This window comes from Sceloporus undulatus, chromosome 2, assembly GCF_019175285.1.
Source record: "Sceloporus undulatus isolate JIND9_A2432 ecotype Alabama chromosome 2, SceUnd_v1.1, whole genome shotgun sequence".
Taxonomy (NCBI): domain Eukaryota; kingdom Metazoa; phylum Chordata; class Lepidosauria; order Squamata; family Phrynosomatidae; genus Sceloporus; species Sceloporus undulatus.
Window position 1 is genome coordinate 168163150 of NC_056523.1, and position 121568 is coordinate 168284717.

The following is a 121568-nucleotide window of genomic DNA, read 5'->3' on the forward strand; positions in this document are numbered from 1 at the left end:
GCTTTATTTATATAGCACTGTAGATTTGCACAGCGCTGTACATACAAACAATAAAATAGATAAAAGAAACCTGCCCATGGCATACAATCTAAGAAATAATAGCATAATACATATAAATAATACATAACAATACAATTTACATCTTCAGTAATCTGGGACACAGCAAGGAAGGGTTTAGAACCATTTTTGATTTTTAAAAAACCAGGAAGATATGTAGGAAGACATTTACATGGTCGGAGGACTACAGATATGAAAGTGACATGTTTTAGGATTTTCTTTTTGGCTAGATGTTGGATATGGTTTACTTACTACAGTCGGCCCTTCTTATACAAAGATTTTTTATACACGGATTCAAGCATACACGGTTTGAGAATGTTCAAAAAAAGTATAAATTTCAAATATCAAACCTTGATTTTCCATTTTTTATAAGGAACATCATTTTGCTATGTCATTATATTTAATGGGACTTGAGCACACACGGATTTTGTTATACACCGGGGGTCTTGGAACCAAACCCCAGCATATAACAAGGGTTCACTGTACATTTGCATCTTGCCAATCCTCTAAAAGTGTCACTTAACACTGTTAACAATTCAGATTTAAATAAAAGAAAATAAATAGTATTAAACACATTTTTAAAAACCACAGGTTTAAAGTGCAGTAAAGATACATAGAGAGCCAGCATGGCGTAGCAATTTGAACACCAGACTTTTGACTCTAGAAACCAGGGTTCGACTCCCTGCTCAAGCATAAAAACCCTCTGGGTGACCTTGGGCAAGTCACGCTCTCTCAGCCTCAGAGGATGGCAATGGCAGCCCCACTCTGAAGAAATGTGCCAAGAAAACCCTATGATAAGTTTGCTTTACGGTTGCCATAAGTCTAAAGTGACTTGGAAGCACACTACAACAAAGATACACAAGGAAAAATTTAGGAATACTCAGCCTGTTAAAACCCCTCCAACAAGATCCAGCATGAATGTCCAAGGCCCATATGTAATCCATTGGGTTAAGGAAGGTTATCCTAGCGGCATCTGGAAAGCCATTTCTAGAAGGATGCTAGACTAGATCAGGAGTAGGGATAACACACACACACACACAAACCACTGTTGCTGGATTACAAGTCCCAGCAACCAAGGCAGCATATACAATAGGAAGTGATGCTGGAAGTTGCAATCCAACATCATTTGCAAGGATTCATGATTGCTACCCCTGGGTTGGATATGTATTAGCAGAAACTGTTAAGCTGTAGAGCAACTGGTACATAGAATATCTGGCCCTACCATTAACAATAGTCAGGTTTTAAAGAGCAAAGAACACTTGAATGTGTCTTAAATGGACTCATACCATAAATCCATTTCATTCAGTATTATCTACACCAGGAGGTGAGAACATGTATTTTTCCAAATTTTTTTGGACAACTCCCATCATCTGTGACTACTGGATATACTGGCTGAAATTCATGAGAGGAGGAATCCATCAAAATATGGAGGGGCACATATCTCCATCCCCAGGCTATAATGACTGGAAGCAGTCAGGGATCACCCCTTTTTACTTATAGATCCCAGGTACTGAACCTGATTGCTTTTGCATTCAAAGCATGCGCTCTGCCCATTGGTTATTTGATCATAACCAGTCAGATGTAGAGATGCTGACCCCTTCTCTGCTCCTGTAGAATGGAACAAAACCAGTTTTCCCACATATCTCATGCTTTCCAATGTTTCCCAGCAAACTCTCAGACAACTTCACCTCTGTGCCAGGGAAAGAGTTGGACAACACCACTATTTATTGTTGTTGTAAGCTGCCCTTGAGTCAATCTCAACTCATGGCAACCCTGTGGATGAGACCTCTCCACGATCCAAAGTCCTCATCCACTCTGCTCAGGACCTGCAGGCTCAGGCCTGTCGTCTCTTTGACCATGTCTATGTTAAGGAAAATGCAACATGGGATATACAGTGATGGAAATAAAACATGTATGTGAGAGTCACTATGACTAAGCAAAAGCAATTAAGAAGCCACACAGGTGTACAAGGTAATGTAATTTAGCAGTCCTAAATGCCAAGGACAGAAATGTAGAGTGTATAATTGAAAACACCTGAAAATCATTAAGTGTACAAGGTGACATGATGAAATCCTTAAGTATGGGTTAAACTATGAGAACCAATCAAAATGGATGTACACGCCCACTGGGTGGAAACTGACTAAGTGGGTGGTGTTTAACGATGGCTATAATAATTGCTATGATTCCCAATGTATTTTGTGGAGTAGTTTGGAGTAGAGTGGGTAGTTGTGGAGTATTGTATATAGTAGAATAAAGTAGATCTTTTATATAAGACTACTGAGTTGTCTGATGTCTTGAGTGAAGATACAAGAGCCAGCTGAATCCTGGAGAAGTGTGAAAACTTCTGTGGAGCAAGAGTGAGAAGGCTTGGAGAGTTTGTCAGGGTCTTCAGCCTATTCTCTGTAACTCTGCTGCTTTAGAGCAAAGCTTTAACCACTGGCCAAAACTGGCCAGCGCCAGTGCGTAACAAGGTGGTGAGTTCGAGCCAGAGGTGAAGAGCTACAACTCCCATCATCCCTGACAGTCTATCCATCTGGCACGTGGTCTTCCCCTTTGCTACCTTTCCTAGCATTGTGGCTTTTCCAGTGATTCATGGTTTCTCGTGATGCAGTCAAAGTATGATAGCCTCAATTTAGTCATTATGGCTTCCAGGGAGCATTTGGGCTTGATCTGTTCTACAACCCATTTGTTTGTCTTTTTGGCCATCCATTGGCACTTTTCTCCAGCACATCTCACGAGTTCATTTTCTTCTTACCCACTTTTCTCACTGTCCAGCTCTCACTTCCTTGCAAGGTGACGGGAAATATGAGACCCTCTAATACATCACAGAGGAAAACCAGGACATGTGGGGTCAAGGAACATCAGAATGTGGTCAAGATATCAGAAAGTGTTGAGGAGGAAGACCAGACAAGATAGGAGAGACTATTTATTTCCTTTTGCCTGAGTCTACTTGTCACCTCCTCTCTGGCCTGCTAAGTAGTAAATCTGAATACAAACTCCTCCTCCACTTTGGACTCAGTTTGCAACAACTGAAGTAATCTGAAGTTGTGGCCTAAATGAAAAAGTAACCTTTCCAAGCTTTAGCCAGGTGTTGGAAGTGGAAAGGTTGCAGAATCCTCACTCAGGGTGACCAGATGCCCTCCTTTCTAAGGACCTTACCTGCATTTCAGCCTTCTGTACAGGAGAAATTCCAAAATGTCTTCCATTTTTAGCCTAAGAAGCATGAATTTATATTTTTATATGAGTGTTTTCAGCTTTTATTTTGTCATGTCCTCTATTTTTCTTGAATGCCCTATATTTTGTGGTGCCTTGACCTCCTTTGTGGTGAGGACATCGCTCACCCTGCAAGGGAAGAACCCCAGAGGCATGGTGACCAGACATATCCCCGTATGTCCTACTTCAGCCTCACTGTCCAGGAGGATTTCCAAAATGTCCTCCATTTTGAGCATGAATTTACATTTTTCTATGAGTGTTTTTAGTTTTTCTTGGCCTCCATTTCCCTTCAATGTCCTCCATCCTGTGATGCCTTGTCCTACTTTACCGTGAGGAGGGCCTTTGGACACCTCCTCCTCCGCCCAGTTCCTCCTTGGTGGGTGTGGATGGATGGCCATTGGTTTATTATAGGGAAACAACATGCTAGAGATGGTGATGTAGAGAGATCTTGTAGCACCTTTGAGATTAATTGAAAGAAAGAAGTTGGCAGCATGAGCTTTCCTAGGCTTCAATCTACTTCCTCAGATGCATTTGGATCTGATGCTGCCAACGTCTTTCTTTCAGTTTGGTCCAAAACACACTGCAGAAATACAGGACACAAAGACATAGCCATAGCCATGTTAAGTGACTCTGTATAATCAGAGATGTAGAGAGAGATCTTGTAGCACCTTTGAGACTAAGGTCCAAAACACACTGCGGGAATAATCCAGTTTGAGACCGCTTTAACTGCCCTGGCTAAAATGGTAGGGAATTATGGAAACTGTAGTTTTGGGGGATATTTTTCCCTTCTCTGTCTGGTGCCACAAAGAACTACAATTCCCAGGATTCCCTAGCATTGAGCCATTGGGCAGTTAAAGCAGTCTCAAACTGGATTAGTCCTGCAGTCCGTTTTGGACCTTAGTCTCAATGGTGCTACAAGATCTCTCTCTACAGACTGACAGGGCAATGTCTTTGTGTCCTGTATTCCTGTAGGACAGGGTTATGGGGTGGATGGCCCTTGTGGTCATCCTAGAGGGGGGTTCCCTCCCTTTTGATGCTCCTAAATCAGTGATTCCCCAAACTGTGCCCTTTAAGAGACTTTGGACTTCATCTCCCAGACGCCTCGGCCATGTTGTCCAATAGCCTGGGATTCTGGGAGTTGGAGTCCAAAATTCCCTTAGAGAGCAGAGTTTGGGGACCACTGTGGGTAGGCCATCCCCGGCTACCCGGCGGGCGCTAGGACCCGGCGGCGACGGCAGTCGGCATTGGCTCTGCTCGCTCGCTCCTTCCGCCGTTCGTTGGCTGCCTTGGCTTCCTGGCCCAGAAACGACGAGGACGAGGACGGCGGCCTGGTGTGGCCTTTTTCCCTCTCAGCCACCACCGCCCCCTCCTCCTCGGGCTATGCTGCGCCAAAGAGGCTCCCCATCTTCTGCTGCAGGGTCTATATGAGGAAGCGGCGGGGGCGGCTGACACCTCCAGCAGGTGAGGAGCCGGTGGCCCCCTTTTTGTGCGAGGGGAGCGCGCGTGCGCAGGGCGGGGGGATTTAGAGCATGAAGGGCCCTCTCCACCACCAACGTCTCTCCTGCTGCCCTTGCGCGAGTGACGTAGTTCCAGGGAGGGAGGGAGGGAGGGAGAGAAGTTTGGCCTGAGTCCTCTCGCGCGGGGGGGGGGGGGACTACGCAGCGCATGCTATCAAAGGGAAAGGGGGAGGGTTGAAGGGGGCGTCCATTTTCTCTGCCACCAGGGTCTGGAAGACTGAGGAGGGGTGGGAGTTGCTGTGTCATGGCCCCAGGCAGGGAAGAGAGGAGTCTCTTTGGCCTGAGGGAGGAAAGGGAGGCTGAAGGGCCACCGCCACCATCTCATTTCCCCTTCCTCTAGTTATGGGGAGGTAGCTTTAAAGGCGGCAGGAGTCTTGGGGCTCCCCTCTGAGGCCACGCAGCACTCCTGCAGCTGCACGTGAGGCGGGAGGGAAAGGAAGCAACACCCAAACACAGGCTGCACGCAACGCTCCTCCATGCAGATGTCTGAAAGAGGCCATCACACTGGGCTGGGTGAGTGGGGGGGGGGGGCAGAGGAGACTCCCCTGAGAGGGAGAAGGGGAGGGCTGCTTCCTCCTTCTCCTCCTCCCCCCTCATTTCCACCTTTCCCCTCTTCTCCTTCTCCTCTTCTTTCTTCTTCCTGTTCTCCTCCTCCTCTTCCACCCTTTCCCTCTTCTTCTTTTCCCTCTCCTTCTTTTCCCTCTCCTTCTCCTTTTCTTCTTCTTCCTCTTTTCCTCCTCCTTCTCCTCCTCCCTTTCCCCCTCCTTCTCCTTCTCTTTCTTCTTCTTCTTGTCCTCCTTCTCTTTCTCCTCCCCCTTTTCCTTCTCCTCCTCCTTTCCCCTTTCCTCTCCTTTTCCTTCCTCTTCCTCTTCCTTTCCCCTCTCCTCCTCCTCCTTCTCGTGTATGCTTTGACTGAGAGTTCCTGCATGGCAGGGGGTTGGACTGGATGGCCCTTGTGGTCTCTTCCAACTCCATGGTTCCCCCCTTTTCTCTTCCTCCCCTCCCTTCTTCTTCTCCTTTTTTTTCTTCTTGTCCTTCTCCTCTTCCTCCTTTTCCTTCTCCTTCTCTTCCTCCTTCTCTTCCTCCCCCTCCATCTTCCCAATGGGCGGGTCATGAAAGACCAGAAGCCCCCCCCCTCCGGTTAAAGGGTATCCTGGAAAAGGCACCCATTTGTCGGGGAGGGCATGAGATCCTGATCTTACCCTTCAGGATTCAAAGGGAATGGAAGGAGCAGGGAGGCCCTGGTCTGGGTTTGGTTTTGTTGCTGGAGAAAGAGGAGAGGAATATCATCATCATTGTAGAAGTATGGGAAGGAGGTGGTTTGAAGTGTTAGCTCCGCCTGAAGCTGGGGAAAGGTGTGAGGAGCATTGTTGTGGGATGGACTGAGGCAGCCTGGAGTGATTCCTTTGGGCCTTTTGGGGGGGGGGGAGAGGCTTCCAGTAACATCATCATCGTCCTTGTGGTTTCTGTGGGAGGAAGGAGGGTTGCTGCTCCTTGCATCTGGGGTGGGGAAGACCATCTGGGCCCCTGTAGGCATAGGAAGTGTGAAATTAGGTATTTGTGAAGCTTCTTCTTCAGGCAGGGCATAATGTTTGGGCTGAATGAGGCTAGAGGTTACTCCATCTTTGGGTGATGGTAGGCTGTATCCTGTCCCCTTAGGAATCCTGGCTCTGCATTAGAAATTCCTGTCTGGTGTTAACAGCTTTTGGAGAGGATGGCTTATAAACAGGTAATGTTTCTTAGTCCTATATTTATATATATACATACACACGTTACTGTCATAAATATGTTGCTGCTTTTAGAAGAGACTTTTTGTCAGCTGTACCAGAGGAAATGTAAGCATATATTGGTTGCAGATTCTCTAGGGATACATTCTCAGGTTCTGACACTGCAGTTTGGGATTACTCTCAACTACATATTGTAGTCACTGCGTAAGATAGTTTCCGGTACCTTGAACAGTCAAGATCTTCTCTTAGTACTAGCAGGATGGCTGTGAGTATTGGTTTAAGCTAAAAGAGCTTTTTGTGTATTTATGGAGGTGGGATGTGAGCAGTAGGAATCCCTGGTAAATGGCTTTGAGGTGGGTGAGAACTGTCCTCTTCTTCTGCTTAAACAAGTGTGCTGAATCTTGATGAAACAGTCCTCTTCCTTGGCTTCCTCCCTCATCCTTGCAGGAAGTGGCCAGGAAATGGCAGCACTGTTTGTTGCCTTTTGAAATGTCCCTTTTAATCAGATATGCTTTCGGTTTCTGGATCTCCCCAAACCCTTGGCTAGATTTGCCCTGTTCCCCAGCAGCCTACTGGCATAGGATTCCGTAGTTTAAGGTTGTCATTTTCTTAATGGCTGAAGAGAATTTAACGAGACATGTCTTAGTGTGTCTTGTGTCTTTCTGGTCATCGCTCAAGGGCAATTGCGCTGGGAAATGTTCATACAAAATATAATAATTGTATGCCTACCCCAGATTCAACAAGGATAATTCTTCTTGTTACCTGTTCTTGCCATGAACAGGCAGTTCCTCAGAGCATCCTATTCTGGAGTTCCTTTTTCAGGCATAGGAAGATAACCATGCCTTGTCAATAGTTCTGAGGTTGCTCATGCACAGATGAATAGATATTAAATTTAAAAAAAAAACATTTCCTTTTGAAGCGGAGGTATATTCAACTCTTTAAAATAATAGCTGCATAATATTGTTTTCCATTTCATATTTGATTCTCTATTTGTAATCTAGTAGGTAAGCAGACATTCCTCCCACCCCCCACATTTCCCCACATCTGTATTTCAAGGGTATGCCAGACTATGAAAACAGCACAACAAAGGAATAAGTCCATAGGTAAGGCTATCCCTGTACGACTCCAGAAAACTGTTGGAGGCTTAATGCTGCTTACTACCATCAGGAATATTGCTGGCGGTGGACACATCCTCACAGAGCTTCCTACAGGCATAATTAGGTCATTTAGAGTTAATATAGTGGTGTTGTCTAGGGTGGATTTCTCCCTTCCCTGGCAGAGGGATACCTCCTCCTCATCACTAACCTTTCTTGGATCGTATATGAGGGTGTTAGGATGTTCTAAATGAAAATTAACCAGAAGTGTACCACCACCAGCCAAAACACACAAACACCTTTTGGGAACACAGAGCATTAGAAAAAAAAATCACCTGATGTTTAGCAAACTCTGCACCAAGCAGCTCCTCCCCCCAACCTGGGAGGACTGCCAAAGTCACTGTACCACTGCTGAGAAGGCCTTAATTGTGGGTTTTGCCACAATGGCAGTGGGAGTTGGAGAAAGGCTCCAAGGCACATCTTAACAAATGTACTGACTCTTTCATATATAGGCCTCAAATGCTGTCAGATATACATTATGTTATGAGTTCATGAAAAATGCCCATATGCACAGGTTCTCCCAAGATGTTAGTGGGTGCAATCCTGGCTGTTTGCATTCACAGAACATTCTTGTTTTCCTGTTGGATTTTATGTGAGCCAAAAACCTAACAGGAGCTGATAAAAGAATAAATTTTATCAGTGCTACTGAAGATATAACCCATGACTTGTTCTCATTCTTCACTTAATGCAAAGTAAATTAAGGGCCCGAACAGACAGGCCAAAATAAAGCTGCTTTGGGTCACTTTGGAAGTATTCTGTTTAAATGCTGCATGTTTCCTAAGAGGCTGGAAGCCACGCCAAAGCCATGCTCCAGTCCTAAGGACTAGAGTGCAGCTTTGGCTCAGTTTTTGGCCTCTTAAAATGTGTGTGCCATTTAAACAGTATACCTGCAAAGTGACCCAAAGCAGTTCAGGCCCTAAATTGCTTCTTATTTTAGACTCTGAAATAGATGTGGTTCTTTTTGCTCCACCAGGTTGCCCAGGTTAGGGAAAGCCTTGGTTGAGGAATGCCATCTTTCTAATTAGAAGAGCAATCTTCTAGCCAAGTGGTTATCAAATTGTGTGAGGGGATCCCTGGGTGGGCATGAGAGTTGCACAAGGGGGAAGGCTGCAAGATTTGGAGGCCCTGATTCTCCTTCCAAACTTTTTCTGCCCTGGAGGGGAAGAGAAAGGCAAGGAGGGTGCTTAGAGTCTCTGTCTGGAAAGAGGAGTAGACCTATTTCCCTATAAAATGTTAAAATATGAATATACATGAATGTGTGGATGTACGCACATCAAATGAAATATTTTTATTCATATACTGTGTTGACTGAGAGGGTGACGTCCACATGTAGATGTAAAGGGGGTCACAAAGGTATAAAGATGAAGAACCACTGTTCTAGTCATTGCTTTGGGAAAGAGTGAGTGGTTGTCAGGAGTAGGTTTTGAGGGAAAGAGTGAGTGGATTCCAGGAATAGGTTTCAAGGGAGAGTGGCTTTAGGGGAAGAACCCACCTCCTGATATTATCTGCTGCCCTGAAGTGTTGGGAACAGGAATCCAGCTTCCTTGTAGTTCCCCATCCTTGTTTAAAATTATAGTTTTGGGTGTTTTCTCCCCTTTGGCAAATGCATAGATCCATTAAATGAATATATACACCACATTAACTTTTAGCTATTGATAGCAGTTGTTGGTTAAAAGGTTCTTGAGATCTTCTTTGATCTCTGTATCTTGTATGCTGTATTACTGGTAAATGGCTTTGTAGTTAGGTCACAGCTGATAATTATCTTTTAAAAACATCCAACTAGCTAGAATATACAACAATCATCTTCTTCCTTTTTTAGGAAAAGGAAAGCCTCTGTAGCAGTGGTCCCTAAACTGTGCCCTTTAAGGGTTTTTTAGACTTCAGCTCCCAGGATCCCAGACTATTGGCCAACATGACTGAGGCTTCTGAAAGCTGAAGTCCAGAATCTCTTAAAGGGCACAGTTTGGGGACCACTCTATAGGACAATGACATGTGTTGTATTTTAAAAAAGGGGTGGTGGTGGTATTATCAAATGCATGGAATATTGTAGTTAGATTACCCTGGACATGATTCACCTTTCCTTCTCTGTGACCTAAGAGAAATTCCAGCTTCATAAAGTTTTTGGGAGCTCAGGCAAGTACTTTAAAAATGAAATGTTTTTTTAAGAGACCATAACAACATGTTAATTCCTATTAGGGCTAGGGAAAAAGAGCATTTCAATGTGATTTCTAGAGACAGTTCATAAGCAGAACTGACTCACCATCTGAAACAAGTTCAGACTACATAGGACAGGGCATTTCCAACTTCTAGTCAAAATATCTCACTTCTGTGGTAGGTGATCATGTACAGGTTCCCAGTTTCAAAGCCTATTGATTAACAAATAGTTAATAGGAGAAGTCATGACTAGACAAGGCTGTGAGCCATCTAAAGTATTTGCTGTGCCCACAGGAGAAATGAACCCAGATTAGATGTCATGTGAAGGTAGTATTCTATTGTGCCATTCCTTGTCACTGTTCAAACTGTAGAGATCATACATTTAAAAACATTTCCTTCTTCTGGCAGAAGCAAAGGCCTAATATAAATGGGACCTTCCCAGACTGTATCAGCTGTTCAGTATTATCTCTGCATGTGTGGTTCTTGTCAAACCACACCCCTCCCTTTAAACTCCTTTTCTGTGTTGACTGCAATTAATTCATCCATTTTGCTTGGCGTCTTTCCTAGGAAGCCATTCTGTCTTCCCCTTTAATTACAATGCCTTCCCAGCACCTCCCTTCACCTCAGTGCCAGCCCAGCTTGTCCCTGTGCTAGAACAGCAGCTGCCTTTTCTGCTGCTCCTTTGGCACTTAAAGAGACATTCAAGCAATTTTATGCTCAGATCAGTTGCTAGCCACTGTCAGAGTAAGATCTATTGCATTTTGAAGGGGAAACAGCATAGGGTGGCCTTAGTACAGTATAACCATGGGTGTTTCCAGACAGCAGATACGTAGTTGAGGAAAGGGCATTTTTTCTGCCACAATTGGTAGCCTTCTCCCCTCCTTCCGCCTCCACAGTTGTAGAAGCCACTCTGTTTAGGTGGTGAAGCTTAGCATGACGTTGCAATAATATAGGTATATGTGCGTGCGTGGGAGGGAGATGAACTTCCTGATGCGAGAATTATTGAACTAGTGGAGCAGAAGCTGTGGATGAAATACTGTTTCATGGTTATTTATGATATTTATATCTATTTTGGGTACATACATTTGATTTTGACAGTGGTTCCTGTGGGGTGGGTGGAAATGGATAAAGCAGATTGATTTAGAGTCTGGAGGCGATATAAGTTGATTTTAGATTGGCACTGGCAGGGGGGAAATCCTGGGGGGAAAACATTTTGGCATTTCCCTTCTAGGTCAATGATAGTTAATACTAAAGTCCCATCACCCCAGCTTCTGTGGCCAACAATCATCAATCTCAATTATGAGAGTTGTATGCCAATGTCATCTGGAACAGTGCTTCTCAGGCTGTCTGATGTGGGAGACCAGCAATCCCCCCCCCCCCCCCCCCAAATATGCAAGGAAACAGCATGATATTTGTGTGTGCTTCCTACAGTTCTTTCTTTCCAGGGAATGCAGTCAGTGGCCCAGGGAGCAGCACTGATCCAGGGACTACCACTTTGAGTAGCACTGATCTAGAGGTTTCACATCTCTGCTGTAAGTGATTGATCTCTTAGTGTTAGATTACAACTAGTTAATATTTTTCTGCTATAAGTGAATGATCTCTTAGTGTTAGACTACAGCTAGCTAATACTTTGCTGCCTGGAAATGAAGAATTCTAAAATTTCTTCTGAGCAAGAGCATATTGAAAATAAACTGTTCTTTGTGTTATCTGTGCAAATATATTGTGGCTGTGCAGAGCATTGTTTAGAATACTCCAAAGCCTTCAACACTATTTTAAGGATGGCATAGATAAGTTGGACTGGGTTCAGAGATGGACAACAAGAATGATAAGAGGTATGGGGAACAAAACTTATGAGGAAAGGTTGAGGAAGTTGGGCAGTGTTCATCCTGGTGAAAAGAAGACTGAGAGGGTGATATGACTGCATTCTTTAAACATCTAAAGGGCTGTCACAGAAAGAAGGATACAGGTTTGTTCTCTGATGCTCTAGAGGTTAGGACCTGTTGTAATTGTTTACATTTACAGGAGGGTAGATTTTGATTGGATATTAGAAGTAACTTCTTGGCTGTAAGAGTTGTTCAGTAGTGGGAACAAATTACCTAGTGCAGTGATGGCGAATCTTTTAGAGACCGAGTGCCCAAACTGCAATCCAAAACCCACTTATTTATCACAAAGTGCCGTGTCCCTCTGGCGAACTCTGTGCTGGAGCAACAGCATATGTGCCAACAGAGAGGGCCCTGAGTGCCACCTCTGGCACATGTGCAATAGGTTTGCCACCACTGACCTAGTGAGTTGTTGGGATCTCTTTTTCTGGACTTCATGAAGAGCCTGGACAGCTACCTGCTGGAGATATTCATATGCTACTTCACAGTCTCATGCTGGCATATCAGGCCCCAAAGAACCATGAAGCAGATTAGAAACTCAACAGGCAGACCACATAGCAAAATGTTAAGTAGGAAGTGTAGTACAGTCCATCTGCTCCAACCGCAGGCTTGCCAACTGCAGATGTGAGCGTCCATGGATGGCCTTGGCCCATTTCCCTGCCATTAAAAACCACGGGACTTGAGGTCTCAGTTTTTGGCATTCACACCGGTGGGGGGGACCCCTCGGATATGAAGGGTTGACTGTATATAGATGGCATCTATGGCCATTAAAGTAGCAACAAGTTTCTTACAAGTTTTACAGAATTCTTTGTTTCATATGTTTTCTCTACCATAAATTTATTAGAGACCTATTGGTGTTACAAGCTAACATGTTAACTTTCTGTTAAGAGTAGTCATGGGAAAGCTTCACTCTGATAGTCAGGCAGTGACAGACTTGTAGCTTACACAGATTTGGAAGAGATTAATTAAACACATCCAGGTATTATTAGAATGGAGTGGCTGAACTCCTGGTTGACCTTGCCCACATGAAATAAGATGCAGTTGGTGTTGTGTCGGTGTTCACTTTATTATTTTCATGTTTTCCTTAGAAGCAGTTCAGTATGGAGACTGATTGTATATTCAAGAAACTACAGTATTACTTTCTTCAGAAAAATGGTTGTCAGTCTTTTATAGCTGACGTTCTCTTCCTATCACACTATCCAAGATCTTGGATCCCATTAAGATAGAAACAAAAAGCCCCACTGTTTCTAACAAGGACAGTATGTATTTTTATAGCTATTTCTATTTTTGTGTATATCATTTACAGTTTCAAGGACACAACAATTGCAGCAGTAGTATAGGAAGTAAACACAGGCACACAAAAACAGTGATTTCATTGGCAGTGGAAAATGGTAATAACACTGTTGGGCATACAGTTTTTCTGCTACATGAATTGTACAAAGATATAAAGAAAAATTGTATTAGAGTTGTTGGGAATCATTTTTATTTCAATGACTAAAACATCTGTGTCTATATAGACTACAATGGGCCCTTGGTATCCACTGGGGTTTTATTCCAGGACCGCCCTTGTATACCAAAATCCATGGATTTTCAAGTCCTATTAAATACAATTGCATAGTAAAATTGTGTCTTTTATATAAAATGGCAAGATCAAGGTTTGCTTTTTGGAATTTCTATTTTTAAAAAATATTTTCAAGCCAAGGGTAGTTGAATCCATAGATAACGCATCTGTGGATATAGCCTACAGTTGGAGAGGAGAGTAGGTATTTACAGCAGCTAATATAGAAGAGTAGCTAAGTGATAGAGCTAATGCCATACCCTTACTGAGTGGCCAGAGGTAAGCCACTTCCACTCTTACTCTTTCCCCTTCCCCATTCCACAATATGTGTGGATAGTAGTACTGATTGAATATTACAGCAAGGGTGGGTGAGTCTCCTGCCCACTGGCTTCCTCATCTGGTCCCACCTGTCTTCTAGGTCTAGGTTAGGGAAAGGGAGAGAGAGAGAGCTATGTACTGTTCCGTCTGAGAAAGGAGTCTTAATAATATCATGGTAGCTTGGAATTATCTTATTAAAAAGGAGTGTGAGTTGTTAGTCATTATTTTGAAAGTGTATATAACACAATACTTAGTACTTTACAAGTTTTACATTATTTATGCTTTTTTCTTAGCTTTTATGTATTTATTTTTTATTTGATAAGGAATACTCTTAAAATAGAAAAATACCCATCAGCCCCTCCCCAAACACTTCCTAAGCCCAATATTTCAGAAGGGACAAGTATACATTACTGATTACTGGAATGGGCAAGGGGTTAATAACATTACCAGTCATTAAAGGAATATCATTGTCCCCTTGTCAATGTAGAAAAGGAGCAAGGTAGGGGGTGGGGGAAAATGTGGCAGCACCTTTAAGACTAACTGGTTTTTATTTTAGTATGGGCTTTCCTGGATATAAAGTCACTTCTTTAGCTGCATTGCAGAGTACAAGCCTAGTGTCCCACAGCAGAAACAGCACCAACTTGGACAATAATATCAGTGTAAAAAGCAATGTATTACAAGTGACACTGTTATTTGCCATGTGTTTTTTCCCAAATTCTGCATGAAGCAGGAATGGTTTGAGGAAGCACATCATTTGTCCCTTGTGGCCAAAACAGCTCCTTGTCTCCACTTGACAGAATTCTGTTTTAAGGATCATTGAGATAAGATGTGTGAGATATTATGAATGTAAGTTTAATAAATACTAAATGGTTTTTTTGCAGTTCTTGGTCACTGACTGGCTAAAGTGATATAAGGGAGGATTTATACTGCAGGCTGTGTTGAGCTGCCTAATTCTTTTTTGCATTGCCTTTTCTCTTCAGAAATGGAGGCAAACAACCATTTTAACTTCACTGGCCTTCCCTCTTCACCTGCTGCCTCAGGATTGAAACCTGCGCCTTCCTCAGGGGACGTCTACACAAATGGATCTTCTGTGAACTTCCCCCAGCAAGGGAAAAGTAAGTTGGGGAAGAAGACCTGATCTTTGTAAAAATTGTGACAGGTATCATATTTGGAACGTGGTGTTATAACTAATCCTGCCAGGATGAGGGCTGAGCCTCAGGAGGGCTATAATGAACTTGAATATCACCACAGTAGGCAAGGTTTTGTTTATCATTGTATTGTTGATGTTGCAGTCTCTGTGACAGGACAATATTCAAAGCTAATTTGGAAATTTGAACTTTTTTTAATTGTTAGGAATACAAAAGTATCCCTAATTAGAGAGCACGTAGGCAGTTTCAAAATGCTCTTGTTCTGTCCATTGACGATTGTGAAAGCACTTAGATACATCCATAAACTGTTGAATTTTCAGAAAGAAAACAGGTCTTTCCTTCAGAACCTGTTTGCGGTTGGGGAAATGGTACCCCTCTCCCCCAACAAGTTGAGAATACAGTATAATAAAAATAGAGAGTCTGTTTGGGCTATAATAGTACTGTACTAGATAGATTGAATATTCTTTCTTCAGGAGTTAAATCCACTTATTCAACCTAATTATGGTAGTTGCATTGAATCAGTGTAACAAATATACCAAGGTTCCATTGATTAGTGGGTCTAATCTAACTGGAACTTGTATTTGGATTTATTTTTAAGCAAAATATTTCAGGGTTGCTGAGAAGATAAAAAAATTGCAATTTGTTCTTTTGGATAGGTTTTAGTATGTATTTCTTATCCAGTTACCAAGCTTTATTATAATTTCTACCATCTCTTCCCATCTTTCCTTGTAAAAGGAAGCAGGACCAAAAGATGGAGAGAACCTTCGCCTATGTCATTATTCTTTGTTGTGCTCTTTCTTCCTTCCCTCTTGGCAGGTTTGAATGGAGATGTGAATGTTAATGGCTTAACTACTGTATCTCATGCTGGTACTTCAGGGACCCGTTCCTCAACCAACTCCCATCTCCACCATTCCTATGACTATCTCTGGAACTACTCTCAGTATCCATCTGGCAATGGCAACAACCTCAAGGACAGTCCACTGTTCTCCCAGTATCCACTGAATGGTACTGTTGTGGGCAACCGACAAGGCTCACCAGGGCATAGCACCACTCTGAGGGGAGGCAGTGGGCAAGAGTTCTGGGCCAATGGTAACCCCGGGGCCATGGGACTGAACTTTGACTCCACAGAGCTTTATGACTCATTCCCCGATGATCAGAACTTTGAACTCTTGCAAAATGGTCCCTCCAGCTTCTATACATCATCTCAGCCTTCCCCCATGCTTGGATCAGGAAGCCAGGATTTCTCTGCTCAGCAAGATGGACCAGGCAATGAAGAGAGTGTGAAAGAAACTTCATCTACAGTCTCAGAAAATGGTACCAGACTGTTAGGTAGCATGGAGCTGGAAAACACTCAGCCAGGTATAGCAGCAAATGATTTCCAAACTTAATTTAGAAAAACCAGATGTTGGAAATAATCCAACATTACAGGGGTGGGAGAGGAGTGAGTACCAATCTTGTTATTTTTAAGTGTTACAATATTGACAGTGTTGATGTTGCAGTTCAAAAAAAGTGACAAGCAATGCTTACTTATTACATTAAAATGTTGAGGGAGTTGTTTGGGGCACTCTTTGGTCATTCTTTATATTTTTTAATTGTACATGTTTAAATTAATTTTAAACCATGCTGCTAACAAGTACTATAATACTACTTTGCCATCCAGCAACATGTTAAAACAACAAATTACCCTTTTTTGTTTGTTTCCATGCTCTGAGGAGACCTTCAATTTGAATATGAGGCCTGTTTCGGGACATAGTTGTGTCTGAATCTTTAGGCCTCCTGTGTTAATGGACAGGAACTCAAGTTTATTGAATGTCCTGTTACAAGGCAATCATGTGGAAGCAGCTCAGGATAGAGACTGTATCAGTCTTGCTTGCAGTCATGATTCTTTAGAATTCTTAACAGTCCAGCATTTGATGGTTGTTTCTCTATCCCATGTTCTTTCCAGGGAAGAAGTAGTAGAACTTACTACTTCTACATTTGAATATAGTAGCAGAATAAGAGAGGACTAGGATCAGTGTTGTTTGCATGTGAGTTTTATGTATGTAAGTCATTAGAATGCTGTATATGCATATGAAGCCTTGGAATATGTTTTTTCCAAATATCTTATGTCAGTCATAGATCTGTCTGCCTTTATAATGGCTAACCTTGAGAGTTGTGTGTCTCATTATTTCACCCCCACAGACCATTAAGAGATTTTTGTCAGTTATGTGGCGAGTCATTGAAATACACAGTTTAAATGAGAGGTCTTTCAGACTATTGCAACCTCATCTGCATAGTTTGGCGCTGATCATAAATTGCTCTTTACACATAGTCCTCACAAACCATCCATTTCCCTTTCCTAAGGGTAAAACAGACAGGCTAAATAAAGTGGTTTCCAGCCACGTTGAAGGCAGGGCACTTAGATGACACACACCCCAAAAGCAGCTGGAAATGGGACCGAAGCTGCACTCCAGGACTAAAAACTGGAGGAAAAAGAGGCTGGGATAGTCTGACTCAAGGTGGAAAATATGTATCTTTGTTGCTGCATATAAATGTGCCAATGCAAGTGTGGGAATGTAACAAAGCAAAGAAATGTGCAGTAATTCTAATTGATTTAATTAATACAGAAACCAGACATTCTAAAAGGGGGGCTTCCATGATTGTGCTTTGTCCCATGTATCACTTGCACCCTGATGCTCTGAACTGGTAGAGAATTGCATGTTTGACTGTGTGGTTGATCAAAGGGGCAGGCATCCAATGGAATGGTATTTGTGTGGGACATGGGAGGTAATTTGAGGTCACAAGTGTGTTTGTGCACATGTATGGTGGGCAGGCAACAAAAAAAAATTGCCTAGCGGTGCAGCTTGATACCACACCATGCAGTCAGCCCATATGTATTCAGCCCACCTTGGGAACGGGCTGTTCAAGCAATGGGGTTTCAACCCACATTGGGGAAAAACAGAATCGAACTGCTTTTTCTTGCCTGTCTGTTCCGGACCCTAGAAGGAATTTGGGGATGTTGGAATCACAATGCTTTTCGTGGCTTTTTAGAAGCCCTGTGGAAACATGAGTATGCAAGTATTTCATCAGCTGTCACAGTTAAGATGAGTTGTATATTGGCTTTGAACAGGAATGAGCTTTCATGATGTTGAGCACTATACAGTACTAGAAAGAGACTTCTCCTGATTAAAATTGTCAGGGAATCCTCTCTTCTTGGTGTAATGTGGGCTTCAGCTCAGAAAGCCAGTAGTCAAAGCCTTTCCATCCAGATGATATCTCATGAGCTGTTTTGAATTTGAACATTGAAAATCTTACTGCTTCATGCCAAAAAGTATACTTTGAGTTTTTGCTTTTCTTGGGCTTTGTCTGGTGCTGCTTCGAAGTTATGCTAGAATGATAAGATTCTGTAGCATAGATGGGCACTTAGCTTACTCGGAAGGCAAAAGTACTGTCAGTTCTCCTTTTCATGTGGTCATGTGTTTGTCTTCAGCATCTTCTTATTTTGAGTGGGTCAATTGGTTCCTAGGATTATTCAGGAACTAAGTTTGCCTTTAAATCTAAATAGCAAGAAGAATCTTCCTGGTAGAATTTTTGTGCTTTGTGAGATGCTAAAGAGATAAGTGCCGCTAGCTAGCTAGGGACATAATAGCTCACATTCTGGATAGCTGTTTTCAAGGTACGGTTTCTACCTTTTTTCATCCATGCTTCTTGCAACAAAATGTTAACTTTCAGTATAGGAGTGCATTATAGGTCTTACGGTCTCTGTGCTGTTTTCTGCATCTGATGCAATGGATAGCAATGGCTTCATATTGTTAAAATTTTTTGTTAGTGACTAATAACACTAAAATGCTGAAAACTTGAAACAGCAAATGTAGCAGCACAAATATCAGAATTTTGCTGATGTGTATTACAGTACATGGGCTTCAGTGTCACAGAAATGTGGAAACAATAGCAGTGTATTCCTATGTGTGTCTACTTGAACCTAATTACCACTAAATTCACTGGCATGTCTGTATTTGGGGTTGCAGGCTAAATATCATCTGGCCCATTCTAGTTCAAAATGAAAAGAAAAAAGGCATTGTTATTCCAACAAGGCAATCAAGAAGTGAGGAGATTACATTTCTTTTCTTGTCATCTTTAGGTTCAATATTGTTTTTGAAAGCTGCTCATTTTACCGAAATGCAGTTTAGCTAGTACTCAGTTGGGAATTGTCACCATGTATTTAGATGTGGTACATGAATGGTCAGAGCAAAGCTCTGTGAGGTATGTGCAGGTGTCTGCAGGTTTATGTACGGCGGGGAATCTGCAGCAGAGCTACCATCGCATGGCCAGGCAGGAGGTGAGGTGATGGCCTTTTTCTGGCTTCTTTGCTGTTGGCTTTTGTTGTTGGTGGTAATTTTTTCTCGAATTGAAACCAATAGGAGGGAATTACTGTACCAGTTAAAGAGCTTCAAGACCTGCTTCAGTGTACGTTAGGTGAGTGCAGGGACTCAGGTTCTTCTGTTTCAGAGCCTTCTGCTATAGGGCGTAAGAACTCCTCATTTGGCCCTCCTCAGTACAGAGGACACCAAAGGTGAGACACAGGGGGCAGTTTTCCAGCTCTACACTGGGAGAGTTCTGCCTGTGGACTTTTCTGTCTGTGGTGAAGGGAAAGGTCCAGAATATCGTATGCGCCTGCCAGTGATTCCCAGGAATACAGAATTCCTGTCTCAGTTTCTTATTATAGTTTCCGTAAGAGATGTGGCAAAACAGTTTGAGGCAGGGAGTTCTCTTTTTTGCATATATTGTTCTTTAAAGTGTTACATGTACTGATGCTATTGTATAAAAGAATAATAATGTATACTTAACAAGCAGACTAAACCAAGTGATAGGGATTACTAGAATGACATGTGGAATGTGTTTTGAGCACTTAGAAGTGGTATATAGAATGCTTATTTGTACTTATCTGTTTAATTCTTTTGGGAGGGAGGTGTTAGGGTGAAAGCTGTTGTTGGCTAGAAAGAACAGTATGACCTGTAAAATAACTTTTTAAAACTGGAAATGTATGGCTTACAATGGTTCTTCTTCAGTTGGTGAACTGCTGAGCCAGGAAGCATCTGTCTTGGAACCTGATGCTGGAAGTGGTTGTCGTCTGGAAGATGCCTCTCGGATCCCTCCTCCTCTAGAAGATTCCTTGGAGCCTTTTGAGTCATTAGACAGAGGTAAATGGGTGAAGTTTTGTATCCTTTCAGGGTGGGATTTATTATGATGATTCCCTTGACATCTTTGAAATGATGTCATTTTAATTTGTCATTATGATGTTCTAGTTTGGCCTGATGGACAAAAAAAGTAGAGGACTCTTGTGCTTTTAATAGTTGTGTAAACAGGGGGATCTGTGGGTAAATTTGGTTATGAAAAGTTATACTCATTGAAATTTCCCTGTTCTGCTTAGATTCTATCCTCTCCTTTTTTCACCTGACTATCCTTATCATTTGTGGTAGCAGCTATATGGAGTTTGCTGTATAAAAGCAGACAGTTGGAACTTTTTTCCTGATCTCTCTCTCTCTCTCTCTCTCTCTCTCTCTCTCTCTCACACACACACACACACACACACACACAATGAGAGGGGAGGTTCAGGGTCCATGCAACTAACTGCTATGTTTTTGCATGCATTTGTTGTTATTGTGTGTTAGAACTTTGTACATTTTGACAGCTTCTGTGTCTAGATACCCACAAGCAGAAGTTCAAACATTATTTGCCCTTCTTAGTAGTTGCCAAAGCAAAGACTTTGAATGGAATTAAAGAGAAAGTTGGCTCTCACAATGATCAGACTGCCACTTTAGGGTGCTTATCTGTCTTTAATTTTGCCTAAAAATTACACACTGCCTCTTCAATTTGTCATTGAGTTATGCTTTTACATAGTGTCAAATGTAGGGTTGGCTGAGTACTGGAAATTAGGGCCAGTTTTCTGTTGTAGTAGTAGTAGTAGTAGTAGTAGTAATAATAATAATAATAATAATAAAATATTTATTTATATCCCACCTCTTCCGTTAGGGGATCGAGGCAGGTAACAACAGAGTTTATGATACACAATATAAAAACAATAAACCCCACAAAACCCTGACCCAACCCCTCCCTACCAGACTATAAAATTAGCATAATAAAACATGATTAAAATATATAGTAATACTACAAGATTATTCTACAATCTGCGAATGATGAGGAGATAGAGTAGGAAGAACGGATAGAATTGGTTCTGGGCGGTTATCACTCAGGGAAGGCCTGCCAGAAGAGAAAGGTTTTTTGTCGCTTTTTTAAAAGCCTTCAATGAGGATAACTGGCGAATCTTTTCCAGCAGGTCATTCCAAACTTTAGGAGCCGTAGCAGAAAAAGACCTCCGGGAGGTCACCGCCAATCTGGTCTTTTTTGGTTGTAAAAGATTTTTCCTGGAGGAACAGAGTATACGGGAAGGATTATATGGGAAGAGGCATTGTAAAGAAACATAGATCCAAAACACACTGTAGAAATAATCCAGTTTGAGACCACTTTAACTGCCCTGGCTCAGTGCTGGGAGATTCTGGGAACTGTAGTTTTGTGAGACATTTAGCCTTCTCTGTCAAAGAGCTCTGATGCCACAGTAAACTACAATTCCCAGGATTCCCTAGCACTGAGCCAGGGCAGTTAAAGTGGCCTCAAACTGGATTATTTCTACAGTGTGTTTTGGACCATAAACAAAAGAAGAATACTTTGGAGACAACTGGCTAAATTTGAAACAGTCAGGCGTAGAAAATGACTAATTTCTACTTCCACTTATACCTTGAATCCTCTCTTCAATCCCACCAGTGCTAGTATTGAAGTAAGATGCCTTTTAACTCCCTAACACTTCCCAGTTTTCCTAAAGCACAATTGTTTTTCTCCAAAAATAAATTTCGAAACTGGAAATATAAATAATATGGTATAACTTCAAATTGATTTAAAAAAAACTTTATTAGAGTATTATAGAAAAAAACATATAGTACAAGACAAAACAAACAAAGCCATAATAAATTACATACTACCTACATACTAGAAAGATGCTAAAATGCAAAAACATACAACTCAGCACAAAAGTCAGAATCATACAGGCCATTGTATTCCCTATTACCATGTATGGATGTGAGAGCTGGACATTTAAGAAAGAAGATAGGAGGAAAATCAACTTATTTAAGATGTGGTGCTGAGGATCCCATGGATAGCCAAAAGGACAAACAAATGGATCCTAGAACAGATCAAGCCAGAAATATCCCTAGAAGCCAAGATTACAAGACTTATACTGTCATACTTTGGACACATAATGAGAAAGAATGAATCATTGGAAAAGGCAATAATATTAGGAAAGGTGGAGGGAAGTAGAAAGAGAGGAAAGCCACATGCTAGATGGATGGACTTAATTAAAGAGACCACAAACATGAGTTTGCAGGAGTTTGCAGGGCAGAGCAGTAGCAGACGGGATGCCTGGAGATGTCTCATCCATAGGGTTGCCATGGATTGAGATTGATGCGAAGGCAATTAACAACAACAACAACAACAACAAACATACTACACATAATACATAAAGACAGTAAAACAGTATGTACATACTATCTATATACTACACAAAACATAATACATATTGACAATAAAACAATACACAAGGTTACACAAAATGAACTTCCTGAGCTTTATTTAGACATTTCATTTACTAACTTAAATTTCAAATGCTTATACATTATAAAATTTCTATTAAATCCTTGTTTTCTTAACTACTAAAGTGAGTTAGTTTTCAAATTTTTAGCAGTGTTGATTATACCAAAATAACCCATAAGAAGTAAATATTATAAACTTCACAAATGCAAGAAGAGCTTAAGAGATGCTGTTATGTCAAAGTCCACAATACAGTGCGCCCGCATCATACATGGGTGCGCTTTACGCGTCTTTCAGCATACACTGAAAGCTGCGCTGGGAGAAGGGGCGGTGCATCCCATAGGGAATAATGGGGTGTGTGCCCATGGTGCGCGTGCACTGCTGTGCCACCGCATGCACGAGCCCCAATCATTTAAATGGGGTTCAAGCATAGGTGGAATTCCCTTTACGCAGGGGAGTCTGGAATGGATCCCCCGCGTAAAGAAAGGGCAGACTGTACATATTCCAATAGTTTCCTAATAGTGACTTTCTTAATTGTTTATCTTTTCTGACATGTTTATCTTTTTTGACATGTAAATAACTGATATTTCTCCATCCTTACAGGTTTATTATTTTCAATAGTTTGGATCAGATAGCTATTTGCTGGAAACATATTACCTTAAATACTTTTGTAACTGATTGGTAAATACAGCAAATGTAATAATTTATCACCTTGCCTGTTTCCAGTATCATGTTGCATTATGTGCTTAAAGTTGTAATTGTGACTACATTCTTTCCTATATTTATCCTTAATAAAGTTCAGTAATAATCATATTATTTAATATAAAAGAAATGACTAACAGTTTATATGTATGTATGTATCCCCTTTCTGTGGATGTGTTTGCTTATTTAACAACTCCGTTGGGGATAATTACATTCAGAATGGTTTTATAATTTTTAATATTTCTCATTTATCGAACTCTATTCTGAATAATGACTCTGGAGAAGAAAATGAGGCCTAGAGACCCCATTATTTTTTCTAACAAAAATATTAATATCTATAAATGCTGAAAAGGAAATCATTTCTTGTTCCTGTTTCTACAATCTTTTAATGGGAAAATGGATCAGTTGTAATCCTGTTTTTCCTTGTTTCTTAAAATTCCCTCAGAAATTGGAGAAATCTAACTGCTATGTCAATTTTGTATATTCACATGCATGCATATGATTTTTTCAGCATGTGAGTCAAAATGACATGAGCCAGGAAGTTCCTGGTTCAGATCTTGTCTCTGCCATGAACTTGGCAGGCTGCCGTAAACCACGCCTGCTTTCTGTCCTTTTCAGTATCCCATTTATGATAGGTGATTAGTACTCGCCTAGTTTACAAAATTATAACAAGGATGAATTGAAGACTATGCATATTAAAAGTACTCTACAATTATAAATAGTGATGTGACTCTATTTAAAATTATAAGTAAGACCACTGTGTTAAAGAATGTGTAATTCCTGCATCTCAAATTCATGATTTGCAGACCCGGGGACAGGAGATCTCTATGAGATGGATACTTCAGAGCTGGTGAGCGGCAAATCCCCTCTGGAGGATGCTCCTGATATCTCTGCCCTAGATTGTCCTGGTAGTCCTTCTCTCAACCACTCTGGCTCCTTCAGCCTTTTGACGGATGACACTCAGCCTGACACCTCACTTTTTGGAAGTGCCAATTTGCCACCTGTTCTTGGAGAATCTGTTTTGCAAGGTGAGAAAAGACTACTGATTTTAAGAGGTATTACTCTATAAGAGTCTTTCCTCCACTATTGTACTTGAAGTGTAAAAAAGTGGCTGATTCCTTCAGGCATTAATATACCTTTAGTTATACTAGTCTTTGGTAGTTAGCTTGTTTGAAGAGGAAGAGGAGAAGAAAAGCTCCCATCTACCAGCATTCTTCTTGTGGAGTTCTGTTCAACTGTTAGGGAATCCTTAGGATAAGGCATGAAAGATCAAAGGCTAGCCTACTAGACATACTTATTTGAAATACAGTGGGCTCTTGCCTTATGCAGGGGATCCATTCTGGACCCCCCCCCCCCCCGGCATAAGGCGAATTCTGCCTATGCTGGAGCCCCATTCGTGCATGGCAGCGCAGGAGCACGCGGGACGCCATGGGCGCACGCCCCATTCATTGGAATGGGATGTGCCGCCCCTTGCGCTGCGCGCACTCCCCACAGCTTGAGTGTGTATGCTCAAGTCCGCGTAAAGCACGCCCGCCTATAATGCAGGTGCACTGTATTCTGTTCTTCTTTTTACATTGGGAATCTATGGCTGGTATCTTAAAACATAAGCTTGTTGTGCTGGCCAGAGAGATGATTGGTCCTGGTATTCTGCATCCTTCTTTTTTAAAAAAAAAAGCTTGTTTTTGTACCTCAAGCTTCTTTATATTCTGAAGGAGAACATTCTCCCCTTCCTTTCCCCAACATATATGCTGAACCAATTCCTGACTATCTATTCTTTCTCAGTTACAGCCTTCATCCCAGAACAGATTCCATTTAGGACACAGTAGGGATAGGTTTAATTTGAGTGTTCTAAGTGTGTTGCAGAATGAATAAATAAATAAGCATGGTGGATCTCTAAATTTTCTGGTCTGCCTTCTGTTTCTTAGACTGTGTACAAGTCATTTTCTAATAATAATAACTTTATTACGGCCATTTGGCCAGCACAATTACAAAATTCCAGTTCAAAACACAACAGATTAGAGAATATAAACAAATTACAGTCTATAAAAAGTAGAGATAAAAAGCAATGATAGGACAGCATGATCAGGCAAACACACAACAATGAGTAGGCTGCCATCACCTTGCAAACAACTCTATCATATTATGTAAAAGAGGACCACATTCATGACATATTGGTTCAAAATTCACAAACATATCCCCTATCCAAGCAAGAGTTAAACTACAAAGTGCCATTAATCAGATGCAATTGATTACTAATTTACAAATTTTACCGTTAAATCAAGCCCTCTGTACAGATTTTGAGATTATATTATAACATATTACATCTGTTTAACAAACTGTTTACGATTTGCAATGGCAGCCGCAAAGAATTGTGCAACTGCTTGCGTTATACCTTCCTTCTGATCTGCAAGTAGAAAATTTATCTGCCTGGAAACTGCAGCACAATTGGTGTTATATATAAAGCACGTATTTCTGTATACAAAGAACAGCCAAAGAGTACATGATTAATATTTTCGATTTCCTCCGAGCCACAAGGACAGTATCTGTGTTCTTAAGGGATCTTTTTAAATCTGCCCTCCAGGACTGCTGAGGGTAAGATGTTAAATCTTGCTGACATGAAAGCTCTTCTAAATTTCGGGACATTCAAATTCTCAAAATATTTCGCACATTTGCCAGGTCTACTGGATTCCCTAACAGGATGTAAAGTTAGTTGGCTTATATGAGTCTGGAAATCAATATCCTTGATGCGTTGAGAAATCACAGATTTTGCTTTATCATAACCTAGTACAGTTATTTCAGATAGTGAGAGTCCAAGAGATAAGAGTTTCAAGGTCAGTGTCTCCTTCCAGGGAGACAAAAAGGGGTCTGTTAGAATTAATGGCACTAAACCGATCCGAACAAAAAACATTTTGAGCCATAAATTTAATTTGCGTATCCATACACGCGCCTCAATAGATAGCATCCCTGTTTCTAGACGGAGAATAGAATTTGAAACACAATTTGGGACACCTAAAATTGCCCTTAAAAATTTGGTTTGAACTACCTCAAAGGTTGTAAAGCTACTGAAAGTACAAATCTCAGAACCGTATAATAATTGTGCTAATATCTTAATAACAAAGACTTGGAGAGCTGCTGGAATATATTGGCCTCCCTTATTATAATAGAAAGAACATAAAGCTTTAATACTTCTTTGTGTATTCATTACAGCATTTTTCTGATGTAATTTGGTAGATCCCTTGTCATGAAATGTGATTCCCAGATATTTATAAGTGGACACCTGTTCTATGGGATGATCATCTAGGGTCCACTTATATCGGAGGCGGCTCCTCGAGAAGACCATTACAGTGGTACCCCGGGATACGAATGCGCCGGGTTACGAATTTTTCGGGATACGAAAAAATCCCATAGGGATTTATTGCTTCGGCTTACGAAGGTTTCTTCGGGTTACGAAAAAACCGCGGCGCTATTTTCCGCCACCGGAGGGCAGCAGAGAGCTATTTTTCCATTAGCGCCTATGGGAATTCGGCTTACGAAGGTATTTCGGGTTACGAAATTAACCGCGGAACGAATTAATTTCGTAACCCGGGGTACCACTGTACTTTGGTCTTATTATAATTAATTTTTAGAGCATCATTTGTGCAGTAAGTTGCTAAAGTTCTCAGAAGTCTATTCAATCCTACTTTTGTGATGGACATTAGAACAACATCGTCTGCGTAAACAAGAATCGATAAAGGCTTATTTGAGAGAGTCGGGGCATGTGCTGATATTTCTGACAGGGTCAAGATCATAGAATTAATATAAAAGTTGAAAAGAGTAGGTGCTAGAATGCAACCCTGTCTTACTCCATTAAATGTGGGAATAGTCATTTTCTTTCACAAGTTCCACATAACAGTCTCTCCTTTCTTTGTTAACAGACAGCAGCTTGGAGCTGGCAAGTGTAAGTGAAGTGGGGCGAGAGGGTGCAGAATTTCTAGATTCACAAGTATCTGTTGAACCAGAAGCTGTAGATGCCTCCTTGGAAGAAATAGCTAAGAGTAGCTGCCGAGAAGACCCTACATCCATGACAGACAAAAATAACAAAGAGACATCAGCTAAGAGTAAGTAGGTTCTTTTACTGAGACTTCTTAGTTGTCTTGGCTGCATTTAAAGATCATTTGAAAGTATTGTCAATGGTTGTTTGTTCTGATTAGGTGATGTTCCAAGAAGGCGGATAGCCACAGTGGAAGAGGTTTTCTACCCTTTAAAGCATGGGTAGGTAGTATTATTTGATTGGCAACATTGCTGCATTATAACAGTACTGATCCAGCCACAGTGTGGAGTGGGAATGTAAATATCTAGTCTTAATTGGCCATGTTCATGTTCAGGTGGCGAAGGGAGGTGCGCATCAAAAAGGGCAGCAGCCGCTGGCAAGGGGAGACCTGGTACTATGCTCCTTGTGGCAAGAGGATGAAGCAGTTTCCAGAGGTGATAAAGGTAAAATCTGCTTCCCAGAGAGGGATCAAGGGTTATCAGTTGTGGCATGTGTTCTCTGTGGAACATTGGCTTAGAAATCAGGTTTGCTTTGCCCGCTTTGAAATCTTTCTGTCAGACAGTAAGAGAATAGAATTAATAAACTAGGCACACCATATTAACGTTGACATTGAGCGTTGCTTAATAAATTAGATACGGACAAGCACTGTCTGTATTTCTTGACCTAATTCTTTGTCAAAAAGCTGATCAGAATTGTGATAGTAGCTCTGTGTTCAATTCACAGAGAAAAGTTCTTCCTTAGCAAAAGGCTGGATCATGCATAGGATATGCTTGACTCCTATTTTCATGTCTTGTTTCCCTGCCAGTACCTAACCCGAAATGTTGTGCAGAATGTCCGCCGTGAACACTTCAGCTTCAGTCCCCGAATGCCAGTAGGAGATTTCTTTGAGGAACAGGACACACCTGAGGTGAGTTTTGGTGGAAATCCTGGAGTAAATTGCATCTCTGTAGCTGCTCTTTTGCTGTAATCACATACTGCAGAAATAAAGTATGTGTTTGTAGCATTCCTTCAGTTTTCTGCCTCCTCCAATTCTTTTTAAAATATCCCTTCAGGATCTATGGTGAGGCCTGACTATATCGGGACTGGAGAGTAGTTAAAATGTCACCAGGATAGATTGTCTCACATGGAAAAACTGATAAGATTGCTATAGGGATTTGGAGTTGGTAGGCATGGGGAGGGACCAGTGTCTGTAAATCTCTCTTCTTTCTGCAGGGTCTGCAATGGGTAAAGCTGGTATCTGAAGAAATTCCTTCACGTATCCAGGCCATCACAGGCAAGCGTGGTCGACCCCGAAATATTGAGAAAGCCAAGGCTAAGGAAATGCCCAAAGTAAAACGTGGCCGGGGCCGACCTCCAAAAGTGAAAGTGTCTGACCTTTTGAGCAAGACAGATGCCCGGATTCTAAAGAAACTGGAAGCTCAAGGTACCAGCTAGACTAAATAATTCTGCACAATAGTACCTTTCACAAGAAAGAGGTAGTTCATGGCACAAATTAATAGTCAGTATCTGGAGGAAGGGCTGTTCAGTTTGTGCATCAAGAAAATTCAAATTTTGCTCTCAAAAATAAAGCAGACCAACAGATTGCATGTACCATATATACTTGTGTATAAGTCGAGAAATTTAGGTCAAAAGATTGACCCAAAAAACCTGAATCGACTTATATACGGGTCCATGGGTAATTGACCCGATCTTCTCCCCAGCTGGGCTGCCTCCGCAAGATAAAGACCAGCTGGGGAAGGGCTATGAAGGGCGATCGCGCGTCCAGAAGCCTCTCGGGAGCCAAGCTTCTTCCCCCAGGAAGGAGCCCAACTCTGGAGCGGCTGGGCTGGCGATTGCGCGCCCAGAAGCTTCTCGGGAGCCAAGCTACTTCCCCCGGGAAGGAGCCTGGCTCTGCTGGGCTGGCAATTGCGCACCCAAAAGCCCCTCCAAAGCCAGGCTCCTTCGCCCGGGAAGGAGCCCGGCTCTGGAGGGGCTGGGCTGGCAATCACACGCCTAGCTTCTTCCCCCGGGAAGGAGCCTGGCTCTGGAGGGGCTGGGCTGGCGATCGCGCGCCCAGAAGGCTCTCGGGAGCCAAGCTTCTTCCCCCGGGAAGGAGCCTGGCTCTGGAGAGGCTGGGCGGGGCCGTTTGCTCAGTCCTGCTGCGATGAGGCTGCACAGGGCAAGTGATCGCCCTGCAGCTTTTCCGCAGCCCCACTGCCACTGGAACTTTGACCCCCGACTTATCCACGGGGCATACCGAAATCCATACTTTTGCCCTCTAAAGTTGACCTTGACTTATACATGAGGTCGACTTATAGTCCGAGTATATACGGTAATTCATCTTGTTTTCCATAAATCTCAAAGTGCTTGCTTTTTCTGGCAAATAATATTTGAGTTTGTGCAAAATTGGGCATTTCTTGGAGATGTGGGGCAGCAGGAAGGGAGGAACAGATAAGGGGCAGTAAGGGTTTGTAGATAAGAGAACATGACTGGCTACCTTGAGAGGAAGGGTGAGCATCATAGCTCTGGCCCTGAGAACTGGAAGCACTTGCGGACATTTTCTTCCAGTCTTTCCTTTGTGTTTCCTGAGGGCTAGAAACATGTTTAAAATTGGAAAAAGCTAAGAGATTCAGAAACAGGAACGTAAATAGAATTCTGTCCAGTGTGTACACATGCAGTCTTCAGGAGCAAGCAACCTGGTTTTTACAGTGCTGTGGATGCTTAAGTAAGTCTAGCTTCTTCAGTTGGCTTTAGATGTAGAAAATTTGGAGCCCATCTGAGATGCTACTAGGATCCTCCTGGAGCAAAATTAGTGGCCTGAGGATCCCCTGTTGCATATTAGGCAGCCTCATTCCCTTACACCATATTTATGGTGTAAATAAACTCTTTGCGGAGAGTTCACATTTGCAGGTACTGGTTTAAAAGAAGGCTCCTTTGCTGTCAATCAGATGCACTTCTGCTTTCGTTAAAGGTGATGTTTCCTACAGCAATTGGGCAACCGGATGGGTGCTTCTCCCCCTCCTTTTTTTTTAAAAAAAACTGTCGGCAGTGTGCACATATTTTGTCAAATTTAAAAACCTCCAGGTATGTGTGTGTTGTTGTGTGTATTTGGGTCACTACAGATTATGGATCTTCCTCTGCCTCTGTTTTCCACCCCAAAATGCAATCTAATGCTGTCTCTGCATCCTCCCTCCTTGCAACCCCAAAATGCCTCATACACATACAATAATAATAATAATTAAATCCTCACCTCAGAATGCCATCTCTGCATCCTTTGCTTTCCCTCAGCCACCCCAGAATTCCTTACAGACACATACAGTAGCAAAAGCATTCTGTATCAATTTGCCAAATTGAAAGAAAAACATTTGTAACTTTCACATTGTAGCATTCGCATATAAAAAGTAATTTAGAAAAAAAAAGCCTCTTGCAAAGTTAGGTGCCGTGCTGGGAGCAAGCTAATGAAAGGGAAATGTAGCACAAGCAGACACATTATATCTATATATGTATCTACCTGTAGAAAAAATATTCTCATAGTCTGTCAAAATAAAAATGCAAAAGAGAGAGAGAGAGAGAGAGAGAGAAAGCTGCCTGCGAGAGCGAAGGCATGTTCCATTCCCTGCCCTCCCTCTGACCTAATTCCCTCCCTTGAACTTGACCCTTCGCCCTGCTCCTTCTTCCTCCTCCTTCACAAGTCTGCCCTTCATGGCCCCCTTCTTTCCCCCGGGTCCTTCTTTCTCCTCTTCCTCCTTCTTTGCCCTGATGAAGGGGAGGCATGTTCTGCCCTCCCTCTGATCTAAATTCCTCCTCTGAATCATGATCGGGGACAAGTTCAAGTTCATATTTGCCAGACCCAGTTTTTCTCAAAAGATACAGCTTTTACTCTGCTTTCTAAAGACCTGCGCCAAGGGGCATTTGCCCCTGAACAGGTATGAAAGCCTCGTTTTGCTTGTGGAAGGATTGGGGCCAATATGAACTTCCTGTGGTTAATCCAGGTTCTGATCTGGGTAAAAGGTAGTCTGAATGGCCCTTCACATGTTTATTTCATTCTCCCTTTAATCTCATTTATATTTGCAGAGGTGCTCAGTGATGAAGACAAGCTGAAGATGAGCAAGATCAAGAAGAAAATGAGGCAAAAGGTACATGCAGTAGAATGGAGCACTGTACGCTAGACAGGAAGGGGGGGATAATTTTGGAATAAAATGAGTTTGGTTAGAGCAGGGAACTTGGGATGAGAGACTGCTAAAGTTGCATATACTACAAGTCAAGGCTCACATTTCAAATTGTGCAAGGAGTTCTATATCTGTAATATAATTAAGTAAACTTGACATATCTTTTTATATTTTAAAAAGATGAAGACTTGGGGGCAAGAGAGTGGTTAGGCAGGAAAGACTGGACAGCAGTGTAGAACTGAGAGAGAGACAAGGAACAGAGGAGCAAAAAGTAAACTACCCAGTTCTTGTGCACTACAGATTTCTCTGGGCCAGGGGTGAAAGACTGTTGAACTTCAATTCCTAGACGCCATAGTCAACATGACCAATGGCAAGGAATTATTTGAGTTACAGTCCAAACTATTTGGAGGTCCAGATGCTCTAAACTCTCTTCTATACTTTTCAGTGCAGTTATGAGGGACAGAAACATTTAATCAAAAGTAATATATTTTGACACTGACTCTGATTACAAGATGAGCAGGTTGGCAGTTTGATGCTCAAGTACCACGTAATGGAGTGAGCTCCCATCACTAGTCACAGCTTCTGCCAACCTAGCAGTTTCAAAACATGTAAAAGCAGATAAATAGGTACCCCTTTGTGAAGTCGAAGGCTTTCATGGCCGGCATCCATAATTTTTTGTGGGTTTTTCGGGCTATTTTCTTCGTGACGTTTCGCCAGCATCTGTGGCTGGCATCTTCAGAGAATGCTTGCCTGGAAAAAAGTGGGGACACACACACACACACACACTCACTCACTCACTCTGTGTGAGCCTAGGAATGTAGGAGTGATTTGCATGTGTATTGTTCTGTTGCTGATGGCAGGCCTCAGGCTGGGAGGCTAATACAAAAGAGGACTAGTGTCTGCTAATTGGTGATCATTATCTGCTGGGAAAGCCCCTGACTTTTGAGCAGTTTCCCATTTGCATTTGCTGAGTCCTTATTTTGCCATTCCTCAGGACTGGTAGCCAAATCTTGTTCACTTTAAGGGTTTCTTCTTTCCGGTTGAAATTATCCTAATGTTTATGGCTTTCAATGGCTTCCCTGTGCATCATGACATGGTAGTGATTGGCATGGTCCAGAATTTCAGTGTTTTCAAACAGTATTTTATGCCCAGGATGGTTTGTGGCATGTTCTGCTACTGCTGATTTTTCTGGCTGGCACAGTCTGCAGTGTCTCTCATGTTCCTTGATTCTTGTTTGCACACTACGTTTGGTGGTCCCTATGTAGACTTGTCCGCAGCTGCATGGTATGCGGTAAACTCCTGCAGCTGTGAGAGGGTCTCTCTGGTCCTTGGCTGAGTGAAGCATTTGCTGGATTTTTGTCGTCGGTTTATAAACCATTTGCAAGTTGTGCTTCTTCACCACTTTGCCTATTCTGTCTGTGACTCCTTTGATGTATGGTAAAAATACCTTCCCTTTGGGTGGCTGCTTGTCTTCACATCTCTGGGTTTTCCTGGACCTGGCAGCCCTTCTGATGTGTGAGCTGGAATAACCATTAGCCTGTAGAGCCCAGTCCAAGTGCTTCAGTTCATCTTCCAGGAAGTGGGGTTCACAGATGCGTTTAATTGAAAAATATCTGCAGTAAAGTTTTTTGTGATCAGAGTTGTAAAAAATGGAGTAGGAATATTTCCCCCCTATGTGTCTTCTCTTTTGAGTATTCTTTCCCGTGTTCTTGATATAGTGTAATGTTTGGTTTTCATGCTAGGTCCAAAATAAGCAAAAACAGGAGGCCAAGGCACCAAAGCCCAAGGAGGTCAAGTCTAAGGAAGTCAAGACTAAGGAAGTCAAAAAGAAGCCTAAGGTAGATCATTATCATGAGTGTCCATCTGAAAAAGCTGGAAAGTACCTAGATCCTGAATAAATCCAGTGAAAACTTGACAAGTTTCTTCTTTTCCTAGCTCCAGATAAAGAAGGAGAAGAGCAAACCAGAGAAGAATAAGCCAGAGAAAATGAAAGAGAAGGTAAAGCCAAAAGAAAAGATGAAGCCCAAGGAAAAGAAGATGGTGACCCCTGCAAAGGTTCTCCGGAAAGCAGATAAGAACCTTGTTACTCAGCGGCAGCAGGAAGAACGACAGCGGCAACAAATGATCCTGGAAGAAATGAAGAAGCCCACTGAGGACATGTGTCTGGGGGACCACCAGGTATGCTTGGCAACAGTGACCTTTGCAGGGAGCAGCTTCCTATTTCATTCTGTTGTGAAGGAGCTGCAATGTTTAGGAAGCAAAACAACCACTGAAAATCTGATGCAACCTCTTAAGCATGGCCCTAGTTAAGGGTAGGAGGGACTAATAGCAAAGTGCTCTCTGTACTACTGAGAGTTTTTGTGGATGAATTTCTTGACTTTCCTTTACTGGAGGCATTTTAGCCTTTATTTTTCAGGAGTTGATGAAAGTATTGGGTCTGGATGCTGAACTAAAAGCATGAATCCTGCCCCACACATTTATCTGTACAATATGCATGCAGATATAGTTATATATTTCATATTACTTGTTCATTTGTTGTGCTCCAAGATTCCAGTGTTGTTGGGTTTTTTTTTGGGGGGGGGGGTGGATTTTTGAAAGCAAAAGTGTTGGAGAAGAAAAGGTTGTGGCGAATGGTATGGTAGCCGTTAGAGGTAGAGAGATGGGAGGAAAGGAGTCATGGGATTAGGAACAGAGCTGTGCAAACAGATGTAGCTCTGCTGCTGAGGAATGGAAACCAAAGCTATTTCAAAATTTTAAACCTCTTCCAAAGCTAACCATTCCGCACAACATAAAATGCAGAGCCATTACATTATCATCATCATCATCATCATCATCATTATCATGCAAATGCTTAGTTTTCACCTTTCACTTTAGGGTCTACAAGAGCTCACCAGTGTGATGTCATGAGTTTCTCCAGCTCCTGCCAGAAGGAGCCAATGATCAAGTATAGGAAATGTCATTTCCATGAAGGCTTTCATGGACAGTATGGAAGGAGAAATCTAAACATGCAGTGCCATGTAATTATTTTAACAAAACCTCTTCTAGCCCTGCAGATGTTTTGGATTATAACCTCCATCATCCCTGGCCATTGGCCATGTTGGTTTGCATAGATGGGAAGTGTAGTCCAAGATATATGAGAGGCACAAAGTTTGGAGCAGTTATATTATACTAAATGTTAGTGCCAGAACAAAAGTCTGACTCTTTTACTGAGACATTAATACCAGAGTAATGTTGTTCTATTAGTTACTTATTTAAAGTCTTTATATCCTTTCCTTTAGCCAGAAATACTCCATGGCTGGCTTACAAATAGCTCACGTGACAGTTCCTGCCTCAGGCTTACAATTTAAAACATAGAAGGAAAAAAAGAATTGGGCCATGAATACCCACTGGGTGACCTTAGGCAAGTCACACTCAGCCAGAGTAAAGCAAAAGGCAAACCCTCTCTGAAGATTTTTTTTTTTCAAGAACACCATGCTATATGTTCACCTTAGGGTTACCATAGGTTAGAAATTACTTGAAGGCACACCATAACATGTCAGGTTGTTGAGCATTGGATAGCACGTCTGATGCTTCCTAGCAACTTTGGAGTCTCAACTCCTGCACTTCACCACAATAGGTATTTGGACAATAATCTGCTTTCTTGTCCTCCTGCAGTCCCTGCCCAAATCATGTTATAGTACAAGTAAGTTTCGTATTTTCTGTACTGATAATGTGTCTTCTTCCGTAGCCTCTGCCAGAGTTTTCTCGCATTCCTGGATTGATTTTGCCCAGCCATGCTTTCTCTGACTGCTTAGCTATTGTGGAGTTCCTGCACAATTATGGCAAAGTGCTGGGTTTTGATGTAGCCAAAGAAATTCCCAGCCTGAGTACCCTGCAAGAGGGCCTCTTTAATGTAGGAGACAGCTTGGGTGAAGTATTGGACCTCCTGGTAAAGCTGGTGAAGGCTGTATTGTATGACCCTGGCCTCCCACCCTACTGTCAGGTAAGGCATGGATGCATGTGTGTGTCACATGATGTTAATATGCAAGTCTTAACAATATGAGCTGAAAAAGAGATATTAATGGAGTTTGTGTAGGAGGGTACATGAACAAGATATTATTTAATTATTTATATATTTCATTTATATACCACCTTTCTCCCTGGAGGGACCCAAGGCAGTTCACAGATAAAACCTTTAAAATTGTTGTAGAATTCAAATAATTAAAATGTCTATAAATAAAATCACATAAAATATACACAATAAAAAAATATAATATAAAATCACATAAAATATACACAAGTTAAAAACAGACTAAAAACCCACCTGCTTCATAAAACTACCCTGCTATGCATTATGTACAGAAAGCCTGCTGGCATAAAATGTTTTACTTTCCGATGAAAGGCCAGCAGACAGTACTAATACTACCATCAGTACTGTGCACACTTTGCATTACTATTATTTTTAACTGTTTGCTGTACCAAGGAAAATTGAATATATCTGCATAACTTATTTTATATTTTCTGGTTTTATTGTGAGGGTAGTTACTCAGTGAAATAAACAGAGTACTAAATCCTATCCAACAGACTAAAATCTTCTTTAGTCAGCCATCTGGCTTCTCAGATATTAGTGGGCATTATCCCAATGTTTAGAATTTTTTAAATGGAATTTGAGAGCCTTAGGAATGTGCATTTAATGCCACATTGCACTTATTTCTTGTAGAATCATGGCATACACATAGGTCTGGTGGTTGTTTTTATTCTGTTTGCTCTGTAGGTAAGATGTGGACTGGGATTGCTGCTCATCAAATGTCAACAATGTTACTACTACTAGTAGTGGTAGTAGTAGTATACCAAGGCAGGGACATGAGTTAGCCCAAGAACATCCCATGACAGCGAAAGTGGGATTATTAATATTACTAGTAGTAGTAGTAGTAGTAGAAGTAATATTAATAATCCCACTTTTGCTGGTATTGGACCTCCTTGGGCTAACTGATGTCCCTGGCTTGGCACATACATAAACCAAAACTACATACTTGAATGAAACACTAGGGCAGAAGTGGGCAACTGTACATATGATGGGGGCCAGTTATCCTCTCTGTACCCTCTTGGCAGCCTGCACCAGTGCATTTTACTACACCTGAAGTAATGCAGCAGATCTTCTGGCTGCCATTTTGACCTGCTTTCAGCTGATTCTTTTTTCTTTTTTTTTCATTTTTGTGAGGTTACACAAAGCAAACTGCTGTATTTTTAGATGGTTTTGGGAGTTTTTACCAGTTTTTCAGCCAAAAAATTATGTGAAAATTGCCTCCCTTTTCTTTAAATGAAAAGGGATATGGGGTCTTTGAAGGGCTTCTAAAGAGTCCTAAGAGCTGCCTTTTCCCCCTGCACTAGAGTGTGCCTAAGCAGTGCTATTTTTTTAACCAGTGTGTTAGAAACTGTTTCAGTGGGTCAAAAGAACAAGAAACTAGGGATTATTATAGATCAGTACATATAGTTTGGCTGCTTAAAGGGGTGTGGAAAACAGCAGAATCAAAAATTGGTACCAAGAAAATATTAATTATTCAAAGTATAAAGCCTGCAAATTAAACATAGTTTTGTATGCGCCCATTTTGCCCAAGGTGATGTGTGTCTGATAGCTGTAAGCCATACTAAGAGGTTGTATGGAACACTGAGCCCTGCTCTTGCTTACTTAGACATCTTTGTCAGCTCTCTTACTGATTTTGAGATTTAATCAGACAACACCTGCATGCTTTCATCCCTGTCCCTCTTCAGTTAATAACAGCTTTTTATAGGTATCTTGTTTTAGATTAAAGTTTCAGTTCTGAGGCACCGTGGGCTCATGTGTATATGATTACTAAGTGCTTTTGATGTTTTTCCCCCCTTTATCCTGCCAGTCACTGAAGATTCTTGGGGAGAAACTCTCTGAGATAAGTCTGAACCGTGACACTGTCTCTGAGATCCTTCGGTGCTTCCTCATAGCCTATGGGGCTGATGATAACCTGTGTGACAGCTTGCGCACTAAACCCTTCCAAGCACTACCCCCGGACAGGAAAGCAGCTGTCCTGGCCTTTTTAGTCAATGAACTCAACAGCAGTGCTCTTATCATCAAGTAAGTGTGATGAGTCAAGCAGTTTCCTGAAATGTATCTCTGTGTGTTATATGTATAGCATAGTCTCAGCTCGAATCTGGGTAGAGTGGGAGTCCCAGGGTGCTGTTACTGTACTGAAGGGGTTGGGAAAGACATGAAGTTGAGCTGTAGAGTTCAACATGCTTAGGCTGTGGTGGATAAAGTGTTGCTTACTGACCCCATGAGAGTCGCAACCTTGTTTGTGATCTCTCCCCCCCACTATTCCTCACAAAGCCCCCATACCTAAAATTGTGTAAAAAGATGTGTCTGTGGAATTATGTACCAGAGGTATACATTTCAACTTTAGAGGCCCCCAGGAGCCTCCAAACATTAATTTCCTCCCAAAACCTGAAAATTGAAACTTCTAGTTACTACTCGTTATGAATATTTCGCCAACTTTATAGCCAGTTTTGGGGCACTATACCCTGTCAAGCTGCCATGGGATTGAAATTTAGCTCCTGCCCCACCACAAATGGTCACCCCATATTAACTCAATGTTTAATGGCCTCAGTTCACCATAGATTTTGTCATACATTAGATCACCATGATACAACAGTGGCCTAGTAGGAGCACCTACTGGAATTACTATATATTTGAAATAGTTAGAAAATCAATTTGGAACATATAATTCACCTTGATAGCCAAGCAAAAGTTTGGTGCAACATGTTATTGTGGTTATCTTGCAGGTACACATAACCCAAAATTTATGCAGTTGTTGTTAATCACCATCAAACTGACTTTGACTTATGATGACTCTATAAATGACACAGCCTCCAAGTCATCCTATCATCAACAGCTGTGCTTACGTCTTTCAGGCTCAGGCTCATGGCTGCCTTGGAGTCCCTCCACCTCTGCTGTGGTCTTCCTGTTTTCCTGCTGCCTTCCCCCTTCCCAAGTATCATTACCTTTTCTAGTGAATCATGTCTTAAGATATGGCCAAATAGTCTCAGTTTAGTCATCTTGGCTTCTAGGGAGAGTTCAGGCTTGATTAGCTCTAGGACTCATTTATTTGCCTTTATAGCAGTCCATGGTATCCACAGACCTCTTATCCTACACCACCTGAACCTTCTGCACCTTTCAAATGAGTTGATTTTCTTCCTATCAGCTTTCTTCATTTGCCAGCTTTCACAACCATACCTAGCAACTGGAAATACAATGGCATAGGAATCCTAACTTTAGAATTCAATGATATATCTTTACACTTCAGCATCTTCTCAAGTTCCTTCATAGTTATGCATACAAATCCTACTCGTCTCCTGATTTCTTGACTGTATTCTTCATTTTGATTAATGACTGACTCATATGTAGAGAAGATGTCAAATGTTAAATTGATCATTTTGCTCAAGACCACCTTCCCCCAAAAAACAGATTACCATAGTATTTGCATCCAAATGTCTTGTCCCTACATGAACTTTCTCTCAGTATCTTGGATAAATGGGTGGCTAAATTATTCTTCTGTTACCAGATTCTGTTGCAGACTAGATTTTGTACATTTGGGTGAGGATTAGCAGCTCTCAAATACAGTACAGATATACTGATACCAAGAGACTTGTTAAATGCTTTCTCTTACATATGTATCGCCACACACTACACAATTATCTTTCTTAACTTCTTTTGCTGCAGTGAAATTGACAAGACTCTAGAAAACATGTCCAACCATAGGAGAAATAAATGGATCATTGAGGGAAAGTTGCGCAGGTATGTGTCAGTATAATTTATTTTGGTCTATGCTAGTTTAAAAGCACTCAGATTCTGTCAATGGATGTGAGACAGCTGAAGGAGCTTGAAAGTTTGCCATTTAATTATTTAAGTCATATCTCACACAGGTTGTAGAAACTTACTGTGAACACAGGATCCTAACTGATCTTGTATTATTTTCCATCACCTTGATTTGCTAGAGAATTTAAAGAAAAATAGCATAATTTATCTTCACTTTATGGTGTGAGTCACCTGACATCTAAGGAAATAATTTCCAAACAATAGCATTTTTATGGGGTCATTCAGATTTTTCCCTGATTGTGATCCCCTGTCCATAAAGTCCTAAACTAAAGTCTATTACATTTAGGTATTATGTCTTTACAGCAGTGGATTTTCTTTTCCCACTCCGTACAACCTGTTCTTGCACTGTAGATTAAAGATTGCCCTTGCCAAAAAGACTGGCCGCCCTGAATCTGAAATCTCTGGTTTGGAAGAACGGCAGTGGCGAAGGAGCTCACGCATCACTGAGGACCATGAGGATATGAACTTGGATGAAGAAGAAAGAAGGAGAGCATGCAAGGCCCGGAAAGACTATGAGGTAGGTGATGTTTTGACCGAGGTCATATAGCATGAGTATATATATTGTCCCTGAATCTCCATTCTGATAAAGAGTGGCAGAGTTGGAAAAAGCAGTGTTGGTCCAAAAGCACAAGAAATGCAGAATAATTGGAACAGTAAATTCTGTTGGACTAACCAATTAATTGCTTCAAAGTAATGAAGGCCTTTTAAAAAATCAAGCAGTTCTACAGTTACTTCCACTGGCAAATAACTTGCTTCACCTCCTCTTCTTATTTTCTCTGTTTATTTCCATTTGAGTATTTAAGCCTTTCCAGAACAAGTCAATCTGTATTTAAAAAGCAGATAAAGGATTTGGTTTTAACATATCTCTTTCCCTTGCTAGAATGAAATTCCTGTTTCCAGTGTGCCTGAGCTGGAGAGGCAGATTGAAAAGATTTCCAAGGTAAATTCCTTTGGATTAAAAGTTGAGTAGATAACAGACAGATGCAGCAGTGGTTTTTTCCTAGACTTAGTGGGTTTGTTGGGCTTTGTTTGTACAAGTGCATCCATTGTTCTGGAGCCCAAAACTTTTTGTATTGAGCTTTTCCTAATTCTTCCTACAGCGCCAGATGTTCTTTCGCAAGAAGTTGCTCCATGCCTCACAGTTGTTACGGGCTTCATCACTGGGGCAGGATCGATATCGGCGCCGGTATTGGATCCTGCCCCATCTAGGTGGGATCTTTGTAGAAGGTTGTGAGGCCTCAACAGGTACATGAAACTTGAAATGAAGAAACATGATTGTGCTTAAAATAAAACCTAAAGGAATAAAGACCATGTAGAGTTTCAGACCATAATGAAGAGGATTTGTGCAGCTAGCAGTAGATATGTAGGACAAGAACTAATGGAATAAGTTCAAAAAAGAACTACAGGGCATTTGAATACAGAATGATAAAAATAGAAATGGATTTTTGTGAATCACATTGCACTTTTTAATACGAACTGGTGGTGTTCTGGTTTATGTGGGTGGTGGCAGCATGAAAGAACAGAGATAGTATAGCTATATTTGAGTAAATTCCAGAGCGCAACATATCTGTGAATCAAATTACATCTTACATGTATGGAACATTAAGCTTCCTTCTCTGTTCTGAATCTTTAGGAAAGGATCTTTGGCGGGGGGGGGGGGGGGGGTTAGTGTCTGATTTGGAAAACAAAAGTCTGGTTCATAGTAGGTTAGGGAGGGGGGATAGACTTTTCACCGAAGAAAGAAGTGTAATACAGTGGGCCCTCAATATCCATGGACTGGCCATCCACGGATTTTAGCATCTGCAGATGGCAAGCTATCCATTGTCCTCAGTGGCGGTGCATGCATATGGCTGCACTGCTGTTAGGAACAGCCCTGTTAACCCTAATGGCAGTGTGTGCACTTAGCCGTACTGCCATTGGGGACAATGGGACTTGAGGTCTCATGGATTTTTGTATCTGTGGGTGTGCGTGGGGGTGTCTGTGTCTGGAATTGATTCCCCGCAGATACAGAGGTCCCACTGTATATAGTTTGCCCATGAAACACATAAGATGTGTGAAATCAGTTAATTGTGTGCCTTTAAGTCATTTCCAACTTTTGGTGATCCTGTCGTGGGTTTTTCTTGGCAAGATTTGTTCAGACAGGATTTGCCTTTGTGTCCCTCTGAAGCTGAGAGAGTGATTTGCCTGAGGTTACCCAATGGGTTTCTATAGCCTAGTGGGGATTTCAGTTCATATTTTTGAGATAGGTTTGAGCACCATCTAGTGGGGAGATCCACACAGATCTTCTCAGTATTGTTATTCTTCAAACAGCTCCTCCTGAGATGTCCAAGAACACACTGGAAAAAGAAGTGGTCCTGAAAGAGGAAGAGTGTGAGAGGTCCCCAGTGAAAAAGGAGACTACTGACACACCACCAATTACAGATTACATGAACTGCACAACCTCTCATTCATGGAGCCGGCCGTGGCGGGATGATGTCGGACTGCTGCCATCAGAGCCACTGGATCCCAAATTGCCAGAACCTGTCAATGGGTTTTTGGAGGATTCTATGTCCCTGGGCCAGTCTCAGCATGACCTTACCCAGTCAGCCTTCCTGTCTTGGCTCAGCCAGACACAGCAGGCATCCTCACTGCTTGACAGCTCTGTACTCACTCCAGATAGCAGCCCTGGCAAAGCGGACTCAGTACCCCCAGATGAGCCAGACTCTGCTGCAGAGGATGAAAGTGCCACAGAAACACAGGTTATCTGGTTCAATCTGCTGCCCAGAGCACCTTGTAATGACTCTCCACACACTACCTCCATTGACCAGCCCCCTCTCAAGGCTTCCCCTCAACTCTGCAAACCATCTACCAGGGACCAATCAAAGGCCTCAGCCCGGCAGGTGAGTATCGAGTATCATTCAGAGGCATGTCCTGAGAAAGCAGTGTGAACTCCACTTTTGACCTTGGTTAGGCAAGTAGGGGAACTAGGATAAAGAAATTGACTGGAGGGGGCTTACTCAGTTCTTAGTCAAAAATTGACTTTGCTTGGGAATGAGAATCCTGTAGGCACTTTTCTGTGACAATCTGGTTCCATTTGACTGTTACAGCATTGCACCTGCATGGGCAGGGATGGGATTTATGGCTGAGATTTACTTCTCAGTCCAACTACTTATCTGCTCATGCAATGATTGCTACTACCACTCACTTTTCCTCTTCCCTACTGTCATTTCCTTCTCCTTTTGTGGCTTTTTTTTAGATTATAAGCCTGAGGGCAGGGAAATGTCTAATTAACAAACTGAAAGCATCTCTGATAGCCTTGGCTGAAGAGTGGGGTATAAATAAATAATAATTATTATTACTCAGTCTACTGTTAATGAGCTCTCTTCTTTTCCTCTATTAAAAATATACATTGCCCTCAGTGTTCATAGAGAACAATATCAGAAGCCACAGGTTAGAAGTGTGAAAAGGAAGATGTACATTAGGAAGGGTTTCCTGAGTTATTAAAGTACTTTGGAATGAGGGTCCTAGTGTTGTCCCAGGCTCCACTCCTAAATGATCCCTCTTTCAAATTTTGTTGCCTCCTCACCAAATTTCTTGAGCAATATGAAGACAAATTAAGATGTCAGTTACTATATTAACTTTATGTCTTTCAGGAATTCATGGCACACTATAAGCTTTTCTATATTGGAACATAGGGTGAAGCAGTTCCTTCTGGAGATGGCCACCCCCTAGAGGTGTTAGCTAGCACTTTATGACATGTGTGCATTGCTTTATGAATTCTGATTTTCTTTCCCCACAGCTGAATGGCCTATCCACCGCCAGCCCAGCATTGCCATCACTGGCCTCCACTCCTCTCCATTTCAGCTCCAGGGTTCCCAATAAGGCCCAAGAGACTCTAGGGCAGCCAAGACGACGAGGGCGCCCCCCTACTAAACTCTTCAAGCAAATTGAACAGAAATATCTGACACAGATGACAGCACAGCCCATACCTCCAGGTATGAGACAACTGCACTTTCATTTTCTGCTGTATAATTTGGACTCTGTGTGCTTGTTTTCTAAGATCCTGATATGTGGTTTGAAGAACTGCTAGGGAAAGTGCAGTATTTTATTTTATTTATTTCAAGGATTTATATCCCATCTTTCTCCCACAATGGGATTCAAGACGGGTTGCAATAATTTAAAAAGGCAAAATAATTTTAAAAGAAGAAGTAAAAGTGTTAATTTAGAAAAGTTAATAACCATTAAACATTAATATTAAAACATAAGTTAAGACCAGCACAAATAAAAATCAGCCACCAAACGACTGCCTAAATAAAAATGTCTTCGGATGCTGGTGGAAAGAGAGCAATATGACAGTGTGAGCTCTAGAATTTATTTTTAAAACAACTTTTGTGTTAGAGATTGTATTTCAAGTGGTTTCTCTTCTCTTTCTGTATAATGATGGCCTGTTGCAAACCCCTGCATTTGGACTTTGAGATCTTGCAGCTCTGTGATGTTCATTAGTGGCACTGCATTCTGAGCTGGCTTCTGCCCCTTCCTGGTTCTTTCCTTTCAGAGATGCAAAACGGCTGGTGGTGGTTACAGGATCCAGAAGAGCTGGAAGCTTTGGTACAAGTACTGCATCCACGAGGGATCCGTGAAAAAGCTTTGCATAAGCACCTTATCAAGCACAAGGATTACTTACGGGAGGTGTGTGCCCGAGCTGCCAATGGTAAGAGCTCCCCATCTGGTGCAATGAAGGGATGTAGTAAGTCCAGTGGCATATATGACTGCTTGCCTAGCCCCTCTGACAGCTTCTTCTTGCCTTTTCCCCTAGACCCCATTTTCCAGACTCATCCCGAGGGTACCAACCACCCTGTCTCTCAGGAAGCCTTGGCCCGGTGGTCAATGACTGAGCGGGCCTTTGAGATAGACCTATCTGTTCTTCGGTGGGTGGAAGAGCTGGAGCAGCGGGTTCTCATGGCAGACTTGCAGATCCGTGTAGGTACCAAGATCCTGTAGAGATTGAATGCCTCTTGTTAGCTGTGTGTTCTTTGCTAGTGTGGTGAAGGAGTTTCATGTTGTACAAGTCATCCTGAAAATATCTAGTAATCTCTAAATCTGACATAGCAATGGAAGTCTCTTGGGCTTCTGGCATTAGAAAACAGGATTATCATATTCAGAGAGATAACACAGACCATCCAAACACAATTGTCGGGCCTAAAGGGGAAACTTACAGTGGTGTTATCATTTTCATGTAAGGATAGTGTTTTCCTAGTAGATCACTGTTTTAGCTGTCACCCTTCCAGCAACGTTGTACTGCAAGGGAACCAGTTGGCTAGAGGTAGCAAAGTTCTTAGAAGCAGATAACTTTCTGTGGAAATTTAAAATCCATTGAACATTAGTACCGCTGTAGACTGGTACCATTAACAATAATTCAAGTTTTTTTTCATAATGATGGGCTGGCTTCAATCAAGGAATGTATTTCATTCTAATATGGCGGCACTCCTTCTTGTTTTAAACATCCATCCCAAGACATCATCAACATCTTGTATGAATCTTTTCTTGGGCAATGACACAGAGAAAAAGTCATAAACACACCCAGATCAGTTCCATCCGGTATTTGGAGAGACGACTCCCAAATGCTTCTGGATTTCCTAAAACAATGCTTTAATAATATCTTCTTCCTTTCCTGCCCTGCTCACTTCATTTTTGGCTTTCTGCTTTCCCTTCAGGGCTGGACAAGTCCAGATCCTGATTCTGTTCGAAATGACTTGCAGTATTGTGAACATGAACTGAAACTTCTGGAAGACATAACCATGAAAAACAGACGTGAAGGGCCAGCATTGCAGCGTGAAGCCACTCACCCTTTAGACCTAGCAGTGCTTCGCCTAGCAGACCTAGAGCAGAACCTTGAGCGAAGATACCTCAGAGAACCCTTGTGGCCCCCACATGAAGTGGTGGTAGAAAAGGCTTTGCTGAGTAGCTCCAGTACCCTGGAGTTGGGCACCCCAGAAATGTAAGTGCATTTTTTCATTGAGTGAATTGGTTGGATCCTACTTTTGACTTTGAGAATCAGGATTGTACTCCTATTTATTAAAAAGGATTTTCACTCTGCCTTTGAACCTTTTAGAGATGGAAGGTCTGGTTAAATTTCCAGGTCCCATAACCAAACTTCAAAAGATAAGAGGATATAATGAGGCAAACTGCTGTGGTTGTTGAAAATCTAATGAATGTTGACATTTACTAGAAGTCTTGTGATTGCATGAAACCTTCAGTAGATGTCAGAAATTTTCCTGGAAAGAATCTGCTTTATGACACTTAAATGTGGTGTAGTGCATGTTGTCGAAATGATGGAAATACAGGTAATAATGGGATTTAAGATTGCTGTGCAACTTAATATTTCTTGGCCTGTTATGTGTTAAAATTTACCAGTAAATGTCAACATTCATCAAAGATCTAATATTTACTGTATATACTCATGTATAAGTCTAGGAATTTAGCTTAAAAAGTTGACCCAAAAACCTTAGTCGACTTATCCATGAGTCAGTTTAAGTACTGTATTTTATATGTATATGGTGAACGACAAAGACTTTAATCTGCCCTGGAAGCACTGACTCTCTACTCTCGCATCCGTCCAGACTTTAGTTATGTTTGCTGGAATTTTGTAAGTTCTTTGGCATTGTTTTCCTTTGCTTCATCCTTCATTACATGCCCCAAGGTTTTCTCTTGACCTATCCACGGGTCATATCAGAATCCTCCATTTTGGCCCCAAAACTTGCCCTTGACTTACATATGAGATCGACTAATAGTCAAGCATATACGGTATGTAACATGTGCTCTTGGACCATAAGCACAGTAAAGGAGGAGAAGTAAATATTTTCAAACTAAATGGTACAGGTGTACCTCAGTTAACAAAGCCTCTGAGAAAGAAGCTTCTTTTTACAAAATCTTTATGCTTTTTATGTAGTAAACAATGCAGTAAATTAATGCAATGCAATGCAATGCAATAAAGCTTTAGCAGATCCAACTGTAGCCATGTGTGCCTCCTTACAAGAATCAAGGTAAAGAGCAGCTGGCTTTGTAATCCCTTATTGAGCATGCATGAACTGCAAAACAGACAAGAGAGAAGTTGAGCTTCACCAACTACTTCCATCATGTTAATAAAAAAACAGATTTATACATTTAGCTAACAAAATGGAAATTATTAGAAAAGGAGGCTGGTGAAAGAGAGAGAAAAAAAATCATCCTTGGATGCTTTTTGGTAGAAGCATTGAAGTGGTCTCTAGACAATTCCACATGTTTTTGTGTACTCATGCAAGGCATAGTTGAACTTGTTGTTTCATTGAACCTATGCATATCTTTATTTCTGAATAAAAAGACTTCTGAAACACGTTCAGGCTCCTCTTGATTTTTTGTGGTGTAGGTCCCATCCCTATTTTTATTTTTTTTTTTATTTTTTTTTTTTTGGGTATAAAATTTTCTGTTAAAGAAGTAATGCCTAGTTGTGTTGCTGGTTTTAACTTCTTTAACAGTTTAGCAGAAACTTTGGTACCAAATGTAGAAATAACAGAAAGAGTAGGGATAGGTTCTTGCGCTATAGAGAGAGAGAATAGTCTACATGTTTCACCAAACTTTTTATTCAAACTGTAACATTATGCACATGTGAAATGAAACAACCAGGTCAAGAACAAAAACAATGTGAAGTCTAAGGCTTTCATGACCGACATTCATAGTTTTTTGTGGGTTTTTCAGGCCATGTGGCCATGTTCTAGAAGTGTTTATTCCTGATGTTTTGCCAGCATCTGTGGTTGGCATCTTCAAAACAAAAACATTTTGAATATTCTAGAGATGGTTGTTCTTTGAACAGTCTTCATTGTTTTATGATTTCCATTTTGGTGACAAAATTTACATAGCTATGCTTTTTCTACATGCCAGGGTAACTGGTGAGGCAAGTTAATTTGCTTTCCCGTTTTCTTACTGCTTTGTTCTTCACAGTGATTCTGGAGGCATCAGTTTACTTTGTCATAGAATCATAGAGTTGGAAGAGACCGCAAAGGCCATCCAGTCCAACCCCATTTTGCCATGCAGGAACTCTCAGTCAAAGCATCCCCGACAGATGGCCATCCAGCCTCTGTTTAAAGACCTCCAAGGAAGTAGACTCCACTACACTCTGAGGGAGTGTGTTCCATTGTCGAACAGCCATTACTGTCAGGAAGTTCTTCCTAATGTTGAGGTGGAATCTCTTTTCCTGTAGCTTGCATCCATTACTCTGGGTCCTAGTCTCTGGAGCAGCAGAACAAGTCAGCTCCCCCCTCAATATGACATCCCTTCAAGTATTTAAACAGGGCTATCATATCACCTCTTAACCTTCTCTTCTCCAGGCTAAACATCCCCAGCTCCCTCAGTTGTTCCTCATAGGGCATGGTTTCCAGACCCTTCACCATTTTAGTCGCCCTCCTTTGGACACACTCCAGTTTTTCAACATCCTTTTTAAATTGTGGTGCCCAGAACTGGACGCAATATTCCAGGTGGGGCCTGACCAGAGCAGAATAGAATGGCACTATTACGTCCCTTAATCTAGACAGTATACTTTTATTGATGCAGCCTAAAATCGCATTGGCCTTGTTATCTGCCACATAGCACTGCTCACGTTCAACTTGTGGTCTACTTGGACTCCCAGATCCTTTTCACATGTATTCTCGATCAGTATATAACCACATAAGCTACAGCAGGATCACCTAGAGTAGAACCCTGTTCCTTGCCAGCTCAATCTTTATTGCATTGTTTACTCCAGATAGGCTGCTGCAACTCAACACTGAAAGTCTGTATTTCTCCAGCCCTCCTTCATTATCTTCCCAGTGCCAGTGCTGCAAAACAACAACAACAACAAAAAACAAAACAAAAATAAAACTTCCAACCAGGCAGAAAACAGAAAAGGAGCTTTGGGGGAGCTCTCATAAAAAGCCTTTATTTAAAAAGGAGCTTCTTTGTCAGAGGCATTGTTATCTGAGGATGCCTGTATAAATGATTTAAGATAAACTGGATTCTTCGTGACCTCTCTATATCACACATATGGGCTTTGCACCTTTGCAAAGCGTTACACAGAACATTCTAGATAGAATTTAGCAGAGTTGTAGCAGAAAACCAACTACCATACTCAGTGCGACATACTCAGTAGGCAGTTGTGGCCTTTTCTATTCAGTTCCTTTTTGACCAGCAGCACTGTGTGTCATTCTGCATATCTAGCAGTTTTTGCTAGAGACAGAACCAAGTTCTTCTGTACCTTTTAATGATCTCCTTGTTAATTTCTTCTTCTTCTAGTATACCTCTATATTTCCTTTTGATATCTGTTTTTTCTCTCATATATGAACCTTTGATTTGTATCCCAGCACTTTAGGGTTTTTCCCCCCTCAGAGGCACTATTCTGTAAATGTTCTAGTTGTGAAGATCCCCCTCCCCCCAAAAAACCCTACAACACATTCACAGCAACATTTTTGTCTCAGAGAAGTATACTAGAAGAAAAACAGTAAAATCTCAAGTTGCTTGTGAGTGAGATATTGCCTCAACTGTTCTCTGCCTGCAGCAAAGGAGTCTTCCAACACATAGTTAGCCCCATCACTGCCCAGGCAAATCAAGGGATTGTGTGATTTACAAAGATTTTTTCCCCGACCAGAACTCCCTAGCTCCTCTTCCATATCTTTTCCTTCACTTTGCTCAGATTAGGGTGTTTTTTGCTGTTCCTTTTCAGGACTGTGTCTTTCTCATTTAATAATAATAATAATAAAATTTATTTATATACCGCTATTCCATGGATCATAGCGGTTTACAGCATTTAATTTGGGAACCAGCATTTAATTTGGGAACCAGTGTCATGCAATGGTTTGTGCATTGGACTACAACTCTGGAGAGCAGGGTTCGAATCCCAGCTCAGCCTTGTAAACCCATTGGGTGACTTTGGGCATTTCACACACTCTCAGTCTCAGAGGATGGCAGTGGCAAACCCCCTCTGCAGAAACTTGCCAAGAAAACCCCATGACAAGTCTGCTTTAGGGTTGCTGTATGTCAGAAATGACTTAAAGGCACACAACAACAACAACAACATACCTTTGTCTTTTCTTTTTGAGACCTTTCTTTAACTTTTTTGTTCTATTAACCCCCTCACAATTCCATTTGTGTCTTTTCTTTATAGTGTTTTCACCACACAAGGGTTCATACTTTTATGTTTAGTCACACATCCCTAATTGTTTTCACATTTCTTCCCCTTCAGTGTTTCCCAGTTTTTTGACCCTTCCCTACTCAGATTTAGTATTTGAGGGCATTAGGGAAGGTTACTGCAAAGGCTCTTGCTAAAAGTAAGGGACAAGACACATTTGTCCCTTTGCAGTTGGTATGGGTAGTCAAAGTCACTGTTGAAACTCAATCTTCCTACTTCAGGAGCCATGTGAGTTCAGAATGCCCTATCTCCCCATCTGCAGCATTGGCATCCCCTGTTAATATTACAGAGCCAACTGGGGCCACCATGTCTGCAGCAGCTGAGCCTTGCTGAGGGGAAAATATCAATGGTTAAGGAACTAGAATTCCATTTGAAGCCAAAGTCTGGACTAGGATGATGAACAAGAGGACATGGGGAGAAGAACTTTAAGAAGATCAAATGGCAGCCAAAAGGAATTTAAATCACTATTTCAAATAGAATGGCAAAGGTTCTTTACCAAATCAAAGAGCCTTGACACAGGATCTTAGACCAGAATAGACTGACTCAATTACTCCTCTGAGAGAAAAAGTAGATACTATAACTAGCAATCTGGTAAAGATATAAGTTACAGAGTGTAGCAGTGGAGATAAGGTTAAAACAATTTAAAAATCATCAACATTCTTATACATTACTTGGCATACTTTCAACCCCACCTGCCAATGTTAGAAAAGTTAAGCAGAAAGAATAATGTGAGAGCTGAAGCAATTACAAATCAGTTAAATGATGAGAATAAACTACATTGTTAAGCTACATCACCTACATTCTCTGATTTAATTATCATTGAGGGTGACATTACTCCTGCTTCAGGGTGCTTGGTGGTCATGTTCTTGTAAGTGATAAGATTAGAGATGTTTTAGTAAAGTTCAGGAGGGAAAATCTTGAATTGTCGGCTTTCTTGGAAAAAGTGTTATAATATAAAACATCAGGGCAAAGTTCTTAACACCCCAGAAGAGACAGCAGGGTGTCTCCTCCCCCCCCCCGAAGAAAAATGCTTGTCTTTGTTGAAATTATCTTCCACAGTCAAGCCATGTAATATTAAATGCCTAACTGCAAAAATAAATGAATAAATAAATAAATAATACATTCTCTATGCTTACTATGGTTAGAACAGATGTGTATTTAGTTTAACTAATTATCTAATCTTCTAGTTCTCTTTATTTTTATATAAAGTTTTATTTACTTCTGCCCTTTTTCAGTGTCATACAAAGTTTTATATACTTGTATTCATTATATTCTACCAATCATGTATCTGATTTAGATCTGGAGTGTTTTAAATGTTAGTGCTGTACTGGATTAGGTCCTCAGAATTTTCCTTTCCTTGTGTTGCCTCCATGTTAAGCCTGTAGGAAGTCAAAATTGCTGCCATGCATAGATCCTAGAAAGTTGCACTGGGGCTGTTTAGTTATTGTTGTTGTTCTTTTACATTTACATTTTCCATGAATGTTTATGGAGAGTGCTTGTTAGGTCAAAGAAAAAGATTCAAAGGATGATTAAAAGTGAAGAGCCATCACAAGGATCACCAGGATAGATGCTGTGTGTTGGTGTGGTCTGCCAAGATACAGAGGGTTCTTAATTCCCTGTCTGAAAGGGTCCTCTTACTTTGGAACAGATGACACATAATACAAGATAGCTATATATACTTTCCTAAAACCAAGGAAGATTCATTTTACATTCCACTTTACAACTTGCAGATAGCTTCATGAAATGACAATTAATAATTGCCAGTCATTTAAGCATTACCACCTGTCATTTTTGAGGCACCACAGATTCTTTTACCTACCACCATGTTGGGTTAGAATTTTTTCAGAATTTGAGCTACAAGACATTTGAGGGGAAGGAAGTGTGAATATTTGTATTTCTCTAATTTTTGCAAAACATATTTATTACAGAAAGCCTGGGAAACTCCCTGTTTGACCTAGAGACTGGACATATTTGGACTTTAGACCATACTGTACTATGATTCATGCTTATCTCTCTGTCTTGGGGATGACATACCAGGCCACCTGGAAGCTTAATCCATTGCTACTTACTAGAAATAAGAGGGTGAATTCAGCAAAGAGAAATAAACTGTCTTTCTGGAACTCTTTGATGTTTCAGTAAAAATATTTGCAATATTTTAAACACATCTGTTATAGAGCAATGTTTTGAAAGAATCCACCATTGACTGTCTATTGTCATTTCACTATCACTCCCACTAATCCAGTATTTGATAGCAAACCTCTTGGATTGGTTAACTTTTGAGTTTTGCATCAATCCTGGAAAGTTGCACGTCATGGCATAACAGGATATAACAACATTGCTAGATTCAAATGGAAGGGCAGATACACTTACCCTCAGACAGTGTTGAGGCCCTTTTGGACAACTTTGTAACAACAGCAGATGAAGATTCTCAATCTTGAACCATCAAAGCTGCCCAGATTCAGCTTCATGATTCATGGTTTCCTTTACATTGGTAACACTTCTTGCTCAAATATATGTGTGTGTATTTGCCTTTCCTTACAATGGTGAACCAATAGGTGTAACCTGAAATCAAAGACTTCTCAGTCCTAAAAAAACAAATAGATTTATTTCTCTAATTTTGTGAGATACTATTATTATTATTATTAAGCTTTATTTATGAAGCGCTGTAAATTTACACAGCGCTGTATATACAGTCTTTTTAATTGGACGGTTCCCTGCCCTCAGGCTTACAATCTAAAAAGACATGACACAAAAGAAGAAGGGAAAGATGGTGGGGAGGGGGGGCTCTCTAGTAGGAAAATACATATAAAATACATAGCAATATAGGAAGTGATTCAATAAAACAGACAACAAAAAAACATCAAATAGCAAGTGACAATTATGCAATGCCTGGGAACGCTTATCTGAACAGGATGGTCTTCAGCTCCGTTTTGAAGCTGGTTAAATAAGTGATGGCTCTTGTTTGCGGGGGAAGAAGGTTCCAGGAGTGAGGGGCAGAGAGTGAAAAGGGGCGAATCCGGGATGGGGCAGAGGAAATCCTGGGCTGGGACAGCAGACCTTGACTACCAGAACGGAGGGCCCTGGTGGGAAGGTGAGGAGAAAGAAGGTCTGATAAGTAAGGAGGGGCCAGCCCATGGAGGGCTTTAATAGTCGACTAGCAGGAGCTTTATACTGAATGCGGAAAGGGAGAGGGAGCCAGTGAAGGGATGCCAACACAGGAGAGATGTGGTCAGAGCGGTGGGTGGTAGTGATAATGCGTGCAGCTGAACGCTGGACAGAGATTAAAGGACAGAGGTGAGAAAGAGGAAGCCCAGCCAGGAGGACATTACAGTAATCAAGTCGTGAGATCACTAGGGCATGGACCAGGATCTTGGCAGTAGAGGCGGTTTGATATGACATATCTGTTGTGATGTACCATAATTTTCTTCTTGTACTGAAATTAGATGGTCTTGCTGTTTCCTCTTGCAAAGCTCTTCTTAGTTGTGATATCTGTTTTCTTCACCTGACTATTGAGAGGTTTCTGAGGGGGCTCCTCAATTACTGTTCAGGCGCCATACTTGTACCTTTCTGGTCCAAGCTGTTTGACTCCTTAATTACCTATTAATTACCTATTCCCAGATTCTTGATTCTGAAGATAGCATTTCTGACTACTGGTATGTTCACCTGTTTGGCAGGCAAGCTGTGTGCTTTGCCTGTAGATCCACTGCATTTAGCCATGTACAAACTGGCCCCTGAGTTGGCATCACTTTTCCTCCTTGAAGTAGTCTCATTTCTCTATCTTAATCATTTTCATGACCCAGTTAAAGCTTCTTTTCATTCCCTGGCTGTTCTCTGTACCTTCATCTTTTTCCTGGACCAGACAGCATCCTTTCATAGTATTCAGACACTCTTTGTTTGGCAGCAGTACTGGTGATCAGAGGCTGCAGTGGGGTCTCCCTGTAACTTTGCAGTGCTTTCCTCAGTGGGTGAATTTGCTGTTTAGAATATCTTGCAAGGTGGTATATTTTCCCATCCTACATTCTTTCATGGTCATTCCATTAAAACATTCTTTCTGCCCTCTTTATGCTATCCTTTGCATGGTATAACTACCAGTTTTGTTGGGTAGACACCAATTCCCAGATGTCTACCTTTGTTCAACCAGATACCAGAGCAAGGCTGGATACTTTATTTGGCTGGGCTATCTGGTGTTCAGTGTTCTGTTCATTCGCTTGTCCTACTTCTGGTAAATCAACTTTCTCTTCACATGTATGTGTCCTTCACTGAAACCACAAAGGCAAACTTGTTGCTGATCTCTGGTTCTTCATGTGGTCCTTCATGATAGTTCCTCAAGTAGTCATCTGTGCCATCACACTACCCATTTGCTTTCCATTCTGTATGTGTTTTGCCACGTAAATGTTCTTTCTCTACATCCTTTCTACTGTCACAATCTCTGGGAATTGGGTAGGAAGGGTAACATCCATGCATCCTTGACCATGTGCATTGAGAGTGGGGATAGGCTTTCCTTTAGAGTTCTGCTTAACTGTGCTAGTGACTGAACTCATATGTGTGACTGCTTAGGTAATCAGTTGAAGACTTATACTAACAGGTTATCCTCACAATTCTGTCTAAAGTGAAACAATAAAGTGCCTGTTTCCTCCTCAAGATGTTCCAGTAAGCATGATGAACAGCCACAGAAAGACTCCAAGCTAATAATTTGCTTTGTTGGACAAATTTTCCCCACCTAATGGCTTTTTCCCCCTTCTGCAGTGCATACGAGATCACGCCCCGGATGCGGATATGGCGTCAGACTTTGGAAAGGTGCCACAGTGCTGCCCAAGTTGCTCTGTGTATCTACCAGCTGGAACGCTCTATTGCCTGGGAGAAATCAGTTGTCCGAGCGGTGAGGAAAGAGCACAGGGTTGGGGGAGAAATTATTTCAGAGTAAGAAGCAAAAGCAACTGTAAATGAGGAAATCAGAGTGAATCTAAGCAGCTTGTACAATTTGATCCTTCTTGTGGCTTGTTTTAGAGGCACATGTATAATGAAAGCCTGTGCTATGAAGAAATGAAGCCAGACTGAGATCTCTGGAAAGACATTTCTATTCCAAGGCTAGAGCAGAGTTCTGACTTGGATGAATCCAGTTGTGAAACAGCTAAACTTTGGGACAAGGGAGTCCTTTCAGGGCTCATCTTTACCGTTGGCACTCTGAATGGAGTTTTGGCTAGCTTGGGGCTGGTCCTCACCCCTCCTTGTTCTCCCTGCCCTTCAGACTTGCCTAGTGTGCCGAAAAGGGGACGATGATGAGAACCTGCTGCTATGTGATAGCTGCGATCGTGGCTGCCACCTCTACTGCCACCGGCCCAAGATGACCGAGGTGCCAGTTGGTGACTGGTTCTGCTCCCTCTGCATCACTCAGGTGCTGGCTCCATGTGGGCTAGAATCTGTCCCATCCCAAATTCCCTGACTTTTTCTATTTGACTGACAGGGCTTCCTTTGCCCCACAATTTGTACTGAGGTGGAACAGTGTATTTGGTTCCAGGGGAGGGAGTCTTACGTGCTGTGTATATGTATATGTGTGGGTGCACTTACCCAGCCTGGGAGACTGCAGTGTCCCTAGCAGAGAGCATTAAAATTTTGCTATTCTGCTTCTGGGTGACCTGTCCCCTAAAAGAGATTCTTACATCTAGGAACTGATTGTAGTTTCTTTTCTCCTCACTGTCCCTTGCCCCTTTTTGTGTGGTGCAGATGCAAGGGGAATACCAGGATGATTACGGTTCTCCACGGCGTGGCAAGAAACGGAAAGCTGGTGGTTCTGGGGCTTTTCTGGGGCAAGATGAGTCCAGCCCTCGCTCGCGGACAGCAGGATCCCAGCAGCGTAGTAACCTGGCAAATATACCACCCCGATATTCAGGCGAAGGCCTGTCTCCCTCCAAACGAAGACGAGTGTCAGCACGAGGCCAGAGTGCTGACCTCACTTTCTGCGAGTAGGTTTCCTCAGAAATGCCAGGGCCCAAGGGGGAGGCTTATGGAGCAGGCAGAGGGAGGCTGGGAAGCATGTGATACAGCATTCAGCTCTCATGCACGTGAGAACTGATAGAAGAAATCTTTCCAACTATGAGAAGGGTTTGTTCTTTCTTTCTTTTGCCCTGGGAAGAGGGTGGATGGATTAAGTCCCCTTAGACCTCTTCCTTGGCAAGAGCCTTTCATCTTGACTGGTGAAGTCAGTTGTATTAACCCTTGACTATGTATTACCCTCATTTCATCAGGATCATCTTGATGGAGATGGAATCGCATGAAGCTGCCTGGCCTTTCTTGGAGCCAGTTAACCCCCGGCTTGTCCCTGGCTACCGGAAAATCATCAAAAATCCCATGGACTTTGCCACCATGAGGGCACGGCTGCTGCGTGGCGGGTGAGTCCTGGGGACAAGCATATTGGTAGTAGGGCCAGTTTCTGGCATGTTAATAATTTGTCTTGCTTGTAATAAAATCAGCACATAATTGGCTAGGTTTGTAAAATCTGTCCTTTGCAGAATTGTCTTAATTCTGTGAGGACTAATCATGGTTGGGATATTTTATATACTATTAGGAAATATGTGCAGCTTTATCCAGTTTGAACTTGATGGTTTTGCTTATGATTTGATTGAAAGAAAAGTTTCAGAGGTGCCATATGCAGTCTTTAAAAGTTGTTTCACATCAAACACAATGCAAAAGGGACCAAAATTACCAGTTTATTTGCTAATGTTCAGTATGTTGGTCAAAGTCTAAATACTCAGATTTGATCAAAATCAACTCACAATTATGCCCTTTGGAGCAAAGACTACATAAATCCAAAATGTTCATTGAGGTTGTACTTAAATTAGTTGACATACTGAGTAAATTAATTTGACAAAACCTTGTTGCAATCTTCATTTTGGTTCCATCAGACACCAGATATGAGGACTCTGTGATTGAGCAGGTGGTTACATATACCATAAATGACAGACAAGCAAACATTTTATATTAAAGTATTGTTGTTTATGTCTTCAAGTCATTTCTAATTTATGGCAATCCTAAAATCAACCTTTCATCAGGTTTTATTGGCAAGATTTGTTCAGAGGTTTGCCTTTGCCTGAGGCTGAAAGAGTGTCACTTACCCAAGGACATTCAGATTCATGGCTGAGCTGGGAATTGAACTCTGGTCTCTAGAGTCATAGTCCAGCACTCAAACCACTATGCCATGCTATATATATTAATATAATTGATGATTTGTGGTTTGACATAGCACAGCATAGGCATTTCATCTTTCTGTATTCTGATCACACACAACATTCCCACCAAGTCAAGTCAAATTTATTGCTTATGGCCAATGGCCTTTGCATAAAACAACAATACATACAAAATGCATACAAAGTTCAAACATATCATATTTATATCAAAAATACAAAACTTTATAGATTTAAAATTTAAAATAATTGTTATACCCAGTGTAAGTTTCTCAAATTTCATCATCACCGCTACAACTTATGGCTAACTCTGTTATGTATTTCTTCCTAATTTTTTTGGCTGCTAGGGCATACAAGGCTACTCTCCAAGTCATATATTTGTCAGAGTCCACAAGGAGGTGGAAGACTACCTCTTGTGGGCTTTGACCATAGCTAGATTCAATTAAGGGTGTCACAAAACATTCTCTTGGTTCTCTATAAAGTGGAAAAAACAATATGTAGTTGATAAGGTCCTATGTTTCCGGGTATCCATATATGCATATATGATCCTTTATGGGATGCCTCTGTGCCTCCCATCTCTGTATGCTGTGTCCATCATATTCAATCTTAGTTCTGTGAAGGCTTTCCGCAGTTGTACAAATGTTAAATTATTAAAGTAATTTGCGTGATCACAAGCCTCCTTGAGTTTGTAGTATAGAGGAGCACATGTGGAGAGATTATTATTTATTATTAACCTTTATTTATGAAGCGCTGTAAATTTACACAGCGCTGTACATGCAATCCTTTTAGTTAGACGGTTCCCTGCCCTCAGGCTTACAATCTAAAAAGACATAACACAGAAGGAGAAGGGAGTGGTGACGGGAAAGGGTAAGAGGTCCAGCAGTTCCTCTCAACCTCCGAGGCCTGGACCAAGGCAGATGGACTGAAGGGAGGGCTTGGCTTCAAAATGGAAGGTTAATCATTATCCAGGGAAAATACATACTCACAAGTAGGATAATGCATATACAGTACATAGCAATACAGGAAATGGATCGATAAACAGCCAACAACAGAACATCAGATAGTAAGCGACAATTATGCGATGCCTGGGAAGGCTTCTCTGAATAGGATGGTTTTCAACTCCGTTTTGAAGCTGGTTAATGAAGTGATGGCTCTTGCTTGTGGAGGAAGAAGGTTCCAGGAGTGAGGGGCAGCAAGTGAAAAGGGGCGAATCCTAGTTGGGGCAGAGGAAATCCTGGGCTGAGACAGGAACCCTTGACTACCAGAACGGAGGGCCCTGGTGGGAAGGTGAGGAGAAAGAAGGTCTGATAAGTAAGGAGGGGCCAGTCCATGGAGGGCTTTGAATGTCGACAGCAGGAGCTTATACTGAATGCGGAAGGGGAGAGGGAGCCAGTGAAGGGATGCCAACACAGGAGAGATGTGGTCAGAGCGGTGGGTGGAAGTGATAATGCGTGCAGCTGAATGCTGGACAGAGATTAAAGGACGGAGGTGAGAAAGAGGAAGCCCAGCCAGGAGGACATTACAGTAATCAAGTCGTGAGATCACTAGGGCATGGACCAGGATCTTGGCAGTAGAGGCGGAGAGATATGGTCGGATTTTGGCAATATTGTACAAAAAGAATCTACAAGCCTTGGCTGTGGTCTGGATCTGAGGGATACACGACAGAGAAGAGTCAAAGATAAAGCCAAGACTGCGGGCTTGCTGGACTGGTTGAATGAAAATGTTGTCCACAGAGACAGAAAAGGAGTGTTGAAGGTTGGGCTTAGGAGGAAAGACAAGAAGCTCCGTCTTGGACATGTTGAGCTTCAAACGCCGATGGCGCATCCACTGTGAGACAGCTGTAAGGCAAGATGAGACTTGCTGTTCAAGCCTTGGAGAAAGGTCAGGGGCAGAAAGATACAGCTGGGTGTCATCGGCATACAGATGGTAGGAAAAACCAAAAGAGCTGATGAGTTTTCCTAAGGACAGTGTGTAGAGAGAAAACAGAAGGGGACCCAGAACAGAGCCCTGAGGAACTCCAACAGATAAGGGAACAGGAGAAGAAGTCAGACCCCCTGCAACTACTGCAAAAGATCTGCCAGACAAGTAAGATCTAAACCAGTCGAGAGCAGAGTCTGAGAACCCAAGGTCAGAGAGTATGTCAACTAGAAGACAGTGATCAATGGTGTCAAAGGCTGCAGACAGATCGAGAAGAATGAGAACAGAGTAAAGGCCATTAGCCTTGGCCTGTAAAAGGTCATTTGAGATTTTAGTGAGAGCTGTCTCTGTAGAATGCCTTGGGCGGAAACCAGACTGAAAGGGATCGAGAATGGAGTTGGCTTCAAGAAACTCAAGACAGCGCGAATAGACAACCCGTTCCAAAACCTTAGAAAGAAAGGGGAGAAGAGAAATCGGACGATAGCTAGACAGAGAGGAGAGGTCAAGAGAAGGTTTTTTCAGAATTGGGGAAATGAGAGCATGTTTAAAGTCCGAAGGGAAGGAGCCTGTAGAGAGAGAGAGATTGAAGATATGGAGAAGCGAGGGCAGAAAGGAGGGAGCTATAGAGATTAGAAGATGGACAGTATATACTGTAAGTCCCTTTGTGTAACTACTTCCCTTATTGTGTTCTTAACCTTTTTCTGGGCAGCTGGTTGAAGTCCTTTAACTTGTCTGTTAAAAGTCTATATTGGATATATTGGATGTTCAATTGGTCAGCATGATGCACCCAGTTTTTAATAGGTAAACTATTAGATAGTTCTGTCAAACATTTTTTGGGAAGTCTAGTATTATCTGTCCCCTGAACCTTGAGCCAATAACATATAACTCTTTTGTCTATTTGGCTCCCACCAGTAAAGTCCAGGCTGTCCTAGGATATGATGAGCATACATACCCTTTGGAATAATATGCTATTTGAATCTTAACTTGATATTAAGGAACAGTCACAAATCTGTCCACCTGATCAATGTTGTTTTTGTTGTGTGCCTTCAGGTCATTTCTGACTTATTGTGATCCTAAGGCGAATGAATCTATCATGGGTTTTCTTGGACAGAGTATGACTTGTCCAAGGTCACCTAGTGGGTTTCCATGGCTGAGCAGGGATTTGAATCTTGGTCTCCAAAGTCCGATAGCAAAACCACAATACCATTGTGGCTCTCCCACATGCTCCTGGAAAAATATTTGCTATTTTCTCACAGGATAGCTACATTTTTACTTTTCTCTGTGGCAAGACTCTTGCAGCACATTAGCAACCAAACATGTTTTCATAGCATAAACTTTTGTGAGCTAGAATTCACTTCATCAGATGCATAAAGTAGTTTTCTTGGTCAACAGGCATATGTCTGTGTTGCAGTAGAAGGGGAAAACTCATAAATAGCAAGGTTAGAACATATGTTCGCATAATTGTCACTGTATGCTTTCTGCATTTCATTTTCCACTGACCTCATTCTTTGCAGTTCCCTTCTTGTCTCTCTACCATTTGTACACCTACTGCATCCTGATGAAGTGAGTTTCTAGTTCACAAAAGCTTATAAATGCTAGTTTTTAAGGTACTAGGAGTTTCTGCTGGTTTCTGGTTCCCCCTGCCCCTATGACTTTTTTGTTGACATGTTTATTGACAAAGTTCTTGGAGAGAACAAAGAAAGGGAAGTGGAAAGTTTTGACTCCAGTAATTTTGGAGAGAAATCCCAATGTAGTAACACCGGGGGTGGGGTGGGAGGCTCAATAAGGACAGGTTGCTTACCTGTAACAGTATTTCTTCGAGTGGTCATCTGCGAATACATACAAATGGGTTTTACTGCGCCTGCGCAGTGCTGCTCGGAACCTACTGGAATCACTGGGCAAAGTTTACTTTGCAACATATAGAAACTTTTTGGCAGTAACTCCGCCCACCCGTTATAAGGCCCCTGCCTTCCCGCTCTTTTCCCCAGTTCTGCAATTTTTCCGCCAAGCAGGCGATGGAAAGAGCCAATAAGAGCAGGACACTGAGGGGATGGACGGGTGGGATTTGTATGTATTCGCAGATGACCACTCGAAGAAATACTGTTACAGATAAGCAACCTGTCCTTCTTCTTCGTGGTCTCTGCGAATCATACAAATGGGTTTAGACTGACAAGCTTAGGTAAGCGGCGGAGGGAGTGTCCTGAAACCAAAGCTATGGTAAACCAAGGGTATATTTATTGCAACAATAAACACCTTGAACCATAAAAAAGAGTCAGTCTTTTTGTTCATGCACAAACCAAACATAGCAATAACATTGCAAAACCTGAGAAGGGAACAAAGGGTCGTGCAAGACCAGTCCTATTGAAATTGTGCAAACCCACATTCAATAGAATGCAAAAACAGTGGCATTATGTACAGAAATGCAACACAAACCATCAGTAGTGCAATCAATGCAACCCTGAAACCAACACAGCCCTCCCGAAAGCTGCGTCTCGGATGGCTCTGGTGTCCAACCTATAATGCTTAATAAAGGTCAGAGGTTGGGACCAGACAGCAGCCTTGCAGACATCCTCCAAGGGAATCCCCGACAGGAATGCAGAGGATGCTGACATTGCCCTTGTGGAATGGGACCGAACCCTGCCAGGGAGAGGTTTGCCCAACAGTTCATAGCAGAGGTGGATGGTACCGGCCACCCATTTGGAAAACCTCTGCGCAGACACAGGCAACCCTTTTTTCGGCTCCGAGTAGCATTGAAAAAGTCTTTCGGAGTGACTGGAGGCAGCAGTTCTGTCCAAGTAAAAAGCCAGAGCTCTCCTGACATCAAGAGAGTGCAGGCTTCGCTCCACATCCGAAGTCGGGTTGGATGCGAGAGTAGGCAACACAATGTCCTGGCACATGTGGAAAGCAGACACCACCTTAGGCAAGAAAGTAATGTCTGTCCGAAGGACCACCTTGTCCTTGTGAAACCTCATGAAGGGCTGGTCCCTCCGTAAGGCACAGAGTTCGCCCGCACGGCGGGCAGAGGTGATGGCCACAAGAAAAGCGGTTTTCCAAGTCAGTAGTCTCAAGTCCGCTGTGGCCATCGGTTCAAAGGGCTTGGATTGGAGCACGGACAGTACCGCCTCCAAGTTCCAAGCCGGCGCCGGTACCAACACAGGAGGATGCAAGTTGGCACATCCCTTAAGGAACCCCTTCACCAAGGGATCCCTAAAAAAGGAAGCCCTCCCCCCGAATTGGTACTTGGCACAAATGGCAGACAGGTAGCACTTGATGGATGCGAGGCACAACTCCTCATCCAAAAGCCATCAAGAACTCCAGCACCACTGGAGTGGACACCTGAGCAGGAGACAGGCCCTTCTGGTCAAGAAAGAGGCTAAACCTCCTCCATTTCAGGGCGTAGGACCGCTGGGCGGAAGGTTTCCTTGCAGCCAGGATCACCGTCCTCACCACCTCCGGCAGGGCGGTTAGGGCTGTATCCTCCAGGCCACCAGCGGTAGCCTCTCGAGGTCCGGATGGAGAATCCGTCCGTCCTGGATCGATAGCAGGTCCGGGCGAGGGTCGAGGCGGAGGAAGCATCTCTTGGAGAGGTGGAGAAGGGATGCGAACCAAGGCTGTCTCGGCCACCACGGGGTGATCAGGATCGCATGCGATCGGTCTGTTGTCATCTTGGACACCACCCTGATGATGAGAGGGAACGGAGGGAAGGCGTAGAGGAGCTCTCCCGTCCAAAGGAAGGCGAACACGTCTCCGAGGGATCCGTCCATTCGCTTCCTGGAGCAGAACTGGGGACAGTGGCTGTTCCATCTGGTCGCGAAGAGGTCGATCCGGGGAGTTCCCCACCGGTCAAAGAGGTCGCTGACCCTCTCGGGATGGAGCCTCCATTCGTGGCACACCGACAGAGATCTGCTGAGGCGATCTGCCAACTCGTTGTCCTCTCCGGGAAGATGAATCGCCTGGAGGAGGACCTGTCTCTGGATGCACCAGTCCCAGATGCGGAGAGTAAGGTCGAGCAGAGTCCTGGACCTGGTGCCTCCTTGTTTGTTGATGTAAAACATCACGGTGGTGTTGTCCGTCCTCAGGAGGACCACCTTGCCTGCGACAGCGGATTCGAATGCCCTCAGTGCCTTTTCGACTGCCAGCATCTCCAGACCGTTGATGTGGAGAAGCTTGATGTGGGTAGACCACTTGTCCTTGACGACCAGGTCGAGCAGGTGGACGCCCCATCCCTCCAGGGAAGCATCGGTTGTCAGAGTCAGTTGGGGCTGAGGCTGATGGAAGGGCATCCCGGGGCACACATTGCGGCAGTCCAACCACCATCTCAGGGAAGCAGCTACAGGTCTTGGTACCGTGAGCCACTTGGACGGAGGGTCCTCCATCGGGGAGAAGACCAAGAGGAACCAGGACTGCAGAGGTCGAAGGCGAAGTCTTGACCAAGGCGTGACAAACGTTGTCGATGCCATGTGGCCCAGGGCGACTTGGACGTCTCTGGCCCTCACCCTCCTGTGGGAGATGCAAGGCCTGAGCGATGTCATCAGCGCCTGGAAACGGTCTGGAGGGAGAAAGGCGGAGCATCTTTCGGAGTCGAGGATGGCCCCGATGAACTTGACCTGTCTGGTCGGTGTGAAGTGGGACTTTTCCCGGTTGATGACCAGTCCGAGGGAGTCCAAGAGGTGCAAGGCAAATGAGACCGCTTCCTGCAGCTCTCGCTGGGACTCGGCAGCAAACAGCCAGTCGTCCAGGTATGGGAAGACCATGAAGCCTTTCTGATGGAGGTATGCCACTACCGGTGCCATGCACTTTGTGAAAACTCTTGGTGCCGTGGCAAGGCCGAAGGGAAGTACGTTGTAGTCGTACGCGGTGGAGCCTACGGCGAAGGCGAGGAATCTCCGGTGGGACTCCCGGATCCCGATGTGGAAGTAGGCGTCCTTCAGGTCGACGGTTGCGAACCACAGGCCCTGGTGGAGTAGAGGCAGAATGGACCTGGACACGCTGGCCCTGGAAGACGAAGCGGTCGGCGAGAGTGATGCCGGGCGGGAGCCTCCCTCCTGTACCTTGCCCAGGGCAATCGCAGAGGTCAGCCAGGACTCACGATTTTTCTGGGCTTGAGATGAAAGAGACTTGCAGAGCAGGCAAGAATTGGCATCGTGGTCCTTGCCCAAGCACAGGCAGGAGGAGTGCGGGTCCAAAAAACGAGGTCAACAGTCCGAAAGTCCAAAGTTACCAGGGCGGGAGACAAAGAATGGTCAAAAGACGGTCCGAGGTCAAGTGAGAGTGATTCCAATGAGCTAATAGAGCGAGCGAAGTTCCTTCAAGCAGCTAGCGTGGCGGAAAAAAGGAACTGGGGAAAGAGCGGGAAGGCAGGGGCCTTATAACGGGTGGGCGGAGTTACCGCCAAAAAGTTTCTATATGTTGCAAAGTAAACTTTGCCCAGTGATTCCAGTAGGTTCCGAGCAGCACTGCGCAGGCGCAGTAAAACCCATTTGTATGATTCGCAGAGACCACGAAGAAGAATTATCTTTGCTCTTTAAATTTGCATAAGAGATTTTGAAACTTAGTGTGCTTCCTGTTCCTCTCTTTCTTCTTTGTGGTCTCTGCGAATCATACAAATGGGTTTCATCTGTGCCTGAACAGTACAGCTCAATACAGCAGGTGCAGAAGAAACCCATTTGTGTGAATTTGCAGGTGATCACTCGAAGAAATACCGTTACAGGTATGCAACCTGTCCTTATCAGCCTTGCTGCTATTAGTGAGCATGTCACACCTGTTACAAGCTCCGTGGGCTTAGCACCTCCTCTCTTTTCTGAGTACATTTACAGACAGGATGAGTTGAAATAAGCCAGGCATAGAATGAGAGAAGAGAGGGGGAGGCAGGCTACTGTGAAGTTCCCCATTGTGTGTGCGTATAATCATCCACAACATGTTGCAGCCCTATAAAAGGTAATCGCTGCAGTCCAGGCGCCACACTGCCAGATTGTGCCTTGGCCAGTAACTGTTTGAAATTTAGATCTGGCACTAATCCTCCCTGTCTTATGACCATAGGAAGAAAGGAAAGGATGCAGATAGAACTTGAAAGATGGAGAATTAATAGTAATCAGAAATGAATATAGTTGTGTGGGTTAAGCCTATCCACCAGTGATATCTTTATGTTACTATTGTGCTACAGCAGGTTCTTCCTTAGGACTGGACTTCTAAGGCCTAGAAACTCACGGCTGCTCTTTCTCTTTCATAGGTACACAAGTTGTGAGGAGTTTGCTGCTGATGCTGCCCTGGTATTTGACAACTGCAGGACCTTTAATGAGGATGAGTCAGAGGTGGGCCAAGCTGGGCTGACCATGCGGCAGTTCTTTGAGAGCCGGTGGGAAGAATTTTATCAGGGAAAACAGGAGACAGACCCATGAAGCTGGCAGAATGGGAAGAAATGAGAGAAGCCAAATGGGACGCCCCTCCCCCTTTGGCCTGTGCTGCATACTGTCTCTTTGGAGCTCATCTTGCTACCTGCTGATTATTCCCCCCTCACAATGACTGGACCTGGACTGACATTTAACAACGGGGCGGCCCTACTGCCTGGATCCTCAGAAGCCCTCTCCCCACCACCTCTTTGCTCCAAGCAACACAAGCTCTCTGACTGTGTAAGCCAAATAATAATAAAAAAGTTTCCTTTTTTCAAATGGAAAAGCAACCACCCACAACCCCACCTTAGCTGGGGCTATTTAATAATAGCAATAGTTCTTAGTGAATGTGTAAGAACACTTTTTCTGTGCAGTGTCAGTTCCATGCATTAATGGCCAGTAATGTGGACGTTAAGTTTTCCTCCTTTTTAGAATCACTTTGAAATGTATAAAAGCAGATCACTCCTGCCTCGGGGAATGACAGCTCTGATGACACTGAAACATGCTGCTTCACTTTCCCACCTTTTAGCCCTCCCAACTCTGTTTTAGCCCTGCTTTTCCCCTTCTGAGCAGTCCACCTGTAGCTGTGTCCATTTCCTTCCTTCAAGTAATAATTTCCTTTCTGAAATCTGGAGTGTGGCTTATAGTTGATGTGTGTTTAGGGAAGGAAGGAAGGAGCAGGACGCTGAGGATATCTATTTCCATTCCCAAGGGGTGCAACTACTCATCAGTTTCATCCCTTCCAGCCGCTCTTCCTTTGTTTAGCCAAGAGGTACTACTTTATTGAAAAGCTAGCCCTTGTACAGAAAGGAGGTGGAGCAGGGGTGCTGGTGGTTAGATTCCTAGAATTGGTTCATCTAAATCAGCATCCCCTTTTGCACACACATGCTCAGAGCTGGTTTATTTTGCATTTTGTTTCTAAGGGAGTTGAACAAAATGGAAATAATCCAGAAGTCCACCAAGGAAACCAAATCATATTTTTCTCTAGGCATGCAAACCACAGAACCAGCCTGCTCTCTCTCTTCTACTTTGCCTTCATAAGGAACACTTCAGGAGGGTAGCTGGTGAAGATATTGTGATACTGTAGAGCAGACTCTTCTCTACTGTAACAAAATAGGTCATTTTTCTTCTGATTGTGGGTAACATGCTGGAATGTATCACTTAGCTACAAGGGACCAAAGTACAGGAGCTTGCAGGAGTGGGAATTAGGAGGAAGGGAAGAGATTTTTGGATGCCCTCTTCCAGCTCTTCAAGATTAATTTTATGAGACTCTGGCCTTATTGAGTGTTCCCCCTGATCCACTAAACCCTGCCCTAGTGTTATTCCTCAGGGATGGCAACTGTCTACAAAGCTTGATCTGCTGTCTGTGTGTATGTGTGGCAGGACTTTTTATTTCCTGCTTTAGAACGTGACTCTCAATGTTCGTAAATATTTCCTCCCTGAGCAAGAGGTGGGATTAATCCTGTTAGGAAAAAAAGGTACAGCCCTTGCATCTTTTCAATTAGGACTAGGCAAAGTGTGGCTGTCTAAGTACTTTTGAACTAAAACTCCCAACATGCCTTGCCATTTGTTGTGCTGGATACGGATGCTGGGAATTTCAGTCCAGCAACATATGGAGGACTGTACTAGGCCCAACTCTTCTTTAATGCCTATCTGAACCTCAAATTTGATAAATGGTGGAGAATTGGCACTGTTTCTTTCTCCTTCATGTTGGGCACCTGTTTCCTGAACCATGTTTCAATGTAAAGGTGGGCAAGGTGCAGCCCAGAGGCTGCATGCTTTCCTGAAATCTGTGTTCGAAGTTCCCAAGCGCCCTGCAAACTCCTGCCCACCTGGGATTTGTTTAAAATAAATATTTGAAAATGACACCTCCCATTATCCTTTTTTGCCATGTTTGTATCCTACCCCAGCTGTTTTAGGCACAGGGGAGGTGTTGGGTTTTTTTGTTTTGTTTTTTTGAAAAATTAAAAAGAGAGGAAGTTGATTTCCCTGATTTTAAGAGGCCCTCCCCTGGATCTCATGCAGCCAGATAGCAGGAGAGAGAACATGGTAGAACTGTCCCGTCCCCCTAGAGGTTGTGAGAAACATTTTTTAACGGGTGTTGGTGCAGAAAGTGTGGTAGTGCAGTCTCCTGGCAATGGGATACCCTGCTCTGGTATTTGTGGCCTAAAGTGCACTGCCTTGGGTTTATCCTGACTGGTATTCATGTCAAAGTGCAACTTTGGGCAGTACACATGAGAATGCAAAGGTAGTGATTTGTGTATTTCCCTTTTGATGAAGAGTGTGTTATCATGGATATGTGCAGGTTCTCACTTCTTTGCATCTCCAGGTGACTTTCACAGACATATTTCATTTTTAACATATTAGCTTTTTTCTTACTCTCTTTTTAGTCTACTAAATATTTTCAGAGGGGGAAGCAAAACCTTGATTTGTTCTGCCTATGTTAATTTTTCCACGTAAGGAAGGGCACCTGTTGCACCGACCTGTCATGTTCTCCAGCTAGAGCTGTTCAAACCAGAATTTATTGCAAAGCTGCAAGAATGTACCTGTATTTGTAGCAGGCTTTAGCCCAGCCACCATTCAGATGTGATGTGGGATACACCAGTTTCAAGGTGTGATTGGTCAGCGTGCACAATCCACTGGGAATGCTCTCTGCATACACTCCCCACCCCATCACACAGCTATCATAGTTTGTACTTGGAGTTCTGGTGCTAGATACATGCAAATGACTTGAGGCACTCAACAAACAAATACATGCCAGAGTCAAACAGTTGTGAGGGAAGTCAGACAGCCTCCCGTTCAGTCACTCCCTACCTCCCTCATATGTGTCTTATTAAAGCAAGAACATGGTAGAGATCATTGGAAAAGAATTCTTAAATCATCATCATCATCATCGGGTGGTCCTGTTTTTAAAAGAAATAGGCAAAGTATAAAACAAATTGGCCATCTTGTTGCTCACAAGGCAGCCTTTCTCAGTCACTCTTCCCCTGGTGGAACACAGATGCCTTCATTCCATCTCTATTTTACATGGTAGCATAGTTTGGGGGCACCTGCTTCACAATTTTGTGAAGCAAGATCTTTAAGGGAGACTGCTAACTAGGGGAACAGATTTAGCCAACCTGCCCATTGTGTCCAGCATCATGGGCTCTGAAACCCATCATATCCCAGCTGCCTGCTGTGCTTGGACAGAGGCACTGCTGCTGTGGATTCTTTTATGCTCTCTGTTCTAGCATGCTGGTCCATTATTCCTGTATCTGGCACAGAGACAAGGAGGCATGTGAGACTGACCAGAGGAGACCGCTTAGTTCTTTCACTTTTCTTCCACCACTTGGAGGGTGGATCAGAGAGGTGGAAAGCCAACCATTGGAACCTTAACTCCCTTGCTGCTTTTTAAACCCAGCCTAGCTCCTCAAACCATTAATTACGGGTATCATTTAGGAGCAGATAAATGGCTGGCGGGGTCCACCAGGGTGGCTTTCCTCTCTGGTATCCACCTGTCCTACATCTGAATGAAGTATGTGTGCGCATGCCACACACATTCCTATGTGTTTCCCCCAACCCGCGTCAACCAATCCAATTGCAAGAGCACTGATGTAAGTAAAATGTAACTACAGGTGATGTAGCCTGGAGACTGAAACCTCCCTTACTGTGCTTCCTCCACCCCGACCTCATTCCTCCCAACCCCATCCTATTGTTTTCAACAAAACGTAGCCTTTTTCTATCAAATAACCTCAAACTTTATTTTTTTTTTTTTTTGCTTTTAAAATAAAGTGGTAGATTTGAAGTCTATTTGAAACTGACTTTATATTATACATAAATATTTATATTTTATCTAAACTTGTGCTGTAACAAAACTTCTTTTTTGGTGTTTTTTAAATAATTTTTTCCCTGATCTGTTTGGATTTTTTTTTGGCTCAGTCACAAGAAAAATTGTAGAGTTTTGAAAGTGTTAATTGTTGGGTTTTTGTTTTGTTTTTGTTTTTGCTGTAGAAATGTTGAATTTTTAGATTCAAACCCTTACACCTTAAAAATGAATCCAGGTTTGTCCTAGTTTGATCTTCATTAGGGGAATATGATCTCACCCGTTTATAAAAACTTTGATTTTAAAAGTTACATGGATTTCTAAAACTAAAATTGAGAATTGCAACTAGAATTGGCCTTATCATTCAACCACTGACTTTTTGCCCTCTTGTCATCTTGATTTGATATCAGAAAGTAACTAACGAACCCATTGGCCTGTGAGATGCTCTGAACAGCAGGAGGGGAGGGGGGAAATCAAACTTTTTATATGAATAACCAAATGTGTTTGTTTTAGTGAATTTTTGATAATGTACAGTTTTTTGTGAATTTAAATTGATTTCTTTCTATATTTTTAGGACCAACCTCATTTTTAATAAGGTTTAAAAAGAAAGAAAAAAAGTCTAGAATTCCTGTTTGTTTCCTTGTGATGTTTCCACAAGTACAGATGTTAGAGTGCTTGTCAAGTTTCAAAGAATAAACAAAAAAACAACCCACGTTTGATAGAGAAGAATGTGCTTGGGAATGTTGTCTTTTCTCATGGGAGCCCAATGCAGTCTGAGTATGATTCTTTCCCTGCTTTTTGACAGTCTGTCCCTGAACGTATTAAAAATACTGGCTAGGTAATGATTTCCAAAGTGAAGTATCCTGAGAATCTTCATAAAATCTCATTTCAAGGAGAAAAGCTTTCTATTCTATAAGTGCCAGAAGACACACTTGACAGATGCATTTATAGTGAAAACCTAGTAGCCAGGGGCAAGGGTGGGCTGTCCAGTGGACCTCCTTTGACCAACCAAAGCCGTTCAACAGTCAAACTGCACAGGTCTGTTATTGTACTACTTCTTCGTGTTCTCTGCGAATCATAAAAATGGGTTGTACTGCACCTGCGCAGTGCTGCTCGGAAAACTTCTAGAATCACTGAGCAAAGTTAACTTTGCGACTTTTTGGCAGTAGCTCTGCCCATTCTTTATAAGTACCCTATGTTCTCACTCTTTCCTCAGTTCCTCCTTTCCGCTGCGTTAGCTGCTTGAGAACCTTCGCTTCTGTGACTTCTGTTTGTCTCACTGGAAATTCTTGACCTTGGACTGTTTGACCATTCTCAGTCTATTGGATAGTCTTGACCTCGGACTGCATGACCATTCTTGATCTGACCTTGTGTTTGGTTGACCATTCTCGGCGTGTTTGAACGACTACGATTTGGATTCTGGATTTAGCTATGATGTCTCCGGCTCCATTTAAGAAGTACGACGTCTGCAAGGGTAAGATTCCCAGCCAGGACCCGCATTCTTCTTGTCTTCTTTGCCTCGGCGAGGCTCACAACTCGAAGACCTGCGCTCTCTGCAAGTCTCTGACTCCGCAGGTGAGAAAGAACCGGGACTCTTGCCTTAAGACTGCCCTGTACCAACAGGCTCTTCTGCCTCCATCAGCCTCCCGCTCTGTCTCTGCACCAGCAGCATCCGAGTCAGTACCTGCAGTGTTGGCTGCTGTGTCCCAGATCTCCACTGAGCCAAGTGCCACTGACCCAAGAGGGGACGCTGGGTCCGAAGGAGCACCCGATAAGTCCAAATCTAAGCCCTCTCAGAAGGACAAGGCGAGGCACAAGGACTTGGGCCCCAAGAAGAGTGTTTTGGCCCAAGTGAAAGATACGAGTTCCCTGAAGGACTTGAGCTCTAAATCCTCAAAAAAGAGGCCTTTGGATTTGGGAGATGCTTCTCCTCATGGGTCTTCCCATACCAAGAAGGCGTGCATGAAGACTCCGGAGGGTTCTCGGTCGGCCTCTAAGGAGCATGCCACTTCTGATTCCAGTCAGCTCCAAGCCTCATCATGCCCGGCATACACCTGTTTCAGCCCTGGTCTCTTCTCCACTGGCAACATTGGCTTTCCATCCGGTTTCGGATGACGAGATTGAAATCTTCCCAGTTGTGTTGCCTCGCAGAGGCTCTTCCAAGGGCCATCGGTCCCCCACACCAGTCCCTCAGGTTGTGGTGCATCAGGCCGAGATTCACCAGCCTCCATGCCATCAGGAGTATGAGGACTCGGACCTCTTCTATGACAGCAAGGCCAACAGATACTATGTCACCATCAGCCACTACTTTGTCCGTTGTCACCTGGGTCAAGTTTCCACTGTCTTCTCGAGGCCTAAACTGTTGCCGGTGATGAAAGCTGCTCCAGTCCCCCTAGCGCCATCGGTATTGACACCTCATCCTGCTATGGTTGCTGCCACCCAAACTCTGCCTTATGATGCAGGTGATGCCTCGGACTCTGACCAGGACTGGTCCCAGGCAACACTTCCCTCGGGTGCCTCACGTGGACTCTGGTTCCTCAGACGAGACTGGCCATCAATCTCCCCAGGAACTCTTTCAGCCAGGTTCCTCCTCACTGACTGATGATGTGTGTTCCTTTGCAGAGCACATCATCAAAATGGGAAATGCTCTGGATCTCCAGATTACCCACACCAAGGACGATGGCACTAACCCCATAGAGAGACGGATCCATGGGAAGGTCCCTATGCCAGTGTCCATTCCGTTCTGCCGTCCCTGGAAAGGATTGCTAGGCGCTCTTGGGACACACCAGCTTCTGTTACGCTCATCACCAGGAAGATTGAGTCCTTGTATAGGATCACCCCATCTCAATCTTCTTGGCTGTTTGCTCACCCCAGGCAAAATTCGGCCATTATGGAAGGCTCCCAGTAGGCCTTCACTCCAAAAACTTCGAACTCGCCTGAGGACCGGGAAGCCAAAAAAATTGATGGCCTAGCCAAAAAGGCTTATGCCTCGTCTGTGTTGGGACTGAAGGTGGCCAACTACAACGCCTGTATGGGAGCCTACATATAGTGCCTGATGGAGCGGATCTCTCCTCTCATCCCGGATGTCCCAGATGAGACCCAGGGCGTCCTGAACGAGATCCGGAATGAGGCCCACTCCATCGGTAGTTGGCTGATCATATCTGCTCGACACTCTACGGACTGCTCGGCCAAATACTTTCGGGCTGAAGGGTGGTGTATAAATACCATAAATAAATAAAATAAATAAATAAATCCATGGCAGCAACCATAGCCCTGAGGAGACACACGTAGCTTCGATCCTTGGATCTCAACCAGAACGCAAAGGCTACAATTGAGGACGTGCCCTTCGACGAGGCTGGCTTGTTTAACCAGGAGACAGATGAGCGCCTCAATTTCAAATATAGGATGATGGCTGCGGCTGTGTCCACGCCGGCACAGTCTTCTTCCCGCAGGAGGTTTGGAGGTCAGCGTCAGTGGTATGGGCAGGGCCAGAGGTCTTTTCAGCAGGACCGTCCATACTAACAGGAGCACCAGAGGAAGCATTACCCATCCCAATCCTCTTCTTCGGCCGCCGCCATTCCCCTGCTCAGTACCGCAAAAATTGCTGTAAGCAGGATACTGACCAGGGCAAGAAGAGGTCTTGAAGGGTGGCTGCGTGCTCCGTCGTCTCCTCCGGTTCCTCCTTCATAGACATTTCGAGGCCCTACTCGAACACCTGGGCCACTGCGACTTCCGACTCTTGGGTCCTAGACATCGTCTGCAGGGGTTATGCCCTCAAGTTCGAAGAGCTCCCGCCAACTGGAGCTGTTGTTCCCACTCCCCCTCAGACACCCTTCTCGACGAAGTATGCACTCTTTTGTCAAAGGGCGCTATCTCGCCCGTTGATCCTTCACAAGCTCCTAGATGTTTCTTCTCCAAATACTTTACAGTCCCCAAGACCGATGGTGGCATTAGATCAATTCTAGACTTGAGATTCTTCAACTCCTATTTGGTCTACCATCGATTCCGTATGGTAACTCTTGCCTCTATTCTGCCCTTGTTGCACCAGGGCCCGTAGTTCACGATGATCGACCTGAAGGATGCCTACTTCTACATGGGGATTCGGGAGAGTCACCGGAGGTTCCTGTCCTTTGCCGTCGGTCCCAACGTACCATAACAATGTCCTCCCCTTCGGCCTCTCCACAGCTCCAGGAGTCTTCACCAAGTGCATGGCTCCAATCGTGGCCTATCTTCACCAACGAGGCTCCAGGGTCTTCCTGTATGGATGACTGGCTCCTCATGGCCCCCTCCATGAACAAATTGCAAAGAGACGTCAACTTCACCTTGTCGCTCCTCTCATCCCTCGTGCTTGTGGTGAACTTGGAGAATCCCATCTCACCCCATCCAGATGGATCAAGTTCATCGGCACTGTCCTCGATTCCAAAGACTGCGTTGCCTATCTCCCTCAGAACCGTTTCCACGTTCTCTGCTCTTCAGTCAGGACTTGCCTCGCCCACAGGCAAGTGAGGGCCAGCGATGTCCAAATAGCCCTGGGACACATGGCCTCCACGACATTCGTGACTCCATGGGCAAAACTACGGTTTCGGTCCTTTCAGTCATGGTTCCTGTTGGCCTTCAATGCACTAATGGACCCTCCGTCCAAGTGGCTCACTGTCCCGAGACCTGTCTCCTGCTCACTCCATTGGTGGCTTGACTCCCGCAACATCTGCGTTAGCATGCCTTTTTCTCCTCCTCAGCTCCAGGTCACCCTGACCACAGATATCTCCATGGAAGGTTGGGGCGCCCACATGTCAAGCCTCTTTATCAAGGACAAGTGGTCTCTGGGTGAGCAGGCTCTCCACATCAATGCCCTCGAGATTCTTTCTGTGGAAAAGGCCTTGAGAGCCTTTGAGACAAACCTCTCCAACAAGGTGGTACTTCTGCTGACGGACAACACCACCTTCATGTACTACCTCAACAAACAAGGGGGCACCAGGACACAGACCCTGCTTGACATCATGCTTCGCATCTGAGGGTGGTGCATCCCGAGAGGGAATCTGCTCCAAGCAATCCACTTTCCGGGAGAGGAGAACGACTTGGCCAACCAGCTCAGTAGGTCTTCCACCGTCTGCCATGAGTGGAGGCTCCATCCTGAGATAGTCGACAGCCTCTTCAGTCGATGGGGAACCCCCCCCCCCCAGATCGACCTCTTTGTGACTGCTCTCAACAGCCAGTCTCCAGTTCTGCTCCTGAGCACGCAACGAGGACTCCCTTGGAGATGCATTTGTCTTCGCTTGATCAGGAGAGATGCTATACGCCTTCCCTCCATTTCCACTGATCATCAGAGTGGTCTCCAAGATGACAAGGGACCGCTTGGATGCCAGCCTGATCACCCATTGGTGGCTGAGACAACCGTGGTCTCTGTCCCTGCTCCACCTCTCACAGAGGGACTTTCTCCGTCTCGAGTTCCGTACTGATTTTCTCACTCTCCAGGACGGCTGGGTCTGTCATCCGGACATTAAGAATCTGCTGATGGTGGTGTAGAGGCTCCATCCCTAGACTCGCTACCCCCTTCGGTATGGATGGCGATCTTGGCTGCCCAGAAGCCGGCCACCAAGAAGTCCTATGCTTCCAAATGGAAGAAGTTTGTGGATTTCCTCTGCGAGAGGCCTCTCTCCATCCCGAGTGTCGACACCGGTTGTGCTGGAGTTCCTGATGACACTTTTGGATTCGGGGCTGTGCCTCACTTCCATTAAGTGCTACCTTTCTGCGATCTGTTCCCATTTCCAGTTTGATGGCAAACCTTCTTTTTTTAGGGATCCTATGGTAAAGTTTCCTGAAGGGTTGCAACAACCTACATCCTCCAGTCTTGGTACCGACACCTGCTTGGAGTCTGGCTGCTGTGCTGTCTTCTCTGCAATCCAAGCCCTTTGAACCCATAGCCACAGCTGACTTGCAGCTGTTGACTTGGAAAACAGCCTTCCTTGTGGCCATCATCTCTGCCCACTGTGTGGGCGAACTCTGTGTCTTGCGGAGGGATCAGCCTTTCCTTAGGTTCCACAAGGATAAGGTTGTCCTCCGTACTGATATCACCTTCTTGCCTAACGTGGTGTCTTCTTTCCACATGTGTCAGGGCATTGTTTTACCGACCCTGGCCTCAAACCTGACCACCAACACCAAGCGCCACTTGCACACCTTGGACGTTTGGAGAGCTTTGGCCTTCTATTTGGACAGAATTGCGGGTTTGATCCGTTCCGAGAGACTTTTTCAATGTTACTCGGAACCGAAAAAGGGACTGCCTGTGACTGCGCAGAGGCTTCCCAAATGGGTGGCTATACCATCCACCTCTGCTATGAACTGTTGGGCAGACCTCTCCCGGCCAGGGTTCGGTCCCATGCAACTAGGGCAGTAGCGAATTCCACCGCTTTTCTGACTGGGGTCCCCTTGGAGGATGTCTGCAAAGCTGCTGTTTGGTCCCAGCCCTTGACTTTCATCAAACATTATAGCCTGGACACCAGGGCCAAACGGGACGGAGCTTTTGGGAGGGAAGTGTTGATTTCAGGTTTACATTGATTTGCACTGCATTTCCATTGTTTACATGTTGTTGAAATGAATGTCTTTATTGCCAGGATTGGCACGGTTTACAGCATTGACATGGTTTACATAGGTCCTTCATGACCTAAGGTGTTGTTTACGTGCCTTATGACTTGAACAGGTCAAAGTACTATTTAAAGTACTGAATTGAACAGACACAGTTTTGGTTCAATGATTTTATTGTGGTTAATAAACACAGCTTTATTTGAACCTTACTTTGGTGTCATGACACTCCCTCCACCACTGACCTAAGCTTGTCAGTCTAACCCATTTGTATGATTTGCAGAGACCACGAAGGAGGAGGACAGGTTGCTTACCTGTAATGGTATTTCTTCAAGTGGTCATCTGTGAATACATACAAATCCCGCCAGTCCTCCCCAGTGTCCTGCTCTTCATTGGCTCATTCTCATGTCACTCACGCAGCGTAAATTTCGGAACTGGGAAAAGAGCAGGAATGCAGGGGATTTATAAAGGATGGGCGGGGCTACTGCCAAAAAGTTGCAAAGTTAACTTTGTCCAGTGATTCTAGAAGACCACTCGAAGAAATACTGTTACAGGTAAGCAACCTGTCCTTCTCATGACACTGAAAATCTTGGTATAGAACTTGAGTATTCTTCATTTATTGAGACAGCACAGTACAGTCCTAGCATGACAATCTTTCTTGTATGTATGTGTATACTTTATATGTGTGTGTCAAGCCAGGTGTGTTTCATGTGAAAGAAGCCCAGTTTTCGGTGGAATCTAGTCTGCTCCTAGCTGCCTTGCAAAACTTTCCATTTGACGGCAGAAGTAGAAAGACTGGATCAACCTGATCTGTCAAGTCTCCTCCTTGAGCAATGGCAGAGGGAATTGTTTTGACCATTGGGGCAGGCATCATGTGTTGCAGTATCCAGAAGCTGCTTCATGCAACTGGGCCTGGGCAGTGCATTTTTGTCCATGCATTCAATAACTTGTGTGCAATGCGGTTGTCTGGCAACATCATGACGTCTGCCTACTGCTAATTTTTATAACACCTACAAGAGTTTGAGTTGTGTTAGGCAAACTGTAGCTCTGCAGCCACCCATAATCTAATGCCTGAGCTTCAGGTTCTGGCTGAGGCCATCCTGAGCTGCCCTTCTACTTCCCTGTGACCTATTTGATTGATTGCCTATAGGAAAGTTTGCATCAGCAGTGCTGTGTGATTTATTTGTTAAGAAAAGCTACATAATCCAAGCTGTTCATACTTCTGTCCACATTTCATCAATGCTGGATCAATGAAGCCCTCTTCTGTAATCAGTAAAAATCTCATGTAGCTCTAGCTCCGCCCCCCAGGTGGCTATTGCCCCCTATGTTCTGAACCCTATTTCAAGAGCCTTGCTGAAGAAGACCAAAGGTCCATTTAGCCCAGCAATACTATTTTGAACAGACCCAACTAAAAGCTTACTAGCAGAACCTGAGGGTCATTCCCTTTCCTGCTGTCCAACACATTCACCTACTAGTATTTAGCATAAAACATAGCTCGACTTCACAGTATGGCTGACGGCTGTTGATAGACCCGTCCTCCATCATTTTGTATATACCCATCTATCTCTTGTGGCTGTGAATTCCCAAGATTTAAGATTATATGTAGCAGAGTATTTAACTTAGTCCTAAATCTACCGCTGAACAACTTTAATGAAAGCCCCCCCCCCCTCCAAGGTTCTGCTATGAGAGAGAAGATTTTTATCCATTTTCTTAACATCAGAGCAGGGGCTAATAATTTTCCTGTAAGTACCTTTATATTAGATTTTTCCTTTCCTTTAAGAAGTAAAAGTTAATGAGTTGAAAAAGTCCAAATTTGTACTATATAATCTCACTTGTGAGTAAAAAGGATAGTTTAATTTTGTGGAAGCAATAACTTTCCAAATTTCTGCCTTTAAAAATACCTTGTTATACTTGTCTAAGATGCCCATGTGAGTGTGGCATAGAATGCACTCGTTGGAGCAGTTTGTGCTTGCCTACCCTGAAGTGCATAGTCGGTTCACATGAAGCACTGACCCAAGCCTGTTCTCTCTCATCAGCTACCAAACACTGACGTGAGAATACAATCACCCCTCCTTTCTCGCAGAATTGTTATCCGTGTTCTTGAATATGCACAGAGGGGCAGCCTCCATTATTGTCAATGGGGCGCACCCCATTGAAGTCTATGGGGCTTGAATACTTGTGAGTCTCCGTTTTTACAGGGGGGTCTGGAATGGATCCCCCAAGAAAACAGTGGGTTGACTGTATGTTGTACTGTAGAATACAATGTTCCTCTGAGGTGGAAGATCACAGTGCTGGGCAGTCCTTGGGGAAAATATGTTCCACCTTTCCTGATATGACTGAGAAACCTTTGATAAGCTCCCATACAACCTCAGTGTTTTCTGAAACAGATTGAATGTCACAATTTAAGGGATACTAAACCTGTGTTAAATGAGGTTGAGCTTTACTTTAATGACAAACATCTTACTGAAATAAATGACCATCAGTCTAAAACTGACTTTTTTCAAAAAGAAGCCAACTCCATTTTTTTTTACCTTTTATTTCAAAACAAAAAAAATTGTTCAAAATGAGACCAGTCAGAGCTCCACGGAGGGGGAAGTGTATGGGATTGAGAGAGAGAAACAGGCCTGGCTATAGCATGGAAGATACAAAACTATAGAAACTTTTCTGTTTTAAAAAAAACCTGTACAAATAGTCCTAAGTATATAAATAAAACTAGCAAGTAAAATGAATTGAGACATGAAGTGGGATGGCAGAGTCAAGACCTCTCACCAAGTCTGTGGCAAATGAAAGCACAGACAAGTTGCCTTTGAGAGATCCAATGCTTTTGACATGGAGTTTTGAATGTCTTTGCATCAGAAATGGGGCCAGAGGCAAACAAATGCTTTCTCTTCTGTTGCTTTGAGCGCCAATAAGTTTGCAAAAGACTCATTACATCCATGGCAAATTGGTGCTTTGATTTAGCTGACATGTTCCATTGTTAAGCAGGACTAGAAAGTGTTTTAAAGCACACCAGAAAGCCTGTGGCCTGCTATAGACATGAACCAGCGGATGTATGTATGTTGCTTAGAATGGATGCCTATTGCTATTTGCTTTAAAGGCAAGTTGCTGTAGAGCAAGGCATCAGTACAAGCATCAAACCCACCAAGAAAGGACATATTGCTCCAGAGAAAAGTGCAGAGAAGTTATAAACCTGTCCAAGAGAGGAGAGTTTGCATTGGATTTCAGCTTAACCTTAATCCACACTGGATCTTTCTACTAGAGATGGGAAGACAGAAGAACAATACTAAGGAACCTGTGACCCTGAAGGCTTACTTGTCCAGTTATTACTATAAATGGTCAGAAGTATTTGGAGGGGATGCTGTCATTGCATCAATTCTGACCATTCAGCTCATGGTAGGACAAATGGTATTAGCTCTGACTACCAAGGTGAGGTGGCTTTTGGAAGACAAAGGTCGACACTCCTCCCCTTAGCCTTCCCCAGAAACAGTTACCACCAGCTATATTGGTACTGCCTCCAAAGAGCAAGTCTGGCAAAAATGGAAACAATGTGTGTTCTGCCTGGGACAGAATTGGTCTGAAATACCTGGTTGCAAACCAGCTTGTCTGAAATCATCTGACCCCATTGCCTCACTCATTGTGGCTGTGTTACATGTTCATTTTTCAGCTGAAGAGCTGTACTTATCAGAGGCATCATTTCCTTCAGTACAGAAGATGTTCCCCAGTTACAAGGACTGACACTTCACACCAGTTAAGTTGGGAGTGTGCATGCAAGAAAGGCAAGAACGTGCAACCACTTGGGGGCAATCTAGAACAGTTGTCCTGGGTCAAACCAGGTCAAATCAGCTTTGTTTTTATTTTTACAGCACAGTAGTGCTAAAAGTGTAAATTCTCTCCATCTTCTTGAACATAACTTTGGGTATAGATAATTTCAACACATTGTAGTAACCCTTGGTAAAAAGTGCATTCCCTCGCCTACCTTTACTACTAGGTTATGGCTGATTGGATTTTGGTTGTTGCATTTAACTTGCCTCCCAAAAATGTAAAGTTAGACATGGGTGTTTAAAGAGAGCTGCCTAACATGTGGCCAGTTATTTCCTTTCTGAATTCCATATTTCAGTAAACCTTTTAGGAGGACATAAAAGTTAGACAGCAGCCCACACGTCATGACTGCTGACTCAAAAGCCTAGTTTAACTGTGCTGTGTCTTGACGGTTCAAGCACATGGGGGCAGGGACAGTGCCAAAATATGCTTGTCTTGTACTTTAACTACTTGTTTCAAGGAAGAGGTTGCGGCCATCACCAATGGCTTTCACAACCAGAGCCTCTATTTCAAATGGAAAGCTTTCCTCTTCTCCAGTGCAAGCCGCACAGCCTCTGAAGGCTTTGGAGCCAGAAGTCTAAACCAAGAAAGGAAAAGAACCATTTTATTACCTGTGTGGATTCTTTGCTATGGCTGGTGTCCTACACTGAGGCCACCAAACTTGCGTCCTCCCTTTGGGCAAAACATTGCTGTTCAGGTTCAGGTAAGCCAGCTAATAATACATTACAAAGTATCATTAAAAAAAAGCAAAATGGTACATTTAACAAAACTCTCAGGAATTAGCAGCAACATGGGGGTATTTTATCATCAAAAGGAAGTATTTCCCTCTCTTCCCCCCCCCCCCCAATGAAACAGAGCAACCCAGGGGTTTTTCTAAGGATAAGGTGGGGACCTTGTCCCTTGGAGAAGGTGCAGTTTGCCGGTTCAGGATATACAAATGAACTGCAAGAGCATGTGAGGTAGATGTGTAGCTAAGAATGGCAAAAAAAAAAAAACAACAAAAAAAAACCCCGAACTGGTGAGCAGAGTAATGGAGGGAAATCATGAACCGGGTTTTTTTCTTCCCCCAAATAGCACCAACAACTTCCAAGGAGGACATGGTTTTAATGCAAGCATGGAATTGGTGGGTAGACAAAGGGTTTTGGACAAAGCAGCTTGCTTTTTAAAAATACCAGCATTGAAGAGGGACTAAAAGATGTGAGGCTCATCTACAGGCTGCCAGGTCTCCGAGACAGCCGGCTGCTTCTTCCTTTGGTGGAGTGGACTGGACAAACTATGTTGCTGAAGATGGGGGCCGATGGATTGTGCACAGGGAGGAGAGGCAGGGCAAACAGGGCCTTGCAAGCTCAGATCAGGACAAGGCTGGGAGAGCCTTTCATTGCAAACAGGGTGGAGGAGAGTAGGACAAGAAAAGGCCTTAACTAGACTGGAAGTTTAAAGTGCAGGGACTTGTTCCCCCCACTGACAGAATGGGATAGGGGAAATCAAGGCACAAGATCAAAACTCCAGCAGCTCTTGAGGGGCACATTCTTGAGGTCCTAACTTGTGTTTGGGTCCCACATTAGGCATGCAAATGATGGTTTAAGCAGGCCATCATTGCTCACTGGCAACTCCGTGTGTAAAAAAAGATGAGTGGCCATCAATGTGACCTTTCTGCCCTCTGACCATGCCTTCAGTTATAGTATCCCACCAGGAAACAGGGACTTAACCTAAGAAGCCAAGTTTCTGCAACAAGGCAGTCTTGGCCCTTCCTGCCAGCTCTGAGCTGGCACCGCAGACAAGTGGTGCTGTTCAATAGATGCCCTCTGCAGCCCATGGAGGTTATCAACCAGGAAGAGAGAAGAAAGGAAAGCTAGTGTTTCTCTTAAATCACACTTCCTTTTTTCAGAAGGGGAAATGGGGATAAACTGCCCCCAATTGCATGTCTGGTTGCCATGGATGTGCCCCCTTAGTGGGGATGGGTGGGCAGGCTAGGAAACGGTTTAGGATGGAGCTGGGGAGAGTGAAACATGACTGAGGAGCCAAAGGATGCTTTATACTGGTGAAATGCATGGCCTATACTATAGCCATGCCCTCAACATACTTCTCATGTCTACACACACACACACACACACACACACAGTCACACACCCAGTCCTAGCACCCAGCTTTTCACACATCTTAATTCCTTCAAGACTGCTTTCTGTTCTCACTTCTGCCCTGTAGCCACCAACTCATTCTCAGTCTGGGTCCCAATCATCTGCCCCCCTTCTGCCTTTACATCCTCCCACCCTTGCTCTCAATTCTGTGGTTTGTCCTTTCATTCCCTTGCAGTGGACCTTACACTAGGTAACAATTAGGTTTCTTAAACATTGCCTTTTCATACTGAAAATGTACTTCTTTGCAGAGCTTCACAGTGTTAATTTTTTTGGACCACCAATTTCCAGAATTAACCAGCAAGAATAGGAGCTATAGTCCAAAATTTAGCTCTGGTTCTTTACAAAAATTAAAGGTAAGCAGTCTGCTGTTACCCTTGGAGGGACTTGATATTTCCTATCTATGGCAAACTGAAAAGAAAAATGGCTAATAAGTGGCTGGGGAATCTGAATGAAAGTAAAGGCTTAACCTGCTCTTCATCCTTTCCTATCAGAAGAGACTGTACTCAAACACCAACTCCTCCTTCTCCAAAAGCTGCCTGGTATCTGCCACACAAAACAACCAGCTTTATGCAAAATGGCATCCACCTAGTTGACGTGACTTCCCTCTCCCTAAACACTCCCACTCAGTCCAAATCAGTTCAAACACAGAACCTGTGCCTAGAAGGAAAGGTCCACAGAGAGTGGCTGAAAGAGCACATAGGAGCAACCTGGTGCAACTGACTGGGAAAAGAACAAGAGAGGGAGAAGGAAGAAAAGGCCACACCTGAAACACTGGCCTAGATCAAGAAAACTGGTGGTGCAGCTTAGACCAGTTCATATGTTGTATGGCCATACCCATACCATTGTTCTAGGTATCATGGTGTTAGCAATATCTAACTCCAAGATACCTAGAATAATGTGTCTCCAGTTTAGCTCTGGATATAGACAACTAGTTACACACAGCAATCTGTGACCTGAGATGTACATATGCATTCCCAGTTCAATGGGAACCAGATATTTGTTGCAATGTGGTAGCTAACAACCAGGCTGCATACCTGAAAATGCATTCCTATGTGGGCTTTTTGGGGGGAGGAGTCATTTTGTTTTTTGCATTTCCATGTGCTGAATGGATCTCTCGCTAGTTCTACATTGGGTTCTTTATATACAATTGCTGGATTCACTCTCCTGTATGGACACGGAATTAATTACATGCTAGATACAATAAGGTTTTCTTAACAGCTTATTTGTATCCTAAATTCCTAGCATGTTAGAGCTGCCACAGAGTGAATCATATACAGTATATACACTGGAGGAAGGGATGATCTCATATAGACTTGGGCTGTTTAAGACAATGAAATTCTAGCATTGCAAGCCAGGATATTCCCTATGATTGCTGGCTTCAAAACTAGCCAAGTTTCAAAGAGAGGCTTCTTTGGAATCAACTAATCGCAGCAATTGTTTCTGATGTAAAAGGAAGATATGGTGAAGTTTGGCTTCCTCATTGATTTTGCTGCTCATTTGCATGGAGCAGCAAAGCAGTAATTCTGGGGCTATTTGTGGTTGCACAAAGCTTGTGGATATCCTGTCTTGGTAAGCTAGCATTTGATCATCTAAAGGCCTTTAAGCACCTTTTAACCATCTTTAAGTGCCTCATTACATCTGGATGTCTGAGCCATGGTTAAGAATTAGCTGCAAATATGTAAAATTATAATCTAAAGTGGGTTTGTAAACAATGGATTGTATTAATCACAGTTAGATATTCCTTCTGTACCAAGAAAACCATGATAACAAACTGATCTCATACATGCTTTCCTGGCATCAGCATTCATTTAGGAAGTAAAACCATGATTAATCTTAACTAGGAGTAAAGCATCACACCCTGGGAATGTTGCACATATGTAAACATTGCTATTGCAGCAAGTTTTCACATAAATTTTGTTAAGTCAATGATCAGGGTACAATTCCCTTGGGACATCCATCAACATTTTAAGCACCAGGCCTACACTGGGATGAACCAGTTTTCAAATTCTAAGCCATTACTATCCTATTTATACATTCCTACTGTATTTTCTACTCAGAGTTAATCCAAAAAACCTGTATAGAGGGGGAAGGGTAACTAAAATCATGAATATTGCCAAAAGCCTCATGTCTACATGAACCTCAGTTTTAATGTGATTTCAATTTGGAAGAAATCAGAATTAAGAAAGGGGTGTTTGACACACCCTGTTGCATAAGTCACACTGAAATAAATGCAAGTGACAGAAAAACGCAGCAAAGCTCTCTCATAACTTCTGTTCAGACCAATGGGGCTTTCCAAACAAACCTAGTGAGTTAGTACAGCAAGCTCTGTCTACAGAGAGGACCTGCCACCTCTTGTTCCCGTCTCTTGTTTCTAAAAGCATATTCCCTGCCTCCACAGTCCCTGAAAAGCTGCTCCTGAAACTTGGGAAGGAGTTTCAGATGCAGCACTATGTCCTGTGTTGCGGTGAGTGGGTGGTGGGTGGGAGGAGGCTAGGAAACCCTGATGCTGACATGGAAGTGGCTGTTTATATCAAAGGTATCCTTTGGGTTGCTGCTCACCTTTGGGATGTATTTAGAGCTTATTATTCAACCCTGAATCCTTTGCCACTCAATTTAAGGACTTGCTGAATGTGACATGTGTCAAGGCCTGCAGGGGCTAAATCAGACCTATGCTTTTAAATACTGCACTGTGCTAGCATCATAGGAAGGTAAAATAGCAGATCATCTAAACCCTCAATTGTTTATGCCTGCTGGAAAGCTGATGATTGGGTGGCAGAATGATGGTACTGATGTGTTGAGTTGTTGTACCCCTTATGTCTCTGGGACAGTGCCCTATTTGCATGGCACAGTTTTCATCTCAAATAGCCACACTCAGTTGGAACCAGGAGTCCATTTACTGACTGCTTGGCTTAAACCATCCCATAAAGTCTATCCTGGTAATTAGGGCCTATTAGTACAAAAATCAGTTTGGCCCTTGAATTCTGCTGTGGAAGAAAGATTTTAAGAGATGAAGGCAAGTGCCATTCCCAAAATAAGGCACTTTGATTCTGCTCAGCACCTTGAAAATAAGAGCAGTGCTATCTGGCTAATTCAGTACTCATTAAGGACCCAAGCCAGCGTTCTGGCAAAAGGGTGATTTTAAGCAAGCACTGCTTACCCCAAGATCTCTCTTTAACTGGTATCTAAGTGTTGCTGGGGAATTGGTGGGCTCCAGTCTCTTGCCATTCCTGTCTACCATCAAGTGAAGTAGAAGAGGAGGATGATAACCAAGTGGGCAAACTGAGCAAGAGCTATACAAATGAACAGGTAGGCCTGAATCCTTACATTTTCAAAACCTCAAGCCACACCTGCTTGGTGATAAACCTTATCCTGTTTGATCAGGTCAATATTTTAAATAAAATACACACCAAGTAAAAAGCCTTTAAAAACAAAGGGAAACACATGCACCCTGAGTAAGTCACAAACTCAGTTGATACCGGGGGCCCGTCTTCAAATGCCATCCTATCACAACTCCTTGCACATGGGTGGTGCATGCACATATACACAAACAAGCGCACACACGCAAACACAACATATTCATATTCATGTTGGCTCATTCTCCCCCAGCTCCCTCCCTCCCTGGTTCACATGACACCCGTATGGTCTCTGCAATTAGTCCTCCTTGATTGTCAGCTGCATAAGAGCTATTTCCTTGAAGGTCTAGGCTAGGCCTCAAGAGTGATGGCGGGGGGAGAGGGTGCTGGACAAGATTTCTCATGATCAGTCCATCAGATGTGGGAAAGCAACATTTCAAAATATGATGAAAGAAAGGGGCAGCTTAATGCCAACCAGGCTGGGGTGATCTTACAGTGGCAAAGAGAGGATAAGACATTTAGCACCATCTGGTTGAGGGAAAGCAATGGGGCCATGGATGGAGGATGGAAGAAGAGAAGGGAAGCATGCAGAGGTGTCTAAAGCACTTGGTACCTTCAAGAGGCTCTCCAGGGAAAACGCGCTGTAGGAACGGCCGGATTATTGCACATAGTCACCTGCTATTGCGATTCTGGGGAGCCAGCAACCAAGGGCTGCGTGCGCGGAGGGGGAGGACGGTGTGGGGAACGTGCATAGTAACTAGGATCTCCGTTTCAGAGGGAGGGAAGAGTTCTGCCAGCTCCAGCAAGGGGCTGGATGCGCCCTGGTTAGTATTTTTTAAAGCAACGGGAATAGGCCTCCCCCAATCCCTGCCAGCAGGAAGCATCAACACCTGCCTCTCCCGCCACTGCCGGCCACAACTGGGTTGTCCAAAAAAAAGATGCACTGTGCAGCTGGGCTTGACAGGCATGCAGGAATTGGAGAGGGCATACGGCAGCACAGTCCAGACCGCAGGGGGCAGAAGGCACTGTGTGTGTATGTGAGTGTGTGTGTGTGTGAGAGAAAGAGTGTGACCCAGGGGTGGAGGAGGAAATGCTGCTGTTGCTGGCGGTGGCGGCGGTGGCAACCTGTCCGTTCAGTGTCCAAGAGTCCAAAAGTGATGACACATCACTGGCAGCAGATTCCTCAGTCAGTTTATTGTTCCCCTCATCCAGGGCAGGGCAGGTGAGGGAGAAGATCCAGATGGAAGCAAAGAAGAGTCCGCACAGAAGCTCAAATCAGAGTCCAAACTATCCAGCGAGAATCGGTCCCATCAAAACAGGGCAGAAATGAAGGTCTCAAGCAAACTCTGTTTCTCTCTCTCTCTGTGACAGCTGGGGCAGTTTATGCCAAAAAATAGTAATATTCAGTTCATTGAATGCCACCAGCTGCTTCATCTCCCTCCAGCTTGACAAGTTTTATGCAAGCCCCTCTCGCTGCTGTCAAAAAGTTCAACTTTTTTTGTAGATTTCCTTTTTTTTTGTAGATTTTTTTGTAGATTTCCTTTTTTTGTTTTTTTGTAAATTTGTCTTTTTTAGAAAAAAAATTACCCTCTTGAAATAATAAAATAATCCTTTCAAAGCAAAATTCCCTCCCTTAACTCCAACCCCAAGGAAGAAGAAGAAAAAAAGTCTGCATTGATTTTTTTATCCTACAGCTGCAAGGTGGGGCTTTCTCAGAGTAACTTTTTTCTTATAAAACAACCAGGAAAAAAAAGTTATTCAAACACTTTTGCATATTTGTCCTTTAAAAATCTTTTAAGTGATCAAAGAAAACAAAACAAAACAAATCCAAAGGAGCAAAAATTTCCTCCCAGAGGTGGTGAGCCATCTTTCTGAAAGAAAGGGGGGGAAACTGTTCTTCTCTGGGAAATTTTGTGGCATCCAAAGCATTTGATTTCGTTGTTAACCAGAAAATAAAACGCGCGAACACACACACCCACACACACGCACAAAAATGTTTTCCTTGTATTAAAATAGTCCTTAGTCCATCTGTACATCTAAAGGATGGGGGAATATCCTTTCCACCCCACCTCTAACCTCCTTTGGTTCCTTGGTGTCAAAAGTCTATTGCGGTTATTTCCTTCTTAAAAAACAAAACAAAAACAAAACAACCATTTTCTTTGCCCAAAAAAAGAGGGGGGAAAATCCAAAAACAAGAAACGGTTCCATCTTCTAAACGCAGCACAATTAAAAAAAAAACGAACACAAAAAGTTGTCTCCCTCGAAGTGATTGCTCAGAGCTGAGCTGCTCGATGGCACTAAAAGGATGAAAAATGGAATTACAAGGCTGGCCAGCAAATATGATGGAACAGCATGTGCTCAGGAGGGAAACCCACACTTTTGCAAATGTTATTCCTAACCATGACTCCTTAGCCATATCCTTTGAGCATTACGCCTTCCTGTTTCTGGCCACAGCTCTACAAAGAAGCAAATGATAGAGGAAACCTACCACATATAACCCCACTTAGCTCCTGACATTTAACCCCTTGTACACACTTGTGCCAAAGCTGGACCCACTTTCCTGGTCATGAGCCTTGTTTAACAGAATGGACCACACTGCTGAGTGGATATGTACAGGATGATCCTGTCAGAGTAGCTTTGCACATTGTGGCAGGAAATACTACCAGCCAGGCACAGAGGCAGGAAACTTGCTCAGTACAGCGTGTGCCCTCTCATCATGCATCTGCTGACCAGTGGTGAAATCATAAAAAATAAAAAATAAATAAAATATTTATTTATATCCCGCCTCTTCCGTTAGGGGATCGAGGCAGGTAACAACAGAGTTTATGATACACAATAGAAAAACAATAAAACCCACAAAACCCTGACCCAATCCTCCCTCCCAGACTATAAAATTAACATAAAACATGATTAAAATACATAACAATACAATACAACATTACAAGATTATTCTACAATCCGCGAATGATGAGGAGATATAGTAGGAAGGACAGATAGAATCAGTTCTGGGCGGTTATCACTCAGGGAAGGCCTGCCAGAAGAGAAAGGTTTTTGTCGCTTTTTAAAAAGCCTCCAATGAGGATAATTGGCGAATCTCTTCTGGCAGGTCATTCCAAGCTTTAGGAGCCGTAGCAGAAAAAGACCTCCAGGAGGTCACCACCCATCTGGTCTTTTTTGGATGTAAAAGATTTTTCCCGGAGGAACAGAGTGTACGGGAAGGATTATATGGGAGGAGGAGTTCCTTCAAGTAGACTGGACCCAGGCAATGTAGGGCATTGGAGGTAATAACCAACACCTTGTACTGAGCCCGGAAGCTAATAGGCAGCCAGTGTAATGACTTTAGAATAGGTGTAATTCGGTCAAACCTAGATTTTCCGGTGACCAGTCTGGCTGCCATGTATTGTATCAGTTGAAGCTTCCAGACATGGCAAACGGGTTGCCCCATGTAGAGTGCATTACAGAAATCAAGATGAGAGGTTACCAGGGCATGTACAACCATTTCTAGGTCCCGCTGCTCCAGGTAGGGACACAACTGGAGTATCAGCCGAAGCTGATAACAGGTGCTCCTGGCTGCCGCATCAATCTGAGAGGACAGATGAAGTGACGAATCCAGGAGCACCTCCAAGCTGCAGACACAGTCCTTCAGGGGAAGTATGATCCCATCTAGGACTGGCAAATATATCTCCAAACCTGGGTTGGGGTTACCTATCACGAGTACCTCCGTTTTGTTTGAATTCAACTTAAGTCTATTTTCCGTCATCTAATCCATTACCGACTTCTGGCAGTTATTCAGAGGAGAGATGCCCTCCATGGTCACTGAAACAGTCCGAGACCTAGAGAAATAGATTTGGGTGTCATCAGCGTACTGATAACACCACACTCCATGTCTCCAGATGATCTCACCCAGCGGCTTCATGTAAATGTTGAATAGCATTGGTGACAGTATGGTGCCTTGAGGGATGCCCGAACTGAGCTCCCTTTTGGCCGAACAACTGTCGCCAAGCGACACCATCTGGAACCTGCGCGAGAGATAAGACCGGAACCACTGCAAAGCAGTGCCTCCAATTCCTAGTTCCCTCAAGCGCTCCAGAAGGATACCATGGTATATGGTATCGAAAGCTGCTGAGAGGTCCAAGAGCACCAACAGGGCCACACTTCCCCTGTCGATGTACAGACGGAGATCATCGACCAAGGCGACCAGGGCAGTTTCAACTCTGTATCCTGACCTGAAGCCAGTTTGAAATGGATCAAGATAATTGGTGTCATCCAAGACTGCTTGGAGCTGGTTTGCAACTGCCCTCTCGATCACCTTACCCAGAAAGGGGAGTAGATACTGGTCGGTAATTGTTTTTGTCCAGGGGATCTAGGGAAGGTTTCTTTAGAATGGGTTTTACCACTGCTAATTTCAGACTAGATGGAAAACCACCTTTCCTGAAGGAGGCATTAATTATAGATTGTAACAACTTCAGAGTTGCCTCACCTCCCTGGATGGCCAGCCAAGGTGGACAGGGATCGAGAGAGCAGGTGGTTTTTTTTACCTTACCAAGCAGCTTGTCTACATCAGTACTCATAGACTGAAACTGTTCCAAGATAACCTCATTAACGGAGTCACTAGACACTTCTCAGTCTAGAGCTGCCCAAAATTTCTGAGGACCAGTAGCATCCCTCTGTCAGAGCAAACCAAATAGAGACTTTGATGAGATGAACCAATTAACCATAGTAGTACAAACTTTTGCAGACTGGAGCCAGCTTCATCAGCTGCCTCAAATGTTAACCTCATTTGGCAGAAAAATAGATGATAGGTAGGTAGGTAGATAGACAGATAAAATGGATCAATGTAATTGAGAGAGAGAGAGTGACACACACATAGAACAATATTAAGCATTAAGGTGAAATCATGACAAAATGCAAACAGTCTACATTCTATGAGTATGTTACTTGGCAACAGGTCTTGGCTGTTGCCTATTTGCCCGCTTTAGATTATCCCTTACATCCCTGAAGAAGAGAGCTCTTATAAACACAATCCACCAAAGACCCACAACCACTGCCACCCCACTCTCTGACCTAGACTCTAAAAGGGGGCTACAAGCATGAGGGGAACTGCTGCCAGGATATATGAGGAAGTCTGTTAAATGGGGTGTGGGGGGGAGGAGAAGGAGGAGAAAGGATAATGTGGGTGAGATGTGGTTAGGGGTGTGGCAATAGTTCCCGCTGAGATGCTACTTGGTAAGTCATTTTTATTCAGAAAAATAGCAGGTTAGGACTCAAGCCATGGGTTGCTGTCATGCAGCAGGCTAGTTGGCCCCTGCAGCACTCCTGCTGATGGGCTCAAGAGTAGCTAGGTATGGGAGATCCTCTTCAACCCCTCCTTAAATGGAGCACTTTTGGAGATTGGAACCTTGCAATCAAGCCAAGAACTCCCTGCATGTCAAGCTCTTACCAGGCAGGACAGGGCTCCTCCTGGCGAGCCTGTAGTTCTTTCTTTTCACCTATGGCTGGGAGCAGTGGAATCACTGGGCATTTACATGAGGTGCAGACCACACCAGGTGACACCCCGGAAGAAGGGTGACACTTGAGGGGGCCCTCCTGCTGCTGTGGCATAGGGGTGAGTGCACCCCTCATGGCTTTGTTGCTGGTCCAGCTCTCTCTCCAGGGGCAGTGGCAAGGATGACAGGTGAGCAAGGCAGTGGGAGAGGGAACGTGGGGCAGCCTGCTTCCACCTCCCTGGCAGCCCCACATTACAATGGGTGTCACCAAGCCTGGTGACACCACTGGCTGGGAGCTGAGACTGGGTGGGACAGAGAAAGAGAAAGGTGCTCAGGATCTCTCTTTTGGCGTTAGGCCACAGCACCATATTCCATCCCCATCCCTTCTGGAACTGTTCAAGAAATCCTGAATCTGCTACCCCAGAAGATAAATATTCCATCCTGCCCCCCACAATATGCCCCCTCCCTCTGCCTACTCAACCCTACCTGTTGTTACTTGTTGTACTGATACGGGTAGGCAGCATGATCTGATGGGGATTCCACTGTCACGTGGCTCTGCTGACCACTGTTCTCCTGTAATAAAATATTAATGGAAGAAATATGATAGCAGATGTTTCTTTTCCCCAACATGTCAACCCTACTGAGTTGCATGAGGTGAAGTCATCCATAGCGTTGTAGAGAGACTGGACTCCATGGGTAAAATGACAATCCTACTGATGAGAGTTCCATATCTTGTGGCATTCCTTTCTCTGAAGTGCAGCTTAGGCAAGCCACTGTTTTGGACCACATATCCCAGAATTCCTCAGCCAGCATGGCTTAACTACACCAATTGTGGTGTAAAGACAGCTCACTAACAGAAGAGCCAATTACAGGATGTGACTGGGTCTCAAGTACCTTGTCATCTACCCCCACCCCATATACCCTGACCCATTTCAATTTCCAATCTTTGTGCTGTTATGTAGCCTCCTCCCATTTGCCTTCCCTCAGCTGGCAATACAGTTATAGGGCAGAAAAATAAACTTCTGGCATAATTTGTACTGTAGCAAGGCTTCTAGGACTTGCTCCCAAATGAGTCAGCACTCTTACTCCAATCAGAAACAGTCCTCTTACAGCTCCTGATGGAGAGGACAGGCATTTCACAAATGTTCTCTCCAGTCAGGATTGGAGTTAACAGTGCAAATTCTCTTTGTAAAAGACCTGCTTTCTCAGTCAGGACTACTGGCTGTTGCTGCATCTACAATGCAAAAATAATGCGGCTTGACACCACTTCAATTGCCATGGCTCCAACATAGAGAATCCTGGAATTTGCAGTTTTTTGAGGCACCAGCACACTTTGGCAGAAAAGACCTTGTAAACCCACAAATCCCAGGATTCCATAAGATGGAGCTACAACACTTAATGTCTACACCATTATTTCCACAATGTAGGTACACCCTGAAAGACTGGAGATATCTCCATTCCCTGACTGGAGATAAAAGCAGGGATTCTTCCCTTCACTTTCTGGGGGGCTAGGGTTGGGTTTTTGGAAGAGCTTCAGAGGAAATCTCTTCAGACTGGACAGAGAATCTCCACTGGACAGATGTTGAACATCCATGGGCCAAAACCAATCTACAGTATTTCTGTTCTGTAAGCACATAAACCCATGTTACCAGTGCAGATCAAGAGTCCCTGCATGAGCAGGATGATCATCCCAGCTGATAATCACACTAGCCATGATACGTGTGCATACAATGAGATAAATCAGTGGCAGGCAAGTGACCACCAGTTTGAGCAGAATAAATGAAAGTGACTCCTTACCTCAACTGCAACACTAGAGGAAGGCACCGGTGTGTACTGGGGGATGTAGGCTCCTTGCATAGCTGCTGCTGCTGCTGCCGGCATATACTAGGGAAGCGGAAGGAGAGCTAATGTCAAGAGCCTGCAGAGCACCTGAGTGGCAGCGGCAGCGGCGGAGGAGGAGGAGGAGGAGGAAAGGGAGTGAAGGAAGAATTTTCTTACCGTGCCAGCACTGCTGAGGGACAGATGGCCCAGCTGCTGGGTGAGGGGTCCCATCATGGAGGTGGGTTGGATGGAAATGGCATGATCCATGGCAGGTGTCAGCACAGTCCCCTGCTTGGCAAGAAGGGAGAGTATGTGTGAGCGCAAGGCACACATTGACACACACACACAAAGAGAGAGAGAATGAATTAGAGACAAAATGGTAGGAATGTGGTAACAAAGGAAAATGGCCTCTAAAGGATAGTGAGTAACTTATGATGGAGGAGACTGTGATACCAAACACAGATTCCCCCAAGATGTCTGTGCAGACAGAGGAGACACTCCCAGCTAAAAGACCCTCTTATTGTCACTTGCAAAAATGCCATGAGACAAGGGATCCAGGCTGGACAGTTTGGGAGGAAGGGGTCTCACCGTGGGCTGCATGAGGTACGATTGATGGTGCATCCAGGACGGGCTATGAACCTAGTCATAAGAAGAAATATTTATATAATACATTTCTCACATATTCTGTCAGCATTTCTTAATCCTCAAAAAGTCACTCCAACATTGAAGGCCACGTGGTCAATGTATGGATGAGACTGGACTTGAAACATGGATTCACAGTTCAAACTCCTAAGCATCAAAACAGATGCAACAGCAGTATGGTTGAACCAGGCTTCCCTGGTTCTCCAGACACTTTGGATTATCATTCCCATCATCCCTGAGTATTGGTCATGATAGGTGGGACTGACAGAATCAGAAGTCTCAAACAGGAGCATGAATACTACTGGAGGGAACTCACTGGGGCAAGAGGGGATGGTTTAAATGGACAACATTCAAATATGAAATCAAGATTAAGGTGGGTCATATTTTCATAGTAACACTGGATGTGTTCTGAGGATAACTAAATTCTCATTGACTCAACCATTCATTTCATTCCATAATCTCAGCCTCTGCTCCCACTTTTCCTTTATCCAAGCTTCAGGTTCTGTTATCAGAATTCAGCTGATTAGGAAACTATTCAGGGAGACAGCTACGAAATAAGCCACACAAGCAGGGCACACATTTAGTACCCACTCCCCTCCCCATGCCCATTTAGCTTTAAAAATCATACCCTTAACCTCCATTTTTCCATGTCTGAGTTTAAACTAATGCATATACCATTACCATACCAAGTTGCCCCTCAGCCACAATGTTGTGTTTCAATATCTTAGACTGATTCTCAGTCAACAGAGCCACATTATTGCTCAGAATTTTCTGCATTTACACAGCCCACCCTAGACAAATACAATGATGCGGGATGTTTATTGCTGCTGCCCAATCTCCTTTCATATGGTGGCACAAGTCCAAGGTTGCCTCCATCAATATTTGGTACAGATGGATTGTGTGAGATACGTACCTGGTAAGAGGAAACAGGCGATGGGAGATAAGGGGAGAGCGCAGTCTGGGCAATCATCCTATTAGGAGCCAGGCTGTAGGGCGTTGTGTAGAATCTGCAGAGGTTGGGGGAGAAAATGTTCAAACCTCTTGCCAAGACTGAGAGAGGTCTGAATTAACATCCCCATCCCCAGAGGCTGGCATTCAGATATTATTCTGCCAGGTCCTTTGGGAATCATGAAGGCAAACCAAAGGTAAATTAGAGGACATACCCATTTTGTAGTGCTGTCGTGGGGTCATAGGTCAAGGTCATCCCGCTCTGCATGGAAATATTGTACAGTTTATATATGGACCCATGCATTTTCATTTTCTCCTCACCTTTTAGAACCCATCAGTAACTTCTTCTGTTCTTAGGGACACATTTTGAGTCTCGCCAGCTGGACCCTCAACTAGGCTGGCAGGCAAAACTGGCACAGCAGAGATGAGGAACTTCAGTGCACAAGTCAGGCATGAGCTATAATGATTCCTCAGCTGGCCCATCAGTTTCTGCCCAGGCCTCTCCACTTTCCCTTGCCTGGACAGTGAATGGAAGGAAAAGACTGATTCTCCAGTCTGCTCCAGGCAGAAATAAGCCCTTTTGCTGGCTCAGCAGTCAGAAAGGGAGGAGAAGCAGGGGGAAATGCCACAGCATGGACAATTGACCTTTTAACTTTCAGAATTACCCAGGCCAGAGTGGCCACTGGCTGGAAGATTCTGGGAATTTTAATCCAAAAAAGAACTTGTCCAAACTCTGGAATGTGCCTCCACCACCACCTCCAACTCACAGCTGTGAACTGGTTAAGGAAGCTGAGTTTAGAAGCATGTGCATATTCATGCAAACCTGCTTTCTGGCATATTTAGACCTCCTGTTCTCTCCTGCCCTTTTTCTTACCGTGTCACTTTCCCGTGGCCAGGCTCGTCCATTCTGCACATATTTGCCCTGATTCTGCCGTTTCTTCTGGCCGCCATCAGCAAATTTGCAAAGCAACGGATCTGGGGGTGCTGCACAGGGAGAGAGAGTTAAGTTAGCACTGAGATGCTCTACTGATTTCACATCTGTATCCCCCTTGTTCCTGTGATGTTCCCCAACTCTGAAGCTCTGCTAGTGTGCTTCAGTCCCAAGATAAAGGTCACTTCTTAACAGCTTAGCTGAGCCACCTCGCTGACCTGCCTGTTCTGAATGCCACTCCAAGATCCGTCCTAGCTCTGATCCTTGTTAATCTTCACCTCTGACACCAGCCTGCTGTATTGCTGCCTTTAGTCCTGAATATGTTAAGACCCACAACAAGGTAACCAAACTGTGCCTCTTTCACTAAACAAGTAATCCCTACTGCTCTGGCTGCTGGTTCTATGCTCCTTTCCTATTTAATGAGAGTTCCCTCACACCAATATAATTCCCCACAGCCTATAGACAACCTGCTTGTTTTTTCTCCTCCAGCTTCAAGACAAATAAAACATTCACAGTTGATAAATATCTGTGGAGTGGGCTATTAGCTAGGTACAAGGTGAACCAGAACACATGAGAAGCCCCAACATGGTATAGTCCTTATTAACACTATTGGCATTAAACTGAATAGATTGTCACTCTTAACACCAATGCCAGGCACACAGAACTTTCCTCATGAGAAACATCTACCTGTATCCACAAAGAAATGGGAGCTTTCAATATAAAACCAGACAGACACTCAGGCTTGTGAGATATCCTATGTTTTGTTTGGTCCACAGTTAGTGTTTGCTTTAGCTGCTAGCCAACAGGAACACATTTCAATTTTCTCTCACAGAAGGAAAAGTGCTCTTGTACACCTTCAATGACAGCCCACATGGGCCACTTGTCTACAGAACATTCATCTGGGATTTACTCTCCTTCGATCAACATGCCAATCAGCCAGTTACTTCTTCTTGTTGATTGCCTTCAAGTCATTTTGCACTTATCATGATGCTGAGGCAAATCTATCACAGGGATTTCTTCACAAGATCAGGTCAGGAGGGTTTGCATTGCCTTCCTCTGAGGTTGAGACAAAGTATGACTTGCTCAAGGTCACTCAGTGGGTTTCCATGGCCAAATGAAGATTTGAACCCTGGTCTCCGAGGGTCCAACATTGAAACTACAACTTTGTGCTGGCACAATCAGTTTACAAATTCAGTAAAATCTACTGGTGGTGGTACAAGCTCCTCTTGAAAGAAATGCCTTGTATATGAACAATACCATGCCATACAATGGACTAGGGGTCTGACTAGAAGTGATAGGTGTTAGTTATGCTTATTGTCTTTGTGTCCCATCATGTGCAAAACATGCATGTGATGGTACACATTAAATAAAAAGGGTGTGCAGAGAAAAGGAACTGAACCCTTCCAAAGACAAGGTTTTCTTCCTCACTTATAAAGTAACGTTAGTAGAAAAATACTGGATTACATGTTCCAAAATCCCAGCATTTTTTGGAATACAACTCCCCAAACCTTCCAGCCAGCATGGTCACTGGCCATGTCGACTGGGGAATTCTGAGAGTTGTGAGTCCAAAACTGGGACCTCCCCAAGTTCTGCAAAATATTCTTTCTCTTCTTTTTATCTCAAGCACCAATGAAAACAGAAAGTGTGAGAGTGATTGAAGCAGCAAAATACAACAGAGGTGGGTTGGGAATGACTATGGAAGCCCTATACAGCTAGGGTCCAGGTTACTTGAAGGACCACATCTCGCTTTATGAGTCCATTAGAGTGCTAAGATGATCATCTGGCATCCCTCGGGGTGCCATTCTGTCCCCCATGCTGTTTAACATTTACATGAAGCCGCTGGGTGAGATCATCCGGAGACATGGGGCGGGGTGTTATCAGTACACTGATGACACCCAAATTTATTTCTCTATGTCTTGGACTGTTTCAGTGACCAAGGAGGGCATCTCCCCCTGAATGACTGCCTGAAGTCGGTAATGGATTGGATGAGGGAAAATAGACTTAAGCTGAATCCAAATAAAATGGAGGTACTCATGATAGGTAACCCCAATCCGGGTATGGAGATAAGTTCGCTAGTTCTAGATGGGGTTACACTTCCCCTGAAAGACTGCATCCGCAGCTTGGGGGTGCTCCTGGATTTGTCGCTTCAACTGTCTTCTCAGATTGATGCAACAGCCAGGAGTGCCTGCTATCAGTTTCGGCTGATACGCCAGTTGCGCCCCTACCTGGAGCAGCGGGATCTAGAAACAGCTGTACATGCTCTAGTAACCTCTCATCTTGATTTCTGCAATGCAATCTACATGGGGCAACCTTTGTGCCACGTCCGGAAGCTCCAATTGATACAAAACATGGCAGCTAGACTGGTCGCCAGAAAATCCCTGTTTGACCATATTATACCTATTTTAAAATCACTACATTGGCTGCCTATTAGCTTCCGGGCACAGTACAAGGTGTTAGTTATCACCTATAAAGCCCTACATGGCCTGGGTCCAGTCTACTTGAAGGAACGCCTCCTCCCATACAATCCTTCCCGCACACGCCAATCCTCCAGGAAAAACTTCTTACAATCTAGAAAGACCAGACTGGTGGTGACCTCCCAGAGGGCCTTTTCTGTCACTGCTCCAAAAACTTGGAATGACCTGCTGGAAGAGATTCGCCGATTATCCTCATTCGAGGCTTTTAAAAAGGTGACAAAAACCTTTCTCTTCCGGCAGGCCTTCCCCGATTGATAATGTCCAGAACCAATTGAATCCCCTTCTTTTTATTATTTTTATTTGTGATTTGTTTTTTAACGTTGATATATTGTTATGTTCTTTTTAAACATTTTTTACTATTTAATTTTATAGTTGGGAGGGCGGGTTGGGTCGGGGTCTTGTGGGTCTTGTTGTTTTTATTGTTGTATATTGTATTCACTTTGCTGTTACCTGCCTCGATCCTCAAAGCGGAAGAGGCGGGATATAAATAAATATATTATTATTGTTATTATTATCATCATCAGGAGAGGCCCTTCTCTCTGTCCCACCACCCTCTCAGGCTTGTTTGACAAGAACAAGGGCGAGGGCGAGGGCCTTCGCAGTGGCTGCTCCTAGACTCTGAACTCTCTTCCCTAGAGAGGCCAGGATGGTCCCATCCCTCCTCTCCTTTCTGCAGCAGGTAAAAACTGTGCCATCAGGCTTTTCAAACTGATGATGGATGGGCTTTTAAAATGTTATGCAATAATATTTTTAATGTTTAATGTTTTCAACTTTCATAATTGTTTAATTGTTTTTTAAACTTTATATTTATACTGTTTAATGCTTTTGCACTGTTTTAAAATTATAGTTTTAAATTTGTTGCTGGCTGCCCTGAGTCTCTATATCGGGAGAAAGATGGGCTATAAATAAATAAAAAATAGCAACAATAATAGAAAACCACCAAAGCTATCTCTTCTCCAGAGACTGCTGCCCAGCTGGCTTCTATGCAGCTTTGAAGCTGGCAGGGGCACTTTGTCTTCTGTCAGAGATGGGTTCCACTGATGGGTCTTCTGCTCCAATCACCACAGCCATTTCACCTCTATCATCATGCCATGACTACCATCTATGCCAGCTGTTACTCTGGCCAAGACAATCACAGTGAAAGCACAGGAAAAGCTATCTTATGACTCTAACATGTAGAAACTATGTTCACCTACCATCATGCTCTATATATTCTACTACAGTCTTTGTTTTGTATGCCATTCTCCTTCCTTGCTCACCTGGTACCCCTGGGGGTGTTTTGATATATTTGCCATTGAAATGGGTGATGATCGCTTCACACTTTTCCGTAGATTCCATTCTGAGGAAGAAATGAAAAGAAACCATCAGGGAAGATGGAGTCATGAGCGTGTGAAATCTTTTCAGTGATGGGTATCAACTTAAAACAAGTTTATAAACCACCTGCTCTTTATTGCCTTAAAGTATGGGGCATAGTTGTTGAAAATGCAGTAGATTGTTGGCAAGCCTGTAAATGTTGGCACCCCTAGAAGATAGAATACTACTTAGTACCCACAAATCAGCTGTCACCCTCTCCCTTATGTTCAAGAACTTGAATTTTTAATGTGATTCTAAGGGAAGTAGGCACACATGACTTCCTCAGAACTTAATCCATAAACAATATTCAACAGGCCTTTGGCCACAGATTGGAAAAGTCATGTAGATAACTAACTCTCAGGTAACATTCCCATGCAATGACTTTTAAAACTGAATCTAGGAGTGCAAAATCTAACATTATGACAAGCCTGGGAAACATAAAGAACAATGGACCATTCAGTTTTGTCATCCTACATTTGTCAAACCACCTATGGTAAGTCACCCTCAATTCCAGATGATCAGATTCCAGTACTGCAAAGAGTTCTCAAGAATGCTGGCCACTGTTTACGTACTGTCAGGCTAGCATGCATTACTCTCCAATTATCATTTCCCTCTTTAAAGGGCCACTGTACAGGCATTCCCACCACCAGGGAGAAAATAACTGACAGCTGCTGCATGTGGCAGTGGGAAGGGGAAGGAGGAAGAGTGGCTCAGTCAAATGGGGAATATGAGCCTCTATCCCTCCCCAGCAATCCTTTGTTTTAACTTTATTCTTATTACATCAGGAACAATAAAGCCTAGTCCAGTTAACCCTTATTATCCTATCATTCCTACTTCTCCTTTCAGAAATGACATAGCAGCAGTTCTCAATCCCCTCCCTCAATATGAGGTGATGATGAGAGAATGTTCCAGTGGAGCAGGAAAAAAAGGAACCAGGCTTTATCCAGTAAGAGATGGAAACCTGGTAGAGGGGCATTCTAGGACAAAGCAGGATGTAGCTTCTACTACCACCATTGTTTTTGTTGTGTGCCTTCAAGTCTTTTCCAACTTACAGAGACCCTAAGGCATACCTATCACAGTGTTTTCTTGGCAGAGTTTATTCAGAAGGGGTTTGCCCGTACCTTCCTCCAAGGTTGGCAACTTGAATTGCCCAAGGTCACCCAGTGGGTTTCCATGGCTAAGCAGAGATTTGAACCCTGGTCTCTCAGTGTCCTAGTCCAACATTTAAACCACTACACCATGCTACTAGCACACAAAGATGAGCCTGTGGAATTAATGTGGCTGTTCACCCACATGCCACAGCATTCAAACGTCATCCTGGCCTTGGGATATGTAAATCCTAAAGTATTTCTACAACCTGGCAAATACGGGCCAGTGAGATTGGATAATTTTCAGGAAAATAATGGGTATGACCTGGAGCCAGCCTTTTTCTTTTGCTCTGTGTGTGTGTGTTGTGTGCCTTCAAGTCATTTCCAACTTATGGCAACCCTAAGGTGACCCTATAATGGGGTTTTCTTGGCAAGTTTCTTCAGAGGGGGTTTGCTATTGCCATCCTCTGAGGTTGAGAGAGTGTGACTTGCCCAAGGTCACCCAGTGGGTTTACGTGGCCAAGCTGTGATTCAAACCCTAGTATCCCAAGTCCAATATCCAAACCACAATACTTTGCTGGCTCTATATGAGGTAGAAAGACAAAGGTCCTCAGTGCCTTTCATAAAAAATTTCAAGGTTTGCCATCTCTAACTGTGCTCCTTATTTTATTTTAATTTAATGCCGCCTTTCTCCCAGAAAGGGACCCAAGGTGGTTCACAAGATAAAAACATTTTAAAAACTTTACAATGTCTGTCACTGCTCCAAAAACTTGGAATGACCTGCCGGAAGAGATTCGCCAATTATCCTCACTCGAGGCTTTTAAAGAAACGACAAAAACCTTTCTTTTCCGGCAGGTCTTCCCCGATTGATAATGTCCAGAACCAATTGAATCCCCATCCTTTTATTATTTTTATTTGTGATTTGTTTTTTAACTTTGTTATGTACTTTTTAAACATTTTTTACTGTTTAATTTTATAGTTGGGAGGGAGGGTTGGGTCGGGGTCTTGTGGGGCTTGTTGTTTTTATTGTTGTATATTGTATTGCTGTTACCTGCCTCGATCCTCAAAGGTGAAGATTTTTAAAACTTTACAATGAGAATTTTAAAATAATTAAAATCAACTAGTTAAAGCAGTATAAAATTAACATAAAAACATAAAAAGTTATGTCCTACCCTAAGTAATTATTTCTGTTCTTCCTCATTTAGGGCCAAGTCTTTTATGGTCCCATACTCAGACACTCCCAATTGCTAGCCTCATTGCTCCATCAGTGCTCTTGTTCACAACAGTTCTTCATAAACCTAACTAGATACTGTGGTCATCACATTGTTTTAGTACTGTGTGAATCAGGACCATCAAACTATGAATTTCTCCATCTGTGGTGCATGCCAGCAACTTTGGTGTGTACTGAAAGGGGGTGGGTAGGAAAACTCACAACATCATGGATCAGATTCGCACAGTACATAACACTAAACCAGTGGTGAGCAAAGTGAGGCACTGAAAATGTTGTTTAACTATCGTATTTTCCGGCATACAAGACGACTAAAATTGGGTCAAAAGTCGAGGGCCATCTTGTACGCTGGGTGCACTCGCTCGGCCGCCGGCTTCTCAGGCCTCCGGAGGCCTGGGGAGCCAGCAGCCCCGCGCTGGCCTCTAAGGGGCCTTTGGAGTGCCTTTAGAAGCTGGCGCGCGTGCTTTGGGGCCACCGGCTTCTCAGGCCTCCGGAGGCCTGGGGAGCCAGCAGCCTCACGCCGGCTTCTAAGGGGCCTTCGGAAGCCCCTTAGAAGCCGGCGTGTGCGTGCACGGCTGGCTGCTGGCTTCCGAGGAATAGGGTTATCCTTATACGGTGAGTATATCCTAAACTCTATTTTTTTATAATAAAAGTTGGAGGTCATCTTATAAGCCCAGTCGTCTTATATGCCAGAAAATACGGTATATTTCCAGTGGTGAGGGATGCACTCCAACAACACAAGTTGCTAATTCCTACCCTAAAGATTCCTAAGCACCAAGAGAAATGGCTTTGAAGGCATGGGGGGAGGGTACTAGTTTAGGAAGCTGATCCTCTTGCTAAACATAAAAACATCCCTATGCAAAGGCATCTTGTAGCACCTTGGAGACTAATGGAACAAAGGACATTGCAGCATAAGCTTTTGTTACAAATTCTTTTGCTCAGTCAAAAGTGCTACAAGATTCTTTAGCATACTGATATTCCAGATTAACATGGCAATGTCTCTGAAAAATAACATCCATACCAAACTTGCAAAGGTTAGAAAAACTCAAACAGTTGCGTTTTTCTGGGTTGTTCCTAACTTCCTATAATCCACTAAGGCCTGTGATATCCAGTGTGCCTGCACCACACACGGCCTTGCCTTACACGGATTTGAGCTTACGCATAAGGCAAGCCACAGTGGACAAAATGGTGCAGGCGCCACAGGCATGGAAACGCACCACCATAGAAAATAATGGGACTTAACCATACGTGGTTTTTCCAGTACTGTACCGGGTGTGTGTGTCCCAGAACGGATTTGCCGCGTATAGGAAGGGGCCACTATATGTTGAAATGCAACCTCCTCTCTGCACCAAGAACAGGGGTATTTCATATTTTTTAAATATGAGTGGATGGTGGTGCTAGGGTAATCTTTCTCAATTATGCATGCCAGTGGTGTCTACACAGGAGGAGGCAAGACTTAGAGAGGGAGAAACATGGTGGCCTATCTGGATTCCACTTCCTTCACCTACTCCAGAGTCCACAGTGTATGTGTTTGATGGTGGGTGGCCAAGGCAGAAAAATGATTCTGTAGGTGTACTGTCCATATAGTTGGTCAACAGTCTACCTTCCTGAGCTAGCCAGGGTGGTCTTGGGATTAGTGTTGTGAGTCCACTTGGCTTGTTGGTTTGGAGCACTTTGACATCCATGCTGAGATGTCCATCATGAGAGGCTCAGGAATTCATGTTGTCCATGACGATCATGGGTCTGATCCACATGGTATTTGACCCTGTTCCTATGCTGGGCGTATTCTATACCTAGCTTTCTATGTTAAATGGAATGTCCTACATGAGGCTGCCTTTGAAGAATGGTCAGAAACTTCAGCTGGTCTGAAAAGCTGCAGCCAGACTGTTGACTGAGGCTAGTTATAGGGAATACACAACTCCCTTGTTACTACAGCTCCCCTAGCTATCAGTCTGTTTCTTGGCATAATTCCAAATACTGGTTATGACCTATAAAGCCCTATATGGATTGAAGCCAAGTTATCTGGTGGTTCATATTGTCCTATATGACCCTTCTAGGTTTTGAAAGCTTCAGGGAAGTCTCTCTCTCTCTTTCACTACTCCCACTGGCATGAATACTGGAGAGGGCCTTCTCAGCAACTGCTCTTTGACTCTGAAACTTCATTTACAGAGAGACTAGATGAGCATCCTCCACAGTGGCCTTCTGGAAGCAAGGAAGGGTGGTTTCTTGTTTCTACAGGCTTTTGGGAACTGATTTTTTATAGGGAAACAGCCCTAAATAATGTGCAGTAGTGGCTGGGTTTCTTGCTTTTTAATAGATATGTCTTAAAATTGCTTTAACTCTATTGATATAATAATTACCTGTTAACATTTGTATATTTTAATGTTGCACTTTTAGCTCTTTTTGTTTTAATCTTTAAAGGGCTGCCCTGAGTTCCAGGGCTGACAAATGGCAATAAATGAATCAGTCAATCACTTGCAAGCTTGCCATGCCTAAGGAAGAATTTTGTCCAAGCAAGTGTTTGTGTAAAAGCCCTTGTGGAACCACATGCTTATAGAAACAGGTTTAGGCCAAGACTCTCATTCATGTGAGAGCTGCAGGTCAATGCATGGACAAGTATCTGAGGATTTCTGTGAGAACATAGCACCTTACCAACAGAGGGGGAAAATGAATGTGCAGTGATCTGAGAAGGAAATGAACATTAGGCAGCACACATGTCCAAGCTACCACCATGGTGTCAGGATAATCATGCATAAAAATGCATACACTGTTTAGGACTGAAGCACAAGGCAGTGTGCCACTGAACAAGGAAAGCTATCCTACCCTGCTTGCCTTCCTTCCTCACCTGGCAAAGCCCACTCCCCGGCTGGTGCCGCTGGCATCGCGCAGGATGCGTGTGGAGATGACTTGTCCAAATGGCTTCAGCATTGACTCCAGTTCAGCCTCGTCCATGCCCAAAGGCAGGTTTGACAGGTAGAGGTTGGTAGGATCCTGTTCCTGTTGCTATGGAAACAAGGAAGTCAGGCTGTTGCTTAGCAATAGTCCATCCCATCTCTTGGGACTCATTCCTTTCTTTCCCTGAATTCATAGCCTCTCTCTGCTCACACTTGCCATATCCCAACCTCTGTGCATAATAAAGGCTCTCAGTACAGGTGGAGAACTAAACAATGAGAAGTCAGTTCACAAGCACCTACAGTGCTTGGGGCAACCTTACTGAAAAACCAAGGGTTGAGATACCAAAGGAAAAACTGAGGCTTGGAAGCATTGAAAGGACCTGGGATTTCAAAACGGATGTAAAGAATGCGCAAACACCAGTGTTTTCCACACTATGCACAGAGTATGCATAATGCATGCATATTTGTGCATGCATTCTGAAATGTCAAGGTGTCCAAATACGTATACAAAGATGTTTAAAGACACAGGTACATGCATGTACTGTTATGTATTTGCTGTGGGAAGCACTAGCCGTACACCAGTATGAAACATGAGCTACATAAAATGTGCAGCTTCTCTTAGACTCAAAAAAATGTAGAGGCCTTTACAAATGGCCTGGACAGATCCAAAATAACAACAACATCTTCTCCAATGGAGACAGCCAATGAGGGAGACATCTTTTTCTTGTGTATCTACTGGTTTGAGCCCCTGAGGGCTCTCCCTGCTAGCTTGATTTAACTATCAAAATCATGAAATGGTTGAGACATCTGATATACAGTCCAATAGATACATATTTGTTCTGCATGCAGAAGACCCAGCTTCAATTCCCGGCATCTCCAGGATAAAAAATGTTCTGGTAGCAGGTAAAAGGAAAGATCTCTGTCTGCCTGGAAAGTCGTAGTCAGTCAGAAGAGACAATACAAGGAGAGATACTCAAATCATCTGCCCTGGGATAAGGTCATCTGCCTGCTTTCCTCAGGGAAGTGCAAATCAAGGATAAGAGGTCTGATTCGCATCCAAGCTTTCAACATATCCCTAGGTAAACTGCTGTCCTTGGTTTACTTGTAGCAAAATGGTTGCCTGAGACCATGGAGAGCCAAGGGCAAACCTGCCAAACACACCAACCACACAGGTTTGTGCTGAGTGCTCCTGGCAAGTAGAAGTGTCATCACAGCAAACCTGTATCAAGGGTGCCCTTTAAAGATTACAGCAGTATTGTGGAATGAACTCAAATAAAAACAGCTTCCATGACAGTGGTATAACATATAAAGGGCACAAAAATGTATTTGCAGATTGGCTCAGGGGAAGAGCTTGCCTAAGCTGGATGAAATTCCAGGGAACCTGCTGTTCCTATAGCTTGGTATTCTTAATCATGGGTTATAAATGATTAGCCAAGGAGGAGGCTTCACCCCTTAGTTGAAGGAAGGGATGTTAGGCCCTGCTGGCAGATGCAGGAGTACACATCTTACCTTGGCCATCTGGGCCTGTACCCCACTGGCTTTGAGTGCTGTCACTGCCTTCTGAGCTGCTGTGGGGCTGTCAAAATCCACAAAGCCATACCCTGTAGGATTAAGGAGATAAAAGCTAGGCTGACAGTCCATGAGAACCCTGCTTATGCAGCAGAGGAATTGATTATATGGGGAACCCTTTTGTGCCACAACTCTCAATCTTTGGTCCTCCAGATGTTTTAGACTTCAGCTCCCAGAATCTATCGTCATTTGTGAAGGCTTTGGGGAGATAAAGTACAAAACAGCTGGAGGATCATAGAGTTTGGCACTATTCACCCTGCTTTTGTATGACCCACACTCTGTGCTCTAAAAGTTAACACATTTTCTTGAGCCCATCCTATAACAAATCATATTTTCAGGTCCCAACACACCGTTTTTCACCTCTCCCCACCTTTCTTTCTATTCTCTACAGCACTGCACCTTCTAGCACCCATCACGGCTAGTGTAAATTTTGAGGACCAATAGAGAGGGCCTAAATACCCTAAAGGCACCAGATCCCGTCTGATCTCAGAAGCTAAGCAGGGCCCACCCTAGTGAGTGTCAACAAATACCAGGTGTTGTGGGCTACACTTCAGAGGAAGGAACCAGCAAACCCACCTCTAAATTTTCCTTGCCTAAGAAATCCCTAGGAAATCCATGGGGTTGCATAAGTCAACAGGTGACATGAAGGTACACACACAGAGAGACACTGAGCTAATGCTACCTGGCCAAGTAGCAAATACTGACAGGAAAGGGGATGAATGAGGGCCTGCTTCACTTGCATAGCATTCGAGCTGCTGCAGAGCGATTCCCTTTCCCCTCTCCAAGCCTTCACTCTGTGCGGGTGTTCCTCCCTCCTCGGCTCAGCAATGTCTGGCATGACAGGAATGCAACTCCCCACCCCACACAGGCACCGCCTGTGTGGGAGCACACAGATAACCCATCCCCATCTCCCAGACAGAACCCATCCTCCACCGGAAACTTGGCTCTAGATTCCAATTCTGATCCTCGCCTCTCTCACACCTTTGTTTAGTTTTCAAGATTTTGAAGCCCCTAAGATGACACTGCCACCAACCTATTAAAGAAAAGGTGACTTTGGATAAGAAGGGCTCTTAATCACAGGCCCACAGAAGGTGGTTTAAAACTATACATTAAAATACTCTGACTCCGAATGTTCCCATGTAAAAACATGAAGCAGACACCAGGCACCTGAGGAATGGTAACAAGCCTACACACCACCTCCCTCTTGTGTGTAGTTACAAGGTTATTTTCTCCCCTGGAGCCAAAAGCATAACTTGGCTGGCACCTACCTTTGCATTTGTTGGTCGTTTTGTCCAGAATGGCCTTGGTGGAAACAATTTTGCCATATCTGAGAGCACAGAAAAAGCATAAGGGTCAGTGACAGAATTAAAGCAATTCCAATAGTAACTGAAGTTCACCAAATGCTTCCTGCTCTATGAGGCAATCCAGTACAGTCGGTCCTTCTTATACACGGATTTTTTATACACGGATTCAAGTATACACGGTTTGAAAATGTTCCAAAAAAGTATAAATTTACCTTGATTTTCCATTTTTTATAAGGGACATCATTTTGCTATGTCATTATATTTAATGGGACTTGAGCATACACGGATTTTGTTATACACGGGGGATCTTGGAACCAAACCCCAGCATATAACAAGGGTCCACTGTAAACTTAAAAGCATCTAGTGGTTAGTAGCTAGAACTGTTGGTGCAAATTTGCATATATCTTGGATATATATCTCCCCAGCTAACTATACATTTCTAAAATGTGAAGTGCAATGTCTGCCATCTGACTGGAACTCATGTCTTTTACTCTGTTTACTCTTACTCTGAAAGCCAGCATGGTGTAGTGGTTTGAGTGTTGGACCATGACTCTGAAGACTTAGTTTTGAATCCCCGCCCAGCCATGGAAATCCACTGGGTGACCTTGGTCAAGTCACACTCTCTCAGCCTTAAAGAAAAGCAAAGGCAAATTGCCTCTGAACAAACCTTGCCAAGAAACCTCCCAGATAGGGTCTCCTTAGGGTTGCCACAAGTCAAAAATGACTCGAAAGCACACAACAAGAACCTCACCCTATTCCATAAATTGGAAGAATAGAAAGAAATTCCACAGGTAATACCTCTTCCATCATCACATCTGAGTTCTGGGAACAGTTTCACTGAATATCTTACCTACTGTGTAACTGTTGAAAGCATAAGAGCCCAACCAGGGAATGGGAAAGATCATCCTCTCACTCCAAGGTGACGCCTTGATTACACTGTTTCATGTAGCAAACAAAGTAGTAGCTGGGTTTATCATTTGTCTACCAATGAACATAAATGACAACTGAAATTGGTACATATATTGGCACAAGCGAGTGATTTACAAGCAATGATGCCACAGCCACACTTGGCCATGTGTGATCCTATGAATTTACAGACATAAAGCTTATTAGCAAATACAGTTGGTGTGCGCCATGAAAATCTTTCACTGGCATGTGGCAGACTCATTGAACTGGCTCTGTAGAGGGCACAAGCCTTGACAAAGATTGGTTTGTTGCATGGCAAGAGACAGAATATGCAGGGACAACCCAGCAGGCACATCCAAACTCTATGCCCTGCACATCTGTAATCATAGAACTTACTATCTGGTGACCAATTCAAAAACATGATATTTGGTAGGAAGGAAGAAAAGGAATAGGAAGAGGAGAGAAAAAAAAACCAAGCCCCTGATCCTTGTGGCTATAGAAAGAAGTTTTCTAAAAATCTATTAGTACTTAGAGAGATATCAGAAGCCAGAGACAGGCTTGGCAGGAGACAGGGCCTTAGTGTCCTACATGACTTCTTGTTCCTCCCTTGTGGCTGACAGATGCAGAATAAATTAGGCAGGATAATTTATATATGCTACTATAACCTGCATAATAAAAATTTTAGAATTTGGTGGGCAGGTGATGCTGTTCTTCTAACTCCTCACCAGATTTTGCGCAATATAATTCCAGGCATGAAGAATGCAGAGTTCAGATGATAGAATGTGAATGGAATGAAACATAAATGAATTTTATGTTTAGACCTGGGCCCTATGTCCAAGATATCTCATTATGTGCATATATGCAAATACAGGTATTCCAAAATCCAGTAAATGAATAAATAAAAATCCAAAATTCAAAACACTTCTGGTCCCAAGCATTTCAGATAAGAGCCTGTATTAGCTATCCCTTCATGCTTTGAATAGTTAAATATTGTTCTTGTGAGGTACTTATCTGCTAGAACAAACTATTCTGTCTAACATGGTATTGTACTCCTTAGTTCTTTCTCCCAAAGAGAAGCATTCCATTTGTGCATGATTTTATCAATTAACTAAAGGTGAATTATTATTATTATTATTATTATTATTATTATTATTATTAACCTTTATTTATAAAGCGCTGTAAATTTACACAGCGCTGTACATACAATCTTTTTAATTGGACGGTTCCCTACCCTCAGGCTTACAATCTAAAAAGACACGACACAAAAGGAGAAGGGAGTGGTGGAGGGGAAGGGGCCTTTCTTGTAGGATAATACATATAAAATATATAGCAATACAGGAAATGATTCAATAAAACAGACAACAAAGAAACATCAAATAGCAAGTAACAGTTATGCAATGCCTGGGAACGCTTCTCTGAACAGGATCGTCTTCAACTCCTTTTTACTGAGGTGAAGCTCGGTTTTACACATGCTTATTCCAAAGTAATTTCTACTGAATTAAACAAGATATGTTCAGTCATTATAAACCGCCAGCATGAATAAAACAACTGAATCTTAGTTTGATGTTTCAAAATAAGTCTGACAGTCTTCCCGCTCTCTACAGCTGCTGAACCCTTCACAGTCCATCCCAGTTACCCTGCAACCCCACCTCCCATGCTTCCTGTTCACCTCAAGCAGGATTTCCTGCCTGGGGAAGGACAAGCCCAGGAAATCCAAGCGGTGCCAAGAACAACCAAGTTCTGGCGCCTCCCAGCCCAAGCTCAAGGGAGTCCAGCTGCAGGGTTTCAGAGTGGGACAGATCACAGGACTGAATGTGGTGCTGAAAACTCTGGCTTAAGGGATGGTGGGAGAAGAGGGGGAATTCCTACTCTGCAGATGTGGGAACTGACTGAGACACCCCAGGGGCACTGAGCACAACTGTTGAGAGAGAGAGAGAGAGAGAGAGAGAGAGAGAGAGAGAGAGAGGAGGGGGGAAGGCAACATCAGAAACAACCCAGCATTCCCAGCTCCCGGCCACTGCCAGGACTCAACTTCTGGATCTGTTCCCTTCCCCTCACCATATCTTCCTCCTGCTAGCAGCAGTTTGCAACTCTTGTCCAGGATCCCTTCCCTCACACTCAAAACGGATTCCTGGTTTTGAAGCAGGCCCGTTTTGTCAAGTGTGGCTTTGGGGAAGGATCCAGCATTCCTGGCTGGGGTGAGCTGAGGTGACAGAGGAACAGCCCCTTGCCTGCCCACCCTCCCTGGCCTCCTGGCTTTAAGCTCTATAGCCTGCCCCAGACTCGTTTATACAAGGAATGGAGAAGTGGAATAGGGCAAACCCTGGCAGGTAGGAGACATAAAATAGACAAGCTTTCCCTATGTAAATACCAAAGCTTGGGAAAGGAAACTCTTCTGGCCACCATGGCTGCGGTATTCTGGGACCTGTAGTCCAAAAAAATAACTTCTCCAAGCTCTGGTGAATAGCAAATTATAGACTGTGTGTGTGTGTGTGTGTACAGGCATCTACAGACTTTTAAATATTAATTTAAATATTGTTTTAATATTAACCTCTCCCCCAATAAACCATTCTCCTTCATTACTCCTTATCTAGGGTACAATTATCTTCACATCACCTCCATGGATCACACACAATATCAATGCCAAAAGAACATTTCTTGCCCTTCTGGGATAGGATACCAACTAGACTGAGGTGTAGGGGCACTTACAAGAGCGCAGAACAGCTTTTATTGGAGTGGTCAACATAACTAAGAGCAGTGATGACAGGTAACACAGCTGCATGAGTGTCCAAAGACATCTTGTAATGTCAGAGTGATGGGGAGTTCCAAGCCTAGTCACCTTCCTTTCTGTGCATGTGCTCTCTTTCATCCTCCATCTGGAGGTCTGTCATCAGGCCCTGTTTTGCCAGCTCCACATACATGGCACTGGATCATAGGTATGGTGTAAGCCTCCTTGGAAAAAGATACAAAGATTTGGGAGGAGCTTGCCTTTCTCTCAGCTCTGATCTCTCCCCATGGAATTTCTTACTTGGGCCAAGAAGCTCAGAACCAGCCCTACCAATCCATTGTCAAATTTGGCTCTAGTGGAGGATGAGGCAAAGTGAATCTCAAATTTATCAATCATAAATATGAGTTTTATGCTTTATGAATTTTAGTGGCCTTTCTCTCTCTCTCTCTCTCTCTCTCTCATATAATTTTATTTTATAGTCTGGTTTATATTTTGGTCTATGAGCATAAATAAATACATGAAATGAAATGTGAAGAGGAAGCAAAAGCAGAATTAACATCGTTTTTGGTGGGGTTTGGGGGCTATGTGCCCATGTTCTAGAAGCCAGCATTTCTGACTTATGGTGACCCTAAGGTGAGCCTATCATGGGGTTTCCTGGCAAGATTTATTCAGAAGAAGTTTGCCATTACCTTCCCTTGAAGCTCTGAGCATGTGACTTGCCCAAGGTCACTGAATGGGTTTCATAGCCAAGAGGAGAATCAAACCCTGGTCTCCAGAGCTGTAGTCCAACACTCACACCACTAGGCCATGCTGGCTCTCATTTATAAACATGTTGGGATGCACAGCTGTTGCAGCATCATTTGATGTTATACCTTTCGTTACAGCGAATGACAAAAGCATCACCCGGGAAAGCCCAAGGTTTCCATTCCGGCCAGGGGAAGGAGATGCATGTTATGTGCAGTAAGATATCTCCTTGGGCCCTTAATCTTTTGATTCCCACTATAACAGGAGCTCTCTCTTTGATGTCACTTTATCCCAGAGACTTACGGTTGACACAGCTTGACAAGGTCCTGGTCTGTGGTACCCGGGTGCAGGCCCCGGATATACAAATTTGTTTTGCTCAGCTGGTCCCCACCACCACCTCCACCGCCTGGCCCACTGCTGCTGCTGCTGCTGCTGCTGTTGTTGTTGCTGCTGCCACTGGGACTCGGGGGTGCCATCTGTTGGGCCACTGAGACATAAGGCTGTGGGGCAAACAGAGAAAAGAGTCTGTGGTGGGAAAGAGTAAAAAATGATGTTGTAATACTGCTAGCAGGAAAAGATTTCTAACCACAAGGTAGAAGCAAACTGAGATCTGTGGAATCCCATCCACTCTGCTCCTACTTTCCCTTCCTCCTAAATTTATGACTTTAATCTCCAGACAATGAGGAAACATGCTGCAACTGTGAGATACATGTGCAGAATGCCTTATAGAGAGAAGCAATAGGTGGAAGAAGAGAGCTCACTGTCTTCTTCTGGCACAAGCTCTTTGAAACAATGCACCCACTTTCAGGCAGTATTAGATGAGGTCCTTGTGACAAGAACACCAGAATCACTCCCTACATCCTCTCTTCTTCCTCCTCTGCTTGGAAGAATGTACAATTTCAAGCAAACACTCGGCACGTATTTGTGAAATCAGGTTGGCCTAGACCAATGGGCATGTCAGAGTCTTTTCCTTTCTCAGGTCTAGAACACCCTACCACCCTTCCAGGCCCAAAGTGTCCCTTGGTCAATTGCCTTCAATCCCCGGATGGGGAGAAGTAAAGAGGTTTCCTCATCCAGGATGATCAGAAGTTCCACCCTTCCAGAGGATCTTAACTTGTGAAAGTAACAAAAGCACGCCCCGCAACACAGCCACTGTCAGAGAGGAGAGCATCCAAAGGAAGGGAAAACATCCTCACTATCATTGGTTGAGGCTCCTTTGATGTCATAATCACATAGCCGGCAAGCAAATTTGGTTAGAACATTCTCATCTCTGGGATTTCCTAGACAGTCCTTTTCTTTGCACAATGAATGCATGCCCATTGCTCATGTGTTCAGGTGCCGTTTCTTTTTTTTCTAAGAAGCATTTCTAAGTATCCAAGTAGCCATTGTGTCATGGCAGAAATGTAGCTTCCCTTGCTAGTATATTCATTTTTCCTGCTGATTGCCATGGAGGATATTGTTGCCTGAGCTTATCGCAGGCACGTATTGGAAAATGCAAGGATAATCAGTAGCACTGAGTGATACAGCTCCTTCTCTTTTGCCTAGATCTCTGTAGTGACTTTTTCTACAATTCAGTTTAGAAGCCAAGTAATTCCCTGTTCCACCTTTTAGAAACATTACCATGTCAATGAAACACAAATGATGTTAGTATAAGTAAATTTAACAGTACGTTCTCTATCGCCGTGGAATCCTGGGAACTGCAGTTCTAAGACAGCGGACTAAAGATCTATGAAGAAAATTATCAGCACATCAAACTAACATTTGCAGGATGCTCTGGAGAAAGTTATGATAGCTAATGTTCCACAAAAGCAGTAAATGAATAAACGGAAGGTATATCAGGTAAGCCTTTAGAAGAGAGTTTGGAAATACGCTCATTCCCCGACATTTGCAGATTTGACCTTTGCGGATTTTATTATTTACCGATTTTATTAATTTGTTCTCTCTAGGAATATCTAGGTCCTCCAGTGCAACTTTATGGTTAACTTTAACCAAACATCACACTGAAGGACCTAGAGATACTAGAGAGAACACTCTATTAGGCATTTGTAGTTCCTCCAGCACAATGCTATGGTCCATGTCTGGCAGATGTTGACCACAGAGTTGCATTGGAGGACCTAGAGATCCCTAGAGAGGTGTTCTCTCAGGTAAAAACAGTGTTTTTGTTATTTGCGGGTCTTCCACATTCACTGGGGTCCTGTGCCCCTAACCCCAGCAAATGCAGAGGGATGAGTGTATTGACAAATCTAGATGCCACCATACTAGAATTTGGAGGACCTAGAGATTCCTAGAGAGGTGTTCTCTCAGGTAAAAACAGTGTTTTTGTTATTTGTGTTTTTTCCCACATTCACGTGGGTCCTTATGCCCCTAATCCCAATGTGGAGGGATGAGTACTGTATAATGACTTGCAGGTAATGTAGATATTGGTAACAAGTTGCTTTGTGTTTGGTTAATAAAGCTGCAGTCAAGTTCCATTTCCAAAGGACATAATGGTGGAGAAAAAGTTACTCATTGGTGTAATAAGCAATGCTTTATAATTTTAACATGAATTTCTCAAGCTTTATGGCAATCTCTTATCAATCCTAAAATCCACCCTCCAGTTAACAAAAAGTAACATGGAATGCAATGTATAATGTTAGTTACTTTTTAAAATATTGTAATGAATAAAAGCAACAAACCACATTTTTAAACACTGCATCAAATACTGAGGGGAAATTACTTTCCAGAAATAACCTTCCAAATTCTGCTATGGGTTAAAATGCTTTTCAAATAAACCAAAACATCTCAGAAAACTTAAAAAGAGGGTGGTGCTTTGAATAAAAATAATGTATAGCTGCATTTAAAGTTGCCAACTAGCTAGACAAAAACTGGCTGGACAAGTGCTGTGTCTTTGACAACAGCTTAATCTCCAAACTTGAGACACAGCATCAAAATAAGCATGATCATCTGCTCATGTCTGCAGATCAAGCTGCAGGCAGGGGAGCACATGCTGGAAACCTTATCCATACTGATCTCTTCCATTTCACCTTTTTTTTAAGGGTACAGAAAAACCTAGTCCCCTTTGCATGGAACTTTCAAAACTAGCTGCCTACTTCCAAGGCTCCCTTCCTAGGATTCTCTGAACACTGCCCCATTCCGCAAGCAGTTTTCAAGAACTTGTGATCCCGGGAGGAGGAGAAACAGTCTTAAACACTGGATTGTTGAGCTTAAAAATTACTTCTCTGCTCCAGGGCATGTGTGGGACTAGACAAGAGGCACATATGTTTGGCTACGCATAGGGACACTCCATTCCCATCATTCATTTGCAAAGTGCTGCTGAAGTCATTGAGTCTGCCCTGCCCACTGGGACAGTTCTGGGTGGAGTATTTTGTATTGCAAAACTGCTCTGCTATTCAGCAGGCTTAGTTCACCGCTTGAGAGGAGCCTAAGTCTGGGACTGTAAGGAGGCTTCAAAGTAAGAACAGGCAGAAGCAGAGTACAACTGGAAATAAAAGCCTGTGGAAACAATAATAAAGGCAGAGCTGTTTGTATTCTGCATACCAGCAGTGTGTGCAAAAAATAATGCCATTGCACTCTCGTTTCATTCACATTTATCATATGTATCTGATATTCTCACTACAGGGCTGTAAACTGACTCAACGCCCTCATTATTTCTAAACATACACTGAAAGGATGGGAAAAGAAACCTTTATCACTTTAACTGCTACATTCACTTTTGCATAGTCTGTACAGCCACTACAATGCAGAGTGAATTAATTCCATAGTAATTTAAATCCATTATCTAAAATCACTAAGAAAAAAAGTAAAGTTTTAAATAACCGAATTAAATCAATTTTCCCTATGATGTATTTACTCAACATGGACACACAAGGATAGAAACAACAAAAAGTATTGTGGTATAAACAGCAACAGATCTACACTGGCACAACTTTTCATTTACACTGTCCATTTCATAAAATGTGCCCACAATTGCAATGTATTTGTCTGACACAAAAAAAGAGTCCTTCTACAATCTCAGCATAATCCAAGGCCTCTGGAAATACCTTTTGCAGAATTATCTTCTTAGAGACTATGTAAGCAAACAACTGTGAAATTTCTAGATTTGTAGTTATCTCTGTCCATGTATACTATTATGTCCTACAAGAATACATGCCACACCCTACAGTACAAATCTGTATGTGTACTGAGTTCAATGGAACATGTTTACATGCTGAGTTGTGTATAGGATCACGGATTAAGACAGATGACCATTCAGGAACCTTACAGAAGTTTGGGCAAGTGGTTATTGGACAGAATAATTTCTCAACGAGATTAAAAGTAATAGAAGAATCTAGTGTAAGTTAATTATATCTACCTCTCATTGTTTATTAAGATGCCCCTCTTATGTATCCTTGCTAGGAAGTATTTACTCTTTACCTTGAACAGAATACAAAACCAGAGAGTTGGAAGGGACCACAAAGGTCATGTCGTCCAACCCTCTGGCATGCAGGGGTCCACTGCTTAAGGATGCTGAGAGGTAGCCATTAATCTCTTTAAACAACTGAAATGAAAGAGAGTCCTTCAACTTTGATGGTAAGGTATTCTACTATGGTACAGTTCTTCTTTTAAGAAGTTCTTCCCAATGCTTGACTGTAGTCACTAGTCAGCCAAGAGAAGTGAGTAAAAGCAAAAGAGGACTTCTGTAACTTAAAGAAAAAACGAATCCAGTGGCACCATCAAGACTAAAATTTATTATAGCACAAACTTGTATAGACTATCTTCCAGACAGAGCTGATGAAGTCAACCATACTCTATAAAAGTACATGCTATAATAACTTTGTAAATGTATAATCATGCACCAGCTTACATTTTGTTGTAGAATCCACATAGAACTAGACCCATAATGTAGACATTCTGTGACACTGTGACTTGCACAACTATAAACATCCTCCACAAATTTCAGCCATGTAGTGGTTAAAAAAACCCAAGGGACAAAAAAGGTCTCTACAGTTCTGTTCCATTTTAACAATAGTGTGCTTTTTTTGTCCCAGCCATTGTAAAGTAGTGGGACAAAAAATGCCCATGCAGGTTTTTTTTTTTTAGTTAATCATGATGCTATGAGGCAAAAAGGATGTGATCTGGTTATCAGTCACTTGGCTCCATTTGCAGGTAATAGAATTTTTTTCTGCAAGAAAGGGGAGGGGGAATTGTGGAATTCTCATGGGAAATGTTAAATCCTTTGATGTTATTGTGTACCTTGTGTACCACTACATGGGGGTTTCTTGGTAAGGTTTGTTCAGAGGGGATTTGCCATTACCATCTGCTGAGGCTGAGAGAATGTGATTTGCCCAGGGTCACCCAGTGGGTTTCCATGACCAAACTGGGATTTGAACCCTGGTCTCCAGAGTCACAGTCCAACGCTCAAACAACACCACCACACTGGCTCACTGTTGAACCCTAACTTAACCTTAATCCTCATCCTAAACGGAATTCTCACTATAGTCAGAAAATATCTCACAACCCACATAATGCCTTTTTATTAGAAAAAAATTCTGGTGTCTGAAGTTAAGGTGTGACAGGACTCTGTTGTTTATGCTGTAACAAACTAATATGGCTGCCATGCTGGAAACCGTACTTTTAATAGGTATACAGAAAACTGTGAAACAACACTTGCCAAAAGGCATTATCCAGGTTCATGCAGTGGAGTTTTCTCCTCCATCCCTGGAAGAAAACAGAGGCATCAAGCCTTTTGTACTCAGCTTCTAGAGGTCTTAGGCCTTCAGTTTTTGTACTAGAATCCAAAATTTTCTGTGCAGCAGTTCTCACAATATTAATCTTCTTTGCCTTTCAAAGTTCCAAAGTAGACATACAGTCAACCTGGATGCAACATTTATGGATGGTACAGGGTCAGTAATTAATATCTTTGCTATTCTTTCCAATTACGATGTGTCCCTTTCAGGAGTATTTATACTTCTGTCCTGCACTGAATTTGTTCTATCAAGTGGATAGATGTCCACATGCTGAAATGGGAAATGAAGCCCTTGCCTAAAAGCATTTTGCTGGGTAATCGAAAACTCTTAACATCTTCTAGAATCTCAGAATAAAGGAATTATTAGGATGGGAAACAGCTCAGGATGATCTCATCCTGCTAGGTTAGCCAGAATCGTTTAAAATGTTGTGCCATTAAACTGATGAGATTGGAATTAATTAGGCACCTTTTTACATATGTGGCTAGAACGTCCAGCCATTCACAACTTTTGTTCTCAATTACTGGATGAAATTGGAGCCATAAGGAAGCAAAAAGTGAATTATTGTTGAGGACTTTTCCTAATCTTTCAGTTTATTGACAAATAAATTTTTAAACCACAAAGATGTTATGACCTGTTGCTTGGTAAATGCCTGTAAGATACTGAAAATTAGAAAGGAGGTTATTTGGTTGATTGGTGGGCAAAAATCTGGGACTCACTCCTCTTGGATAAACTAGTACATAATAGGACAGCAGCTAAAGCACTGGCCTCTTCTGGCCTAAATCTTCTTCATAGACAATGCAATCTCTTTTGCCCATTCAGTTCTTCATCAATTGGTTTGTTAGACTTGAACATATATGTGACTTGATTTTGGTGCTTTCTGAACTGGTAGCCAAACTTTGTTTACTTTAAGGGTCAGGAATAAACTTTTCTAGAACATGACCTCATAGCCCAAAAAACCCACAAAAATCTATGAATGCTGGCCGTAAAAGCCTTTGACTTCACAATATGTGCATTTGTTTGTTTAACAAAACACGCCATCACCACCAGCCAAATCCACTGGATTCTCCCACTTCTGAGGACCTGCTTGGTGCTGAGCTCATTGAACCAAGAGCAGACAGGGATCTTGAATTTCTGGTTTCAATATAACCTTGATAACTTTTTTTCTCCTCCAAGGTAGAAGAGAAAGCAGCCCATAGGAATCATAAAGGAAATCTAGGACTTTCCTCCTCTTTTGACTGGGCAGCAGAATACGAATTCCCTCACCCAGCCTTCACAAACTGCATATGCAGACACAAATATAGCAGCAAAAAACAAGCATCCTTGCTTTGATTTGGATCTCAAGCTTATGTAAAAAAATTCATTACTGTTTAGTTTTTGAATATCTCAGAGCACAGCCTGTTCGCATGTAAGTCAATGGAGCATGAGGCATCTTTACAACACTGAACACAGATTGGCCTTTGAGGAAATTTGAAGGACAATTTAGATTATCAAGATTTGGCAAATACTTTGTTTGGGGTCTCTTTAGCTGGGAATCCAAACCATCCTCAGACATACCTCAAACTTGCAATATTGATTCTGCATTAATGCAGAGATGTAGAAAATTATTCTCTCTCCAGATAATCCAACCACACACATCTAGCAATGGAGTATAATAACAGTAAACTACATTTCAGAGCTGTGAAAATCTCTCTCCTAGCTTCAGCGCAAACCCCACCAGGAAACTGAAATATAATACAGTATCAATGGGTTATGTTTTCTGCTCTGAAGTAATCAAAATGAAGTACACTACAGGACTGTTATAGTTCAAAGCCATATCCAACTGGTGACAGAAGGACTACATTTGCACTCACAAAACTAACATATTTTTGTCATGTCGAACAACTAAACGATAATCTCTGTAAAGTAATATCAGAGAGAATATGAATGGCTTCTTTGCTGCTAACATTTATGTGAAAATGGATATGCTCATGGTTACATTAAAATTTAGTTTTATGGGAACTTGCGCCTGAAGGGCCTTTCAAAGTGTGTGTGTGTGTGTAGGCCAGGAAATGGCTTATCCAAACTATGAAGTGGTTCTATGGCCTGGTGGCAATGATTTCTTATTTCAGAAACTGCTGTCTTAAGTTTTGGACCAGACCCTCTGGATGTAACCACAACTTTTTCAGAGGCATCTATCACCTCATGTCTGCAACCAGCCTTGTCCTCAGTACTGCTACTGTAGTACTGTAGTATGGCAGGCCAAGGATAGACCAAAGATAGATCAAAATCTACCTGTAGATCAGCAAGTGACTTCCAATTAATATTAGCAACAACTGAGCACCTTTCCCTCAGAATTAGATTGCTTGAAAGAATGCTTGGAGAAAAACCAGGGCCTGTTTTGGTGTAAGACCTGTGAGTTGGTGTTAAGCCTGTGTGGATCGCAACTTCTTGGGCAGAGCATATGCTCAGAGGCACCCTGTTGCTTAGTTTTTACTCAAACTTCTGTTTGTTTATGTCACCATTTTGCACCTGCCTCCAGGCGGTGAGCTTCAGTGTTTTATTTTGTTTTTGTTTTTTTTGGGGGGGGGGGCACGCAAAACAGATTCCTGATACCTGAAGCTGTCCAACCTCTGACACAGGCTGTATGATTATTACATACCTTTCTCCTGGACCTAACAGAACAACCTCAGTAAGTCTTGAAGGCAGCAAGAAAGTGATATGAAAGAGCTGCTACTCCTTCCAGGACTTGTGTTTATGGGCCACGCTCACTGATTCAGTTTTCTCAATTTAAAATTTGCCTGTTCCCATCAAAAGCAACTGATCCAGTACAAGATTATTTTTTCATCAACTATATTCAAGGATCCATTCACCAAATATGAACAAAGACAATCACTCAGAGATGGCAGGTGAATACAGGCTGTTTACTCCAGTAATTCCCAAACTGAGCACCGGGCATGCTAGCTTGCCATGGAAAATAAATAAACACAGTACTTACAAGCCTCCTGTGAGCACAAAGTACACACCCACAGAGGATGCTGCCTACTGAATCCATGCATGATTTACTACTCAGAATTACTCATCAATAGAAGAGGTTGCCTGTTGCGTCCTTGGATGAATTACTGTTGCAAGCTCACCTTCTTCCAGTAAGGAAGCACAAACAGTCAACATGGAAACAAACAGATAGGCTCCTTGGAGGGAAGGAGAGGGTAATTTTCCAATTTACATTCAGAAAATAAAAATGTGCCTCTATAGTGGGATTTGAACATGCATCCATATACTTCTCAGTTGTCATTTTCTTTCCGCTTTTTCACACAGGTAATGTAAACAGTCGGATAAATTCTTTTGTGGGGAACCCCACAGTTTCCTGAGATGAAATCAAAACCCTACCAAGTTGAGGTGCCATTTTATGTTCATTCCCTAAAGCAGAGTGAAATTCCTCTGCATTGCTCATGTGAAACCAAACAGGCTGTACAAAACACAAACACCAGCTGAGGCCTAACCGTTGTCAAGTGGAAGTGCTTCCTATGTCTGCCCTTCATTAACTCCAAAAATAATATGGTTGTGCTTAGACTAGATTAAATTTTCATTTCATATGCAAGGAACATCTGAGAACAGATCTAAAACTGATACACCAACCACAGCCCTCTATGCCCACTGGAGGGTCATCTTAAGGTATGGCTGGAGGACTACAGTAAACTCTCATAGAATCATAGAATCATAGAATCATAGAGTTGGAAGAGACCGCAAGGGCCATCCAGTCCAACCCCCTGCCATGCAGGAAATCCAGATCAAAGCATCGTCGACAGATGGCCATCCAGCCTCTGTTTGAAGACCTCCAAGGAGGGAGACTCCACTACACTCCGAGGAAGTGCATTCCACTGTCGAACAGCCCTTACTGTCAGGAAATTCCTCCTAATGTTGAGGTGGAATCTCTTTTCCTGTAGCTTGCATCCATTGTTCCGGGTCCTGTTCTCTGGAGCAGCAGAAAACAAGCTTGCTCCCTCCTCAATATGACATCCCTTCAAGTATTTAAATAGGGCTATCATATCACCTCTTAACCTTCTCTTCTCCAGGCTAAACATCCCCAGCTCCCTGAGTCGTTCCTCATAGGGCAAGGTTTCCAGACCTTTCACCATTTTAGTCGCCCTCCTTTGGACACGCTCCAGTTTCTCAATGTCCTTTTTGAATTGTGGCGCCCAGAACTGGACACAATATTCCAGGTGGGGCCTGACCAGAGCAGAATATAGTGGCACTATTACTTCCCTGGATCTAGATACGATACTTCTATTGATGCAGCCTAAAATCGCATTGGCCTTGTTAGCTGCCGCATCACACTGTTGACTCATGTTCAACTTGTGGTCTACTTGGACTCCTAGATCCCTTTCACATGTTGTCTCCTTAAGCCAGGTGTCTCCCATCCTATATCTGTGCATTTCATTTTTTTGCCCTAAGTGCAGTACCTTACATTTCTCCCTGTTGAAGTTCATTCTGTTAGCTCTGGCCCAGCTTTCTAGTCTATTCAGGTCATTTTGAATTTTGATCCTGTCCTCTGGAGTATTAGCTATTCCTCCTACTTTAGTGTCATCTGCAAATTTGATAAGTATTCCCCCAATTTTTTCCTCCAAGTCATTGATAAAGATGTTGAATAGCACTGGGCCCAGGACAGAGCCCTGTGGGACCCCACTGGTTACTTCTCTCCAGGATGAAAAGGTGCCATTGTTGAGCACCCTTTGGGTTCGGCCGGTCAACCAATTACAAATCCACTTAACAGTTGCCTTGTCCAGCCCACATTTTACAAGCTTGTTTGTGAGAATGTCATGGGGAACCCTGTCAAAGGCCTTACTGAAATCAAGATATACTATATCCACAGCATTCCCTTCATCTACCAAGCTGGTAATTTTATCAAAGAAAGAGATTAGATTTGTCTGGCATGACTTGTTTCTCTGAAACCCATGTTGACTTTTTGTGATTATGGCATTGGCTTCTAGATGTTCACAGACTCTCTGTTTAATGATCTGCTCCAGAATCTTTCCTAGTACTGATGTCAGACTAACTGGACGATAATTGTTGGGATCCTCTTTTTTCCCCTTTTTGAAGATGGGGACAACGTTTGCCCTCCTCCAGTCGGCTGGGATCTCTCCTGTTTTCCAGGAGTTTTCAAAGATTATTGCCAATGGCTCCGATATTACATTAGCCAGTTCTTTTAATACCCTTGGATGTAGCTCATCTGGTCCTGGAGAACCACTACTCCTCAAAAAGTATTGATGGTAAGTCTTAAAAGCACAGC

General features: G+C 43.3%; 2 protein-coding genes across 7 annotated transcripts in view; one reads left to right on the forward strand and one right to left on the reverse strand.

The window, feature by feature from the left end:
- The first annotated feature begins 4562 nt into the window (after positions 1-4562).
- Positions 4563-69300, forward strand: BAZ2A (bromodomain adjacent to zinc finger domain 2A). Of its 6 annotated transcripts, none has more exons than XM_042452262.1 (31): positions 4594-4731; positions 6447-6516; positions 11268-11354; positions 14559-14693; positions 15543-16085; positions 19775-19906; positions 23855-24076; positions 26963-27145; positions 27239-27299; positions 27413-27521; positions 27884-27985; positions 28291-28501; positions 31132-31193; positions 32969-33064; positions 33162-33404; positions 34954-35208; positions 37100-37314; positions 38956-39030; positions 39463-39628; positions 39992-40051; positions 40212-40356; positions 41422-41990; positions 42890-43085; positions 43646-43801; positions 43907-44070; positions 44805-45088; positions 54032-54164; positions 54534-54680; positions 55010-55248; positions 55531-55674; positions 64613-69300. In XM_042452262.1, exons 4-31 carry the CDS (start codon positions 14561-14563, stop codon positions 64779-64781), a joined length of 5214 nt encoding a protein of 1737 aa, XP_042308196.1. In that variant the 5' UTR covers positions 4594-4731; positions 6447-6516; positions 11268-11354; positions 14559-14560; the 3' UTR covers positions 64782-69300. The 6 variants fall into 6 exon arrangements, with proteins under 6 accessions (XP_042308197.1, XP_042308192.1, XP_042308196.1 ...); XM_042452261.1 differs by lacking the exon at positions 4594-4731 and adding an exon at positions 5021-5300; XM_042452260.1 differs by lacking the exon at positions 11268-11354.
- Positions 69301-86442: 17142 nt separating this feature from the next.
- The window catches only part of RBMS2 (RNA binding motif single stranded interacting protein 2), an 82304-nt gene continuing 47178 nt past the window's right edge, over positions 86443-121568 (reverse strand). The window contains exons 2-14 of the mRNA XM_042452264.1: positions 110880-111076; positions 106163-106221; positions 104835-104926; positions 103277-103434; positions 98022-98101; positions 94232-94341; positions 93573-93619; positions 93323-93416; positions 92356-92406; positions 91945-92055; positions 91744-91830; positions 90433-90519; positions 86443-86757 (exon numbers count right to left, since the gene is read on the reverse strand). Coding sequence (XP_042308198.1) covers positions 90439-90519; positions 91744-91830; positions 91945-92055; positions 92356-92406; positions 93323-93416; positions 93573-93619; positions 94232-94341; positions 98022-98101; positions 103277-103434; positions 104835-104926; positions 106163-106221; positions 110880-111076 — 1167 coding nt within the window. The 3' untranslated portion in view covers positions 86443-86757; positions 90433-90438. The remainder of the gene's footprint in view (positions 86758-90432; positions 90520-91743; positions 91831-91944; positions 92056-92355; positions 92407-93322; positions 93417-93572; positions 93620-94231; positions 94342-98021; positions 98102-103276; positions 103435-104834; positions 104927-106162; positions 106222-110879; positions 111077-121568) is intronic.

Excerpts from the sequence above, each read along its gene's own strand:
- BAZ2A (XM_042452258.1), top strand. The coding sequence starts at position 4,695 with ATGAGGAAGCGGCGGGGGCGGCTGACACCTCCAGCAG. Across the intron at positions 24,077-26,962 it reads TGGAGAATCTGTTTTGCAAG|ACAGCAGCTTGGAGCTGGCA; the intron begins GTGAGAAAAGAC and ends CTTTGTTAACAG. Across the intron at positions 45,089-54,031 it reads GAGTTGGGCACCCCAGAAAT|TGCATACGAGATCACGCCCC; the intron begins GTAAGTGCATTT and ends CCCCTTCTGCAG.